General features: G+C 45.2%; 1 protein-coding gene across 1 annotated transcript; it reads left to right on the plus strand.

The window, feature by feature from the left end:
- Positions 1–14,145: 14,145 nt before the first annotated feature.
- On the plus strand, positions 14,146–117,097 carry ADAP1 (ArfGAP with dual PH domains 1). The gene is made up of 11 exons (XM_048867025.2): positions 14,146–14,589; positions 31,460–31,590; positions 34,011–34,102; positions 47,777–47,859; positions 86,864–86,976; positions 92,323–92,469; positions 100,653–100,736; positions 104,133–104,195; positions 108,266–108,337; positions 110,574–110,802; positions 111,750–117,097. The coding sequence occupies exons 1-11, from the start codon at positions 14,505–14,507 to the stop codon at positions 111,776–111,778; spliced, it is 1,128 nt and encodes a 375-aa protein (XP_048722982.1). The 5' UTR covers positions 14,146–14,504; the 3' UTR covers positions 111,779–117,097.
- Positions 117,098–121,896: the final 4,799 nt, after the last annotated feature.

The raw sequence follows: 121,896 nt of genomic DNA on the forward strand, positions 1-121,896 counted from the left end.
CCTTTTGCAAAGGCTTTGGGAGTACATCCAGGAGAGCCGCAAATGCCAGGGCAAATTAATCATTAAACATGCTTGCTTTTAAACCATGTATAGTATTTTAAAAGGTACACTCACCAGAGGTCCCTTCTCCACCTGGCAGGTCCAGGAGGCAGCCTTGGGTGGGTTCAGGGGGTACTGGCTCCAGGTCCAGGGTGAGAAACAGTTCCTGGCTGTTGGGAAAACCGGGTTTCTCGGCTTGCTTGCTGTGAGCTATCTACAACTTCATCATCATCATCTTCCTCGTCATCAAAACCTGATTCCGTGTCGCCTCCATCTCCATTGAAGGAGTCAAACAACATGGCTGGGGTAGTGGTGGCTGAACCCCCTAAATGGCATGTAGCTCATCATAGAAGCAGCATGTTTGGGGCTCTGACCCGGAGCGGCCGTTTGCCTCTCTGGTTTTCTGGTAGGCTTGCCTCAGCTCCTTAAGTTTCATGCGGCACTGCTGTGGGTCCCTGTTATGGCCTCTATCCTTCATGCCCTGGGAGATTTTGACAAATGTTTTGGCATTTCGAAAACTGGAACGGAGTTCTGATAGCACGGATTCCTCTCCCCATACAGCAATCAGATCCCGTACCTCCTGGTCAGTCCATGCTGGAGCTCTTCTGCGATTCTGGGACTCCATCATGGTCACCTCTATTGATGAGCTCTGCATGGTCACCTCTGCTGATGAGCTCTGCACTCACCTGCAGCTTGCCATGCTGGCCAAAGAGGAAATTGAAATTCAAAAGTTCGCGGGCCTTTTCCTGTCTACCTAACCAGTGCATCTGAGTTGAGAGTGCTGTCCAGAGCGGTCACAATGGAGCACTCTGGGATAGCTCCCGGAGGCCAATACTGTCTAATTGCGTCCACAGTACCCCAAATTCGACCCAGCAAGGCCGATTTCAGCACTAATCCCCTTATCGGGGGTGGAGTAAGGAAATCGATTTTAAGAGCCCTTTAAGTCGAAAAAAAGGGCTTCGTCGTGTGGACGGGTGCAGGGTTAAATTGATTTAATGCTGCTAAATTCGACCTGAACTCCTAGTGTAGACCAGGGCCAAGTCTCAAGACTTTTATCCACAAGAGTCTTTATCCTTAGATCCAGGTTAAGAAAATGGAGATATGCAAAAGCACAAATGGGAGGCAAGTGCCCCATGCCCAGTGGCTGTCAATGGAAGTTGGGTGCCTCGCTACCCTTCCCCCAGGTTTTTTAATCACTCCTGTTTCTTTGAGGAACTCTGGCAAAGCTGAGTTCCCATCACCATAGGAGAGATTATTGGTTTTTTGACTTGCACATTTCATGATAAAATGCTTTGGAATGTAGCTAATAATGCCATATGGCTTCCAACGCAAAATGTCAGCATCATCGCTTGAGACAAAGGCTTTGGAGATAGCAATCCAGATCAGTTGCATAGGCATGCAGAGTTCCTGTTAAGAGCAGCATGTGCTTTAAGTTCCTGGGGCCCACTGTTCTTATGGTGCAGTGGCAGCGTAATGGCGCATCCTCACCTCGAGTGGCACCCCTTCGTGACTCAGGGTGCAATGTTTCCCGGGGTCCTCATCCCTGGCACTCCCCCAGTAACCACTTCTCCAGCCCTTCAATGGGCTGGCTCTCTCTGGGTCATCTGTAGTCTGGACCTCCAGCCAGGTCACATAAAAGTGAATCCCCTTCCGGAACACTCAAAGTTCCAACATAAACAAAAGATCCTTTGCCTCTCCTGGGTTCAACTCACAGTTCTTCTTGATGGTCTCTTCATTTTCCTGCTCCTTAGAGGCCCTAGCTCAGGACTCCCCAACAGGAGCATTTCCTGCTCCCTGTGGGCCTATTCTATTCCCTGTGCCCCTTCCATAACACTGCCCCAGGAATACCTCCCTGGACACCTGGTCCCTTGTTCCAGGGGTCCACCACAGAGCTTAGTGCGACTCTTGTAGCTCAGCTCTCCAGCTCCAAACTGCTAGGCCTTCCCTGGAAGAAGAGTCCTACAGTCTTTCTCCACACTGAGTTCCCTCAGCCTGCTTGTAAGGTCCAGCTGTCTAATGGATCATCACCTAGGTCTGCCCTCTGTGGCAGGGAGGCAATCAATCACCCCAGAAGAGAAACATATCTCTAATTTTTTCCCCTTTCTCTTGCAGGTGGTGGGAGAGCCCCATCACAGGCAGATTTTCATTGTTCTTCATGGGGCCTTTTAGACAACTCACTGATGGCTCTCTTTCTGTCTAACTTCTGGGTTAGCCGTTGGTTTCTGGATGACGTCACTTCTTCAGGAGATTGTCAGGTCAATAGCGGGCAGGTCAACAGATGAGCTAATGTGTGCATCAATTTCCATTGCTTACTAACCCCCACCCAGGTCTGGTTGAATGAATGCCATACTCCAAACAACATGAAGACTTGACAGTCATTGTATTGCATCGGTGAGCCTTAGTTTTGTCATGAGCCAAGGTGAGAAATAGCCTAGCAAAGAGAAGAGTCAGATGCAGAAGTAAATGCTGTAATTATCAACAGTCAGTCTCGAGGGGAGTCAGTATGATGAGTTGGAATGATTCAGGCTTGTTTCTTTAATCGAGTGGTTTAAAAAGCACCAGATGTGGGCTGTCACTTCCCTCCTTTCAGGGGGCAGAGTACTTCTTCTTCTTCTTCTTTTTTTTTTTCAGTTTCAACAACAGCTTTCCAGGACCTGGCTGATGAGGTTCCTTGTTTGCTTTTTGGATTCCCTGGTGCTAACAAGCCCTGTTGAATGGGAGTTCATTGTTCTATCAGACCTGATATGAATGGTCGGATCCTGACCTCACTGATACAGGTGCTGAATCAAGAGGAACATGTGGGAAGGCAAGTACACAGGTGCCAATGCTCTGGGAGCCTGGCAGCAGGCCCAACAAAAACTTCTCAAATTGTTTGCATTCCAGATTGTAGCAAGTTCTGAAGTAAATGCTCTGGAAGTGTTAATGGCTCTCGTTATGGAACAAAGCATAGAAATTAGGGCAGTCACTTAATCGCAATTAACTCATGCAATTAACTCAAAAAATTAATTGTGATTAGGGCTGTCAAGCGATTAAAAAAATTAATCACGATTAATCGTGCAATTAGTCACACTATTAATAATAGAATACCATTTATTTAAATATTTTTGGGTGTTTTCTACATTTTCAAATATATTGATTTCAATTACAACACAAAATACAAAGTATACAGTGCTCAATTTATTTTTTTTATTACAAGTATTAGCACTGTAAAAAAACAAAAACAAAAGAAATTGTATTTTTCAATTCACCTAATACAAGTACAGTAGTGCAATCTCTTCATCATGAAAGTTGAACTTACAAATGTAGAATTATGTACAAAAAAACTGCATTCAAAAAAAAACAATGACAAATTTTAGAGCCTGCAAGTCCATTGAGTCCTACCTCTTGTTCAGCCAATCACTCAGATAAACAAGTTTGTTTACATTTACAGGAGATAATGCTGCCCTCTTCTTATTTAAAATGTCACCAGAAAGTGAGAACAGGCATTTGCATGGCACTTTTGTAGCTGGCATTGTAAGGTATTTACGTGCCAGATGTGCCAAACATTCAGGCCCCTTCAGGCTTTGGCCACCATTCCAGAGGACATGCTTCCATTCTGATGATGCTTGTTAAAAAAAAAAAATGTGTTAATTAAATTTGTGACTGAACTCCTTGGGGGAGAATTGTATGTCCCCTGCTCTGTTTTACCTGCATTCTGCTATATATTTCATGTTATAGTAGCCTCGGGTGATGACCCAGCACATGTTATTCATTTTAAAAACACTTTCAATGCAGCTTTGACAAAACGCAAAGAAGGTACCAATGTGAGATTTCTAATAGATAGCTACAGCACTCAACCCAAGGTTTAAGAATCTGAAGTGCCTTCCAAAATCTGAGAGGGGTGAGGTGTGGAGCATTTCAGAAGTCTTAAAAGAGCAACACTCCGATGCAGAAACTACAGAACCCAAACAACCAAAAAAGAAAATCAACCTTCTGCTGATGGCATCTGACTCAGATAATGAAAATGAATATGTGTTGGTCCGCACTGCTTTGGATTGTTATCTAGCAGAACCTATCATCAGCATTGACGCATGTCCCCTGCAATGGTGGTTGAAGCATGAAGGGACATATGAATCTTTAGTGCATCTGACACGTAAATATCTTGTGACGCCGGCTATCACAGTGCCATGAGAACACCTATTCTCACTTTCAGGTGACATTGTAAACAAGAAGTGGGCAGCATTATCTCCTGCAAATGTAAACAAACTTGATTGGCTGAACAAGAAGTAGGACTGAGTGGACCTGCAGGCTCTAAAATTTTACATTGTTTTATTTTTGAATGCAGTTTTTTTGTACGTAATTCTAAATTTGTAAGTTCAACTTTCAAGATAAAGAGATTGCACTACAGTACTTGTAATGGGGGAGTTGAAAAATACTATTTCTTTTGTTTTTTACAGTGCAAATTCTTGTAATAAAAAAATAAAGTGAGCACTGTACACTTTGTATTTTACATTGTAATTGAAATCAATATATTTAAAAATGTAGAAAACATCCAAAAATATTTAAATCAATGGTATTCTATTATTAACAGTGTGATTAATCACACGATTAATCACGATTAATTTTATTAATCGTGATTCATTTTTTTAATCACTTGACAGCCCTAATAGAAATACATGTAGCCCCTACAAATATCCTTCCAGCTATACTTTGGGCATAGGCCTGGGCTCTGGCCTTCCCTGTGGACTTGCTATGATACTCTAGGGGACAAATCCTTCAAACAGACAGGACTCTGACCATAGCTGAGTCAGTGCTGTTCTTCTGCTCAGGAAAAGCAGGATTTGGGGGAGCCAGCACAGAGGGTCCAGATTCCTGCATGTCATGGCATGCTGCCCTTTGGGGGCTACTGGCATACTTGGATCCACTAGCCCTTCCTTTCACTCACGGAGGGTGGGGATGTAGGACTGGCATCTGAGTTACTGCAACCTTGATGCTTCAGGAGCAGCCTTGGGGTGAAATCCTGGCCCCATTGAACTCCCATTGACTTCAATAGGCCAGGATTTCACCTACGGAATGACCTGCTGTCACGCTGAGGATTTCCTCACTGGGTTATTCAGGCAGTGCAGTGACCATACAATTTGCTCCATGCCCATGAAACATCCGCTGACTTCATGGGAGATCAGAAAAGCAGCAAAGACAGAGAGTCAGGATTAAGATCTGCTGGGAGGATCCAAGAGGAGAATTTTGCCCTTCCTTTTAAATCCAGGGTGCATTCAGCATTGCACAGAAGCTGCAGGGCAGGGCAGTGCTGAGAAAATCATTAAGAATGCAGGCCGCTGAACTGAACAAGAAGAAATCATCAGTAGCGGATGAGGTCTGAAGTCACCATTAATAAATATCAATACAAAATGTCAGGGGACTGAGTCAATGAGTTTAATGAGGCTGGCTCAATCTGAGTGCTTTCATTTATCTGTGATAGCAGAAAATTCCCATTTGAGGTAGCTTCCCTTTCCACTTGGGCTTCAGTGTCTTGGGTTTAATCTGAGTTCAATTTATGCAGGCTGCTGACTAAAAGGTGCAGGAAAGCATCATTAACCCTTTGAGTAACCTTGTGCTACGTCCTAGCCACTTACAGAGCACACATTTTCAGGGGCCCATAGTCTGGCCCAGTGTGTGTATGTCTCCAGAGCATGAGCTCAGATAAGCTGCAAAGGCAGCATCAGCATGTGTCCATATCCTGGCTATATATTTCTGTCACTCCATCTCTGTCCAGACAATCCGCAGCTGGCTCATCTAGATACAGTAGGTGTTTATGCCATCATGCCTGTGAGTACCCACCTCAGATTATCTCAACCAGGAGTACCAATACACACATTATTGCCATCGCTGGCTCAGGTGGTACCGGTCTATGTGCATAGACTATGACACTCTACCCTGGCATGCCCCTCTTTGGCTTCTGTTGAGAATCAATGTGATATCATGCAGATGAGCTGAATTTGCTCTTCAGTTCAGTCCCTGCCTCCCTGAGAGTCTGGGAGCACTGCAGAGGCAGCAAGCATACCTCCAGGGGAGTGCCTTGCACCATGTAGAAGTGGACAGCATGGGAACGGTGTTGATCCACTCTAGATGGAGCTACATCCAGCCCTCCTTACCTGGGGAGACGTGTAATGTGTGTGGTATAAGAACCTATGTAGAACAGAATCCATGTAGGGCCTTTGCTTGGGGAAATGTGGTGCTGGGGGAATCCCAGAGTTCATCCCATCCCCTCAAAAAGAATCCGGAGAGAGAGGAATGAATTTTGCCTGGAATCTCTGTCCCCAGCTTCTTAAATATTCACTGCAGGACGTTTGCAGGAGTAGCTGCTCCGGTGCCAGCTAACATGGGTAATTTAAAGCAGAGAATGTTCTGGGTTGATGGCTTCATCTGGGCTGCCAGTGTGTGTAAGTGATAAGCAGGCTGGTGTTGTTTATTGTTGAATCCTGAGCTGGCTAATATTTTAAATCATTCTGGCACTAATAGGTTGGGCTGGCTGGTACGGCAAATCACTCAGTGGCACTAAAAATGTGGGCTGACTGATATATTAAACCCACTACTGCAATAATAACCTGGGCTGGCTGGTACATGGAATCAAGTTGGCACCTATAACCTGGGCTGGTTGGTTTAATAAAACACTCTTGCAGAGGTCCCCTGGGCTGGCAGCTGGTCTAAAAAATCCATGGGTACAAAGAGCCTGGAAATGGTTGCTCTGTCTGTCTCTCTCCTGCCATTTTCTAAGATGGCTTGGATCACTTTTATAACCCTTGGTAAAACAGTTTATTTTTTGCACCTGTTTATTGTAGCACTGAAGAAGTTTGGCTGCAGGTTCTCATGATGTCTTCATGCTCCCGCATGGCTTTGGCTGGGGAGCCGTGCTGCCCTCTCTTGCTAGAAGTAATCACTGAAAGCAAAAATATTTAACCAAAATAATAAGGGTACAGCAGATATTTCTGGTTATGTTAGATGTATGTTAGATGCCAAGTTATAAAGCCTTCCCAAAGCTATTCAGACCATTTTGTCCTATGGTATGCGAAAGGCAGGATGGTTAGAGCAACTTGGGACTTAGAACTGATTAATTTTTTTTTAATTGTGGTGAATTTTTTCCATAAAACATTTTTTTGGGGGGAGGGGAAATTGAGGGGAACATTGCCACCCTTCTCCAACTAGCTCTGCTTCTTTCCTCTGCCGAACAGCCTCTTTCCAGAGAACCACACCTTAAATTCTGCCTAATGTTGTGTCCCCATCAATGCTACGCAGTACTAGCATTTAGCCACGGAGGGCGACATGGTCTCATATGTTTGAATGGGTCTGACATTCCAGCCAGCAGAGGGCATTGGTACAAAGCATGGTTGGAAGACAGACTGACACATATGCCATATTATTATAAAGATTTACTACTTTTCTCTTCTCTGGGCCCAGTTTTTAAAGTCCTCTTTCTGAGGTACTAGGGCCAGAAGTGACCTACTGCTACTTCCTTTTTCTCTCTATCACAGAATGCTCCTGTCATGGTCTTGCTTGCAGGCAGCATTATCACTTCCATGTTCTATATACTGCATCACTTACAAGAACCACCAGTTCCCCATCTGCATGCAGCATTCAGCCCTTGGCATGCTTACTTTCACTTTCATCTCTGAAGCACAGTGAGACATTGTGCCATGCAAACGGCTGGTTCACATGTCTCAGAACTGTTCCCGTAAGGATGTGCATTTGAATAGGAAGAGATTAAATTACTGGAATTGAGCAAAACCAATTTCCCTGGTAAGTGCTTGCCTTACATGCTGTACACTGTGGAACCTGTCCTGCTGCAGTCCCTGCTAGGAATGAATTGATGATCGCCAGCACTGAGAAATCACTTCAGCTTTACTTGAATAAGTTGATACATACTTAGGGTCTGCGTCTCCTCTCACTCACTCCAACTTTCCCCCACTGGGCCAATTCTGCTCTCACTTTCATCACTGTAAATCAGGAGTAATTCCGCTGAGGTTAGTGGATTAATAATGGTGTAAATGAGATCCGAATCAGGCCTACTGACTTCTGAGGAGTTTCCCCTGCAGTAAGTGTGTGCAGAACAGGGCTCATTGGTAGGGCCGGATTCTCAGCTGATGTAAAAATGTTTAGCACCATCCAAGTGAATGGAGCTATGCCACCTTACTCCAGCTGAGGATATGGCCCCAGATGTAATATTTCACACATACAAAACTGGTTCTGTTCACTAATGACAAGGGAATCCATACACGTATGTGAGTTTCATGTAGTGTGTTATATAGTTTATGTTACAAAGCAGAGGAATACAAATATACAAGTATCCTAGAGGCAACAAATAACATAATCACCTTCTATTGTTCCCCTTGGCTCTGTTCAGATACCGAGTTGGCTGTGCACCAACCAAGAAGAATCCACACTGTCACTTCCACATACTGATTTCCAACTGTAAGTGGATTACTTGGACTGCAGTGGTACTAGCCAGAGCAGGGATACTGGAACAGTTTGTATAGTGGGCATGCTGAAAGCCATTGAATCCAACTGCAAACCCTGTATATGATGGAAACCACTTCAAGCCAGGGGTGCGGCAGCACCTCCAGCACCCCAAGTTCCAGCACCAGTGGCCATTAAATCAGAAAAGCAGCTGTGGCCATTAACGTTCCCTTTTGTGATTTCCCCTTGAGCACTTTGTATGAGTGAGACTCAGGACTCCAAATAATGTGAGGTGAAAATGGACATGATCAGGGTGCGGCTGGGGGCAGAGCTCATTGGCTGTTATGGTAACAGATTGAAAATGTGGGTTATGTGTCCAATGTATCTAGACAAACCTCCCAGAAGCATCCAAGAAATCAAGCTCTTCTCCTTCCTCCTGCTCACGACCAGCCTAACTCTTCCTGTTCTCTCCCTCTTGCGTGCACCAGGAGTCCCGGTGAAGTCAATAGGTCTGCTTGTGTGACTGTTAGCCAATGGGAAGGTGGGGCTCACAATCAGTCTAGCTCTCTATAGTCATGGCACTGTGCTTTTGAGATGGACCGTGTGCTACTGGAATGCAGTGATGCTGAAATTACACAGGCCCTAAGCCTCCAAGCAGCCCCATCTCGGTGCAGTCCTGGATTTACATGTATCCCCCCTGACTTCTGGTACAGGTGCAGGGGTCTGCCTGGGAAAGCTGTTTGCAGGGGGTGAGGCTGAAGATTGTCACTTTGCTACTTTATCACCCCTGCCTAATTTTCCTTTGCACTTTCATACCCTGCTTCATCTTGGCAACATCTGATGTACATGAATCCATCCTCGTGATTCCTCTTGGGAGGGAGTTGAGGGTTCTTGTCCCTGTTCTATGAAGGGAGATTTGCTCAAGGTCACTGAAGGGAGTCAGTGTCAGGGCTGGGATTAGAACTCAGGAGTGCCCCATCCTGTGAGCTCCACTCACTACTGCAGCTCTCTCTGAAATGCATCCTTTGTTTATGGATGGAATTTAATTATCCAAGAAACAAGCATATCTTAAAAAGGGAAACCCCTGAGGTTTGGTCTATGTAACAGGAAGACCACAGTGTAACTGTTATCAATTCAGTTAGAATTGGTAGAAGGAATTGCTTTGTACCCATCTGCTGATAAGGAAAAGTGTAATGGGGAAGGCTGCCTCTCTTCTGCTCATTGGGAAACTAATGATGTCCTTTCCAGATGATATAATATTCCAGACAGTTTTGCTTGTATTCAGTTACTGTCTGCCTGAATTATGGATATTTCGGTTAGGCTTTGCTGTACATGTATTTGCTGTGAACGGTTTACTTGTGTAATGGACTGAATACCCTTTAGAGTCACATACAGGCTTTGAGTTTAATACCTTGCTACTTGCATAATCATGGTATTGATTTAGCCATTGCAGGATCGGGGCCTTAGAGACTCTCTCTCAGCTTCTTTGAGTTATTATTGCTAATATGTCCTCTTGGTTTCACCTATGAGTATCTCAGATTCCCCCTTTTGGGACAGCTGCTTTTGCACTTGTTCTATGTAATTCCCAATAACAGACCGAAGGAGTTTTATTTTGTAAAACAACTGCTCTAGGCTCTTGCTAGTTGCAGCGTAGACGAGATTTTTATGGCCAGTAAAGCTTGAAAATAGAATTTCATAAGGGAAGATGCTGACACAGCTGTAACCATTTAACAGTGCAAATGGCTCCTCCATAATAAAAGGAAAGCAGCCAAAATCCTAGAGAGGAAAGAGACAACAGTGGGGAGGAAAAGATGGCCTTTTTGGTAGTCTCAGTCAGATATTTTCAAAGTATCACCAAAAGGAAGAGGCTCCTAGGCAGAAAGATTCCTATGAAACTGCCAGTGTTTCTCAGCTTGAGTGTAACTGCCACACAGGCCAGCATTTCCAAAGGTGCTTAGCTCCCACTGACTTCATTATGAGGGCTTGGAACTTAGCAGATCTGAAGATCAGGCTCACAATGGCTGTTACTAAGGCTGCTATTTTGCAATTCAGAAAATATTTGCTGCTTAAAAAGGTTTAAAATATTATTTTTTAATTAAATCTGACTAAAAATGCTGATTGGCAATGGAAACACAGAAACCATCGGTGTGAGGACAGCCTAGTATCAGAGCTGATTGCACCTCCAGTGGAGATAGCTGGAGCTTTGCCGAGCTTGCTAAAGTCCCCCAGCTGGTTACGCTCTCTGGGCTGATCCAGCACCTGTTGAAGTCATTGGAAAGGCTCCCACTAACTTCAGTGGGCCTTGGAGCAGAACCCTGGGGCAGCATGATAGCAGGGGCTCCTCTTGTGTGTGTGCTTAAATCCATCCCTGCCTTTAAAGCTCCCATCATTGTGACTCAGGTCAGTAGATGATTGTGTCTTTGCTGTGATGGGCCCTGCCTTGTGGAACTTGCTCCCCCCAACAACCACCACAGAACATTCCTTCCCACTTCTGCTGTTTGTGCTTTCACATTCCTGTATGGCAGGCATAGCTCCACTGAAATGCATGGCTTGATGAGGCCAGATCCTCAGCTGCTATCCATCAGCATAACATTGTTGACTTTCATGGAGCTATGCTGATTGACTCAGGTTCTGGTGTAAATCTGGTATAAATCAGGAGTACTCAACTCAGCTGAAATCTATGGCGTTAACACAGTGTAAATCAGGAGTGAAGCCATGGAGTTAGTTGTGTAAAGTTGGTGTAAGTGAAAGAGGATCAGGGTCCTTTATTTCCAAAGCATTTTTACTATGATTGCTTTGGGTCTCATAGGTATGACTTCTCCACCTCCCATTCTCTTCTTATGTTGGGCCCCTGTCCTCTCTCCTTACATGCACTTTTTGTTCTCCTCATTTGAAGTTTGCAGTGGGATTTTTACTACAAAGTTTTTCTTGCATTGTGGCAGGGCATGCTCCACAAATTATATTATTATTAGATTTAAATAATGATGATTGCTCTCAATTAATCTTCCACCCCTACCATCCCCCTTTCCTTTATGAGAAGGCTTGTTCTGATCATCTGCAACAGTCCCTGTTATATTTGATTTTATTACAAGATATAAATTTCTTTCTGCAGCCCTGGCACACAGCATGCAGAGAGGAGAGAGGAATTGCCTAGCAACCAGGAGAACAAAAAATTAAGAGAATCAATAAGCCTGGATGGAAAGCTAAACAGGGACTTTAAAACAAAATCTTTTGTTGTTGTTGTTCCTCCTCTGGTAATGATTTGCAATATCTCAGCTGTAGCATGGAGAAGCCTTTGTGTGCAATGGATGCTTCTGGGGGCAGGACGGGCCAAGGGACTGGTCTGCATCAAAATTAAAGAATACGTGAAAACCCAGCAACGGACTTACATAATGCCCTCATCCTGCAAACACGCATATGAGTAATTCCATTGACTTTAATGGAACTGTTCACGTATGCAAGTGTTTGCAGGCATGGAGCTAAGAGTCTGTCTCAGGGCCAGTTCTGTTGTCATTTACACTTTTATAAATCCAGAGTAATTCCACAGAAGTCAGTGGCTTTACTCCAGATTTACACCCGTATAACTGGAAAAAGAATTTGGTTCAGAGTTTTAAGGAGGTGACAGGCTGTTTGACATACGAGCGGGGGGCCCAATTCTATAGATAGTCCAGATAAAGTCAATAGTAGGATTACTTCACAGGAGTTAGAGCTGCAGGATTGGACCTTTGGTTAGCATGATAGAAAAAGCAACCTGTAATGTACAGAGGGTCACTTCATGATCATATCAATTTTAAAAAAGATCAGAAATTAATGCAGTTAAACTTAGTATCTATCCGTAAAAATGGCAAGATAATGTAGGAAAATATTTTCCAGATTAAGGAAGAGTCCCATCGAAATCAAAGGCACTATTTACAGAACTGAAGTTACACATGTGATTAAGTGATTGCAGGATCAGGGTGATAATTTGGATTTAGTGGTGGTTTTCTGTTGGGTTATTTGAGTCCTGATCCTGAAAACATTTGCATACATGCTTAACTTTGGATAGAAGGTTTCAGAGTAACAGCTGTGTTAGTCTGTATTCGCAAAAAGAAAAGGAGGACTTGTGGCACCTTAGAGACTAACCAATTTATTTGAGCATAAGCTTTCGTGAGCTACAGCTCACTTCATCGGATGCATACTGTGGAAAGTGTAGAAGATTTTTTTATACACACAAAGCATGCTTCTACACTTTCCACAGTATGCATCCGATGAAGTGAGCTGTAGCTCACGAAAGCTTATGCTCAAATAAATTGGTTAGTCTCTAAGGTGCCACAAGTACTCCTTTTCTTTTTGGATAGAAGTCAAGTCAATGGGATTCCTCACCATAAAGTCAGACTGATAAGTAAGCCTATGCACGATGAAAGTTTTGATTTTTCTTTTTAAGGGGATGGGGTATACTTGAACAAATGGATTCACTTCACAAAACCAAAAAAGGTTCCATAACCAAACTGAAGTTGTATGAATCAAAAATTACTCTGGCACAGTAATTTCTAGACTACGTATGATCTCGATGCAATTGACTAACAGTTGGAGAGGAAGGATGAGCCAGTATTTAGCATGTTCACCTAGGACCTGGGAGATCAGGGTTTAGCTTGCTGCTCCACCACAGACTTACTGAGTGACCTTGGATAAGTCCCTTAGGCCCAGCTCCCCATCAGTACAGTGGGGACTATAGCTCTTCCCTACCTCACAGGGGTATTTTGAGGATAAATATATAACAATTGGGAGGTAATCAGGTGCTATGATGATGAATAGATTTGTAAAGTGCTTTGAGACCCTTGCAAGGAAAGTGCCTTTGAAAGAAATGAATCAGTTTTGTTTTTTTTAATTTGAAATTTTATCAATCAAGAAGAAAAAAAAAGCAGGAGGGTAGGGGAAAAAAATGTGGACATCAGTCAAGTTTTTTTTTTTTATTGAGGGGGTAGATATTTTTGTTTAGTAAAATTAAAATACACTAAATGATCTATAGAAAACAACAAAAAAAAAGAAATTCCGAAATATCAACCCCCAAAACATCCACTGAAATAAACACAAAAGAAGGCCCTGCTCATACTTAACTTTATGCACTGCGAGTGACCCCCTTTGGTTTCATGCAAACTAAGGCCCCAGCCTTGCAAATGGATCTGTCCAGGTTCATCTCAGCACCCAGGCAGCCCTTCACTGCAATCAGAAAGTGCCCTGACAGATCCATGGCGCTGAGGGCCCCAGCCTGCCAACGCACAGGCAGGGGCTCACGCTGAAACCTCTCGGCTGTGGTGTCCGTGAAGCCGGTGGGGCTACTCGCCTTTGCAGACTCGGGGGCAAAAGGCGGGATTGGGAAGAAGGTCAAGCTGCAGTGGGGGAGGTTTAGATTGGATATTAGGAAAAACTTTTTCACTAAGAGGGTGGTGAAACACTGGAATGCGTTACCTAGGGAGGTGGTAGAATCTCCTTCCTTAGAGGTTTTTAAGGTCAGGCTTGACAAAGCCCTGGCTGGGATGATTTAACTGGGAATTGGTCCTGCTTCGAGCAGGGGGTTGGACTAGATGACCTTCTGGGGTCCCTTCCAACCCTTATATTCTATGATTCGGCCCTGTCCCCCCGCCCACGCAGCGCGCCGCTGTCGCACGCCGGGGGCTCCGTGGTGCCCGCCTGCAGGAGGGAGGGTTCGCCACTGGAGGTCGCGGGCGAACAAGGCTGGCCAGGCGAGGGCCCGGCTCGGGTCTCCTGTGAAAGGCGGACCGTTCCCCGCCGCCGCGGGAGGAACGCGGAACCAGCCCCGTGCAAAGAGCCGGGCTGGAGGCTGCTCAGCGCCCAGTGAGGAGGATGGGGAAGCAGGAGCCCTAAGCGCCCTGCTGCCCAGGGGGGTCCGCCTTGCCCGTCGGAGCCGGGGCCAAATGAAGCAGCCCCCGGCGGCGAGGTAGCCTCTCCAGCGCCCCCCAGCCCAGCCCCATGAAGCTCATCTAGCGGAGGAGGAGAGAAGCCAGAGCCGAGCCCTTCTCACTCGCGCCGTCCCCATGGCGAAGGAGAAGCCCAGGAAGGCTTTGCAGGAGCTGCTCCAGAGACCGGGCAACCAGCTGTGCGCGGACTGCTCGGCACCTGGTAAGGGCGTGGGGCTGCAGCGTGGAGGCAGCTGCTGCCCGGGGCGGGGGAGCGGCGTGGCCGGAGCATGCGGGGGAGTTGGGGTCCCTGGGCGGCCGCCGCCTTGTGGGGTCAGGGCTGCACCTGCTCCCCTTCCGACAGCCGCCCGGGCAGGGTGGGGTCCCGTCCAAGTTTGCCTGGGCCAGGTGGCCGCCCGCTCGGGGAGAGCCCTGCTGCGGCGAGCTCAGCGGCCAGCCTGCAGCGGGTGCTGGCCCCTGGCCGGGCCATTGCAAAACTGCGGGCTCTGGAGAAAGAGGAAACCGGCCGCTGGGCTCTCTGGAAGGGGGCCGCGAGAGCAGGGTCCGACCCCACCCTCGGCCGGGGGTTCCCAGGCCGCTCCCCTGGGCGACGCAGGGCAGGAGGAAGGTCTCTCAGCTGGGGAAGGAGATGCCCCAGGAGGCGGTTTGAGGGAGGGGGCGACCCAGGAGAGGGGTGAGGCCCCGATCCGGCAGCTGGCCGGGCCAAGCCGTGCTCTAGACCCCGATGGGGTGCCAGGAAAGACAGGGTGCCCTGGAGTCCCAGCAGGGAGGGCCTGGGTACCTCGCTTCCCCTCCCCCCCGCTCTCTGGGGCTGACTTATGAATGCTGATGTCATCCCCGGCTACTTCAGCCGGTTTGTCTGTGTGAGCTGCAGTGCAGATCAAGCCCTACGCTCAGATGAGAATGCCACTTCATTACTTTGCCAGGGTGGGCGAGCAGGCAGCGCTGGGGTATGCAAGTGTTGGGCTGGGCCATCCATGTCAGGCTGGGTGCTCTGCCTCCTTGCTCCTGTCCTTATTTCCTCCCTGCAAACTGTGTGGGGCTTTTGTTGCCAAGTAGCCACGGTTCCCTTTCTCAGTGAATCAACAGACGTGGTGTACCCAATGCCTGGCTCTGTGCCGCTTTCTACCAGCCAGCCTTTGACCACCACACAGGTGTTTGCTGAAGACTTTGCCTCTTTCTTCATGATTCATAACTATAGATGATAAAATACCAGTTGTGCTGGTTGCTGGGAGGGAGGGGATGGCCGGGTTGATTCTGAGCCAGATACACACCCTTCCTTGTCCTTTGAACAGAGAAGTCACTGGGGGCTGAGCCTGGTGGTTTGAATGCCTTACTGAGTCCAGTGATGCTCAGGTCTGTGTTTGCAGGTGTCTGTACAGATCCCCTGGGGAAAAGTCCTGTAGAGTTTAGTAAAAAATAACCTTCTGGGGGAGAGTGACTGAGAATGATACCCCTCTTGCAGAAATTGGTAGGTTGAGTTTAAAATATCAAACCTGCAGAAGGGCTATCTTAAGCTATTACACTCGATAGGTTTTACGACGTTCTACAGAATGTTATTACCTTTCTGAAGCACCTTATTGAGTTCCACCTTGTTAAATATCAATAGGACTCTACCATCTGGGATGGATCATTAACTGTGGGTTTGTGTCCTTAATCTGCATTGGAGCTAAACTGGGATCCCCGAAAGATACTTTCAGTCACATTGTACCTGGCTAGTGATGCCTAAGAACTTGCTACTACACAGTGTGTGTGGCTTTGCTGGCTGGTAGAACTCCTCCTAGTCACTCCTACCACTTGCCGTATAAGCTTATTAATCCATCTTTTAGGCATCTTGCTGTACACAGCTGGGGTCTGATTGCAGTAGGAATCTCCCTAAAAACCTTCCTGAAGAAGAATATACAGGCCAGCGCTGTTCAGATGGATAGAATAAAAACCCACCCAACAAAACAGGGAGCAGTTACCTGGTATCATTGTGATTAAGATGAAACTATGGTTCAATAAAATAGTTTGTGTTGTGGATAGGCTGTTAGGGACTCCAAAGGCGGGTTTTAAGGCTATGAAGCCACGGTCTGCTGTTGGTTTATGCCTCTGACTGGGGTTCAGTAACTGTTAACTGACATGTGGCTGCCTGTGCATGTTATGGGTTATTTAGGACAATTAAAGATGAGACACACACACACACACAGTGTGCATGTGTATGACATATAAAATCAGTGGATCAAATCTGGTTATTCGCATTGGGGTAAAGGAGAGTAGGATTTGGTGTAGTGTTTTCCAGCCTAGGCTAGGCAAGGCAAGGCAAGGAGCAGTGAGGTGGGAACAGTTACATGACCCTTGACTTGCGTTGCCCTATACTACATCCTGGCATGTGCAGGTTAAATAGCAGGTGGTGTATTTCCCTGATCCTGCAGTGGCTCCCAATACAGCCAGTCATGGGAGTTTCTCCTGTTTACAGGGCTGCAGGGGCAGGCATATTAGCACAAATTTCCCTTCTCATCCTAAAAAAATGTTAGTCTCTAAGGTGCCACAAGGACACTTTGTTGTTTTTGGTGATACAGACTAACACGGCTACCACTCTGAAACCCTTCTCATCCTGTGTCTCACTTAGCTCAGGGATGAGGCCAGCTGTAGTCTACAGCAGTGGTTTTCAACCACAGACCCCTGGGGTCACAGACTATGTCTAAGATTTCCAAAGGGGTCTGCATCTCAATTTGAATTTTTGTTAGGGTTCTGCAAATGAAAAAAGGTTGAAAACCAATAGTTGAAAACCCATGGAGTCCTCAATGGAGAATAACCTTCCTTTTAGTGAGAGAATTGGGGAGGGGGGGAGGGGGAGAACGCACACAACAAAATAGAAATAGGGAAGGAAAAAATTAAAGAAAACAAGATGAGAATGGGAGAAGAGAGGAGAGAAAGCAAACAGAAGACAGGAAGGCTGGTGCCAATTGGCAGATGGTGCAAGGGGACAGAGAGAATAGGCATCCAGCTGCCAGTCCAGTGCAATCAGGGATTTGGTGAAATTAAAGGCTGATATTCTCTCATATGGAGTGTGTGTCTCTCTCTAACTAAAATACAAGGGATAATTCATGAGCCAGTGATGATTGGCTCCAAGATGCAGCTATTTAGTGAAGGGATTCTAACAATAGGGTAAATAATAGAGCTGTTTGGAAAAACAAAACAAAATAGCTACTGTTTTCAAATGATTTTCATTCCATTTGTGTAGAAAGCAGCTCACTTCTCGCTTTTTGAAATTTTCTGCAGAATCAAATATTTTTTTAGAAACCGGTGATTTTTTTAAAGTTACATTTTTGTCAGATTTGGAAAAACTCTCCCTTATCATTGATTATTTGTGTTGCCGTAGTGCCCCAGAGCCCCAGTCACCGACCAGGACCCCATGGTCCTAGGCGCTGTACAAACTCTGAACAAAGAAATGGCTCCTGCCCCAAAGAGCTTGCAATCTAACCTCTCCTAGTGACTAAGCTGTGCAACCTAACAGCACAGCAAAAAAAACCCCAGCCCCCAGAATGGTAAATGAGCACACAAAAGTAACCTGAAATAAGCACCTATCCCTTCAGGTTGTATAGGCCTCCTGGTCCACATACTCCCCCTGCCCTCCCCTGACTACTTAGGTTAACTGCTCCTCCCAAGCCTTATGGAAACCGAAACCAAAACCAAAGGGAAGACCAAAACCCAAAGATTGGAAAGCAAACTAACAGGCTTATTTTTTCATTTGCAGTTTTTATTAAGCATTTTTTAAAAAAAAAGCAGAAACCTAATTGTGGGGGCGGGGGAGTGTTGTGGGTGTGCAAAAGTTCATTTTTGCAGAAAAAGGTTATTTTTGACGATAAGTGCTTTCTGTCCAAGAATTCCAACCTGCTGTAGAGAACAATGAGAGAGCATGTTGTCTGAGTCTTCGATACTGAATTACAAATGCATAAATCATTGTAATAAAACGGTTACTCGGAACACACGGCCCTGGATCACACACACTGCAGGACTCTTTGTTGGATTGTGTGTCTCACCTGGTGGAAGCCAGGTTGCAGCAAGTCTGTTTCACTGGACCACGGTGTGGGTCATCGGGGAAGGCAGAGGATGGTGCGCAGGTCTGACGACACAGCGAATAATCTCTCCTGATGGCTGGCGTGCAATGTCTCCTAATATGTTGGAATGTTTTTTTTCTTTAAGACTAATATGGCAATGCAATTGGTTTTAAACCATTCTTTGTTTCAGGCAGTAGCTTTCTGCACGTTTTGAGATGGATAGTTGTCTGTGGGCATAGCAAGGCTTTGCATGTTTCTCTTCATATTTCCATTCTTATCCGGTTTAGGGTTGCATTTCCACTGGTTCAGAATCTTTTTACATTGATTCAGGGAGGAAGAAACATGGACCCGCAGGCAAAAGTGCAAATGCCACGGGAGTGGTGCTACGGCTTAGAGCTCGTCAAGTGCATTTTTATGGGCTCCAACCCATTCATTGTTAATTTTCTGTCATGTGCTTTCCCATTTGACTGGGGTTGTCTGTACACAGCCACACACTGGAATGATTGAAATAAATGGGAAAAAGTGTAACTTCCATTTAGAATTAGATGAAATTCATCTAATTCTAACAGGATGGGTGATAGTGGGAAGGCCAGGAATGATAGTAGGGCGGGACCATGTTATTATAGGGCTTGATCCTGTAAGGTGCTGAGCACTCCATTCCCCCTGGAGTTGAGGGTATCTAGTACCTTGCTGTACTAGGCCACTCAGAACAGCCTGCGGGGTAAGGAGAGAGCTTACAGCAGGGGCCATTACAACCGTAGCTCCCACATACCCAGGAACTGGGGCATCTTTCTGTGCTTAAATTGTTGCTCTAGTTAGGCAGAGCCATTTAATGGAATAAATACATGACATAAGGTCGGTGACTGCAGGAAAATGTAAAGAAGTGCAAGAACCCCCTTGCCTTGTTTTGGGAGAAGAAGGGCGTTGAAAGAGGTGGGCTGCAGGGGTTAAGATCAATCAAAAGGATGGGTAAGGAGCTAGCAGGCAGAGGCGGAGAGGAAAGAGTTCCCATTGTGTTTGTGTTTTGCTTTAGACCATCTCTGCAGGGAGAAGGGCTTTTTGAACCACCAGAACGCTTCATGTTGCAGGGCTGTGACTGTCCACCCCAATTTCATAACTCGCTAAGCTTGCAGCACTGCTGTGATCTGCAGATAACAAGCCGAGGGGGGTGCTCAGGCCCCGAGCGCTGGATGCAAAGGGCTTGGCATATTTGTAAAAATGTCTGGGTAAAAGCTCCGCTTACAGGGAGTGGTTGTCTGCAGTATGCATCCTCACATGTAAAGAGCAAAGCCCCTTTCTAAAACCCCAGCATTTTCTCCTAAAGTACAGTAGCTTCGAGAAGCAACAAAATCCTGACTCTGCACACAAATGTCTTCTGATTCCAGCATTAAATCAAGCCTTTCAGCTAGCTAGCTACTGAAGAGATATTTGCTCTAGACTGGGCCAAACTCAAGAAATTGAATCAGTGGCTGACGTTTCTAATGTTTAATTGCATTAAAATTGCCATGGTTGCACCATGTGGTTAGTTAACATTCCTATTACATGGGAAGAAATGTTTTGCCTACCTGTCAAACTTCCCTCAAGGTTTTCTTCTTACCATCAGAAACTGTAAACCTCCTACTGAACCACTGTTGCTGTCTTCTTAATAGGACATCAGTGCCAACCACAAATGGTTTATCTTGGATGCAAACATACTGAAATTATCGGTCAGGCCCTTTATTCAGCACGACATGTCTGAGCCAGTGGTGTCCACTGGAGGATGCATTAACATGTTATAGCATTACTGGCCATTGAACAAGGTCCCCGAGCAGGGTTGCCAGGCATCCAGTTTTCAAGCGGAACTCCCAGTCAAAAAGGGACCCTGGTGGCTCTGGTCAGCACCATTGACCAGGCCATTAAAAGTCCGGTTGGCAGCACAGCAGGGGCCCGGGGCGAAGGAGGGCTCCCTGCCTGCCCTAGCTCTGCACGGCTCCCAGAAGTGGCCGCCAGGTCCCTGCAGCCCCTAGACCAGTGGTCACCAAACAGTCGATTGCGAGCTACTGGTCAATCCTAGAGGATCTCCCAGCCAATTGCAATCTCCAACGGTGCAGCCAGGTTGCCACTAAGGCTTGCTCGCTACCTGCCCCGGCCCCACGCCGTTCTCAGAAGCGGCCAGTGCAGCCCCGGGGGCCCGGGTCTCCATCTGCATGCTGCTCCTGCCTGCAACCACTGCCCCCACAGCTCCCATTAGCCGAGACCAGAGAGTTGCACCCAAACTCCCTCCCAGAGCCTGCACCCCCTCTTGCACCCAACCCCCTTCCCCATGCTCAGCCCAGAGTCCCCTCCCACATTGTGAACCCCTCGGCCCCTGCCCAGAGCCCGCACCCCCTCCCAAGCCCCAACCCCCCACCCCAGCCCGGTGAAAGTGAGTGAGGATGGGGGAATGGAGTGAGTGGGGCAGGCCTCGGGGAAGGGGCGGGCTAGATCCTGGGTTGCATAAAAAGGTTGGAGACCACTGCCCTAGATGCATGGGCGGCCAGGGAGGCTCTGCGCCTTGCCCTGGCCCCAAGGATCAGCTCTGCAGTTCCCATTGGCCAGGAGCAGTGACCAATGGGAGCTGTGGGGGTGGCACCTGTGGGTGCGAGGACAGCGTGCGGAGCCTCCCTGGCCGCCCGTGTGTCTAGGGGCTGCAGGGACCTGGTTGCTGCTTCCCGGGAGCCGCAGTAAGCGCTGCCAGGACCCTGCACCCTAAACCCTCTCCTGCACCCCAACCCCCTTCCCCAGCTCGGAGTCCCCTCCTGCACCCAAACTCCCTCCTGGAGCCTGCACCCCCACAATACCCTGCCCCAGCCCCCTCCTGCACCCCAATACCCTCATCCCCAGCTCCACCCCAGAGCCCACAACCCCAGCCAGAGCCTTCATCCCCCCCACCCACATTCCAGTCCCAGCCTGGAGCCCCCTCCTGCACCCCAAACCCCTCATCCCTGGCCCCATCCCAGAGTCCACAACCCCAGCCTGGAGCCCTCTTGCACACCCTGAACCCCACATTTCTGGCCTCATCTGGAGCCTGCACTCCCAGCCCAGAGCCCATACCCCACCCGAACCCCCTGCCCCAGGCCAGAGCCTTCTCCTGCACTCAAACTCCCTCCGGAGCCTGCACCCCTCCAACACCCTGCCCCAGCCCCCTCCTGCACCTCAAACTCCTCATCCCTGGCCTCACCCCAGAGCTCGCACCCCCAGCTGAAGCCCGCACCCCCCTCCTACATCCCTGCCCCAGCCCAGTGAAAGTGAGTGAGGGTGGGGGAGAGTGACAGAGGTAGGGGCTGGTTGGGGAAGTTAATTTCTGAATCCGCTCTGAATTTCCCATATGTCCTGGGTCCTTCTCTCGCTCTTGTCTAGCAGTGTCTTTGTTTTCTGTACTTTCAAGATGAATGAAGCATAAAAATGCCATCTGAATATCTCGCTCCTGGGCTTAGTTTGTAAAGATAGGCATGATAACAGCAGATTTGTAACTTTAAAACCAGTATAGTCCATCAGTAAACACCATAATTATCTGTAGTGTTTTGCAGTGGAAGTAGTCTGAAACTGGCATCTGTTGTACTGTAGCAATGATACTTAAAGATCAGTGGCTTATTGCGTTTATGGTGGTGTGTTCTATTTAATATTCTCCTCGATCCATGTTATTTTCCTTATATTGGCTTGGCTTAAGGGAACAAAGCCATTTGGTTGGCACTTAGGAATGCCTGGAGGTTTTCTTTTGTCAGGTTGTACTGCTATTTACTAAAGGTAGAAGCTTGATCATAACTGTTTTTTCAGTAGTGGTCATGGTGATGGGAAAACTAACAGCAAGAACTGATTCCGTCAAGCTTTATCTTGGGCAGACATAAACCTGCAATAAATTGAAACCAATGGAGAAAAGAGTGCATGTGAGTGACAGTATTTGTTACTGGCTCAAAATGGGCACGGCACATAAGTTGTCTGAAACATAATTATTTTTGAAATACCTAGTTTTACATTAGACAGCCTATGTAACTGCGGTTTCACTATGGAGCACTTAACAAGAACCTTCTCTTTCAAAGCCTGGATTTAATCAATGTGGTTAACTACAACTTGCTGCAAAACTTCGTAGGTGGCTCTTCTTTAAAACAGCTTCACGAGTGTAGTCATTTGCTTGGTCACCTCAAATCCTGTCTCTGAAATCTGATCATGGTCCATCAAGACAACCAACTGCTGGGATGAAACCTGTGACTACCTCGAGGTCTGGGCATGTTTTAGGCTGCTCTGTGTCTGAGCTGAGAATTTTTCAACATGTTACCCTGGGGAGCAGTAATGAGGACAGTGAGGCTATGACTGGTGGTGGTTGTTATAGCCTCCTTCATCCAAAAGTAGAGCAAAGCACATTACAGAATAATACATACAGAGCTGGGGACCAAACCTATAAACTGTGCAGGGAACTCTCTGACTCCAGTGGGAGTTCCCTGTGTGCAGGGTTTGCAGAATGGGGTGCTCTAATAATAATGTTATAAATGTACATAAGAGGACTACACAGTAGCAGAGGAAAGAGGGGGAAAAAGGGAGAAGCTGGGGAGGGGGTGACCGTGAGTAATTGGAGAATGGAGGGGAGGGAGAAATCAGTAGCAGATTATTTAACAATAGAGTTTCGAGGGCCAGTTCCTCTTGCGGAGCAGACGGTCCTGGCAAATTTTAATTCTCCACAGTTCTTTTCTCCCCCAGCTTAGGTTGGAGGGGATTAATTTCACTCTTGACACTTCTGAGCTATGCTCCTTTCCACTCATCCTGCCGGCACCAAAAACAATCACCAAGTTATGCTGTGAGAGGACCGCAGCTGTCGGTGCTCAGCAAAACACAGACATCAACGCACATCTCCCCGCTCCCCACCACCTCCTCCCCATTGCCATTTTGCGTTTAGGAGCAGCTAAAATAATTTGAAAACCAGAAGAGAAATAAACAGAAAGTCACTGCTAACACACAGGACGGTTAGTGAGAGCTGCCCAGCTTGAAAAATGAGTCCCTCTATCTTGTTGCTTATGCCCCTCTTTCATTATGCTGTAGAAAAGGTTAACTTGCTCTGTTGCAGTTTGGTGGGACTTGAGTTTGGAGCAACACCGCCTCTGTTGTAGGCTAGAGCTGAGCAGGTAAGGTTGAAAGGAAGGTGGCAGAGAGAGAGATGGCTAGAACAGCCAAAGGCTTTATCGGGTAAACTGGTACAGTCGCTCCAAAAGATTGGGTCTTCCCTCCCCTTGCGCTTTTGCCACGCTCCGTTCTTTGGAAATATAAACGGACTGTAAGGTTCAGGAAAACGTGGTTCCTGCTAATGGCCCAAATTCTGCATCCTTAATCAAGAAAAGCTGCCACTGAATTCAGTAGGGGTTTTGTTTGTTTAAGGACTGCAGAATTTGTTTCAAAGAACGGATTAGTTGCACTAGGGTTGTGCCTAGAGGCCCCACCTGGGCCTGGAACCCCTTTGTGCTTGATAGATAGTAAAAGACAGTCCCTGCCCACAAGAACGCACGCTCGGAATAGATCAGACAAAGGGTGAGAGAGAGGTAGTGTAACTCCCCATTTTACAGGTGGGGAGCTGAGGCACAGAGTTATGAAGGGCCAGATTCTGAGCTGGTGTAAATCATTGTGGCTGATTTATGCTAATTGAGCATCAAGCCATCCAGGGACTTGACCAAGAGTCACGCAAGGAGGCAGAGCTGGTTTGTGAAACCTGATCTCCTGTGTCCAGATTGTCCAACAGTTCTGAAACTGGCAGTCGTGAGATTATGTGCGGGATCGTGAGTTGTCAGCCTCCACCCCAAACCCTGTTTCACCTCCAGCATTTAGAATAGTGTTACAAATTCAAACTTTTTCTTATATTTAAGGGTGGTCGCACTCAGAGGCTTGCTGTGTGAAAGGGGTCACAGATACAAAAGTTTGAGAACCACTGTGTTAACCTATGAAATGATCCCATCTCGAATATGGATTTTCTTCCCTTGATCTGCGATACTCTGTCCTTCCTCTTGTGTCCCACATTTCATCAATGGCAAGTTGCAAGCTTGGAGCCTGATCTAGTGGATGGAGTAAAATGTGACCTCTCCCATCGCTAGAACACATTTTAACAGAGCTTTTCCAGGAAGGTTTTTGGAAGCTTGCACCTAGACAGTTCAGACAGTGTAAAAATAAAAAAAAAAAATCCCCCTCAATACTCTTGCCCGTTTAAGATAACATTTGTTTTGTAAAGAGACAAACCTGGTATTTTTTTTTTAATCTCTTCTGACAAAATTCACACGGACTGATGTGCGCTTTGGTAGAAATTGTGCTGGAAGAGGCACTGCTTTGATCTGATCTCATTACGCTGAGAAATCTTAAAGCATGATAACGTCATTGCAGAATTGCTTTACTGGGACTGTGATACCAACCATCACTTGAGTCAGCCTCTGACAGGTTTATTCCTGTGGTTAAACACATGCTTTGCAGCCCTTGATGTTTATATTTGAGCCTTGTTCATGAATTTGTGAAAGAAAAGCAGTTAACAGCACTTTCTGCACATCTTGGATGTGCCATGGCCTAACCAGATCTCAGAGGGCCTTGGTTCAAGAATAGGTTAGGGGCCCTCTTTCCCAATTCCAAAATCTAAAATTTTGCTTACATTTACCAACTTGGAAAATCAGAACATATCCCTCTTTTCCACATATCCATGAACACAATATACAGGCTGTCTCTATACATTTTTGCAGGCTGTCTACACACAGAAACATTCTATTTACACACTTATACAACAGTTAAGTAAAATTGTTGTTTTCTAGCTTTTGGGTTGACAAATATATCAAACTTCTCTATCTTAAAGAGTAACTTCCAAAGTAACCATTAGAGTGTCAGGAAATTCAAAGAATAAGGCTTCCACAGCAACATTAACTCAGCCATATGGCACATTCATAGCAATTGATGTTCCTTTCTCACTCTTCAGTATATATTTTATAACACGTTTTTGTCAAAACTATACAGTCACAGGTAACATTGTTTTAAAGCTTATAAAGATGCAGGTTAATCTTTTTTCATTGTTTCCTTACCTTTGCTTCGAACACCATTTTAGAGTAAGACTGAAAGAATTTTAAAAGTCTACTTTATTTCTCCACACTAAAGCTTAGTGAAATGCAAAGAATTAAAAAAAAAAAAAAAAAAAAAAAAAAAGCAAAATCATACATTCAACAAAGCAAAAGTAAAGGATACTGGAGACTCCATGAATTTCCAGATGAATATCCCCCATGTGGAACAAGCAGGGGGAATGCATGGGAGAATTGGGGAGCCCATCACCACAGATTGATGCGGTTGCCAGGTAGACAAAGGCAAAACCGGAGGAATAATGTCTATATTTATTGGAATATTTGAAGTGTAGTGTTTACATGTGCTACTCCCTCCCCCGGATACTAGTTTGGGTTAAAAATTGCTAGAGGGGTATTTAAACAGTGTTATGTAAGGTTTTTGTTCTCCGGGGGTCACTGGTTAGCTTGATGATCAAACTGTGTAAACCATGTAAAATTGCTTAAAAGCTCATATGAGAAACTCTTAAGTGCACTCCAGATTTTTTAAGAGCCTCTCTACCAAGAGCGAGTATTATTAACAAATTGATATAGTTCTTTATAATAACTACACACAAAAAACCCCAAGAGGCCAGAAAAGGGTTTAGAAGAGTTTGTAAAAATGACTTTCCTGTAGTTTCACTTCTTGTTTTGATGCACGTATGCTGAGTGGTGTGCTGACAGAGCGGTATCGTAAGTGCATCAGTAGACTTGCAACATACTTTGCTACATATACTTTATTTTGTTTTGAAAACTCATGAATTAATTTAGCACTAATTAAGGTTTGTTTACACCAGATTAAATCAATGATTCATGCCACTGTCTGAGACAGGATACTGGACTGCAAGTACGAGATGCTTCACCGGAAGGTGCAATACCACAGCGGACAACCACAGAATAACCTCTCCATAGGGAAGTGTGTTCCAAATCCCAGCAGTTTGTGGTTGGTTTAAACGCTGAAGCATAAGGGATATAAATATTCATTTTTAAAAAAACGTACGTGAGAAATTTCAGGGCGCTCTAACAAAGCTTGGTGACTGGGCAACATGTTAACAGGCAGATGAAGTTCAGTGCTGACAAATGCAAGTTAAGGCACGTTGGAAGGAATAATCTGAACTACTCATACACATTGCTGAGTTCTACATTGCTGACTACTAAATTAACAGGACAGAACCCTAGGCATCCCTCTGACAAGTACAATGGAAATTGGAAACCTTTGCTCAGTATGCGGGGAATCAACAGAATAAAGAGGTAGGATATATAGGGACATCCCACAAAATACTAATGTTAGTATAACACCATAGATGTATATACTGTGTCTTCAACTCTAATTGCGTGTGCAGCTCAGGTAATCCTCCCTCCCCAACTCCCCCCCACCATTGGGAATAGAAATAGCAAAACCAGAAGGGGTTCTGAGTGATAATGAAAATGATTGAGGCAGGGAGAGACTGTTGAATGAAGAGAGAATTAAACTGTAGTTGACAGAGGAAATGAATCAGAGGGGACTTAAGAAAGGCGCACACAATAATTAACGTTATAGACATGGTAAATTGGGGGTAACCCTTTTTTGCGGTGGGCACCCACCCGTGCAAGTGGGACACTCATGGCAGTGGAGAGGCAGCAAGTTTAAAAAGGCTAAAGATATTTTGCATTACACAGCATATTGTTAAAGTTTCACAGTTTGGTAGGAGACAAACAAGAATTATCCATTTATATGGATAACTAGAAGATTCACAGCTATTGTCAGTAGCTTTCAAAAAATGAAGAACTTGTCTACCTGAGGAAATTGGCTGGAATACCTGTTCTGGAATAAAGTGATTTTTATTTCAAAATAGCTGGAAGAGCCAACCCGGTCAATTTCCCCTTGTAGTCTTCCAAGAGTTTGTCTATCAACCCTCATGCTTCTGGACACAAACAAAGCAATAAGTGGGGCAGGGGGTGGAAGCACCTTCCCCAATGGATGGGTTCCCATTTGCTTAGGTTTCTTGATCTAGTTCTGAAGCATCAACCCCGGCTGGAGGCAGGATATTGGCCTGGCTGCTGGGCAGGGCAGTTCTTGTGTCACAAGCTGGTGTCCTCGTTATCCAGCCTGCCCAGACTCCAGGCAATGTCCTGTGGCAGGTTGTTCTGCAGACTGCTCGCATGCAGGGTGTAAGTGCCTTGCACAGCCTGGGTAAGGCTAGTTCCCCCCCGAGCACCTGGGCTGCAGCAAGGCAGCAGCTATGGGGCAGTGGTTTGCGGGCTAGAGGGTTGCCACCTCAAGACAGAGATGATGGTGGGGGATGGGCAGGGGCTCTTTTCTAACACACACGCTGTCATCAGAACAAGAGACAGGGATACTGATATATGTCACAGCACATCCCTGTAGGAAATATCAGAGAAATTGATTGTTGCCCCAGGCATGGGCTACCCTGGAAGATGGCCCCACCTCCTGACAACCCTTTCCCTGGATCCACTCAGCTCAACCACAACTGGACCTGGGGATCCCCCTTTGGCCCCCTGCACTCCACACCCCTACTCTGCACCCCCAACCCAACTCAGCCTGCACCCGCTGGTCAGCTCCCAACAACTCCCACACTGCCCGGTCCACCCTCCACACTTTTCCAGATGAGCTCCTCACTGCCTCAATGTGTGAATCCAGGCAGCAGCAGCCAGGGCAGGGGCTGGGGTCTTCCTGGGTAGCAGACCTGTGTAGGGGTCGGACATGGACCAGCAGGTGGGCAGGGTGCTGACCTGGAGTCAGGCGGGTTGCTGCTCTCGTGGCTGAAGCCCCAGATAGCAGCTCCTGAGGTGCTGCCAGGAGCAGCTCCAAGTCGCTCAATGTCTGAGGAGCTGTGGCCGTGACCTTACTCATGCTGGGGATGGGGAGTAGCTGGGGTGCGCGTGGAAGTGCTTCCCTGGCAGGGAGGCCATGTCCTGCTGTGTCCTTGGAGCCTCGTCTGCCTATAGGTAGACTGTGGCCTTACTACAATGGGGCTGAAGGTCGAGTGACCTAATGGGCCCCCATAACATTATGGGCACTGGTGCGACTGCACCACTTTCATCTTTGTAGCTATGCCCCATGGACGTGTCACGCGTCACTTTTATGAGCCATGACTCCCGGGTGTGATTGGTGATGGCTGTCCGTGGTTATAAAAGTGCTCAGAGTCTCTATACAACTTGTTAATTCCTCTCCAAACCAAAGTCAACGAGAATTATAGAGCCTACCTGTATGGGGCTGGAGTGAGAATAAGGTTTCATAACGATCCTATTCACACCAATGCAGGAGGTAATTTTAAAGAGAAGCAGGCAGTAAAATTCTCTTTGCTCTTTGAGATGCGAGGAGTAAGCACCACTCACTAGAAGGTTATGGATCTGAGCATCTCACTGGGACTAGGGCTAATACACCGGCTGCTGTATTAGAGGGACAGGTTAGAGATGCCACCCTTCAGTCGTGATATTAAGCTGATGTCCTTCCTTCCTGGCTGGAAGCTGTGCAGGTAGAAGTGAAGGACCTGCTACTTTTTGAGTCCTTGATGCTTCGACTTTGCCCAGCATTCCTCAGCAGATTCTGAAGGCCAAGGCTGTATGTGAGCTATTGTTGCACTTTGGACTCATTTACTGTTTGAAGCACAGAGATTCTGGGTGGTACCATAGAACAGGATTTGATTCTACTGGTATGTTCTGAGATCACCTGATGGAAGGGGATAGAGCAGTGCAAAAAATTAAAGTGTGTGTTTGTGTACACGCATATCACATACTTTAATCACTCTCCGGGTACGCCTATAATCTAGCTCAGTGGTTTTAAACCTTTTTTTCATTTGTAGACCCCTATAAAATTTTGAATGGAGGTGTGGATCCCTTTGGAAATTTAGCTGACCGCAGACTGAAAACCACTGATCTATCCCCTGACAACAATCTTCATTACTTTTGTGGTGGAAATATATGGGACCTGCATCTCCTCTGAATTTTGTTAGTGTCAATCTGAGTCACTCCACCTAACTCAATAGAGTAACACAGATGTAAGTGGGAGGAGAACCAGACTGGTGGTGCAAAGTGCTGAGCACTCTCAACTCCCACGGCTCTTGATAGGGCTGGAGGGTGCTTGGTACCAGACAAGATGTGCTCAGCATTTCACAGGATCATGGATATATCCCAGGCTTGAGCCTCGGCTTGTGTCCCAGAGCTTCCTAGGATGGTAGACTCCACAGAATGAAAGGACCCCATAGGGTCTGGAAGCTGGATTCCAACCCTGGGACAGTAGAATTGTCACTGGTTCTCAGGACTAGGGCCTTCCTGGGAAAAGGGTTTCTCCTCCTGTGCAGATGTGACAGAACCTTGTAGACTAAAATGGGGCATAGTGGTTATAAAATGAGTTTGACCAGGCAATTCATTTTGCTTAATTGGTTTTAAATCAGAACAACGAAACTGCAGGTTGATGTTGATAACCCATATTCCTCTTTTGGGGTGTGCCTGGGGAAGCAGCTCATGGTCCTCTCCTTAAGACAGACTTTAACAATGGATCCCAAGGAGCAGCTCCAAGCTAGCATGGGAGAACCACAGAGACTACCTAGAGCTGAGTTTCTTTGACTAGCCCCTCCTAACCCAATTCCTGTTGTTCGATTGCACAAATTGCAATACAAGGGTGCCATTAAATATGCATAAGGAGAAAAAGCACATTCTCTTGCCTTTTATAAATAATTGCTGCTCTGTATAGAGTAAATGTTTAGCATAATTACTGCAAGAGAATAAACAAGTTATGACAGTTTGCAAGAAAATGATCGTTCCCCATATTCATTAACAGCCTGATCCTGTGAGGTGCAGAGTGCCTCACTGCTCCTGCTGATTGGGGGCGGCTGAGAAGGAAGCTCAGCTGCTCCGAGGAGGCAATTTGCATTTGAGTTGGAATAGCAAGTGCTGACATTTATTACTGGGCGTTCAAACAGAGATCATTGCATGGGCATTAGCCAGAGACGCTGGTGTGTGTGTCCTGCTGTAACGCCTGCTCTTTTTCTCTGTTAATCACCTTAACTTACTTTAACCCTGCGTTTATCAGTAGAATGTGACGTCCCTCATTTGTGGTGCTAAGGAACAAACCAGGGATTCAGTGAGAGTGGAATCAAATTTAAAGTGCCCTTGCTGTTTGTCAGCTGAGAGCCCAGCACTGTAAACAGAGGGGCTTTGCTCAGCAGAAATGCAGAGCTGCAGCTCAAGCATTCATCTTCCGCTCAAACAAAGCCTGAAAACCCTTCTGGTTCAGATTCATCCGATGAAGTGAGCTGTAGCTCACGAAAGCTTATGCTCAAATAAATTGGTTGGTCTCTAAGGTGCCGCAAGTCCTCCTTTTCTTTTGCGAATACAGACGAACACGGCTGCTACTCTGAAACTTTTCTACCATGGTTACTTTGGGGCCCTGTGTAGAATTCCTTTATTTTAATCAGAGAAACATAGGGCTGGAAGAGATCTCAAGAGGTCATTTAATCCAGCCCCTTGATGATGTCTCTTTTGTCCGGCTTTTTCTTGGCACAATAGTATGGGTTTTTTTTATGATTATTATTATTGTGATGTGTCTACTATAATTATAATTGTTTTCTTCAGTGCCTGAGCACCTCGGTGGGACGTAGGTTTTTATCACAAAAGTTGGAATTTCTCCTCTTCATTTCATGAACAAATGCTGACAATGAAGAGAGATGAACGTTACAGTGGTTAGGTTCACTATGACTGTGCATGCAGATCCAGTAACTGTGTGAATAAACGAGCCCTTCACATGGTAATTTTGAATGTAAATTAGACCCACAAACTTGCCTTCCTTTTGCATGTACATTTGCACATTAAATGCCTTCAAAATCATAAAGCCCTTCTGAGCTCTGGGAGATCTCCAAATTTCACTCTCTCTTTTAGTCCACTTTTCCCCTCGCTAAATTCTGTACTCCAATTAGCTGTCCCAAACCAATACTTTTCCTTTTTTCCTTTTTTTCTCTTTCAGATCCAGACTGGGCATCGCATACCCTAGGAGTGTTTATCTGTTTAAATTGTTCAGGAATCCATCGCAATATCCCGCAAGTCAGCAAAGTGAAATCAGTCCGTTTAGATTCGTGGGATGATGCTCAAGTTGAGGTATACGTTATTTTTTAACAAGTCACAAAAAATGTGATCCCATTTTTGACAAGCTCAGACAAGCAGCGATATTGGGCACATTTTGTTTTCTCCCATAGAAATTTTGACTGTGTGTGTGTGTGTGTGTGTGTGTGTGAAAATTGCAAATTTCAAAAATTTTTAACCAGTCCTGCTGCTGACTCATGTTATTTTAGTTGCATTCTATCACCTCTAGTATGTTGGCTATTTAGGGCCTGAAAGCCCTCGAATCCCATCTTGCAGAATTGGGCTTTTACATTGTGCTGTCTGTGACAGAGACCTTAACTCTTCTCTGTATGAAAAACACCTCGCTAGCTGGCTGTGGGGCTATACTAATAATAATAAATCTAACTAGAAAACCTGTAGGCTCTCACATATATTGTACTCCAAGGCATGAGCCGTGCTACCAACTCTCAATTTCATCACGAGTCCTATGATTGGTGTGTTTTCTTAAAGCCCCAGCTCCTGGAGTCATGTGATATACATGAGAAAATGAGCTTTCATTTTAAAAAAATTTGTTTCCAGCCTTCATGACTATAGAGAAAAGTTAGAATACAGGAACCATAAAGCCTCAATCCATATAAAACACCCTAACATCGTTATTTTTAGAGACTTGTGGTTTTTATGCAAATGTCATGATTTTGGGGGCTTTACTCATGTTTTTTGAATGCATAAGAATCTCTGAGACAAAATACAGCTTCATAGAGTGCAGAGGTTTTCTCTGTGTTTGTTTATTATTGAATTTGTACTGAATTCTGTGAGCAGGTATGTGTCTATCACTGCAGAGTTTTCAGCTTAGCACTTTCTATCCTAGAACAGAACGGAATGAGGACAGATACTGCCATGACAGACTGACTAATCATGTTAAAGGGCAGCAAACAAGTCCATTTTCTAATGTTGTTGCTGAGGTAGTTGTAGGATGAAGGTTTAAAAGCACCTTTAAACTAAACTGCCAACCTTCAACCTACTTCCTGTAGTTTATTCTCCAGGAGAGAAAGGTTCTAGCCTTCCTTGTGATGCTGATTTTGCGTAAAACTTTGGATAGGTCATGGAAGCCTCGGGTTTCAAAAGTGGGTACTGACTCCTTGATTCTTCCATTCCAGGGGCCAGTTTGAGGCATGTTGGGTGTGATTTTTCAGGAGTGATGAGCATCCATGCCTTCGTTGACTTCAGTATGAGTTGTGAGTGCTCAGTACCACTGAATATCACGCACAAGGCGTCTTGAGCTGGTCACCCAAACTCAGAGGCCACTTATGAAAAAATTGCATGAAATCCTGGCTCTACTGAAGTCAATGGAAAAATTCTCATTGACTTGGGTCAATGGAGCCAGGATTTCATCCCTTGATCATAACCTCTCTGATCCTCATTTTCCCTGAATGTGAAATAGGGGTGGTGTGTTGATCAACTAAATTCTGCCTGCCAACACCTCTGAGTGCAAATTACATTTATGCCACTGAAGTGTCAGAGGCAGGGGAACAGCTGCTTCTCCTTCTCTCTGCTGTATAGCAGCAGGAATTGCACTCCTCAAAGGCATGTACCTATGAGGAGTGAGCATTGTGAGACCTAGAGGCTGGTCAGGGTAATCATTTGCTCGTGTGAATTGCAAGAGCTCTTGTCAGTATAGCTCTTAAATTCTGCTTCCTTGTATAACAAACGGGCCAGAATTGGATTAAGACACAAACTAATTGCTGAGTCCTGCACATCCTCATGCACCATCAACAGCAGGGGGCTCTTCCAGGAGATTTAGCTTACTGGAGTGGCTTTGTACAGAAGCTTCACCCTTCATTTTTATGCCGATAACTTAATCTTTCCCAAGGAGCAAAAATAGGTACAGCTTTTTTTAAAACAATAATAAAATCAGAGGATCTTTTTCTGACTGTCATTTGGCTAGGGTAGAAATGCTAGGGAGCAGATTCAGTGCCAGATTCTGCCCTTGAACATGGCCAAGTTAAGGCAGAGTTTGGCTTGGAGAATCCGCCAGTGTGAAATGGGGGAGACCTGCCCTTAGTTCCATGCATTGACCTACACCTACCAATGAAACCAGTGGGGATCACACATGTGACCAAGGGCAGAATTTGGACCCGGGGATGAAATGTCCAATCCTTGATGGAAGAGGTTGTTCCCAAGTTTGTAGCAGCCTATATAGCCAACTGCCTGATGAATGATGCATCATGCTGACGACAGCAGCTGCTAAGAGAAATGGAAATCTATGGATCCTATCCTGCAGATACACGACTACAAGATCTAGCACGTCCTTCCATAAGAAGCCCCAATGGAGTGTTGCCATACGTGTGTGCAGAATTGAGTACTGTTACTACTCTGTTGAACCAGAGATGGGTGAAAGAACCAGAGCTAAAATTGCTAAATTTTTTCTCTCCTTTTTTTTTTTTTCCCTCTCACAGTTTATGGCCACAAATGGAAACAATGTAGCAAAAGCAAGATATGAATCTAAAATACCACCATTTTATTACAAACCAACATTTCCTGACTGTCAGTAAGTAACTAAATATTTTCACTGTAAACAGCATTTATTTGTTTGTGCAACTGCAGCCTCTGTAATATTTTAGTTTTCAGGGTTTGGTTTGGTTTTAAATTCCCAGCGGGGTTTCAGTTATAAAGGGCCTTGAGAAGTTCCATTCCTCTGGATTTATATGGGAGGCTAGTACTACGCATGAGATTTTATTTAATAACTACAGTTGGATGGGGCAGGGAAGAGTCAATAGATTGCTCATTCCCTAGACCCTTCCAAGTTTCTAAGGAATTTTTAACTATGGTTTTTAGACCCTCCCCCACCTTTTAAAATAGCCCTTCTGCATGAAAACATGGCCCTACCATCTGATATACTAGATGCTATGCTGTTGTTTGTAATACAAAGATGCTCTTTTCTGTAGTGTCAAAGCTATCATCATATGCCCAAGACATAATCTTCCAGGATAGGACAATAAAAGAGAGACTCTACATAGTACTATGCGGGTAAACACTCACAATGGGCTGGGATTATTAGAGTGGTGGAATCCAACATGACAAAGGTGCCATAGTATGCCCAAAATTACTCTGCTTCAGCATTTGAAGGGAGGGGAGAAAATCTGTTTATATTGCTTGTCTGATTAGACCCATCTCTAGGGCCCAATCCTGCAAAGTCCAGTGTGCCCTTGACACCAATTGAAGCCAGCACTCTGCAAGATTGGGCCCCTGGAAGGCAGTACTTCCAGGAATGAGGTTATAGTGTTGGCCAATCGGCAAATGACAGCACCACTTTGTCACTCTGTCATGGATCGACATGGATGCTCCAGCTTTTAAAATCCCTTCTGTTTGGCAGACCTTCCCCTCTCCCCAAGGGGTCATACTTGTACTTAAGATGGGGCTACATGGTCTCAATGCCTATGAGACTGAGCCTCTAGGCTCCGGCACTCCTGTTTCATGCCGGGAGCTCTGCCCAGTGAGTCCAACTGAGAGAGACTCCTGGTCAGGGACTTGTGCATCCTTCAGGGACCCATGTACCTCAGCAAGTATATGCAGGGACACCTGGCAGCCTTTTAAAAACAGAGTAGGGGTTATTAGTGAACTGGAACACAGCGTCGGAAGTCCTTGGGTTAGTACAAAGAAAGGTTAAGACGCAGTCCATCTGGCCACGCCAGTGCAATCAGCCAGCCAAACTGCTCTGGATTCCATTCCAGGCTCTTTCTCTCTGTCCCTTTGTCAGTCCAAGTTGAGGGCTCTGCCTGTCTGCAGAGGGTAACTCTTAACCCTACCACCTGCCATCTTTCCCTTTGTTCTCAAGCTGGGGCCTTGGCTCTGCTTCCCTGCTGAGAGTGGGGGAAATGATTGAAGGATTCACAGAAGGGCCCATATTAAATATCAAATCTGACTTCCTGCCTAAAGCAGACCAGAAAATACCTCCCAGTAAGTCCTAGATCGAACCCATGTGCATGATACTGCTTTTACTAGATTCTTAATCCTGTTGCTATAGCTGTCAAGAAAAGTTAGTTCTCTTAGTTTTCTATCTTTTTTTTTTCTCTTCAAAACAAATCTTCCATGGAGAGGGAGAGTGTATGGGATCCCTAACTGATTTCTCTTATTGTGTGCTAGAATCTGTGTGTGTCTTTTTCTCCCCAACCCTTGTTTTAAAATACCAATGGTAAGTGTAGGATTTTGGAAGCACCAGGTTGAGTCTGTCTTGGCTTGGCACTAGAGAATTGTTCATTTGCAAAGTGTTACCAGATCATGATTTTGGTCTGATATGATTTTTGGTATCAGATCCCAGTACTTACAGTTAGAGAAATGATTTGAGTAAATTACTGTAAATGACTCCTTTAGAACAATAATGCTGTAAAATGGAAAACAACCTCATCTTGTTACTGTTCCGCAAAAAAGCCTGCTCCCTCTCAGAAGAGTGACACCAAACGATAAAACAAACAGCCTGCCCCCAGGGCACAATTGGAGCCCCATTCATCCTGGAGGGTCACATTTCTAAGGACTGGTTAGGAAAACATCACCCAAGAACCTAGAGTTGTGGCCATTGTATTTGTAGGAAAAATAACAGAATTCCGGCTGGAACACTGGAGCTCAGTCATCTCAAAAAGTCATTTCAACGGGGGGAAAAAGTGCGTCTTTACAAATTCATGATATTTCTACAATTTGCTACTTTTTTGCCCAAATTTTCTGCCTCTCCATAGAGGGAGCATGGCCCAGAGCCTTGATTACAGGGCCGGGCATTCAGAACCTGCCAGGATCTGTTCCTGCCTCTGCCTGACCTTAATGCTTTGCTTACATGCATCAGATGTTGAGCCAGACCTTTTAAATTCTGCTCGTGTGAGTGAGTCCCATTAACGTCAGTGGGATTTCCCCTGTGATGAAGAGCTACTTTCACAAATAAGTTTGGAAGACAAGGCCTATTATTTAATAAGGCCTCCTAGCCCCCCCGGGAAGTTACGTAAATGTGATTGCATCCCAACCGAGGTTTAGAGAAAGTGACGTGACCTCTCCAAGGTCGCACAGCCCAGCAGTGACACAATCTGGTGCCACCTGCCTGCCATTCCCATGCTGAATCGACAAGACCCCCGCCTCCCCATGCAAGCCACTGAATCTCTTTGACCCAGTTTCCCTATTCACAAGTGGTGGCAATAATACTTTACATAATCATCCCCGAGGTTTCTCATACAGTTTTGATTGACCTTTGGTTAAAGACACGTCTTGGCTGGATTGCCAAGTTTTTGTTCACCCCTGGGGCAGTCCCTTCAGACAGGTTGCACTGTGCCGAAGGACGGGACAGGGCTCTTCTAAGAATGGTGTTGTTGACACCAAGCAAGGGCTCAGATAGTGTCTGGCCTCCCAAGCGCATATGGAGAAGGGAGGACACAAGAACCTTCCCTGTTGACTTCCCAGCCACAGTCAAACAAGAACTCCTTCTTGTTAGACCCCCACAAAAGGCCATGTCACTCCTTTTCCCCCCGGACAAGCCGAGCTGGCCAGCTATGGAGGGGAGCACCCCTTACTGAATGGTTCAACAGCCTCTATCCTCTTACAGACCTGGTAACACCCTTGAAGCAGGTCTCCCAGAGTCCCCATTGGGGTGGTGCAGCTCAGCTCATCCCCAGGGCTTAGCTGCTGTGGGAATGGTCACCACCATTCAGCTCCGTGCATGTGCAAGAGGAAACTGCTGCTGATTTTCTCTCTTGCATTGCTGGACTGAAACTGCCAGTCTATTTACAGCTTCTTGAAAGATTCTGTACAAAACATTCGTCATGTTAATTTTCCTGGTTTAGCCTCTCTTGTGATACAGAGGAAAGTGGTCTGAAATCCAGTCCTCCTACCAGCAAAGACAGAAATTACTTGATACCAATGCAATTGAGACTATAGGGTAGTCTGTAGCCAGAAGCGCAAACTGTCCACTCTAGGACAAATAGCCACGTCTGCAGCTGTTTCCAAGCCCAGTTAGTCTAGCTCTCTTAGCTGCATTTCAGGCTTGCCCGGGGAAAGCCTAACAGAGCCCAGATGCTGGCAGTGTTTCATTCACTGTGTTGTCTGTACTTTGAGCAAAATTAGACAACACTGTGCTTTAAAACACACCTGGAACCCTGTCTACAAATGCACTTCATATGCTCTGTAGCGTCCTCTCAGGTGATTCCATGTGCTTTGGGTGTTTACATGCCAGCTTCTTAAACTGTGCTAGCAACATCAAGAATAGTAAGGCCACAAGCCATTGTTCCTGGTGAAACTGGGAGAGGCTTTCAATAGTGTTTAAGTTACAGGTGATGTACATGAGTGGCCTGGGGCAAGTGACGCTTAGAGAGGGGCTAGGATAGGAAAACAGCTATCGGTCATCTGGCAGCCCAAAGGAATCCAGGTCGGGTGTTCATTACGCACATTGATTTGCTGCAGTATCTAGCCGACCCCCTTTGCTAGGGAGCAGAGGCACTGCAAGCATGGAGCGAGGGCTATTCAGGAAACAGTCACACATGGAGGGTTGTCTGAGCTGTGGTTGACGTGCTTGCTCCTGCAGCCTCCGACTCGCAGGAGTGGTCCTACTGGTAAAGGCTAAGCTCTGGCTACTCGCTCTTCGCTATGAGCAAGGACTGCAAGGGTGAGTAAGGATCTGTAGGATCATGCTCTAACCATATGTCTACTGCAGGGAGGGGGCCTCCCAGCCCTGGTAGACAGACTCACACGAGCTGAGTGTGAGTAAAAATAGCGCTGTGGACATTGCACTTCGGGTGGTAGGTCGGGCAGTGGCTGGAGCCCTCAAGTCAGGGGAGCCAGAACGGAGGGGCCAGGGGGCCATGGCCCCATCACTTTTAAAAGTGGGAGGGCATAGTCTTAAGGGAGAGCGGGGGAGGGGGACGGCGTAGAGAGGAGCAAGCGGCGTGCGGGGCCCGGGGAAAAGGGTGGAGCGGCGGGGAAAGGATTGGGACTCAAGGGGGAAGGGGCGGGGCTCCACTTCTCAGGAGCTTCTGGCATTCCTGCCTCAAGGCCACCTGACCCCCGGGGTCGGAGCTCAGGTGGCTCGCCCGAGTCTCCCCCAGAGCTGGAACATCCACGCGGCTCTATTTAGTCTGCTAGCTTGAGCCTCTCTAGTGTGAGTCTGTCTGCCTGGACTGGGCGGCTCAGTCCCAGCTGCAGGGTAGACGTACCCGAGGTGAGCTGTGGATGAAGAAGGAAGCCTACCAATACTTATCAACAGAGGCAAAGACAAGTCTTAATTTGCCGACACAGCTGGCTGAAAACCAATTAGAAAAATACAGAAACGCCCCTCTGTATATGGCTTTACTTTCTGTGGATCTAAATCCACACCTTCACTCAGTACTTACCAGCAGCAAGATCTTCAGATTGAGTTGTAATCCTGCTGTGGCATGACTAATGCTATAAGTGAAATCTAGTGTGTTGCCTCAGTCTATACGTTTCTTTGGACCAGGTTTTGATCTTGGTTATTCAAGGCTTACGTTGATGTGAGTGAAATCAGCGTCAGGCCCTTCATCTTTAACAACATAATATTTTAATGAATCAGCATTCAGTGCCCAAGTGCTTCTGGTGGGAGTGCAGGACACATTAGATTTAAATAAGAGTACAAAGTACCATGGGCTGTTGCCGTACCTGGGGTATGATGAGATGACAAGCCAGAGCGGTCAGGTGCTTTCAAATCATCCAAGAAACAGCAATGTCCCAGTAGGGTCCATGCCCTGGATAGTCCTATGAATATAAAAAGAGATAATTATAGGTAGAAAAATAGTGGTTTCTAATATCATTGCTATTGTGCAGTTATAAGTACTTTAAAAATGTGTTCAGTCATTCAAAGCGCTGCTCTAGTTGAAAAAGCAACTATGATTATTTATTGATATTTTTTCCAGGTTTAATATGCTCAATTCACAGATCGTTAGATGCTCGCTTCTTCTGTTCTGTTCTTGTCTTTTCCCCTAACTACCAGCCCTGCAAACCCATGCTGGGCCCTGAAAGTGAAGCTGGGTCCTCCCCTGTCCATGCAGCAGCTGTAGCAGCATCAGTAATGGGGTTTCTGTGTACCAAATTCTGCCCAATTTGTTTCCCTCTTGTCTATGCAATCCCATTGTTTTTAGATCATGCCATCAGTTACAACTGTGTAACTCTATTGCCTTAAGTGGATTTGCACAAATGTAACAGACTGGAATTTAGAAAGCCATTCTGTTGATGTTCTGCAAACAGAGCTAGGATCCAGCTCTCACACTCACAGCTGGGTTGCGTCTTCAGACCTCACAAGAGCAAACGCAGTAGACCATGTTTATGTCTCTGAAGGCAGCAGGTGTGAAAACATGCATGGAATAGATCTGCTAAGGGAGAAGACTATCTACCCATTTACATAGCCACTTTTGGGCCAAAGCCTAGTGAAGACAAGGGAAAGGCTCCCATGGACTTGAAAAGGCTTTTGGATTAGGCCTATTAAGCCAGGTTCTAGCGGTGCATTCTAACTTGTGTTGTTCTTTCTAGCCATGCCGCTGTAGTCTGTCTATGTTAAGCAACTATTAAGAATGACTTCTAGCTTCGTAGAAGTGTAATTGTTTTGATTGCACTTTGCACCAGCCATGAGATACCAGTGGTGGTTTGCGGAGGATGATTTATTTATTTGGTGTAGTCATTTTTTTTAGAAATAAGCAAGTGAGAACTTCTGAAACCATCATAAATGGGCATTAGCTAATATAGGTAGCTATGATGACGGTGACCGTGTCTTCTACACTTTGTACAGCATTGAGCATGTTGTTGGGGCTCAATAAATCATCAGGATATGGAGCATTGCGGGAGCTCCTTTGTCTCTCAGGCCACATGATTCTTTTAGCCAGGTCCCATGTTTGTGCTATTGTGAATTTTCCATACTTGAATCACACAACAGGTGGCCTTTTCACAAAAAATACACCTCTTTTTTATTATTATTTGAGTTTTTGTATCTTTAAGCCAGGCAGTTCTCACACAGAAGATGGAGTTTGAAAATTGGCTTCCCCAGCCCGTTAAAAAGGGTGTGACAGGGAGACTGGATGGTAAACTAAGCCACAGGGGGTCTGTGTCTGGTCAGATGAGCCTGTGGCACCTGACAGTGGAAACTGTAGGCAATTAGCAGAAGTCTTATGTCAAACTTAAAAAGAAAAAAATCCTCCATTCTTATTTGCCTCTATGCGTCTTCTGTTTTGTAATCTGAACGCATCCCACGAGGGGTCTTTTGGCATTTCACCTAGGTACTCAGGTCCAACCTGCAGAGAAGCATCATACAACGCCGGCACCAATTTGGTGCTACTATACCTAGCCAGAAATACCTCTGCTACATCGGGCTTAAGCTGCACTGAGGAGAGGCAGTGAGGTCCAGTGACTGGGACCCTGGACTGGGAATCGGGAGAACTGGGTGACACTCCCAGTTTACCACTGACTTGCTCTATAAGCACTGGCAAGTCGTATCCCATCTCTGTATGTGTTTCCCCGCTCGCGCTCTGTCTGTTGAGACTGTGAGCTGTCCGAGGCTCTCTCTTGCTAAGTGTTTGTACAGCCCCTAGCACAGCAGGGCCCCAGTCTCAGTTTGGGGCCTCTAGGTCAGAGGTGGGCAAACTACGGCCCACGGGCCACATCTGGCCTGCAGGACCATCCTGCCTGGCCCTTGAGCTCCCGGCCGCGGAGGCGAGCTCCCAGCCCCTCCCCTGCTGTCCCCCCACCCCGCAGCTATGCCGCTGTGCGGGTAGCGTGGCTGGCTCCGGCCAGGCGGCGCGGCTTCCAGTTCTGCCGCTCTGAGCGGCATGGTAAGGGGGTGGGGAGCGAGGGTGTTGGATAAGGGGCAGCGAGTCCTGGGGGGCAGTCAGAGGACAGGGAACGGGGGAGGGAGGGTTGGATAGGGGGTGGGGTCCCGGGGGGGCAGTTAGGGGTGGGGGGTCCCTGGAGGGGGTGGTCAGGGGACGAGGAGCGGGCAGGGGGTTGGAAGGGTCAGGGGTTCTGAGGGGGGCAGTCAGGGGGCAGGAAGTGGGAGGGGGTGGATAGGGGGCAGGGGGCCAGGCTGTTTGGGGAGGCACAGCCTTCCCTACCCGGCCCTCCATACAGTTTTGCAAACCCGATGTGGCCCTCGGGCCAAAATGTTTGCCCGCCCCTTCTCTACATGCTGTTGTAATACAAATAATATGTCCAAGTAAGTCCTGCTTGGTGCACACAGTGCAGTCCTGGTTTGGCAACCAGCCTCATAGGTTGGTGCAAGAGAGGTTAGACTCTTCAAGGGCTGTGGGCTACCTACAGGTAGATGTGGGCCACTACACACTGCACGTGTTGCAGAGTTAACCAGTTGCCGTTCTCCATTGCTTTGCCGCCATACTGTCAGCCGCTCTCTGTGCAAACCCTAGTTGTTATCAACGTATGGCCCTGAGGCACTCTTTCCAAATTGTCGCTTCCCCGGGTGAATGTTTCAGAAAGTTGTGAGCCTATGAAAACAACTGTCATGGAAACGTGACAATAGCCAATGCTACTGGAATCTGGTAACGATACTAACAAGATCTTCTTTCCCTTTAGCCATAAAACATTTTATACCTGACTCTTGCCTACTTACTAAGGTGTTATGGCCAACATTTTCAAAAGTCACCATTGCCCAACTTGAGACATTGTAAAATGGCCTGCTTTCAGAGAGGGGATGCTCAGCACTTTCTAAATCAGAACTCTTTATGGTGTCTCAGGCTGGACACCCAGAATCACTGGTCATTTCTGAAACTCTTGACTGAATTTGGTAACTTCTACTGGCACATGATTGCTTGTAATCTACCCACTTTCCTCGATTCAGTGCTATGGAATCTGCCCCCCCCATACAAATCATCTTGTCTTTTGCCATGAATCCTAAAGACTATTCATTCATATTGATTTATTTAATTCACGGAGGAGTTCTGGGTTACAAACAGTACAGATACACAGGCTGTTTCCTGCACGTTTCTAACCCAAATGCTCACCATTTTAAAAAACAATGCTGCTGTGAGCCAGATGTGGTGTTTAACTGGCCCGTCCCTATGCAATGACTTTAACTGAACAGGTGTTTTTAACCAGAGTATAAGTGTTTTTTGGTTGCTTTTCTTTCTTCATATCTCCAAAAAGAAAAGGAGGACTTGTGGCACCTTAGAGACTGACAAGCTTATTTGAGCATAAGCTTTCGTGAGCTACAGCTCACTTCATCGGATCTGCTCAAATAAATGCGTTAGTCTCTAAGGTGCCACAAGTCCTCCTTTTCTTTTTGGGGATACAGACTAACACGGCTGCTACTCTGAATTCTTCATATCTGTGACACTGAAGCTGGAGGGAGACCGTTTATTCAAGGAAAATTGGCATTGGATTAGAGCAAGTTGAAAATTTTCAGTCAAAATTGTTTCTTGATGGAAAACTGTGTGTTTTTATTAAACAAAATTGTTTGTGAAACGTGTCTGCTTTCTGTGGAAACTTTTTGTCAAAAAAACCCAGCACCTGAAAACCAAACCTTTCAATTCAGAAAGGACATTTCCCAAATCACAAGGCTTTGTTTTGGCTTGATTCAACATTGAACTACATCCTCATGAGCCACCACAGTGCTACATGGGAATCATAGTTTGTGTGCCTTATGTCCCTATTCTCCTATGTGGGCTAGATTTTCTGGCTGAACTACATCTCCCATGATGCCTCAGAGCCAGGTGACTTCCATGATGCAAGATAGGAGACTTCGGGGCATCATGGAAGATGTAGTCCAACCAGGGAGCCTGGCAGTAAGGGAGACTGGGGGCATAAGGTACTCTAATTACACCTCCCATGAAGCACTGTGGCGGTGCAGGCAGACACAGTTTGTCAGACTGCTCCAAAATGGAATGTTCTGTTTGGATTGACCCAATATTTCATTTCAATGTTTCCCAACCAAAACTTTACGTTTTCAGCCAAAAGGTTTTGGACTTTCAACAATAAGCCTAAATGTTCCATGGAATTTTTTTATTATTATTTTTTTTTGGAAGAAAATGAATTTTTTTCATCAATATTTTTCAAGGGGAAAATACCCTATTCTCCAGCCAGCTCTTTATTGGACACTCCTAGTGTTTTTGCTTTATATTTTCAATGGAAAACGACTTTGAAGCAGTGAGGAAGGGAGGAAGACATCTGTTTCTTTCCTATTAATTTCACCTCCATAAATATATTTTTCCTGTGATGTGGTATTTTTTAAAACATTATTAGACAGAGACTTGTCCTGAATCTGTGCCAGCTACTTGCTTCATTTTAAATGGCATCTGACTCAGAACTAAAATGACTCAACTGACTCCATCTGGAACCTTTGCTGCTGTCCCTTTGACCTGAAACCATCTACTTTGTCAATGGCACATTCTCATTTCCAAAAGCAAACAAGTAAAAAAAAATAATTGAGATTTCGAGTTCTCAAGCACAATGCCATCTGACCCTTTCTTTGACCTCTCGCTCTGCCATCTCTTTCATTCAAATGGGAGTTTTCCATTTATTTTAGTGGTAGCATATTCAAGACCTGTTCTATTTTCTTCTCCTCCATTAAATTTTGCTCTCATTTTGATTTTTTATTTCAGTTTGCTCTTGTGTTAATTACAGAACAAAGAGCCCACTACCATCCTTCTAGTCATTTGCTAGGAATGACACATTCCCTGTATCTAACAGTCTGACAGACTTTAGGTGGGCTGTAAGTTTTGGATCAGATTGCAAAAGCTGTGTATCTTCTAAGTTTTGAAATAGAAATTGGATCATTCCTAGAAATATCAACCTCATTACAGGGCCCACTGGTCACTATAAACCTAATAAATGGCAGCCATTATTTCTGCTTAGAGAAGTCCTATTCATGTTAATGGGAGTTTTCCATATTTGGTTCTCTATTTGGCATGTATTGTCTGTCCCAGCTTCTTTAATTCTTTACTTCTTTACCCTTCAGTTCAGTTTATGTAGAGCCTACATCATGGTAAATACAGCTAAAATCAAACATGCAGAAATAAGTTTACAGCACATATGTAGAGCAGCCCCAAGGGTTCATTAAAGTGAAACATGGATCTGATCCAAAGTCCAGTGCAAACGGTGGAAGGACTGCCATTGAAATCAGTGGGCTCTGTGTTCTGAAGCCTTCAATTAAGGCTTCATTGGTCCTAACCACTTACAACTCCTGCTCACACCAGCGCAGAAATCCAGCCCCTACTGAACTTAATAGGAATCTTGCCAGTGAGTTCAATGGGTCCAGGATTTCCTTGGGAGTTGCAAATGATTCAGACCTCTCAGGATCAGGCCTTAACAGCCAAATAAGCGTATAGAGTGCATCCTGCAACTGACCTGCTCATGCAGAGCCCTGATCAAACAGGTCGGAGTCCCAGCATAATGGCTCATGAATATGTGCACATCTGCAGGTGTGTGTAGAAACATAGATTCTTGAGCATTGCCAGTTTCATAGAAAATACAGAATTGTAGAAAAGTGTTTCCTAAGGTGTACGGATGACCTAAAATTCCTGCTGTAGAATTTGCATTGTACAGTAAGGGGATGTGTTTCAAACTTGTGTACGTGAACCTAAATCCATATTTAAACACCTACATAAGAAGCCTGACTTTCAGAAGTACGAAGCGGGTGCAGCTCCTATTGAAATTAGCAGACTCCATTGAAGTTAATGTGGGTGCTCTGAATTTTCCTCCCCAAGGTAAATTCTGACTAGTGTTGTTTGAAAAGTTTCAAAGATTCAGTTGTGATCAGCTTCTCAAATGTTCAGCTGTGGACATGACCATATCTGAATTTGATGGTTTTCGTTGGTCCCTCAGTGTCTCTCTAAGCTGTGCCACAGGTACCAGCCCTCATCCCCGAAAGAGTAGCAGGTGTGGAGGTTTTAGTTTGGCTGAGGAGATATTGGCCTTCTGCAACAGCCAAACTGAAGAAAATAGTAGGATAGTAAAATTTAAATGTATTTGTGATTACGTCGCGTAATAGGTCTGTAGCTTCCTAGATGGACATAGCCCTTTACAAACATAAGAAGACAAGATCTGTGCCGCTCTGCAGAGTTTACAGTCTGGATTACAGCTACAAACCTAACAATTAAGGATCAGGTATGAAAATAAGACAAAAAGGGATTTGGAGGCAAAGGGGGAAAGGCAGATCCAATACATTTATATTGTAGTAATGCCTAGAGTTCACAACTGAGATTGGGCCCAGTTGGCCTGTTCACTGTGTGTACACACCGGGTATGTCTACACAGCATGTGAAGGTGTAGTGGTAGCGCAGTTAGGCATGCTCATGCTAGCCTAAATTTGGGTAGCCTGGGTAACAGCAGTAGCATAGACATAGTGACGTGGGCTTTGGTATGGGTCAGCCCCCGGAGTACATAGCCAAGCTCCCTGGCAGGCTTGAACTCAGGTGGCTAGCCCATGCCACCCTGTTGACACTGCTGTTGTTACCTGTGCTTGCTAGATTAAAGATAGCATGGATGTGCCGACCCATGCTCCAGTGACACCTTCATTTGTGGTGTAGACACACCCATAGCGAGAGTCAGTTCCTGCCCCGAAAAGTTTATAATCTAAGTAGATAAAACAGACAATGGATGGGAGAAAAGAAATATCACTATCCCCACGTTTACAGACCAGGAAATGATTATACCTACTGATATGGATGAATATTCTCTTGTAAATTTGATTAAGTTGTTTGCTGCAGCTAGAAATGATTTTTTTATGATGAATTTTGTATTCATTTTCATAAGGAAACAAATACAAACAAAAGCTAAATGAATTACAGCTTGTAGGTGCTACCCAAATACTGCACATTTCACAGGCTATCCAATCAAATAATGCAATGACGCAACTTTACAACTTGTCAAAGTTGCAAGGCCAGACCATACAGAATCAGGCAATATTACACAGACATAATACATTAAGGTTGGGGTAACAATAAAAGAAAAAGACATACACAAAGAGGCAAAAAACGAAAGGAAGGAACAAGTGGATGGGAAGAGGGAGGGGAAAAGGCAGAGAGGTCAGATGCAATGGAAGTCTGATATCATTTGAGCTATCTCAGCATTCTGTATCCAAATATATCAATTTAAAAAAAATTAACACTTTTTTTCTCCTCTGAAGCATTTTTTGAGAATGAGGAAGTTATGCCAAGCAGATACTGTGTTTAATTTTCATAAAAGCATAATACATATGTTCTCCTTCCATGAACACATTATTTGTTTGGTCACACAGATATGATGGGGTTGAAGTGCCATGAGTTCTGCAAATGATGAGCAAATCTAACCCAATACGAGGTCATTGCTGAGTGATACTCTTGCTGAGATCAGTATAACCTACTTCTAAATGTGCCCACAAAGAAACAAACTTGGAGTAACACGTGGTGCTCTTAAGATTGTAGGTCAATAGACAATTAGGAACAATTAAAACAGTCTTGAGGCTACAGCAAATTCCAGGCCAAATACCCTCATTAATGCTAGCAGTGACTTTTTTATTTTAATTTATTTGTAATCTTTGATCTAAATGTTTTTCTGAAAATAAAGATCTTGTGTGCAGTATAAATGACACCAGTTTCCTTTCTGGAGATTTCAGTTGGAAATGTAGGGCATTTAATAATAGACGGATGGTTTTCTACAAAGTTTTCTGCTATGCGCTTCGAGTTCAGCTCTTTTACACTGAGGAGTACCGTCTCATCCTGATGCACAGAGATCTCTTTGCATAGGCTCCAGGCATTGAGAAGAGACGATACCTCTCAATCTTTAATTGCTGAAAAGTCAACCATTTAAATGCATTGTCATTGGCATGCCTGATTTCTGCTCTATACCAGCAGCGTAGAGACAATCTTCTCCTTTTGTTCCTGGACTGATCCCCCTAGTTAAAGAATTCAATCCGACAAAAGTATTTCCTGGCCTAGCATTCCAAATTGAAATGAAATAATATTTGAAATTACTCTTATGTTAAGAAGGACATCTTGCACTGAGGCTAGATGCTGAGTTACTCTGCTAATTTTTGCATATACATTTTTAAAAGTTCCATTAGAATTGTGGGCACAAGAATCAACTTGTGGTCTAACTGACAAACAGAGGAAACCCAAGCCAAGCCAATGACTCCGGCTCATGTACAGTTTAATTTTTGGAGGGCTTTCAACTTGCACTCACATTTCCATTGAAGAATTAATGATCATAAATTATTTTTTAGCTTATTCTGGACTATGTCTCCTTTTCTGTGTTTTTTTTTTCAGACTGCTACGAGAACAGTGGATCAGAGCCAAATATGAAAGAAAAGAATTCATTTACACTGAGAAGCAAGAGCCTTATTCTGCAGGTAGTGAAAGAAATTCTCAGCGGATGATTTTTGCTGTGTACAAAAGCATCCATTTACTTTCCATGGTCTCCTTTTCTATAACACTGAAAAATTACAGCTCCCTAAACAGGAGGGGAAAGTGCAACTCCTTGGGAAAAGACTCCCCTTGGGGTTGGGTCGAGACTTCAGAGTCCGATTCAAAGCCCGATGAAATCAATGGAGGGGTCATTTCATTGACTTCAGTGGGCTTTGGGCCATGCATGTGACCAACAAATACTTTCTGGTTGCTGGGTGTGTTAATAGGAATTAAAATATAGGTCACTACTTGGTAAGGATATGACCAGGAAGAGTTTTCCTTTGGGAATGATGAAGTGGGGTTATTAACTCATTTGGTTTGTTGTGATGTCTTTGTAGATAAGTGTTTGGGGGCAATATTTTTAAATTGTTTTTCATGCAAGGTGAGTGTGTGTGTGTGTGTGTGTGTGTACCCACAGGTACCTGCTCTTGTGGTTAGGGTCAAAAATTCAGCCAACGTTTAAGTGCCATTAATGCAAGTTGACTGTTGTTTTTAACAAAAGAAATAGGGGGTTTATTCTTTAGAATTATCACAATGATAGCTAAGCCATCTGATTTGATTCAGAAGTCGTGGGATCCACCCCACCTCCCCATTAACTTCAGGCCAGGAGGTTATTACTTATGTATATAGGGACTGATCCTTCTCCCATTGCAGTCAATGGTAAAACACCCATTGTCTTCAGTGGAGCAGGGTCAAGCCCATGGCATAACAAGTGTACCGTTGAAAAGGCTTTCCATGCAGCCATTGAAGTCCCTCCTCCAAATAGTTCCAATCAACGCATGCAATACAATACAGCGAGGAACTGTGGAGTTTGTAGACAGATTGACTTGTGGAGCAGATGGATCTTCAGAAGAATTTGTTGGGGATCTTTTTAAGTGGAAGTATGGGATTTGGCGAACATTACTTTTGAGGCTGTTGTGGGTGACGTGAAAGGAGACATAAAATTGGCTGGCTTCCTGTTCTTTTCTTTTCATCAGATGAAGGTGGCATTGAATTTATTCTGTATTTATACTGTACTTTTTTTTTGTTTTTTTTACACCAGCTATGTGCATGGATGGCGCCGGAATAATTATATTAACAAGGACCATGTTAGTGACGAAAAGGTTAAACTATTAATTTCATGCTGCTTGTGGAGCCTAATAATAAGCAGGTAGCACCTGCGGTTTGCTGCTAATAGAGCTACAATTAAAATCTGACCTCATGTATTCCCAGCTTATGTTCAAAGAATTTCTGCTATGCCATTTTATGGTTATATGTCACTATATGTAATGTACATATTAGTGTGAGAGAGAGAGAGTGTGTGTGTGTATAAAAGTGGTGTATTTCAGATTTTCAAAGCTGCCTAGCAGATTTATATACAGTCCTTTAATTTTAATGGATGGGGAAGGGTGTATGTATATATATTTATATATATAAATCCCCTAGACAGCTTTGAAAAATATAAACTAAGATATGTACAATACACACCCACAGAGTAACACTTTACTATCCACGGAATATTAATCTTTAGTGTTAAGGCACTTTAATTACATGCCTAACTTCAAACACGTGAGTAATTCCACTAACTTCCATAAAATGACTGGTGTTTAAAGTTAAGCATAAGAAAGAAAACATAAGAATGGCCATACTGGGTCAGACCAAAGGTCCATCAAACCTAGTATCCTGTCTACCGACAGTGGCCAATGCCAGGTGCCCCAGAGGGAGTGAACCTAACAGGTAATGATCTAGTGATCTCTCTCCTGCCATCCATCTCCACCCTCTGACAAACAGAGGCTAGGGACACCATTCCTTACCAATCCTGGCTAACAGCCATTAATGGACTTAACCTCCGTGAATGTATCCAGTTCTCTTTTAAACCCTGTTATAGTCCTAGCCTTCACAACCTCCTCAGGCAAGGAGTTCCACAGGTTGACTGTGCACTGAGTGAAGAAGAACTTCCTTTTATTTGTGTTAAACCTGCTACCCATTAATTTCATTTGGTGGCCCCTAGTTCTTATATTATGGGAACAAGTAAATAACTTTTCCTCGTTCACTTTCTCCACACTACTCATGATTTTATATACCTCTATCATATCTCCCCTTAGTCTCCTCTTTTCCAAGCTGAAAGCATGTCCTAAGCATGTGCTTAAGTGCTATGCTTTGGATTGGGGCCTAAGTGTTTTGAGAGTTCTAAATAGGTATTGTAGCAAGGACTCAAACAGGAGTTAATTTTAGCTGCATATTTTACAGGCGTTGTCTGATAACTTCATTAGTCAGGAAAAGCTATGCATTGTTTAAGCACATATTGATGCACTCTGGGTTTTTTTGCTTTTTTAAAAAGTCTTCATGAAAAATTAAATAGAGAGCAAAATAGAACAATGAGACATTTTTAAATGAACATCACAACCATTTCTGTCAGTCTCTGGACAAAGGAATGCAACTACATGCATATGCATTGCTTTATGTTTTTAGCTTGTCTTTTTTTGGGGGGGAGGAGGGGAAAAGAATTTGTCACAGTTAAGACCTGACACAGGGCCCATGTATATTAGTTACAAATGTAATCTAGAAATATTAGCCAAGATCTGCAGCTATGGCCAATGAATGCACAATACAAATCAGCCATGGGGTTGCAAAAAAGCTTGTTAGATACATTACTGTCCCTCAGACCTAGGCCTGCTGCATGTCAGTTTGGTCATGTGGCACAAGTTAGAGCAGCCTAAGAGCTGCTCTAGTTTACACTGCCTGCAAATGGCTCCAAGATCAACTGCCATTTGTCAAGACTGAGGAAAATCCTGACTGGAGATGGCTGAAACTTGGAATCTTCAGTTCACTGGAAATTTCAAAATTTATTCGTGATCCAAATCAGAGTGAATTTTCAAAATTTCCCATGAATCAGAATTTCCAAAAGATTTGAGTTCCAAAATTTCATTTTAATGTGTTTCTTGTTATATTTATAATTTTTACATTATTTCATAACATGGCAGTACTAGTAGTGTCTAATATGTGCTGCTGACTTGTCATAATATGATGTAATACTTGAAATAGTCTTTTTATTTATTAGTTGTCAATCATTAAAGGCAGTTGCTGCTTAGTACACATTGAAATATTTCATCTTGTTTTTCTAGATCAAAGTTTCTACTGTCCCTATTCTTATGAAACAGTTTGACGCTTTGTGTCAACGACTCAACAGAAGCCACAAATTATGCACTGCTGCTCCTGACGTGTTCATGAAATAATGTAAAAGTAATTTGAAACTGATAAAAACCCATCCAATAAAATTATGAAGCAAAATTTTGGAGTTCTGAAATGAAATTTCATTTCAGTATTCATGAACATTTGTCCAGAGGAAAAAGCTTTTCGTTTGAGAATATTTATTCCCATGGGACTGTTCTTTGAAATCAGCGCAGTTTCTGAAATGATTTGATTTTGCAGAAAATGACATTTTTCATCGAAAAAAACGGTTTCAGTGCAACACTTCCAACCAGCCCTAGTCCTGACCACACTGCATGCTCCGGCCATTCCCCTCCCACCAAATGCCAGAGTGACGTGGCTTACGAACCACAACACCAGTTTGGTCAATTCCCCATATGCTGGAATGAGCAGTATGTGGCTGGTGGCCCCATGCTTATGGCTTCTTTGCACTGCAGGAACACATCAGGGGATCTGGGCCGCTGGTGTTCATTAATGACCTCATATACAAAAGGTATCTTATATCACAACCATCTCACTGAAGTGTGCATTTTCCCTCTTTTGTCTTCCATGTGAAGTTATGTTTTCCCCCTTAACACTATGTTTGACTATTTTTCTCACCATTCTGAATTCCCTGGAGAGGCGCTAGATTGCCAGTTTCCAAGTACGAAACATTTTGCTACTAATAGAGACATCAAGATCCATTTCCTGGTGTTCGCTGGAAGATTTAATTCCATCTTCCAATCCCAGGGGCAATTTTGTGCTCTAATATCTTTGCGATAATTGCATATAAAATAGGAGAATGCTTTTCTTTCAGTAGCTCCAAGCGAGGTCCTTTTCCAGCCAGTCTAATAACGAGAAGTATTTTTTTGAAGCCCTCATCAGAAATTCAGCTTCCTCTGTTTCCGAACAGCCTTTGGGGAGAGATTGTCTAGAGTCTGTAAATGCCAAACAAAAACTACTGCAGCCTGACTGACAGTCACAGCTTAAAGGAGTCTCGGGACTGGAATGTCAGATGTTGCAAGTCAGGACTGAGGTGCACAGGGAAGCAGGAACAGAGTCTGCCAGGAGGATGTGAGTAAACCCTACAGCTGCCAGAGAGCAAGAAGAGGAAGGACTCAGGGCTGTGCAGGGAATATAAGGTTCCATCGCTGCTCCCATAGAGGTTTTGCAGAGCCCCTGAGCCAGCTGTCGTTGGGTCCCTTTGCTAGGTTAGTCTGCCTGGGGGGATAGGAGTGGTGAGGTGGGGGGGGAGAATTCACTCTTACAGCCAGAGTAAGATGGGACTTGCACTGCTGCTCTGATTTCATACCCCCAAGTGCCATCAGAGCACGTCCCCACCCATTTTAGCCCCCCCCCCCCGAAGGGTCTGCAGGTTTCAGAAATCAACATCCAGTGTACCTAGTTTAACGTTTATTAAAATAAATCCTTCTTTCTGCAGGTGCAAGGCCTCGTGGTGTTCCCAGCTACATCCATATCTTTCAGCTCCCAGGCTTCGATTCTCCCCCGCCACACACGCACACCACACTCGGATGGTTTCATTGCTTCAGAAGAACCATCGTTAATGGGTATATGAGCCCCATAGATTGTAGAGTGAGGAGTCAGTTCAAGTTCAGATGGCGCAGGAAGATTAGCAAAACAGCAATTAAATGCTTCAGTGATCTGCTATGGATACTTAACTGAGTTATACCTTTGATCTGCGGGAGCTGTTTAATTTCAAATGTAGTATTAGAGCTAAATAATTTGTTCACCCTCACCAAATTTTGAGGCAAAGAACTATTTGCATCTCAGTAATTTAGATTAATGCTGAAAGTTTGCATTCCTCCGGCAATTGAAACATTCGTTGCACAGTGACATATAATACTAGTTTTAAAGTGTCTCATATCATTGTGTGTGGTTCAGCCTGGCTTAGTTCCTTTTGATAAACGAGCTGATTAAATTACTGTCAGTCTACAGATCGTTATTCCCTTTAACTCAGTTTAATGGAGCATGAGCTCTGAATTTGTTTGGAACTCAGATGGAGATAATCCCAAACAAAGTATAGGGAAGATCTGGAACCAGAAGTCATCAGATAGGATTTCACTTTTCGTTCAATCATTTTGAAAAACTTAACGTTTTCCCTTGGAATATCATAGTTAGCTGTCAGCATTTAGGGGAACATTTTCAAAAGAGCCTTAATCCCACTGAAAGCCAAGTCACTTAGGTGCTTTTGAAAAAGTGTTACCCTTAATCAGCTGCATGTATATTTGTGACCAAGGAGAAGTATGGTGAGAGGAGGGAGGGGGTGCCAGCTTCGGGGTTAAAAGTATTACAATAGTTTGAAGTGATGAAGGTTGCAGCACTTGGTGCGTGCTGGGCAAAGAGCAGGAGAACAGTGTGGATGTATGGCTTGGAGTTGGTGATGGATACAAATGGGAAAAGTTAACTGATCTGAAAATGACCAGCATTCCAACTGTCCCTTTTATTGTCCCTGGGTTCCCGAATAAATCACTGCCTGGCCAGTGCCGTTTGTATGCTGTGTTACTGCACATGCTGAACCCTAGGACCGGTAAAGGGGATACTCTGGAGGATGCATGTGTAGCTCGTCTTTGTACTTGCTTTAACATAAGAAAACAAGAAGGGAGAGCTGGTGATTCCTCTCTTCAGTGGGGGGTAGTAAGTCACTTGATCCTTGCAAGGAGAAATGACTTGACTTCACTGTTAGGATCTTTAAAGCATCCATTCAAAGGCTTGATATAGTGAGTGCTCTCTCTGAGAGGGCTAATCTGTGTCTTGGGAAGCTAACAGAACTGCCTCTGTATATGTGTATGCCAAGGAAGGCAGTAACATCTCTCTTTCTCAGCTCTGCCTGTTAACCAGTGTTAGGATTTAGGAGTCCAGCACATTAATAAAAAGAAAAGGAGTACGTGTGGCACCTTAGAGACTAACCAATTTATTTGAGCTGTAGCTCACGAAAGCTCATGCTCAAATAAATTGGTTAGTCTCTAAGGTGCCACACATACTCCTTTTCTTTTTGCGAATACAGACTAACACGGCTGTTCCTCTGAAACCAGCACATTAATGGGATCCCTGCCTGTAACGTACACTGTACTTTCACCTGTACAGGCAAATGCAACCAACCCTATGCACATCAGTAATTTTATTTAACAATTTTTTCCTATACCCGTAGGATCAAACAAAATGAATCTGTTGTCTAACTAAACACTTTCCCCAGCCAACTAGAATGAAATGATTGACGGCAACTAAACCAGCTTTAAATGTTCCCTCCAGCTTTCACTCTTGCTTCCCTTGTCCTTCTCCTATTGCCCTTCTCTGGTGGGAGCAGCCATCCTTCGCTTCCCTCCCCGCCTCCTCCTGTTTCATCATCATCATGCATCTTATACAGGCTGAGATTTTTCAAAGATGCCTAAAGGTCAGGTGCCTAACTCCCTTTTGCTGTGGAGATCACAACCGATGCAGTAGAGATGTTCTATTTGGGGATTATAGTCACTAGCTTTCATCTGTTTTGGCAAGATTTAAGATCATCTTAATCTTGGTGGCTGACACGGCAGTGCTGCCTTATAGGACAAGAGGCGATGTTGTCAGGAGTCAAGGCTGGTTGGCGCTAAAGCCGCTTATTCTCCGTGGGATTTATTTTGCCTTGCGATCGCTCTGCAGGAGATGGCATTATAGATGCTCCAGAATGTTGTAGCCTGGAACATGATGAACTGAGAGGGGCAGATAAACGGATGAAGCATCTATGGGACAGAATGTATATATAACATATTGCTAGGAAAAAAAAAAAGAGCCCTCTTTGCATTCCAGTGTGTAAAATGGAAGGCTGATTTTAGAAGGCTCCAGTTAGCCAGGCCCTTGAAACTTACCCCTGATTATCTTCTGGCCTGCACTAAACCATTCATGTCAGGGCTGTCATTGTGTTGCTACTAAGGTAATGCCCTAAGGCTGAGGTCCTGCTGCGGTGTGAGATGTTGTGAAGCTTCACAACGTTGCGCTGAGTGTAAGAAGCATTGCATAGTTCTGTCAATGCCTGTGCTTAAATCCTATTGATCTTGTTGTGAGTTACACATATTACAAAAACCATGCCTGGATAGTACAGTTGTAGCCCCAAACACTGCTGTGTTCCTGTTGTGAGCTGTACTGTTATGAACCATTGCTGTAGACCACTGGAGCACTGTCACGGAAGTGTATTCATAGCACCACTAGGTGAGAACTGTGGGCAGTCAGGGCACAATTGTGTATTAGCTGCACTGGGGGTTGAAGAAAGCTGTAGGGGCTAAGTGGAAATGGCGTGGGGTGGGGTAGGAGGGGTTGGTGCAGTACCATCTCCGCTTCTCTCTACATCCTTTGTAAACTTGACCAAAGGAGTGGATGTGCCGAAGGGAAGGAGGGAGCGGGGCAGAACCCATAGCACTCTGTCTCCTCCCCAGCTGGCTGCAGCTGGGGTAACCCAGAGCAGTCCTGGGGCGTCCCCAGCCTCACCTATGCTAGCTGTAAACTCAGCACAGCTTAGGACAGAACTCTCAAGTATTTTGTCTGCCAAAGTGATGCTGGTGTAGAATGTAGATGAGAGATCTTCTGCCATCTGCTGATGTAAATGTGGTTGGGCAAAATTAGTGAATACAAATACCTTGCATCATATTTGTATGTGGCAGGTAACGGGTAGCAAGGACACGACACTTCTGGTGTTCGTGTGTGTGGGTAAAACAATCTCTGTGGAGAGTGGGAGAGGAAGGATTTCCCAGTGGTCACAGCTCTAGCCTGGGATGTAGGAGATCGACAACCAGTTCCCTGCTCCATCACGGACTTCCTGTGTGACCTGAGACCGTCCCTTAGTCTCTCTGTGCCTTAGTTCCCCCTCTGTAACATGGTGATAATAACACTGCCCTGCCTCACAATTAAGTATATTAAAGCCTGAGAGCTGCTATTGAAGACTGGGGTATCATAGAGTGAGTGACAACAAGGAGAGGGGGACATTTTAAATGTTACATACCCTATTACCATCCAAAGGCATATGCTTAGTAATTGGATCACATACTGCTCTCTGTTAAACTGGTGTAAATGCCGAGTAGCTTCACTGACTTGCACTGGTGTAGGAGAGAGAAGGATCTGGCTCATTGTTCTTAAAGGGTCAGCGTTCCGGGTATAGGAAGGAGAAATCCCATTGGTGAGCTACAAACACAGGAGAAATATGGACTGCTCAACAGTTTACCTGGTGTAGAGTTTTGTTATTTAATAACATCATCAACACAATTCAAGAAAGTGACTTGTGTGTTTCAAATCAGAGGGTGCAAGTGCTTTTAAATACAGCACAAACTGACAGTAAAACAGCTTCGTCTAATGAAAAGTTCAGCCTTCTGCAATTTTACTGTGGAATTTAATGTAGTGCTACTTGTTCGTTTGTTTGTTTTTTTAATCCTATAAATCACGTTGTTGTTAATTCCCATACCCCCTTTACCAGGTTACAGAAGAACAATCAATGATAGGAGAGGATTTAGTGGCAGGAGAGGTGGATAATTGCACTGCTCCCAAACCTGTATGCTGGCGTGAAATCGCTCTAACAGAATAAGAAACCTGTGGGCTTCCCTTAATCACTCCCTTCATTGTTACTAAGGATCCATAATGAGACAGTTTGATTTCAACAAGCTTCAATCCAGACGCTGAATTGTCACAATCATTTGCCAGGGAAGGGGTGTAACGATCAGTGTCCATCTTTATGTAGAAGTCACCTTTCATTACTAATAAGCCACCTTGAATCATGGCAGGCCAGATCCTCAGCTAGTGTAAATCCAGGTAGCACCCTTAAAATCTATGGGGCTGCTTGGATTTATGGCAGCAGAGGATCTGAAATGGGATCTTTAAGGTGGAAGCCAGAGCAGGTGGATGTGCATGTGACTAAACACATAGAGGATGCTATATCATATTATATAATGTGGAGGAGGTGTTTATAGCATGGGCCAATTTTTCCTCTATTCAAGCCTATTGAAGGCAATGAGTGGGTGGAATTGAAGGCAGTGTTTAGCTGCATATATGCATGCACTTCCATTATACTTTTCCCAAATGTTATATAAAATAATAGCGTATAAGTTAGTCCATATTTTGGCTATATGAATACAAAATTAATGTAGAATTTTGGAAATATTACAACACCCCAAAATACCAGCAAAATCTCTTACTCTGTACTGGAAATATTATCTGTTTTCTGCCCCAAAAGATTTTCATGTGACTTGGGAAATGTAGCTGGAATTCTTTCCCATCTGCACTTGAATTTGAAGGAGCCTTTGGTGGAAAGGAAATAGAGAAAATGCCTGAGACATAAATACATTCCTCTTGGCTATGAGAAAGATGCTCTTATTAGCTCTGTCTAACCTGCTGAGACCCGGTGCAGTTTATTTTGGGCCTGATCAGACAAAGTGGTGAGGAGCACAGCAGCTAAACCCCAATTATTTTAGCCGCCAGACCTCATCCTCTGTCTCGGACCTGAGTGCCACTAACTAGTGAAAGAGCAAAGTGTCTGAGCAACACATTGTCTCTAACCCACTGCAGCCTTGTATGTTTGTTATATTACACACAGCCTCAAAACAGAAGCTCCTCTCTCCTCCTCCTCCTAGCTTCTCAAGCTGTGTGTGAAGGCTGAGCTGAAGCAAAAGAACAAACAAGCCCAAGTGATAATCTAACGAGGGCAAATCTTACTACTCATCAGACACAGCCCATAACACAGGATGGGCTATGTTAACCAACCAGTGCAAAGAAAATAAAGCACAATCTGGGAGGCACAAAGTCATTTGTCTAAATGTGAATGCCCAGGGTTCTTAAGCAAATGCGAATGCAAAGGGAGCTTGCAATGATATCCAAACCAGCACCATCCGTCTTGGCAATGCAAAGGTTTGTGCAGTACAGTGCGAAAAACATGCATAATGCCTCACTCTTACAATTGTCCCTAAAGCCCAGCAGCGGAAACGTTCGAGTAAGAAACATGGTAATTGATGAGGGAGGTAGATAAAGAGATGAGAGTTGTTGGTAAGAGCCAGTGTCAGTGTGTGGAGTTAGATGTTGGCTGTGGGTGGGAGAGAAGAGCTGGTTGTGAGCTGTGATTTTAAAAAAGGATGAGGAAGCAGAGAGAGGACAGAGGTGGAAAGACTGTTAGAGCTCCTACTGCAGGTAGGTAGGACTGGAAAAGGAGGACTGAGATGAGGCTAGAAGTAGAGTACAATGGTCATTTTTGAATGACATTTTTTCACTGGACAATGCCAGTTGTTCAAAACTGAACCTGTTCACAGGAAAAGGCCAGTTTTGACAAATTTCTCATTTCAAAAAATGTTTCAAAATTGTCAAAACATCCCATTTCAACACTTTCAAAGTGAAAAAATTCTCTTTTAGGGGTTGAAATAACTTCATTTTGAAACTTAGGTTTTAATTTATAGTATTAAAAAAAGACAAAGAGGAGAAAAATGTAAAAGCTCAAAATCAAAAGGAGACATTTTGAAATTATCGAAATGAAACATTGTGCTTAATCCAATCTACAATAATTTTAGAAGTTTTGGTGAGTGAAAATTTTTGACTTTTTGGGTTGGGGGAAAAATTCAAAATCTCAAATCACAAAATCAAATCACAATGCAGGGAAAACATTTCCTGCCTGCCTCTAGGTAGAAGATGGGGGCAGACTGGGGCTGTCTCTCCAGATGAACTTTACAAGTACAGGACATAGTAGGCAAGAAGGTAATCAGAATAATGGAACTTTAAGGATTATGACGCAGCTGTTTCCAGGAACGCTGGGATTTGTGCCCAACTTGTCAGTGACATACAGCATGCATTTTTAGTCCTGGTGGTTTCATGAAATTGTCACTGGACTGATCACTGGTCATAAAGAACAAGCCATGCTTTCAGCACAAGGGGTAACACCATCAGGCAGCAGAGTTTCTAGTTGGAATTGATGTCCAGAGGGGTAAGGGGGTGGCTGCAGAATAGGCTACCTAAGTCAGTGATGTTCTTGGGTGGAAGAGCTCTGCTCAGGACTGAAAGCTGCAAGCTGAGATGAAGGGTGTGTTGTCATACAGTGAGCAAGCTTTTAGATTGCAACCCACAGGAGAAAAGTAGTGAGAGAGAGGAAAATCCATACCCCAGCTAGGGAGATATTGAATAGAGAAGAGAGAACACCGAGGTTAGAGGGAAAGAATTTTCGCCAATGTCTTTCGTTCTCTCTCACTCTGCTTTCTACAGTTCCTTTGGCAGGAGGGAGGAGGGTCAAAGCAGAAGAGAAAATGATGCTTGGGGAAAGGTCTTTGTGGAAGAGACTGCTGCAAAGTCTCAATTTTGGACCCTCGAACAGTGTCAAGCGTAGAAACCATTTGTTCATTCTCGTTTCTGCAGTAGATGCTGGAAGTAGCAAATTGTTCCATACCACCATACGCTGGCTGTGAGGAAGGTGCACCAATACAGCTGAGATTTATGTCCGAAAGCATGCTAGCTTCATGCACAAGATCTTGAACAATTGATTGTGAAACAACTCTATTTGCAGCAGCAAAGGAGTGTGCTGTTCACAGGGGAGAGTGTTCAGCGGTTAGTGCTCAGAATTAGCATTCTGGGTTCTGGTCCTTAACCTCTCCCTGACTGGCTAGTGAGCCTGAGCAGCATGCTTGTGTGCCTGTAAGTCCAGTTTATCCATTTGGAGAGTCACACTTTCTCTCCCATGCACAAGTGTTGGTATGCAGAATTACTGTTTGTAAAGCACTGTCTGGGTTCTTACGATGAAAAGTGTTACATAGATAAGTGCAAAGAAATTGGTGATGGTATTTTCTGATTGGAGCTAGCTCCCCTGCAGAAAGCTACACAAAAATAGCATCCATGTTGTAAGAAACTTTAGTCCCTCTTCTTACAATGTGTATGATAAACACCCATTTTTTCATGGTCTGTGTGTATATAAATCTCCTCACTGTATTTTCCACTTTATGCATCCGATGAAGTGAGCTGTAGCTCATGAAAGCTTATGCTCAAATAAATTGGTTAGTCTCCAAGGTGCCACAAGTACTCCTTTTCTTTTAGCCCCTTGGTTTTTCCTATGAATGTGTATCCTGGCTTCAGTTTTCTTTCTATGTTTAATCAAAGATTTCCCTTTTCTGAATTTTTCTGCTAATATGTTGCCTGAATGATATGCACTGAAGGGCTTGATTCCGTTTGTGGGGAACTCCTGCTTTTTGGGTGCAAGTATTTTCAGTGAAAGTGAAATATACAGGGGAGTAAAGAGTTGGTTGCATTAGTGGCTCTGTAATAGACAGGCAGCATTTCTAAAACTCTGATGGTTTATACTCAGACACTTTGGGGAGGGTGAGGTGACAAGGAAAAATACAGTATGGTTTCAAAAGGGAAATTTGCAAAGCATTGTGGGTAATGCTATTCTAATTAAGGCAATGGAGGTGGTAAGGTTATATATACACATACAACTTACTTATTTCAAAGCAATAAATTGTGACTATATGGTACCTGTGTATCCTGTCAAAGCTGGAAGAGAAACCACATGCACAAGTCTAATTTTTCTCAAGGCTACGCAGAGAGGCACAGCTGTTACTCCAATAAGCTGACGCTTCTCTGACTTAGACAACAGCTGCATCATGGTGATAGGAGTCATGAAGTGTGTCAGGAGTTGCTATGTTAATTCAGTCAGGGCCTAGGCTTGCATCTGTTGCTGTTGGTAGGGAGCAGTTCTTAGCATCGCTGTCCTCATGGCAAGACCGCTTTCCACCATAATGCATGTGCTTTGCAATCTTACTATAAAAGTGTTAAACTATAATACCCAGAGCATTTATAGCATCTTTCATCCAAGGATCTCAAAGTGCTTTATAGACATCAGTTAATTCACGAGGGCCTGATCTTCAAAGGTGATGAGCACCCACAACTCCAGCTGAAGCCAGTGGAAGCTGTGGTTACTCAACCACAAAATCAAAATCAGGCCTTAGCCTCGCCTCACCTCACCTGTTCCCATTTTACAGGTGGATAAATTGAGGCAGACAGACTGAACTTAAGTGGCTTGCCCAAGATTACTCAGTGAGCTAGGGATGAAGCGGGGGTTAAAATCCAGGGCTCCTGTCATCTAGTCCTTTGCTGTCGAGACTACACAACATTCTTTCCAGACCTTAATTTAGATCTTGATTCTTCTGTTCCTCTGTTTGTCGACAGCTGTTTATTCTGAATTGTGTACAACTTCCAGCATAAAGCATAAGGGATCATAAATAGTTCCTGCCCCTTGTGGCCTTTGGAGTAAAATGTTCCAAGCAGGAGATTGGAGCTTTTAGAAGTAAACGAATGGCAAGAGATGGACGTGGCCTGCCTCGTAAGAGCACATGTTTCTGTGAATGGCAATTCACAGCTGCAGTTAGACTTGTCTACAAGCCACCTCTAAAGTGCTGCTCAGAATATCAGTGACATTTCTGTTCCCCTCAAAATGCTCCCTAGTGGCAGGATGGCGCTTGTTAGTCTGGTATTTGCTGGGCTCTGCATCGGCCATAATGAAGTTTATGCAGCATCGTCACCCACTGTCTTTTTCGTACGGCATCTGCTCCAGACAGAGGTCCAGATTCTCAGCATAGCGCCATTGAAGCCAGCAAGTAGATTTAAGCTGGCTGACAATCTAGAGACCGAGACGTAGTCTCATCACTTGCAAAATGTGCTTTCACAACATCATCGTGGCAGCATTTGTCTGCAGCTGCATTCCCTTGCACAGTCCCTAATGGTACATGATCAAATGGTGATGGGGAAACCCGAGTGGCTATGCTATATGTAGTTCAATAGGCTGCTTTGTGAAATGAAACCACCTACTCTCAAGGGGCTTGAAGAAGTGTGGATGTTATCTGTGGAGCATCTTTACTGTGGTCATTAAGCTAGATGTGTTAAAACAGTTCCTGCTGCTCAGAAACTACACTCTTGCAGAACTGCCAGCAGCTGGAGAGGAGGCTCTTTTTAGCATGATTTCTGTTTGAATGCTGGCTGGTCCAAATCACATGAGCTATCTTACCTATTTTTTCCTAGAGGACAAACATAGCTTCACAAATATAGTCTGCCAAAATTGGCCTGTGGGGCCAGATCCTCAGCTGATGTAAATGGGAGCATCTCCGTCAACTTCAGTGAAGCTTTGCTGATTTACACCATACAGTTGCTGTGATTTCAGCTTCTCCTAGTAAGTTTATTATTATTGATACCGTGAAAGCACATAGAAGGCCCAGACCCATTGTGCTGGGCACTGTACAGAACACAAAGATGGTCCCTGCCCCAAAGTCTTACAATCTCAATACAAGACAAGAGAGCACAAGTGGACTTATTACAACACATGAGAAAGCAACATACAGCTATCCCATTAAGGACCCAGTTCAGCCAGGTACTTAAGTACATGCTTAACTTAAACATGTGAGCTGTCCCATTGACCTAGTGTACTGAAGCCATGCTGTGCCCCTTCTATAAAGCTGATATGAACACACATCACACTTCTTCTGAGCTTCTCTAATATATCAACATCGGTTTTTTTATGGTGGGGAGCAAACTATGGCCTTGCCAAGTCCAGGCTCTGGAGTAGTCCTTCTGGATAAAATATTTCCAGATTCAGGGCCTGATCCAGCTCCCACAGAAGTAAATAAAGTGACCTCTGTTGCATTCAGTGGACATTGGCTCAGACTTGTGATGCAGAGATCAGACGTTTATCAAAGCAGAGAGAAGTATAACATCCACGGGTGGGAAATAGAAAAGACTAGGGCTGTCAAGCGATTAAAAAAATTAATTGTGCAATTAATCACAGGATTAAAAAAATTAATTGCGCAATTAATCGCACTGTTAAACAATAATAGAATACCATTTATTTAAATATTTTTGGATGTTTTCAAATATATTGATTTCAATTACAACACAGAATGCAAAGTGTACAGTGCTTACTTTATATTTTTGATTACAAATATTTGAACTGTAAAAAACAAAAGAAATAGTATATTTCAATTCAGTTAATACAAGTACTGTAGTGCAATCTCTTTATAATGAAAGTTGAACTTAGAAATGTAGAATTCTGTACAAAAAATAACTGAATTCAAAAATAAAACAATTGAAAACTTTAGAACCTACAAGTCCACTGGTTTCAGAGTAGCAGTCGTGTTAGTCTGTATCTGCAAAAAAACCAGGAGTACTTGTGACACTTTAGAGACTAACAAATTTATTAGAGCATAAGCTTTTGTGGGCTACAGCCCACTTCATCGGATGCATTGAATGGAACATATAGTAAGAAGATATACATATATATACACACACACACATACAGAGAAGGTGGAATTTGCCGTACGAACTGTAAGAGGCTAATTAATTAAGACGAACTATTATCAGCAGGAGAAAAAAACCTCTTGTAGTGATAATCAAGATGGCCCATTTAGACAAGAAGGTATGAGGATACTTAACATGTGGAAATAGATTCAATATGTGTAATGACCCAGCCACTCCCAGTCTCTATTCAAACCCAAGTTAATGGTATCTAGTTTGCATATTAATTCAAGCTCAGCAGTTTCTCCTTGGAGTCTGTTTTTGAAGCTTTTCTGTTGCAGAATTGCCACTCTTAAGTCTTCTACTGAGTGGCCAGAGAGGTTGAAGTGTTCTCCTACCGGTTTTTGAATATTATGATTCCTGGTGTGTGTGTGTGTGTGTATATATAATATATCTTCTTACTATATGTTCCATTCAATGCATCCAATGAAGTGGACCATAGCCCACGAAAGCTTATGCTCTAATAAATTGGTTAGTCTCTAAGGTGCCACAAGTACTCCTGTTTTTTTTACGAGTCCTACTTCAGCCAATCGCTCAGACAAACAAGTTTGGTTACAATTTGCAGCCCACGTCTTGTTTACAATGTCACCTGAAAGTGAGAAAAGGCGTTCGCATGGCACTGTTGTAGCCGGCATCGTAAGATATTTGTGTCAGATGCACTAAAGATTCATATGTCCCTTCATGCTTCAACCACCATTCCAGAAGACGTGCGTTCATGCTGATGATGGGTCCTGCTCGATAACGATCCAAAGCAGTGTGGACCGATGCATGTTCATTTTCATCATCTGAGTCAGATGCCACCAGCAGAAGGTTGATTTTCTTTTTTGATGGTTCGGGTTCTGTAGTTTCTGCATTGGAGTGTTGCTCTTTTAAGACATCTGAAAACATTCTCCACACCTTGTTCCTCTCAGATTTTGGATGGCAGTTCAGATTCTTAAACCTTGGGTTGAGTGCTGTATCTATCCTTAGAAATTTCACATTGGTACCTTCTTTACGTTTTGTCAAATCTGCTGTGAAAGTATTCTTAAAATGAACATCTGCTGGGTCATCATCATCTGAGACTGCTATAACATGAAATATATGGCAGAATGCAGGTAAAACAGAACAGGAGACATACAATTCTCCCTCAAGGAGTTCAGTCACAAATTTAATTAATGCATTATTTTTTTAACGAGCATCATCAGTATGAAAGCATGTCCCCTGGAATGGTGGCCGAAGCATGAAGGGGCATATGAATGTTTAGCAAATCTGGCATGTAAATGTCTTGCAACACCGGCTACAAAAGTGCCATGCAAACACTAGTTCTCACTTTCAGGTACATTGTAAATAAGAAGCAGTCAACAGTATCTCCCGTAAATGTAAACAAACTTGTTTATCTTAGCAATTGGCTGAACAAGAAGTAGGACTGAGTGGACTTGTAGGCTTTAAAGTTTTTAATCATTTTGTTTTTGAGTGCAGTTATGTAATAAAAAAAGTGCAACTTACAAATGTAGATTTTCACAATAAAGAGATTGCACTACAGTACTTGGATGAGGTGAATTGAAAAATAGTATTTCTTTTATCATTTTTACAGTGAAAATATTTGTAATAAAATTAATATAAAAATAATATAAAAGAGCACTTTACACTTTGTATTCTGTGTTGTAATAGAAAATGTAGAAAAACATCCAAAAATATATAATACATTTCAGTTGGTATTCTATTGTTTAACAGTGCAATTAATCCCGATTTAATTTTTTTAATTCCAGTTAATTTTTTTTAGTTAATTATGTGAGTTAACTGCGATTAATCAACAGCCCTAGAAAAGACCTTAGGTGAAATCCAGATTCTACTGAAGTCAATGGGATTTTTTCTTTCTTACTCACAACATTGACGGTACCCGTTCTGCCTGCAATAAACCCCAACCATCCAAAACAATATAATAAAATGAAACCGAAACCCCTCCTCAAATAAATCAACCTAACTCCCTCCAAATAAAAGTAAATTAAGGAAATTAAAAAAATCAAAAAACTCTACCCCAAGCAGTGTTTTCACCCCAAAAAGGCAGACGGTCCAGAGACTCCACGTAGTCCAGTGGGGATTTATATGGAAGGTGCTCAGATACAATGTGAAAAACCCAGAGATACATGAAATTTCATCTGAATAGTCCATCCCTCTGCAAGGGCAGGATGAGTGAGGGCAAATCCCATGAGAGAAGGAAGACTTTCCCATCCCCAACGTCTCTAATCTTACGGTTTTTCATCTTCCGGGAGAACAAGAAAGAAGTTAGCAAGACCCTTACATTTAAAAAGAAAAAGAAAAGTTCAAACCATTTTTTGGCCTGTCTACGCTAGTGAGCTTACAGCAGCACAGTTGAACTGATACAGTGACTCTGCTGTAAGATGCTCGTGTAGCTGCTCTATGCCAACAGGAGAGAGCTCTCCTGGTGACATAATGAAACCACCTCGACGAGCGGCGGTAGCCCTGTCGGCGGGAGAACTTCTCTCGCTGACATCACGCTGTGCACACTACCACTTACGCCGGCAAAACTTATGTCGCTCGGGGGGTTTCCACACCCCTGAGCGACATTTTGCTGACAGAAGTGGTAAACACCCATTTTTTCATGCTTGGTATGTATAAAAAGATCTTCTACACTTTCCACAGTATGCATCCGATGAAGTGAGCTGTAGCTCACGAAAGCTCATGCTCAAATAATTTGGTTAGTCTCTACGGTGCCACAAGTCCTCCTTTTCTTTTTGCGAAGACAGACTAACGCGGCTGTTGCTCTGAAACCTGTAGACATGGTGTAAGCCTCACATCAGACACAAAGCTATGGAAAAGTTGCAGCCTGCAAAGTGAAAAAAAGAACTACTCTCTGGCATCAGGGAAAGAAACATTATGCATGTGTAATGTGTACACGTGGGAGACTTAAAATGTGAGCAGGAAATGAAATGTGACATCCAGACTCAGCCAAAGAGATCCTTGACTTAATATTTTATGTGACCAGTGAAAATCATGAATAAATCCAACCCTAGATGTGCAATCTGAACACTGGAACTCCCAAGCCTCTGTAAAGTACTTGGGGAAAAGGGGGTGGGTTGGAAATTCTAGAGCAGACGCATCCAGGCCGGTATTTACTTTTGCGGAGCGTCAAGTGTAAGGAGGTCTGTGAGAGGAGCTTGACACCTTTCTTCATGGGTAATGTGTGTGAAGTGAGCAGCTTTCATTTCTGAGCTCTGCCTTTCATCCTGTGGATCACTTAACAATAACGTTGTTAATGCTGGGGGTGGGTAGGACTGGATGTGGTACAGCTGTGTGCATCTGGGACTTGACTCCATTAGGGAACACACAGTATCTTTCTTGTTATATGCAAGATCCTTTTGCATTTTTTTTCTTCTCTCCAAAGAGTTCACAACAACTCCTTGTGGTTTTAAAAAAAAGACCCTTGTTTCATGGCCCGGCTGTATGAGGCTGAGCAGGGCCCCTGTAGATCTGGCTGCCCTTTGTTTTAAAAGACAACAACATAAACAAGGGAAAGGCTTGCAGGAATATTAAATCCTGGAGCAGATCATGCGGCTAATGTGGCATGCTTTATAAAGCTGCTAGGAGCAATTTGTAATAAACCATAAATATATTTCTCCTCACTTAACAAAAGCCAATTTACTACATATGCATCAGTTTCCAAACCTCCAATACCTGCTTCTTCCTTTTGAGTAATGGGGAAGTAACTATATAGCGGTTGTCATAATTTTTACCTAAGTAGCCTCTTTCGTCCCGTGGTCATCAAAGGCTTGATCAAAAGCCCTGTGAGATCAGAGGAAAGAGCCTCATTGACGTCAATGGGCTTTGAATCAGGCCCCAAGTGTTTTGCAAACATGAAGTAGCATTAGACTGTAAGTGTCATAGCGTACGTCGTAAGACTATATAAATATAATGTCAGACCACAAATATAATGTCAGCCTTTCGGGCCAGGGCTTTGTCCATCTTCCAACACTTCTGGTGCTGCATAAATAATGGATCTGATTCTCTGCTCACTCTGGTTTAGCATTGGTGTAACTCCATTGATTTCAGTAGAGTGACTCCTGACCTACACCACCGTAAATGAGAGGAGAATAAGGTCCAATAAAGGAACAGCTGAATCACATGCAGAACTTTCCTGAACCTGGCTCTTTTGTTTGGAAAATATAATTTTAAACACTGTTTTCCTGGATTTTTATCACTGGTTTTAAACTGTAAGACTGTCTGTCTGGAAAGTGGCTGTTCCTGTGTTTGGTTGTGGTTGTGCATTCTTAGCTTCCTTTATTAAAGATCCAAATAGTTAGTTAAGCCTCTTAAAAGAGCACAGGGCCAGACTATGTGTGTGTGGTGTGTCACCACCTCTCAGGCAAGTTCTGGGCGGGACTGTGCCTAAAGAGGAACATTTCCACCAACAGTTGGCCAGCTTGCAGGTGAAGTGCACTCACTGTGCACGGCCTGTGGATGTTGCAATGAGCTCCCCTCCGCATACCCCTCCGGTTCCACCAGCCAATGCAGCGAGAAGGCGGAGCCATGGCGGAGAGTCGAAGGGAGCAGTCTCTGTAGCTCTCGGAGCACCGCCCCCATGCACAAATAATTTTTCTTCCAAGTTTGGATGACTTTAACTCCCTTCAATTCTCTTCCTCCTTGAACCTTTTTACGTTTTCTTGTCTATCTTGAATGTGAATGTTATTTTCGGTGATATCGTGAGTTGGAGCTGATCTACACAACAACATAAAGCATGTCCAAGGTGCTAGTCTTGTGCACACAGCGCAAATCAAGGAGGGTAAGCCACTAGTCAGTGTGTAATTGTCGCCCTCAATGCCTGATTCTTGTGCAGCACAGTTAAGTCCCATCCCACTGCAGGTTTTGACTGTATTGCGATCAGATGTTGTTATAATTAGGGCTGGCCGAAACTATTTTTCAAGGGAAAATTGAGTTCTTGACTAAACAGACTTTTTTGTGAAAAGTGTCAGCTTTCCATGGAAAATTTTTATTATTATTTTTTATCAAAAAGCCAAACTCCTTCGAACTGAAATATTTTGATTTGGAAATGCTGCTGCAGTGCCTTATGGGAATACTAGTTTCGTTGCATTATGTCCTCATGTTCTTCTTATTGACTGGGCTTTTCAGCTGGACTACTTCTCCCATAATGCACTGTGGCCAGGGACTCCCAGGATGCACCGTCTCACCTTTCCAAGAAAATCAAAACTTTCTGTTGAAAATTTAGACAAAAATTCATTGAAATTTTTTCACCAACCGTAGTTATAACTAAATCTCCTTTTTTTTTTTTTAGGTAGCATATCTGGAGTTACATCAATAATCTTGGTTTCAGAGTAACAGCCGTATTAGTCTGTATTCGCAAAAAGAAAAGGAGGACTTGTGGCACCTTAGAGACTAACCAATTTATTTGAGCATAAGCTTTCGTGTGTCTGTCCACCTATGCAAAATGTCACAGCCTGCTCTTACCTATCGAAAGACACTGACATATTAAACCCCCATCACCACAGCATATGAACCTCTCACAATCTTTTGTGTACTTATTCTTACAACACCCCGGTGGGGTAGGCCAGTGCTATTATCCCCATTATGCAGATAGGGAACGTGACTAAGGATACGTCTACGCTGCAAGCAGAGGTGTGACAGCAGCACGGGCTAGCTGCTCGAGTATGTTCCCCTTGTACAGCCCGTGCTGCTCCTTCACAACTATTATCTGAGCTCGCTAGAGCCACGTGCTGCAGTCACACCCTAAGTGACTTGTCCAGGGATGAATAGAAGTTTATGGCAGAGCAGGGACCTGAATCCATGTATCCTGACTGTGTCAGGCTAGCACTATAACCACTGGATCATACTTTCTCTCCTGGTGCTCTGGTCTTACTACCTTTCCTGCCCCACTCCTCAAACCCCTCACCGGCCTCCTCTTCAAGCACCTCATCCTGATCTTCCAGGTCCTGCCCAGCTCTGCTGCACCCACTTACAACTCTGCTCTCACCTCCCTGTGCTTTGGCTTCTCTCCTCTTCCACACACCTTCTTTCAGGCCATATACCTGAAACCGCCTCTCCCACCCAGCGCACCTGGTACCTCACTCGTCTCCATCCAATCTTCCTATCTTTTTTGAAGCCTCTGCTCTCTTTCGTTCCCCATGCCTTCTTGTCTCGCTGTGTAGGGCCTGATTCTGCAAACCCTTTTAGTGGGTTTCAGTGGAATTATGTACAGAAGGAAGCATGGCATCTGGCGGGGTTTGCAGGATCGGGCCCACAGATTGCAAATTTGCTGGGTTCAGATTTTCAAGTCCCACCGTATTTTGAGTTTGGGCCCCATCTCCATTTACCACGCAGGGACTGGGAAAGGAATAACATGATCCAATGGCTGGAAGTCGAAGCTAGATAGATTCAGACTGGAAATAAGGCATACATTTTTAACAGTGAGAGTAATTAACCATTGGAACAACGTACCAAAGGTGGTGGTGGATTCTCGGTCACAGACCATTTTTAAATCGAGATTGGATGTTTTTCTAAAAGATCTGCTCTGGGAATTGTTTTGGGGGAGTCCCGTGGCCTGTGTCATGCAGGAGGTCAGACTAGATGATCACAATTGTCTCTTCTGGCCTGGGAATCTGTGAAAAGAAAACAGCACGTGTGTGTCATTTATCCTGCACTTTGGGGCTTATCAGTTTCCAAAGAGAGGGGGTGTGTGTGTATTAAGTGTCTGTGTTGTGGTCTAGGCATGGACCAGGACCCCGTTGTGCCAGGGCTGTACAAACACGGAACAAAAAAAGATGCTTCCTGCCCCAAAGAACTTGCAGTCTAAGTAAGTTTGACCCTCTGCGTGCATGTACTCTATAAAATCCCTCCTGTCCAGGCTGAGAGTTTAGATCATACACATCTACACGCACGTTCCCAATGACATTAAATATTGGTAAAAGAAAATATCTAAAAACGAACGTCAAGGTTATCGGATATACAGGCTTTACAAAATGCTGATGTGCTGTTGTCAGGGATGGTTTAACATGCAGAAATTTCCCAGCTGAGCAGTGCAGAAGTAATAATGCATTACTGACAAGGCAGACACCTCCTGTACGTGTGGCAGGGGAGCTGGAGAGAGGGTTCGTGTTCTTTAGTCAATTCCATCACTCTGCCATGCAGGGGAAATGACTCATCGTGAGAAGCAAGACTGGACATCAGGGAGTTGGCTGCCGTATACAATACAACATGCTTTAGTGCCTCTAATAGGAGAGCTTCTAGACATTTCATTTAGCACCAGAGACTGTGTGGGTTCAAAGAACGCGTGCACCTAATATGGTAGTTAAAGCAAAACCTGGGCTGTCAGTCAGCTTAGTCACACATGAAAGCCTCTGTGTTGTATAGAACTAGGTGTATGAAAACAAGGATGTTAAATGGGAGTTGAGAACTGACTATACTGAATATTAATACTGTCCACTCCTGAGAGATTATCCCACCCCCAAAAAGAGCTTATTATGCAATAAGAAACCCATAGCACCAAGTCTCAGAGCCCGGGTCAGCTGATGGGCTCATGGAGCTTGGGCTGTGAGACTAAAACCTGCAGTGTAGACATCCAGGGGTGGGCTGGAGCCTGGGCTCTGAGACCCACCCCCATCCTAGGGTGTCGGAGCCCAAGCTCCAACCCAAGCTTGGACGTCTATGCTGCAATTTTATAGCTCCAGGACATGAGCCTTGTGAGCCTGAGTCAGCTGACCCAGGCCAGCTGCGGCTGTGCCTCCGGACTCTTGTGGCAGTGTAGACGTACCCTTTAAGACTTACATTACCTGCAGTTTACAATGCAGCAGAGACTTGTGTGGGCCACAGTTAGAAGGGCAGAGTGTGCTATTGTGTTTGCTCACTCTCCAGGAAACTAACACAGTAAACATGTGCCAAAGTGGAAAGAAATCAATATTCCTCTGAAAGGGAAGGTAGAGTAAGAAGGAAATTGACATGAGTAGGTAAATGAGCTGATGCCTTGGGCTAATGTGAAACATGGTGGCTCTTAGTAGGCAGAAAAGATGGGATCTGATTCACTGTGCTACCATAACTAATTTCAAACCAACCGGATTAACTCAGTGCTGAATCAGGTCCAAGGCTTCTACAAGTACTCACAATAGTAACTTTTTTTGCACAGATTAAACCAATGGCTTCATTTGCTACAGTAGAAGCAGGATTGTTTTAAAAATAAGGAGGTTACATGAGATGGAGTGAACTTTGCTCATCGGAACTATAGCTGCTCAGGAATTTTTTCATCAGTGTTTTGTGGTTTGCTTCCCTCTCCCCCCGCCCCTGCTCTCCTCCTCTGCCTCCCCAATTTTTCTATTTGCCATCAGGAAAATTGGAATGAAGTATTTTGTTTCAGGTTGGCTCATCCTGAATTGAAATATTTCGGTTTGTCAAACCAAATTAAAATGTTTCATCTTGGGTCAGTTCGGCAGACACAGATTGATGTCAGAGCTGCCACAACATCTCATCAGAGTTATACTTTGGGTCCCTTGTGCCGCTGTTCTCCCCGCAGGCTAAGCTCTCTACATCTCCCATGATGCTCTTTGGCTGCTTAGCTGGGGGAGCACAGCGCATCAGAGGAGATGCGGTCCAGCCAGGGGACCCAGCCCACAGAGAAGAACGGCGGCATGAGGCACCTGAACTATAGCTCCCAGGAGGCATTGCCGTAGCTCAGGTTGGCACTGTTTAATGTCAGTCCAGCTAGAAACAAAACACTTTGATATTGCCAGAGCGTGTGTAAAGGGAGTCTTCAGGAGGCTTAAACCATAACTCAGGGCTTCCCTGTGTCTATAACAACTGGTTGATATTGTTTCTATTCAGACATAATGGAAGATACAAATACAAGGAAATAATACAGCTTGCGTGCATATGTCTTTGATGATACACTTTTTTAGGTGCAGACTAGCTGAGTCCCTGGTGTTCCTGACAAGTTGCCAAGGAACCCTGCAGTGTGGTCAGTTTGGGGATCTGTGCATTCAGTGTTGTTCAGGGTTTAAACACCATGTAAAGCACTTTTCCCTGCTTCCTGATATGGAGCCAAAAAGTTGGTCTAAATTTACAATGCAGCTAATTCTGTTTTAACAGTAAGGGAAAAGTGAGTAGACGAGTAATAATATAACTAAGTACTGTGACAAATTTAATTTCAGTGCAACTTTTCTTGTCTAAGCCTCCTGTAAGCAAGGGCTGTCCCTTACTTTTGAGTACTGTGCCATGCCAAGCAGGCTTTTGGCTCTGACCAAATAAAGCTTTCCTTGGGGCAGGGCCCCGCCTTCCTCTGTAGGTTGCTGAGTGTATAGTTTATGCTTAACAAATAACAGGTCAAAATTGATGATAACTAACAGCATTTTGCTGACATTGACGCTTGTATGGAACCCATCACGTCTCTCCTTATATTTCCAGGATCCAACAAATAAAATCATGTAAAAATACAGATATTGCAGATTGTAGAATAAGCCCTCATCCTGTGATGTGCTGAAGCCCCCCTCAACTGCCGTTGACACTTGTTGAAGTTGTATGTCACTTAGCATCTCTTGGGTTCAGCCCTGAAATGAACACCTGCCCTTTTCTTGAATGGAAAAGAGAAAAGTGAAACAAGGCAATCATTCATTGATTTGGGGGCTATACATCTGATAGCATCATGGAAAGTAGGTCAACTTGCTAGAGCTACTAGAATAGGTTTGACTGTTTCCAAACCTGAAGCTTTGGTATGGTATGTTATACTAGGATGATTGCTGCTGGCTATGCTAATGAGGACAATATGAAGGCGTATCAGACAGCGGTACAGCGCAGAGAGGTGCATTGCATTCAGCCCCTGCATAAGCCTGTCTCTGTTTTCACCTTGAAATCTCTGATTCAGCAGATACATCTGCAACAGTAATTTCTTTCTTCAGATGCTTGGAGAGAAGTATTTACGTTGCTGAAGAAGCTGTGGTCAGCACTGGATTGGAAGATACTTTGTCAGCACATCCAAACCTGGGGGTCAGAAAACTTTTTGTGAAACAACACACGGTGGCCACCTTGCTGAGCTGTGAGCTCTTTTGCAGGATAGTGCCTAGCTCAGTGGAAATCTCTAGCTAAGACGTTCGCCACCACGGCAGTAACAAATAATAATGGTCTCCATTCCCATAGCATCAAAGGCCCTGTCTACATTGCCCCTCAGTTCAGACTACAAACTCGAGACCTTTAAGCCCATGCCAGTGTTCCCATGGGGGAGGTTTGCAGTTCAGCACTTTAGTGCACACTGCTGTTTGCACCCCCTTAGTCTGAACAGTGGGGCAGTGCAGACATGCCCTAAAAGGTCAGAAAGTTACACAATGGAGAGGGGAGTATTAAACCTTCACAAAGTACAGAAGCTACTGATGAAATGCTGAGCCCAGTGAAGCCAATGGGGGTTTTGCCATGGACTTCAGTGGAACCCTGGGTCCATACAATTGGATCATTCCATAAAATTAGATTACGCTATTTTGTGGCAGTGCTCCTAGAAAAGTAAAACATGTGAGCGAGCACCCCTTCCCCCTCCAGCAGGCAAATTGTTGCAACAATGTAGTGCATCGAATCACCTAAATCAGCTTGCTAGTTACAGAAACCTGCAGTGTGAGCTGATGGCTGGGACAGCTGAAGAACCGGCAGAGGAGAGCAGAATGATTCCTACATTTAAAAAGTTTTTAGTATGTGCACTGCATAAAGCAACAGTTTTGACTCTAAATGTGAGGTACGCTCAATCATCGATGATAAGGAGCCATTCAAGACAACAACAGATGTGCTGAAGCCCTTTGGATTGCTCTTCAAAGCAAACAGAAAGAGAATGTTGTCTGCATGAGATCTGTGGCAAGATGTTTGCCTTGATTTGTTACTGTACTGGACGACTGCTAGTGGGAGGGTGGGAGGGAGGGGGGCACTTAATCACTAATTTATTCCAGAGTGAGTGCTCTGTAGTTAGGGTCTGATGTTTGCCTTGATTTGTTACTGTACTGGACAACTGCTAGTGGGAGGGTGGGAGGGAGGGGGGCACTTAATCACTAATTTATTCCAGAGTGAGTGCTCTGTAGTTAGGGTCTGATCCTAAGGCCATGGGGATCTTTTTCCATTGACTGCAACAAGCTGTGGATCAGGCCTAGTGAGTGAGTTCTTCCAGTCATTGCTAGTCCTGATCTACGTGAGCAGCTGTCCTGGACTGAGTTTTATTTACAGACGTGGCTATGCGGCGATTCATCTAAAACTATTCCTGGCTTGGAGAATAGTTTGGACTATTTCCACAACTGTGGTTTGAACAGGGCTATGCTTCACAGAGCCTATACTGCTAAATGTAGTTGTAGACATGTCGGTCCCAGGATATTGTAGAGACAAGGTGGGTGAGGTAATATCTTGTATTGGACCAACTTCTGTTGGTGAGAGAGACAAGCTTTTGAGGCCCACAGAGCTCTTCAGGTCTGGGAAAGGTACTGTAGCATCACAACTTAGCATAAGTAGTTAGCGCACATTCTAAGGGACCATGCCAGGTAGGCCCGTTCACACCTCTGCAGTCATAGGACAAAGAGCGGTGGGAGGGTTTTAGGGGGTTACAGAGTGTTGTAATAAGCCATAAATCCAGTGTGTCTATGCAGTTTTTAGTGTCTAGCAGAGTAATGGATTTAAGGTCCCAGGCTCGTCTTTTGAAAGAGTTGTGCAGGTTTCCTTTGCGGACGAGAACTGATAGATCAATATCACTGTAACTGTAGTTCTTCTTCAAGTGGCCTCTGCAATATTCCTACTGGACCTGGATCTCCTTATGGGAATATGCAGAAGCCTCTCAAAGAAAAAATATTTGATTTCTCTGCAAAATTGGATTCCATGCCGCAGTTCTCAGTAATGCAACCACAAGACTTCCAGTAAAGAAATTCTCTTTAGGAGAGCACTTCCGAATTTCCCAGCAGATCCAGTCTAACTTCACTATAGCCACTAATTGCTGTGTTATCTTTAATATGTAAACACTCAGTAATTAAGTTATCAGGAAAGCTACTATCTCAACAATCAGTTACCGGATAAACTGATAGAAGAGAAGGTGGCTGCAATCTCCATAGTACAACTTTATCGAATATCTCTGAAATGATCAGATGATGAGCTGGAAACATACTTTAAGCTTCAATATATTTCCTCCCCCTCCCCCAGCATTTTCTGAAAGGTTTAGTACTGGCTGAAAGGTGATTTTTCTTTCCTGGAACACTATAAATAAAGGAATCTTTTCTCTCCCATAGTCTGGGGCCTTTTCTGAGTCCGAAGCTCTGGCAATCACTGGGTGAGATTCTGGCTGCTCTTGCATGATGCACAAGTGAGGAGAAAGAAGATGGCATAGAAAGCTCTTTGCACCCTTGCTCACGTGTGCAGGGGGCAGCCAGAATCTTGGTATTCAAACTCCCAGAGTCCAAGGGTAGATAGAAATATAGCAAACCCAGTGGTGCTAGATACGTCCCCAGGGACCAGGACGGGTGTGTGCATGCTGCATCCTGGTGAATGGACATACCTTCTTGGGGAGTGCACAGCATGAGCTTCCCCAGTACCACCCCTGTACCCTGTGGGGTTTCTAGTGCCATTGGGGGTTTTGTGCCTTTCTCCCTTTGTGTTCAGTGAATGCAAGTCTCAAGATTCTGGCTGCCTGCTGCACAGGTAAACTAACCCCTCTTCCCCATCCCCTGGGCATTCATGGAAGCTGTAATAACCAGGAGTGCATCCACCCCTTCTAGCAGCTAACCTTATAATTGCTAACCTGAATAGTGTAGTCTTCTGATCACTTGAATAGCTACCACCTTTCATAGCAGCAGTGACTTCTTTTCATTTCACACCTGTGCACCTTGCCATATGTTATCCCTTATGCACCGACTATAGATTCAATAAATGAGGGAACAATATGATGTCATCTCTGATACCGTCAGGGAGTATTAATGAAAATATTAATTTCTTGTTTGCTGAGAGGGGCTCCAGTGGGAGTCCTAACTTGTGATTAAAGGAACTAGTTAAAAACAACTTATAAAGCTGGATTAGATACATGATCTTCTATTATGTTCCCTTTAGCTGACAACTCTCTGAGAGAAGGGGGGGTCTGGATTATTCTGGGTAACGTCAGAATTGGCTGGAGTGTTTTCTGACTGTTAGGTTTAGTTGGTGTCATGAATGATTTTAATCAGATTTAAATCGTGGCAAACATCACAGGCTTAAAGGATTTTAGCTTTATTGTTGGAGATTTACTTAGAAGCAATTTGGATTTTCAGTCATGAGCCTGCAATGCAAATTTGTTCATGATGACATTCATAGGACCCTAAATCTCAGGAACGGACCTTGTGTTTCAATACAACACAAATCCATATAGGAAAGGTCCAATGCTCTTTGAAGTGAGCCAAGGACTCCAACATTTTGTTTAGCTCTGTCTGATGTTTTTCTTTAGAGACACTGTATTTTGGCTCCATTTCACTATATTGATTTCCAACAGAAGAGTAGCAAGAAAACTACACATTTGTCATTTCAAAATGCTCTCTTGCTTAAGATACAGCAAAATAACATAGGTATTTTTGCCCTGATCTATATATATATATTTATATATATTCTATATATATATATATATATATATATATATATATTTTTCTTCTTCCTTACCATTCACCTGGCTCCAGCCCCTAAAGTCAATCCGGATGTGGTCTAACCCTGTCTCCGTTCTTGCTTCTGAGGCTATTAGTTCACACTGCTTGAACTCCTGGTGGTCAATATTTGTGTTTGCTATATTACTCTGCATGAAAGCTGGGAACGTGCTGTCTCTTGGGCCAGTGTTGTTTGATCTGTGATTCATCCAGACCAGTACATAGAATTCTGGAGAGGACGATGCCTATGTACATTGTCTCTAACTCCATATAGTCCTGACACTGCCTGCAAGTCCGGTCTTTAAGTGGTTGTGGCAAAGGATACCTTGCATGAAATCTGTGTTCAGACGGTTTTGTGAAATGTGTTCGACTTAGCTTGAAGGACTTATATAGTGTTAGAGAGGGAGCCTGGAACCAGTAGCTTACCAGTTTGAGTCCAGCCAGGGTCACTAGTGATTAAATGCTATCGCCTCCTGATAGCTGTTTCTTTGGCCTATGTGAAAGGGTTGGTGTTCTCAATGCAGCTTCACATGTGCTGATGGGCCCCACCCACCCACCCACAAAGTAACAAATGATGTTTCTGGGCTCCCGTGTTGGCATTCTCAGCAGAGGCGCTGAGCATGGGAAATGAATGAACATTTCGTGTGTTGAGGATGGGTCCTCCAGAACCAGGTGGAGGTGCTTTGCCAGCATGATGTGGGGAAACTCATTCCACCCCACCACCACCTGTGCAGTGGAAAATCTTCCATCTTCAGGGGCAAATGACCCATTTCCCTTTGTTATATGTTATACGCAGTGGTGTTGATGCTGTGTTGGCCCCAGAATATTAGAGCGGCCAGGTGGGTGAGGTAGTATCCTTTAGAAGTTGGTCCAATAAAAGAGATTACCTCACCCATCTTACCTTTCCCTTTATCAATAACATGTCAATTTTTCCCTAAAATCTTGTCAGAAAATAGCCTCCGTGTGCATGCAGTCTCTCCCCTCCCCGCCCCTCCTGTCTTCCATTTTATATTTCAGCTAAAACCACAGACATGCCGTTTCAGGCTGCTCCAATACTGATCTATACATTAATAATGACGTTATCCCTTGGAAGGTCCACTTGAGATGTCCCTAACATGGAATCTCAATCACCTTCCAAGATATCTCTTCCTGCAGTGATTTAGCCATTCAAGTGCTAATTGCCTCTGATTAAGTCAATCATTTGCAGAGTGAGTGGGTTAATTGGGTATAGTGGAAGCAATCAATTTAATCAGCAGCTTGGTTCCCTAGCTGAGGCGCTACAATGCAGCAGGACAATAATTGGTTTATTAGCTCCTGGAAGGCAGCAAAGACAGATTTGATGGCAATGGGAAACTCTTTTCTGTTTAAAATGGCCTTCAGGAAAGATAATTTGCTTATTAAGTGATTGTTAGGAAAGGACTGATTCGTTAAAAGACTGGAAATTCTTGCGTTTGAAATATGTGCCTGCATAAGAAACCATTTGGTGCTAGTGCGTGGAGACCTGGGCCTTGGCAGCCAGTTACAATGTGAAGAATATGTGTTCTGTCTCCAAGGAGACTGGTTGTTTCAAATATTTGAGTGATCCTGACGGGTGCCAGAATGACAGAACTAGCAACGGAAGATTCATGTTTAGTCACAAAAAGGCGATAGCACAAGTAGCCGCAGTGCCTCCCACTGGCCTGACGAGTGTGCCTCAACGTGATTCTTCAGGTACCATGTAAGCAGGTGAAAGGGTAATTCAGTCTCCATGCTCACTCTGCGTTTACTTGTTTGCCTTTCTGGCGAGACTCTCATTTTATACAGGCCACTGAACAACCTCAGCTGGTAACAGCTATCAGTTGCAACCGACCTGATCCAGATATGGACCAGTGACCTAGAGGCAAAATCTCTCATTAACAAGTCCCTGAGTCACTCACTCCCTCTTAATTGACATGCGGTTGCTGACATCTACACAACAGTAAACACTTACCTGGTAAAAAGAAAAGGAGGACTTGTGGCACCTTAGAGACTAACCAATTTATTTGAGCATAAGCTTTCGTGAGCTACAGCTCACTTCATCGGTATCTGGTAGTAAGTGCATTTGTTCCAAGAAATGACTGTGTAATTATTTGTAAGACGCTGTGCAGCCTAAACTCTTCAGCACCACTACAGTCAGGGAAGAAAGAGCTGGAGACATTCAGTGGTAGATGAAGAGTGCATTTAGGGCCTTATCCTGCAAACCTTTGTTTAGATGATTAGTCCTTCGTAACTGAACTAGTCCCATTGACTTATGTAGGGCTACCCCTGTGAGTTGGCGTTGCAGGTTGGCCTGGTCGAAAAACGGAATTTCTGCTTCTTGGGAAATTCTGACATTCAACATTTGTTTTCATTCTGAATCAGTAAGGGAAAGGGGTTTAGTTTTTCAAATCTAATAGCTTCCCCTGTAAAATGCTCTGCTTTTAGGAAAGCCCCTCCCTGCCCCCATTCTGCAGCCAGTATATTAAATGCCTTCCTGTAGCTGTTTTCAGGATCTTTCAGACAGAGACATTTAAATCAGAGCCTCTTGCTGACATATTTAGTTTGCCTAGGGAACCTGGATGAGTTCATGTTCAGTTCAAGTCCAAGTGAATGTTTTTTCTACTTATCGGTGTTGACAGGGTACAGACTCTCATTTTGGGCAGGACAGAGAAGTAATTCCTAAGGATGTTGCCCTAAAGGAAGGCAGAGAGAAATGAAGCAAGCAATGTGCTTATGAAAATCCATGCCAGTGCATAAAGGGAAGTAGCAGCAACAGCTTTACAGCAACTAGGGTTCTCAGGACAAATTTTTTGGTGGCCTCAGAGAGCGGCCACCAACTCTTGCTGGTGGCCGCTCTCACGCTTTCCCCTAAAACACATAATTAGCTTCAGGAAAAGCAAATAAATCTGCACATAGACACATCCAAATCATTGTCATTTATTTATTGCTAGCTAGTAAGTCCGTTGTGACACATGATATTAACAAACATACAAGTATCACTTTTCACAGCGCACTTACTCAGCCCTGCCAAGCCTGGGGACAAATTAATTAAGCTCTGGATGGGGGCCAGGGGAGGCTAGAGCCTTGGGCCTGTTGCCGTGCAGCCGGAGCCCAGGACTGGTGCCCGAAGCCCCGCGGCCAGAGCCTGCCACCTCGCTACCCCAGGGCTGAACCCCAAAGCCTGAGCCCCACTGCCCCTGGGAAGGTGGGGAACTCACTGGGTGCCTGCTCCTCCAGTGTTGTGCCCCAGGTGTCTCCAAAGGGGGGCAGGGCCCAACCCGCTGCTGGTGGCCCCAGCAACCAGCACCAAGGCGGGGCATCCAGGAGCAACAGGGAGGGGGAGGGGCCACTACTTTGCCCTCCCCCCCCTTCCCCAGCCCAGGAGGCTGTGGCCACAAGAAAAGTCCCTGGTGGCCACATTGGAGAAACACTGAACTAGACACCCAGCCAACTTGGGCTCGGGCTGCGGCGGGGCTGTTTCGTTGCTGTGTAGACTTCAGCCTGAGCTCTGGGACCCTCCCACCTCAGTGGATCCTAGAGTCTGGGCTCCAGCTCGAGCCTGGAAGTCTACACAGCAATGACACAGCCCTGCAGCCCGAGCTCCACAAGCCCAAGTCAGCTGGCATGGGCCAGCCGCAGGTCGGTGTCTAGGTGTCACGTAGACATACGTGTCTTGTAGCAGGGGGGTTCGTTCTGGAGACATCCTCCAGGTGAACTGCAGAAAAATATCACACAGTTCCGTTTAACGGATACTCAGGAGGTAATGCAAATAACACAATGCATCATGAAGTGATTAAAAACTGGAGATCATAATTTTAAAAATCCATATGTAGTAGGATGGCTGGGAGATCTGGGTCCTAAATCTGGCTCTGCCACTGAATCAATGTGTGACTCTGGCAAGTCACCAAATCTCTCTGTGCCTCAGTTTATATATAAATATATATAATTTCTATAAAATGGGGATAACACCAATCTCCCAGAGGCAAGTGTGAGGTACAATTCACAAATATGTGATGCTTTGAGATCCACCTAGGGACAATACTGTGGAAGTCCAGAGTATTAGTATTATTTATTCTTTAATAACAAAACCAAAGACGAAGAATATGTTTCTATGAAGGAGCGAGTAGATTTAACAGAGAACAACTAATGTGTCCACTACCCAAGATACTACTCAAATATTTATACTTTTCCACTAAAATAAATGAAATAAAATTAAAACAAAACTCAGCCTACGGCTGCTTCATGGGCTACAAAAGATGTGTGTGCTGAATACAACATGGGGAGCCAGACTAGGCTGAGCTCTGATCCTCACTGTGCCACCTTCAGCAAGTCACTTGAGCTCTGTGTGCCTCAGTATTCCTGTCTGTAAAATGGGGGTAGTAATGCTGCCATACTTTTCTACTTTACTAACGGGGTGCGAGGATTGGTGGCTAATGTAGCACATTGATAATCTGAAGTGCTGCCTAGGGGCGAAGCATTGTTTTTGTTCTGAGGGAATCAGCATAAAATCACAGTGACCCTTCTAAGCTCTTAACCAGGATAAGGAAGCCTTGATACTACCTGACGTTAACTACCTGCACATTGAGACTGGGTCTCCACACAGTTAGCGCCTGGTTAGCGCCTGGTCCTTTGGGCAAGTCCTGCACCTCACAGGATTTTGCCCCTGCAGGGAAATCCTGCCCCTTCCTCTGCAGTCATGGAGAGGCGCCTGGCAATGGAACCAGTGCCTGTTGGCTACCAGTACAGTGGGCAGTATATTGGGGGGTGGCACAGAAGGAGTGTGTACCTTCTGCATGGCACAGAGCCCCTGTGGGGGATGGTGGGGATGGGCAGAGTCAGGGAAGAGGATCACTTTGTGCTGGAGGGGAGGTGTGTGTTGGGGCCTAGGAGTGCTACCTCAGCCAGCAAGGTGTGATTGCCTCCCCAGAGCAGCTCTGCCACCTCGGTGGGGACTTCCTCCCAAGGTGGTACCAACAGGCATTGGGACGCTTGTTGTGGAAGTTTGGCTTGTAGGGAAGGAGGACTGTGAAGCCTCCAGTGGTTGAGATCATCATCATCTAAACTTCTAGATCTTTGTCTGAACTGCAATACTTCCAGGCAGCCCTGGAAGCTGAGAGCCCAGAGGCCCCCAGCCGTCCTTTATCCTGGACAAAACATCTGAAATGTTGGCAACTCTGAAAACCTGGAGGTGAGATTTTAAAGGGGGAAAAAAAAATGCTTCCCCGCTACGCTTTGTTGACTTTGACATTGGTCACCGTGTCAGGCAGGCATCAGATGTTCTTCCTGTTCACTCTCTCCTGGCAATATCCTCCACCACCACCCCCCGCCCCCAATTCAGCCTTTGGCTAGCCTGTCATGCAGCTTCTTAAGAGGTGTTATTGTTTCCCAGATGCCCCATACTATTAAGTGCTGCTGAGATTCTGGAGCCGCCTCTCTAGTTTAAAGCGATGAGTAGAAATGGCTTCTGATGTATTCTCCAATCCCTTCCATTAGCTCCATGTTGAATATTGATTTCCTCAAGGAAATACAAACACTCTAAATATCTACCCTTGATTTGTAAACCACATGGCAAATCTTTGAGAATAAGCTGTATAGCATTCGTTATTCAAGAGAGCAACCAACAAACACAGACCATCAGAACCCAGTATATGTTTCTGCCTCATGTGAAGCAAATCTCTCACTTTCATATCATATCAATGAGGCATCACCTGCAGACTGTCTTCTGTCAGCACCCTCAGAGGAGAAACACATTATTCCCATTCAGATCCATTGTGTACAGAGTATGTAGCATTTTCACTGATGGATACAGACTTGGCAGGTAGATGTGTCCTATTAAGAAGACTTCAAAGCTTCAGTTCCTCATGAAGTCAAGTGAATTAATCTGTACCATGGTGATGATGAGAGTCCTCTGGTGTCAATCAGAGTATTTCATGCTCACCTTGATATTCTCAGCTGTTGCAGTTGTTGGCCAGGTTGACACTAGAGCCTTTTAGCTGTTATACTAGCGGGCCACATATAGGCCAAATTAGGTGTGGGATTTTTCAGCTTTCTGCTTCTTCTCTTCTTCTTCCGACTATTCAGCTTCCTACTGACTCCCAGTTCTACTGCTTGGTGAAATGCACCCAGAGCTCCCAGGTGACTATTGAACTCAGATTTTTGTTTTATTTTTTTTCATTAAAAAATGAAAGAAAAAGAGAAAAGGGGGGGAGAAATGCCCCTGTAGTTTGAATTAGATTTGATGGGATAGATTCTCTGGCCCACTCTGTCCTCCGAGGACAGGAGGCCTGTATAGGTCATTGGAATGGACAATTTTGGTTCCAACTCGCAGTTCTGCAGAGAATATTTGTGCTTTTTTTATTAATTCTTTAGATTCATACGTGTCTCTGTTGCTCGTACTTGTGCAGTAGATAGATGTTTAACCTAAAATGGCAGAGCTGTTGCCAACACAGGAGAGAAGAAGAGAGCTGACAGATAGAAGAGTTTCACTAACCACAGACTGTAAAGACAATAGCCCTGCTGGGGGGATGTGGTAACTGTAAAGGAAGTTGTGTAACACATCCTGGTGACCCCATGGGAGCAGGCTGGCTAGAAGCATGGAGTAATGGAGCCAAATTTTGCTCTGATTTAAATTACTGTAAACGTGGATTAACTCCATTGACCATTTACATCAGTGTAACTGGGATCAGCCCTGAGGAAACAAAGAGAAACTAACGAGGAGTCATTGTGGCACCTTAGAGACGAACAAATTTATTTGGGCATAAGCTTTCATAGGTTAGAACCCACTAAATTTGTTCATCTCTAAGGTGCCACAAGGACTCCTCGTTATTTTTGCTGATACAGACTAACACGGCTACCACTCTGAAAAGAGAAACTAATTTATTCTAGATTTAGTGCAGATGAACCAGGCAGAGGTGGTGGTTCTTGGGCTTCAGAGAATCTGAGGAAAACCAATGAGCAGGATTTTGACTGTAAAAAATGAGTGAGGGGTTGGACACTGAGAGGTGGTGAGCAGCTCCTCAAGAGACTTGCTCTGCTGTGGTCTGAGGGACCAGCTGAGACCTGCAGAATGGCTGGCATCAGGCTAGTGAGTCCATGGGACTTGTGGCACTTGGAAGTATTTAGGTTCAACCGACCTCAGGTAACGGGGATTGTACGGTGCTGTGTATGAGTGGGTACTGGCTCCAAGGAAGGATCCTTTCTGTTACACACCTGCTTCCATAGGCGCCAACTCCATGAGTGCTCCAGCCCCGGAGCACCCATGGGGAAATATAATAGTGGCTGCTCAGCACCCACCAGCCACCTGCCGACCAGCTGTTCGGTGGCGGGTTGGGTGGGAAGAGGCGGAGCGAGGGTGGGGTGCACTCAGGGGAGGAGGTGGAGTGGGGGTGGGAAGAGGCGGAGTAAGGGTGGGACCTTGGGGAGGGGGCGGAGCAGGGACAGGAAGAGGCAGAGCAAAGGTGGGGTCTTGGGGGAAGGGGCGGAGTGGGGGTGGAGCACCCACCCGGAAAAATGAAAGTCGGCGGCTGTGCATGCTTCATAGCTGTGTGTGTGTGTGGCTGTGTACAATCTGTACTAATTTTAAATGATAGGACTGTCAATAATGTATTATGGGATATCCCTAGAAACTGGTGAAAATGCAAGTGCTCTTTCCTGAGTGGTAGCACACATCTGTACCTATTGGCAGCCAAAGGGGTTGTCAGGGAAGGTACGACGGGGCCCAGCATTTTAAAAAGGAAACCCGCTCCACTATCTGACCCCGATAGAGGGACAAGGAAAAGAAAGCGCTGCCGACAGGTTCCAAATAGTTCCATCACTTACATCTGTATCAAGTTATTGGCCCATTTACCATCCTGCATTCCAGCGGTCTGATGTGTATTTTGGATTTATGATGTGCTGTGGAGTTCACATTCAGAATTAGCAACAGCAGGGTTTTCACCATTGCATTTATTTATGCCTAACGTTGATGGCTTTGATTAACACTTCAGGGAAGGTTTCAGAGTAACAGCCGTGTTAGTCTGTATTTGCAAAAAGAAAAGGAGTACTTGTGGCACCTTAGAGGCTAACCAATTTATTTGAGCATAAGCTTTCGTGAGCTACAGAAAAGCTCATGCTCAAATAAATTGGTTAGTCTCTAAGGTGCCACAAGTACTCCTTTACTTCAGGGGAGGTCCATTTCAGCTTTTGGGAGACCGGTTGGCCTTTGCTTTCATAAATCCAGAAGGGGTAAATATAGTCTTGAAAAAAACCCCAAAACTGTGTGATACTGGTTTACAGACTATAAACATAGGCACATTTAGGGGGTTTGTTTGTATCTTTAGCAGTAGCATATACAACTAAATTATCTTGCTTCAACCTCTCATCCATACAGAACATTTTTATGCAGCTCATACCTAGAAGGTGAATAGCATTTTTTCCCCTTTTTTGGGGGTCTGTGGTTTATATAAATTTGACATGGTGATGGACATTTACAATAACAGTCACTGGTAGAAATTTCTGAAATGCACTCCCAGGATGACATTTCTGTAAATTGCCGTTTTATAACGTGCATACAGATGATAGTCTGCTTGCTAATACTGTAGCGACTTTGCATATAGAGAAAGAGCTTAGTTACAAGTAAAAAGCATTTAATTTTTTCACTTTACAATCCTAGCTGCTGAGAGTCAATAATAAAAACTAAATAGAACAGAGAAGATAAATTGAGAGAGAGAGAGAGAGAGAGAAATCTCGACGGGAATATTTTTATAATTAAGATCTCAAACTGAAGGAGAGCATCAAACAGCTCAGTCAGTATTTATAGTGATTGTGTAGGAGACTGCTTGTGAAAAACAAAAAGAAAAAAAATGTTGCAAAGTAAGGACAATGCTTAAAAATATCATTTGGCTGGTTAATCTGCACATTCTGGCTATTGAGCCACTGGAGAAGAGCGTGCAGTGGTGAGTTGCCATTGTGTTTGCTGTTCGGGAACGCTGAGGCGGAATAAAAATCAGCCTTTTCCTGATTTGTTTTAAAAAATAATCTAAGAAAACAAAACCGTTGTATTGACTTTAGTGCTGGTGAAAGCCATGTGGGGAAACAGAACAGGAACAATATGGGTGGTGAAAGCTTCTTCTTCCAGTGATGGTCCCTATTGTATTCCACTGAGGGTTATGCACATGCTTCCCTGTGATGTCTTGCTAAAGAATCTCAGAGCTGGATGGAGCAGCTCAAAGCTGGGGAAAGTAGTTGAGTGTCCCATGGCTCAGGTGCTGACCCAAAGTCCAGTGAAGTCAGTGGAAAAGCTTGTAAGTGGGTTTTTTCCCTGTTTGTTTGTTTGTTTGTTTTAAGGTATTTGGAAATACTCCCATTGGCTTCAGTGGGCTTCGGGTATGTCCTGTTTGAGCAGACAGACAACAAAAGCAGTCAGCTATGTCCTTGTGGTTTTCTGTGTTATCAGCCACTATCCACCGGGAACTGGGTTTTATTTTTTCCTTCTGATTCCTTAGTAACGTCAACACGTGGGGCCAGATCCTGCTTGCCTCAGTTATGCTCCAAAGGGCTACTGACGCAAGCAAAATGAGCAAGGTTCATGGGGTGAGACGTGCTGGTGAGGTTGGTGTCTTGGGAACCAATGAAAGAACCCAGCAGTGCTCCGAAGGCTTCCCCAGTGTCTCTGAGTGCACTGTGCAGTGCGAATCCCAGACGGCCTGTCAAATCCCAGTATCAAAGAATGGTGACCTTTGAAGCACAAGATACAAAAGAAAGAGCGAGAGAGCAGAGTGAGGAAGACACGTCTGAGGGGAAAGGTGGCTCTGTGGCCTGTCGGCTCTGTGTCTTGTAAAATGTTCATTTTTCAGCTTTTCTCTTTGAAAAACAAAACTTGTCATCCACGATTCTCTGATTTTCTTTGCAGGGTACAGAGAAGGGCTTCTCTGGAAAAGAGGACGTGACAATGGGCAGTTCTTAAACAGAAAATTTGTGTTATCGGAACGGGAAGGTGCACTGAAGTACTTCAACAAAAATGATGTAAGCATCTGGGGCCACAGCACAGTCACCAGAGGTTTTATTCACGTGGGTTTGTCTTTGATCAAACAGTCCCCATGGTACCGTTTTGTCATAAGGAGTCACCAACTTTTCGAAGACGTCCGGTCGTTTATTCTTCTACTACTCGAGGAACAAAAGCCCAAGGCCCAGATTTGTAAAGGTATTTAGGTATTGCTGGGCTCAGTGGTCCAATGCTGAACTGATTTAGGAGCCTAAATTTCATGTTAAAAGGGGATTTAGGCACTTAGGAGTCCAAATCCCATCAACTCTCAATGAGGGTTTGGCTCCTCAGTGCCTAAATCCCCTTTCAAAATATTTAGGCTCCTAAATCAGTTAGGCATTGCAACACTGAGCACAGCAACATCTAAATACCTTTACAAATCTGGGCCCACACGTATAGAGCACTACAGCTACCTGACCCCATCATCTTTGTTTACTGAGAGAAAGAAGTTTCCCTTAGCTCTAGCTCTGCAATGCTAGATCACAAGGATCCGCCAATCCGCTCTACATCAGTTTTATGTCTGTGGCCACACTGTGGTGGAGACGATACCACACAACAGAGGAGAGGCTGCAGGCCCACTGTGGTGTTTGGATAGCAGAAGGAATTTGAAAGCCTACAGCAGCTGCATTCCTTGGTTTGTAAACTCCAAGGGCACAGAGGGGCAGGCAGTGAAGAGTTCTCCTTTGGATTCTGAACGCTCCCTTAAAGACGACGACAAACAGTCACAAAGGAAAGTGCATCTGTTTTTTTATATTTCAGTGTCAAGCTAGGAAGTATTTGTCTTCTTCTCAGGAGTGGATTTCATCTGTTGTAAGTGAAACGTGGAGCCATTAAAAAGAAAATTACGTTTGCGATGAATGGACAGGAACTTTATCATCGTGCACTCACCAAGTAGAGAAATCCAGTGTGCTTTCCTGGCCTTTTTACATAAACCCAGAGGTGCCTTGCTATCCTTGTGAAAACCTGGCACCTCTGTGGGCCCCAGTCAGTAGGGAAGAGGAGCTGATTTGCCACCTGCCCCACTGCCTGCCCTTGACACACAGCTGTGCTGTATGTCTGAACGGTATTCTGTGCCAGAGGGAGCTCTGCCATTAAATGCATGATGGTGCCACTGGTCTGAATGAATGCTGGATGAAAGTATGTGGTGAGTTGTGGACACTGGACGTTATTTGATTTGTTTTACCCCCAAATCCTCTCGTTTGTTTCCCACACTATCCTTCCCACCCAAGTAAAACTCTAGTTACTGTCAAACCCAAGCAGTGCTGCACCCTCTCCCTCTCTGCCCCTCCCCCCAACTCCCCAATCTTGGTGCTTATCTGTAAGTACCATTGGGCCCGTTCATTTAGTGATGTCAGGAGTGACATTCAGATTCAATACTAACTTGCCGATGCATCAAAACAGTGTCACTTTTCATGCTGATCCCTCTCCCTCGCCCCTCAAGCATTATCCCTCTGCTCCCTGTAGCCTTTTTTAATGTCAGCATTATTTCCTCAATCCTAGGCTTTGCCAGCCATTTTGCGTGCGGGCTCAATGGTTATAAGATCTCTTGCTAACCAGCTGGGGGCAAAAGTTCCGTTAAAATAATAGTGGCTTGAACCAGCAGCAGTCTTTTCCTGGCTGATTGGTGAGCGATGGCGTCATGGAGGGGAATGGCAATGGAGGGAGCGGCAGCTCTGCGGGACTTTCTCCTCCATTCCCAGCAGCTAATTGAGAGGGGTATCGCTGTCATCATCTCCGCCACAGGCTCTCTGATTTCTCCTGGTTTGTAGGTGGGAGAAATGCAATCCTTGCCTAAAAGGAAGTGAGAGTCTCCAGTAACCCAGATGAAGTTGCTGTCGTCCACTCCAGTGGTTTAAAAGCTTCTTTCACGGTACTCAGTGTGACGCCAGCACCAACCATGGATGTGATGGGGACCATCTTGTCCACACGCTTCTGCCCTGCTTGGATTTCCCCACCACCTCACACATCTGCATCGAAACCACAGTAAGGCTTCGTGAGCCCAGGGCTGCACACTTGTATCCGCTGTGAGGTGGGGACTTACCCTCTGGTCACTGGGATACAGGAGCTCAGCTAGTCTGACCATATGCACACGTAAAAACCAGCTGCTGTGATCCTAGATGTACTCCGCTCCCTGCCCAAAAATAATTGTGGCAGATGTCGCGTCTCACTCAAGCCAGTAGTTGTAAGCCAAGTCGTGGGAAAATAAAAACCTTTCACGATGCCTCTCCACAGAGAGAGCGATGTTCATAAATCCAGGATTTTGGTTTCGGCCCATTCTTCCAGGGTCCATTTCTAGTGGGCCTGCTTGTGTATTGTGTCATGGCCTCCATATTGGATGTCTATCTGGCTGCCATCTCTGAGGCGTATTAGATATATTTGAAGTATTGCCTGTTCGTCAAATTCAGTGCAAGTATCTTAGGCCACCTGCAGGAGGTGGGAGCTGGTTTATTTTTCTTCTTGGCTGTAGGTGGAATGGGCTGGCATCAACATTTTTAGATTCTGCCCCCAGTTATTTTTCATCGCTGCCCTCTCACTTGTGCGGAGTAAGTGTATGTCATAGAATCATAGAATATCAGGGTTGGAAGGGACCTCAGGAGGTCATCTAGTGCAACCCCCTGCTCAAGGCAGGACCAATCCCCAATTTTTGCCCCATCCCTAAATGGCCCCCTCAAGGATTGAACTCACAACCCTGGGTTTAGCAGGCCAATGCTCAAACCACTGAACTATCCCTCCCCCGCTGTGAAAAATGGAATGTTTCTTCTGTCTCTAAAGCCCAGGGATCCAAAATCATCAGCAGGCTCTCCTCTGAAGGGACACTTGGCTGTTTTGGGATAACTTTGCTCAGGACCCAAGTGGTCCATGCCATGCTGTATTTGAGCCCCCTGTGAAAATTGGGTGTAATGATGCTTTCCTACTTCACAATGGCCTTGGGAAGCTTATTTCAATAAGCACTTAGAGATCTTCGCCTAGAAGGGGCCTTGGAATAGGGAGTATGACTATTGTAAATTCACTGTTGAAGTGGCTGGGAGAAGAGATTACAAAGAATGAGAACCAGCCTCCTGTCATTGTTTCTGTTAGAACAAAATAGATACAAACTTCTGGCCAATTTCCACCACTGAATATACACGGCTTCCAGCAAGTTTAGTGGCTGTTCCACTCTTATGCATCTAATCATAGAGTTTAAAGCACTTGGCGCCTGCAGCCAAGCATCATAAAACCAGTCTCCAGTTTGTTCCATCTTCATCATGCCAGCGCAACCCGAGAACTGCATGTTTCTCTGAATGGTCAGAAGGTGAAGCATGAAGCAGAACCGATCTGTCTAGGTATGACCTTAGACTGCACACTGAGTTATCATGCCCACCTGAAGAAGACAGCAGCTAAAGTTGATACGTGCAACAATCTTCTTAGCAAACTGGCAGGTTTGTCATGGGGTGCTCGTGCTCCAACTTTGCGGACGTCAGCTCTTGCCACCCCGTATTCGGTGGCGGAGTACTGCGCACCAGTCTGGAGTCGATTGTCACACACCAAACTGGTGGATACGCAGTTACATGCCACCATGCGCGTCATCTCCGGTACCCTGCATCCAGCTCTACTCCCATGGCTTCAGTTCTGAGCAATATCGCTCCTCCTTATATCAGATGAAAGGTTGCTACTGGCAAGTTACTGGAGAAAGTACGTGCTAACTCAAGCCTGCTGCTGCACAATGACCTTTTTAAACCACCAGCTGCATGTTTGCCATTACATCATTATGCTCTCATCTGCCACTCCAAGATGTTAGGGTGGAAACGCTCTGGCAAGAGGAATGGATATCTGTTATAATCCCCAGCCAGTCCCTCATTGCTGATCCCACAATTTGCCTGCCTAGTTTTGACCTGCCCTGTCGCCAGTGGTCCCTGTTGAACAGGTTCCAGACCGGGCAAGGTCTCTGTGCAGCCAACCAGTATTGCTGGGGCCTTCGTGACAGCCCTTTGTGCAGCTTTGGGGCAACACAGACGATGACGCACATTGTTGATGAATGCCAGCCGACTCAGTTCAGCAGTGACTTAGAAGAACTGCACCACGCCACTGAAAATTCCATCGCTTGGCTAGACGACCATGCACACGCTAAACAAATAAAAGCACTTACAGGGCAAGATCTTTGACTGACGTCAGGGGGGGTACTTTGATTTGCACCAGCTGAAGTTCTGACACGCGGTGCATAGGACTTTTAGGGCCTAGTTCTCCACTGTCTTACCCCAGTTGCACCCAGTTGTAAGTCAAGGGAGCTACAGCGGCATAAAACCAGTGGTACCAAGTGGGGAGTGGGGTCTTTAATCTTCAAAGGGCTTTATTCACCTTCAGTAGCTAAATCCACAGAGGGCCCCTTTGAGGCAGGTTAATTGTTAGACCTACTTCATGTGAGTGGAACCTGTGCTGCAGAGAGAGGTTCAGTGAGCTGCCCGGAGGGAGTCTGTGTCAGCCCTGGGATTAGTGCTCAGGAGGTCCCAGCTCCCAGACTCCTACTTAGACCTAATCCATAAAACAGATCTAACCAGAGAAATACATGATTTTCCTCCTTTGTGAGGGTTGGAAAGTGCTCTGCTGTCTCTTGCTCTGCCCAAGGACCTCCCAGTGTGGGGGCAGATAAGAGCAACGTGAGGAGTTCAGTTAAAAGCAAACAAATGTGTTTGTGTAGGAGAGAGAGCATGACCTGTGTGGAAACTGGCACTTTGTGTCCAGACAGATAGTGTGGCAATAAGAGCTTCATTGTCATTGGCAAGGGAATAATGTTCAGTCCTTCCAGGCCAGCAGTGGACTGGTCCAGGATGCTTGGGATGCTAAAAGCATCCTGGCCTATTTGGTAAGTGGTCTGTATTTTTTGCGTGGCTGAGCACATTTGTAATAGTGTTCAGCCAGGCAAAAATACAGGCCATTTACTAGTTCAGTGAAGATGCCAGTGGGAATCTGGAGTCAGGAGGGAGGTGATTGAGAAGGGCATGGGAGCGGGGGTTCTTGTTCTAGGGAGGAGGCATTTCTGAAGTCACTGTGTTGCACAGCATCCTATCTTGTGACCCAGCTGGTTCACCCCACTTCTGGCCTGAACCTTCCCCCTTGTGCTATAATATTATACCAATTCTTCTGTATTTCCCAGAGCTGCAAAGCGCTTTCTCAAGCTGACGGCAGCCATTCATGGTGGGCTAGGAAAGTTTGCTGCATCATCACCAGGCTGTTTTGTTGGCCAGCAGCCTCAATAGGGAGCGTTTATGATTACATGAACTGCACGCTGATTTGAAAGATGCTTTTCTGGTTGCTTTTCAGACGTTTATTCATTCAACTGTGTTTTCCAGGCAAAAGAACCCAAAGCAATTATGAAGATTGAACATTTAAATGCGACTTTCCAGCCTTCAAAAATAGGGAACCCACATGGACTGCAAATCACTTACTTGAAGGACAACAGCACAAGGAATATCTTTGTCTATCATGACGATGGCAAGGTGAGAGCTCCGAGCTAACGGAATAGGCTGGTTTAGGTCCCAGGGGACATGAGTGCTTCCACAGAGGGATGCACTTAGGGTGACCAGATAGCAAGTGTGAAAAAATTGGGACGGGGGTGGGGGTCATAGGCGTCGGTATAAGACAAAGCCCCGAATATCGGGACTGTCCTTATAAAATGGGGACATCTGGTCACCCCAGCCTAGATGAAGGGGTTCAGCCGCATGCGCTGCCCCCTTGCCCAGCGTCTTCCAAGCAATGGAACCACAGGGTTAGTGGCAATAAAAATTTCCTTTTTATTTAATAGGAAGCAAATAGAAGGGGCAGAAGAGGCAGAGCCTCCTGGGGAGGGGGATGGAAGAAACCAGGTGGTCCCTGAATGCCTCTAAATAAACGAATGTACCGTGTAAAAGCTCAAAAGCTGGTCTCTCTCACCAACGAGTTGGTTCAATAAAAGATATTACCTCACCCACCTTGTCTCTCTAAATATATGTAAGATCAGCGTTGCCCATGGGCACCGCAAAATGCAGTCCTAACCTGCTTCCCCCTCAGCTGTGGGGCAGCCAGATTGGAGAGGCAGTTGCGACAGTCTGGGGGAGTGTCTGCCTCCAGTTATGAATTTCCTTGGGTTGTTGAACGCTGTCTGCAATTGGAACCGTCGCTCTGGATTAGATCATCCGCTCTGTAGCAGGAATGTGACATGTAGTGGGGAAGCTGTGTCTCGAAAGCTGCCACAGGCTGCCATCAAGGGCCATCTGCACTGAAAGGCTCTCCCCTGGTGAAACAATGGGGATGCTCCCATAGGGACAATGCCTGCGAATAGATTTTCTAGGCAGAAACCAGTTGGAAGGGGGAGGGGTCTGGAATTCCCACCCTCCTCCAGCCTACGCACCCAGGTTGTTTCCCTGCTTGACCACCTGAGCTAGAGGGGCAGAGATTGTTTCAAAAGGCGTGCTCCTCCTCCAACCCAAAGGAAGCTGTTCCCACTCCAGGAAAAGAGAGCCCAGCAGAGGAGAGGAGGCTGGAGATACCATGCCTTCCCTCAGGACCTAACTTGGGCTCACAAAAGGGGATGAGATCAGCCTGAGAGGGGTGGTCAGCAGTTTGTGGTTTTCCATAGATCTGTAACTCTCTTATCCTGTGTGTGTGTGAGAGAGAGAGAGAAAGGGATGTGGTCCCTGAAGGGTATAGCTAAGACCAGAGCTCCCACAGCCACGTGGTCTCTGGCAGGGAATGTGTCCAAACAACTGGGGGGCTCTGGAGGACAGAGCCTTCAGGGTCTGCACCTCAGAATGCACCTGAGACACCCAGACCAGAAGCAGGGATCCAGAGACAACAGGTAACTCTTGTTGGGGGAGGGTGACCGCCCCATCTGTCGCCTCTGGGCTGAGGAGCAGCAGCAGAGACAGGAGTGCCAGGGCAGCAGCGAGAAGTGCCTGAGGGAGCTTCTGGTGGCAGCCAGGCTCTGCGGGCAGGGGCCAGCTCCAGGGGGCATCGCTGGCTGGCGACAGGCTCCTTCAGGGGAGAGGCAAGAACGCATCAGGTGTTTACGCATCACCCTGCCTGGGGCACGCCCAGCCGTGCAAAGGCAACCCGGCTTGGGGAGCAGGACAGGAAGGGCTGCTGGGCAGCCAGCAGGCTCCCTGGCTTTCACAGAGCTGAAAGACAGGGGCCCGAGTGGGCCGGGAGGCTCCCACCAGTTTCTGATCCGCCGGTTCCTGGCAGGAGGTGATGGTTTTCATGGGGGTGCGCTCCACAGATTGAAAACCTCTGTGCTAAATAGAAGACAGAAATCGGGAGGGGAGGGGCTGCATTGCCTCTGCAGTGGTCAGTCACTATCCAGACCCAGGGAGCTTAGCAGTGCATAGGATCCAGTGGTTGGCTCCCATCACTGGTGTCTTTTCAGAGAGTAGGACCAGAGTGACAGGAGCCATCTCGCAACCTTATTTCCTTCCCCCAGCTACCTGGAACCCACTGGATCATAAGGCCAGCCCTGAAATGGTCAACAAATTAAAGCCCACCCATGCTTATGGATTTATTTTCCTTTGAATGTCAAGCTGCCTTTATCCTTGGACGCTGCATGAAACTAAGCAGGGACTGTCAGAATAGCACAGCAGGGTTTCACAGTACTAGCCACTCCTGCAGGGGAAGGATCACCTTGCTCCTTAACCAGTTGCTCACTATCTGTCCACACAGACATTGTAAATCCAACAGCTTTCCTAGTGGCAAGCAGTCAAGATGCGGGGCAGATTCACTCCCCAACTCATCTCCAGACAAAAAGGCCCGTGGTGCTAGTAGGAAACAATGCCTCATTGATAGATCTCAGAGTAACAGCCGTGTTAGTCTGTATTCGCAAAAAGAAAAGGAGTACTTGTGGCACCTTAGAGACTAACCAATTTATTTGAGCATGAGCTTTCGTGAGCTACAGCTCACTTCATCAGATGCATACCGTGGAAACTGTAGCAGACTTTATATATACACAGAGAATATGAAACAATACCTCCTCCCACCCCACTGTCCTGCTGGTAATAGCTTATCTAAAGTGATCATCAGGTGGGCCATTTCCAGCACAAATCCAGGTTTTCTCACCCTCCACCCCCACTCTAGCACCAGCAGGAGAGTGAATTTGTGTGGGGGGGTGGAGGGTGAGAAAACCTGGATTTGTGCTGGAAATGGCCCACCTGATGATCACTTTAGATAAGCTATTACCAGCAGGACAGTGGGGTGGGAGGAGGTATTGTTTCATATTCTCTGTGTATATATAAAGTCTGCTACAGTTTCCACGGTATGCATCTGATGAAGTGAGCTGTAGCTCACGAAAGCTCATGCTCAAATAAATTGGTTAGTCTCTAAGGTGCCACAAGTACTCCTTTTCTTTTTATTGATAGATCTGTAACCAAAGCGATCTCTTCCCCTGTAACAGATTCAGGGTGAGGTAATTACTGAGAACACCTTTTTGCTTCCGTGTCGCATTGCGGTGGATCTGAACTGGCTTCCTGCTTAGTTCTGACCCTCTTTGTAGGCAGCAATTAGCGCGTCAGGTCAGATTAGTTAGTGGAGTGGTGTGCTTCTATGGTGTTAGCTCTTCTGTCTAGCAAAGGATGGATGGACGGATGGATGAAAGCAAACGCCGATTCCCCATTTTTAAACGGGTAGGTCTTAGAAGGGTTGCTTGATTACGTCTGTGTACCTTGTGATTGCTTTGGTGATTTATTTGCAGAGCTGTTTTTCGTTAGCCTAGTGGTCTGAATCAAGTGGCAGTGGCTTCTCCGTCTTAGCACACTGCAGTTCATTGCTCAGTGCACCAGGAGACTCGGTCACAGTCAATAGTGCAATGTGTTTCTGAATCTCAATGAGCTGCCCCCAAACTCCCACTGCCCCACATGTGAATTCTGTGACAAGGTATCAGAGTCCTATACAATGGAGGTGGTGAACCTGATCACGAGGTAGCTGTTCAACATGACAAGGTGTCACTCATGTCATGAACAGTCAATTCCCTGGCAACAATTTTACTCCAGCGACTCCTGCTTATGAAAGATGTAATTGTTATCATGACTATTTATGATTGGTTTAGGGCTGATAATCTACTTGGCCCTGTGCAGCGCACAAAATAGAAACATTCCCTGCCCCGAACAGCTGGAAGACAGATACAGACAAGATGAAACAAACGGGGAAACTCAGACAAGGCCAGTTTTTTTTCTTGTAAAATGATAAAGTCCCTGCTGAACAGTCTCATAGAAGAAGTGGTTTGTGTGGCTTTGTCTGTTCTTTTAAGAAGGACCTTGTGGTCTGATTCTCCTCTCGCCCTGGCATTATTCCTGCTTTACAACGGTGAGACAAGGTGGGTGAGGCAATATCTTTTATTGGGCCATCATCTGTTGGTGAGAGAGACAAGGTTTAGAGCTTACACAGAGCTCTTCTTCAGGTGAGTTAGAGGAGAATCAGACCTCTGATGTATCTTTTATATGCTGAGCTGATGTTTTTTGTGCAGACTATAAAGTAGAGGTTTTCAAACTGTGGGTCTGGACCACAAAGTGGGTCATGACCCCCTTTGAACGGGGGTCATCGGGGCTGGCTTAGACTTGCTGGGGCCCAGGGCTGAAGCCCGAGCCCCATTGCCCGGGACCAAAGCCCGAGGCTTCAGCCCTGAGCAACATGGCTCAGGTTGCAGGCCCCGGGCCTGGGGATGAAACCCTTGAGCTTCAGCTTTGGCCCCCCTGCCCAGAGCGGTGGGGCTCAGGCTTCCGTCCCCACTCCCGGGGTTGTGTTTGTTGTCAGAAGGGGGAGGTCACGGTGCAATGAAGTTTGAGAACCGCTACTATAAAGGAATGACCTGATTTGGGACCTGTGTACCTCTACTGTCTCCGGGCCTCATTCATTCCCAGTGTAACGAGTATTCAGGATTTAGCTACTGAATTGGTTTTCTGAGCTCCTCTCTGCAGCTGGAGCTCACTCTACAGGAAGTCTCCTTTAGGGCACCCTGCTTGGAAGGTTAAAAGCCTCAGGCTGCTAGGTTACTACCAGGCTAGAGATGAGATGAGTTGGGGGAACCCTTCTCCCTGAAGCTTCCCGGGTTTCTAAGCCATACACCAAGCTTTTGGTAAGGTTCTGAAATGTTTGATTACAGGATTGTGCTGGGTCCAACAGAACTGAAAGAGGTGTCAACATAGCATCTCTAATACAACTGGGGATGCGCATATCTTAAGCATCTGTTGCTTGAGGGCCAGCTATTCCAGGGTCTGTCAGGTAGGAAGGCACACTGGAAGGTTGTATGTTTACCTGGGCTGATGAATCTGAGGCTGGCCCCACAATGTATGGATGTTCAGGTTCAAGTCTGGGGCTGGAGGCACAGTGTGGTTGCTTAGAGTCAAGAATCTGGAGTGGGAGTCTGCATTGGCAGTTGTTCTTTTTTTCCTTCACAAGTGAGGTGGCAAAGAGCTGAGACCCCACCAAAGTCAAATGTAACAGTCAATAGCTTAGTTTCTGCTTGCTGAGGGTATTAGAGGCATAAAGCAATAAATGAGTCTCTTTTTTTAGAGGCTGTTGAAAAGACATCTTTTTAGTCCTAAAATAGGCAAGGAGTTTTAAGTGTTTTTCTGGTTGATGTTATTTTGAGATTATTTCCCTTAGATTTATAATTTAATTTCAATTCCTGATGGTTGATCTTCCTGTCTTGCCATACTCAGCTGTAGATTTTTTTCTGACTTGCTAGAATAAACTTGATTTTACCATTGCCCCACGTTTAATAAGCTAAGAAGAAAATCAATGGAGCAATGACAATTTACCCTAGCTGGGACCAGCCCCCATGTAGGGAGGAAAGATGTCATAAAACACTATAACATATTATAAGGCTCAGGGAGGCAACCCTCCAACCTGAGATCCCAAGCAAACACATTAATTATCCATTTGGTGGCATTGTATTTATTCTTCATCTGCATTTTGATAATAAACCTTCCCCCACCCATAATTCTAACTCAATTTGCTCATCACTAACATCAGATTCCACTGCCTTCTGCTCTTCCTCTTTCTGGTAGTATGGCGAGGGCTGAGTCTGTTTAGTTACTCCAGATAAGAGTAAAAGACTATTAAGTAAAACCTCAGCCATTTGTCCAAGACTTTCCAAAATGCCTAGCTATTTTGAGTGCTACTATTTTTGCCGAACTTGAGACACTTAAAAGACCCGTGACATTTTGAGGGCACATCTTTAAGGTGTCTCAGGTTGGACATCCAACAATGGAAGCCTTCAAAATCACTAGCCAATCTTTAAAATCTTGACTCTGAAGCATAGAAAAGTTGGGCATCCCTAGAAGTTGACTTCTGGTTTGATTTATTGTCTCCTATGCTAAAACAACCTCACTTGAAAGAGTTTGAGATGTTTATTGTAGGTTCAATTCTCGCTTATTTAAAGTGTTCCAGACTTGTGAGTTAGTGAAGTCTTCACAAGTATTAATAACATGCAGTTATTTCAAAATCTTCCTCCACACTAATGATTACTGAGATGCAGACAGGTGTCAGACATCCCTTCCAGAACACCTTCCATTGTTCCGTACCTTTGAATTGTTATGCAATAGTTGAAAGTGCACTGATGCAGGTAATTTACTTTAAATTCATCTAAAATTTCCTGAATGAAACTTTTTAAAAAGTCCAGCAGCACAAGATCTGGAAATCTCTCCAGAAACAAATCCACAAATCAGCCTGGGGAAAAAAGGGAACTTAATAAAATCTAAATAACTAAAGACATAATCCAAAAAGATTTTACTCCAAAAAGGAAAAAGTGCTACGGACTCCAGGAAGTCCATTAAGGACTTTACTATTACTGTAGATTTTACATGGAAGGTGGTCAGAAACTACAGCGATGGGTGGCAGTATAAAACCCTAAGATAGGCCCAAATTCAGCAAAGAATTTAAAATATGTGCTTAAGCCCCATTGGCCTCAGTGAGGCTCAAGCACATGGTTAAGTCCTTTGCTGAATTGGAACCTATCTATAGTCTCTCATTCACTATTGAAATGTTGACTATCACTTTTTATCAGCCAATGATGCCAGCCTACGTTGCCTACTTGTTACATTTTCAAGCAAGCATTCTAGCATACTGCCACTCACGCTTGGGGTGAACTCACCGTAAATAGCTACAGAGCTCCCTCGTTATTTTCCTTCAAATCCCTCCTTAAAACTCTCCTTTGCTGTGATGCCTACAGTCAATTTTACCACTGGTTGCTGAGAGCATTGCCTGTCAGGCTGACCAATATTGTCTCATTGTTTCCTTGTATTTCTCCCTCTGTCTGTGTCCACCTGTTGTCTTACACTTAGATTGTAAGCTCTTTGGGGCATGGACCTTCATTTTGTTGTGTTTGTACAGTGCCTAGCACAATCGGGTCCTGGTCCACGACTGTGACTCTTTGGTGCTATGGCAATACACATTATAAATAGTAATAAATGCACATTCTGATTCACCAACCTCACTTCCTGCAGCACCTGGCTTTCCTCTGGAAACCACCCATCCTAATCAATCCCAGTCCCAGCTTGACTTATTTTACATGGATAGAGACCAGACCTCTGAGGTGTTGAGCTGCAGGCTGGGAGCTATGGATTATGAATCATGTGATACAAGTTTTTCTCAACCCCAATAGAATTTTGTTTCTTTGTTTTGTTCTGAGAAATGAAACTTCCCAGTTCTGTAGTGACGGTTTTCTGTTGTGGCATCTGGAGACTGCTACATGTTACCAAAGAAGTAATAAAATGCACTCTGTCAGATGAAATGTTGTGTAAGCATCCCTTATGGTAAGCTTTGGTGCAGGGACTTCAGACGTATGTACACTGAAATGGCAGCTGTACACTGTGAAACTGTGTGTTCTGTATTGTCCAATCCTCATCATAATGTCCCACCTAGGAAGGAGACAGGGCTCTGTTATAGTGAACAAAGAGGGGGTTTCTGTTAGTTCTCTGACTCTGTAGCCTCCAGTCTGACTAGAAGAACATGTGTGGCTTGTGGTTGCCACACAGGGTTTCCCCATGGCCTGGCCTGAGCTAAGCAGTTGTAGAAGAAATTGCTGACTACGCCCCATGTGTTAATGAAAACGGTTACTGCATAGTGTAGGCATGGCCATTGCCACCTGCATGCATATTTTTGTCCTGTACTCAAAGGATTAATGGTCATTCCATTATTTACAATAGAATATGAACTCTGTGCTGCAGAATGTCGCCAGGTCTTTCAAGCTGATCACTGCTGGCTGATGAAGGGGGGAAAATACTGAAGGAGCAAAACTTAACTTCTTTTTAAATAGAATACAGTGTTCAAAGAACACCATTGAGATGAATGTGAGAAATTCTGGGTAGTACAATTCAGCCATGGAAACCGAATTACATTCTAGATTTTGATTTAATTTTGTTTGTACCTTTAGGCTGCAATTCAGCAAAGCACTTGAGTACGTGCCTTAACTTGGGGCATGTGCTTAAGTCCATCCCTCTTCAGCAAAGCCCTTAGGCACTCTTTGAGCTCCGTGGGGCTTAGGCATGTTTTTAAAATCTCTGCTTTTGCCTGGCCCTCCCTCTTCAGAACCACAACTCAGCTGAGCCCTGTTACCAGAGTCAAAATGATGGGAAAGACAAATCGGAGCAAAATCACCACAATGATCACTGTGTAGATTGTATGTTTGCTGACTCCAACCTCTCTTTTTCATTATCAGGAAACAGTGGATTGGTTCAATGCCATCCGTGCAGCACGGTTCCATTATTTACAAGTGGCGTTCCCTGGAGCTAGTGATGTCGATGTGAGTTTTTCCTAGTCATTTTTAGTATCTTGTTAACAAGCTGGAAAGCCTGGCGAGCGCTCGATTCTTCAGAGTGTGCTTTACAATTATTATGTTTAAATAATTTTACTGGGAACTAGAGTCCAGGTGCAACACCTGCTACTACGTCTAACCCCAGAAACTGGGGTGGGGGGGTGTACATTTTAATTCCTGCATTCTCAGTATTGTGCCAGATCCTGTTTCTGTGTTTGTAAAGTGCTGGTTGCTACAAAGCTGCTCAATTAAAACTGTGTTTAAAATAAAACGGTGAGGAGGAGATGTCTTACCAAAACCCGGCCTTCTGGCTGAGATCAAGAGCAGTATTGCTTTACAATTTGATGCAGCTTCTGTTGCAAGAGTCTGCCTTGCATTTGCTGGAGGCTGGAATTGATGATCTAGCTACAATTTGCAAGTATAGTCACAAAATATAGTATAATATTGGGATGAGTTACCTTTATAATGAGTTTATTACGTTGTAGGTACACTGCAATTACAGTTTAATTACACTATGGTTTTGCTTTTAGATATGTATAATTACCACTAATTCATATAATCACCAAGTTAACAACATGACTGAGTTATCCACTATTACCTCCTTGGTTTTATACCTAATACATGTATTTTAGAATCCACTTGCATTAACTAATGATTGTATGAACTAGTGGTAATATTGGTACTGAAGAGCATCACCAGAGCATAATTACTCTGTACTTGCAGTGCAAATGCCACATAATTATAGCCACTGTAGTGTAACCTTTGTCTAATAAGACTTTTCCATCTCTAAGTACTTGATTCTGTTAAAATTTGTTTACACTGCCATATAAAATTCTCATGAAAATGCACAAGCCCTAAGCACAAAATGTTTTTGCCTGGCCATTCACATGATGATTAATGTTAGAAATCTGGTTGCTCTCCCAATACCATTGACAACAAAAGAAAAACTAACGAGATTTTACGTGCCCATCAAAATAAATGATTACCTGGTGGGGCTAGGTTGTGAGTAGAATTTTGGAAGCCTGGATTTATGACCTTGGAATGTAAAATTCCCGTATTTTTATGCTGGTGGAAAACTCTGTCAGACCTTATTGTTGTTTACACTAAGGCATCTTACAGTGGGTATTACTGGAATTTATACCCACTTTCAAGCTCCTTTCCATTGCTAGAGTGGTGTAAAGGGGCCTAGATGTAAATGAGAATCAGGCTGAGTGCTTCAGGAGACAGGTACTGTAGATATTTTGATATAGACACAAGAACCACAAACTACACCTCTGAAGAAACCTGCAGCCTTTTATAATGTTTTAAGCTGGCCCATCCCTGCTATGTGAGGAAAGTCTGTGTCCAACAGGAAGGATTACACAAAAATACTGCACCCTGGATGCAACTTAGCATGATGCTTGGCGGCAAAGGGTTAAGAATCTTGAAGTGATAAAGGTTCTTTCCAGTAAAGACAAAACTGCTTTCTAAAAGCAGCTGGCTGCCAGTCTAAAAACTGGAGATTAAGATATTCAGGATCTTTGCAAACTGGCTGTGGGATTCTCCAGGGTGCTTTTTATGTGATCACATAACTGGTTTATCAGAGCCTTTTGTTAGACAGAATTACATGTCTCAGAAATATAATTTTTAAAGCTTTGCCATAAATAACTTGTTTAAATGCGAGGCTGGGAGTGGGGGAAGGTGAGAAGTGTTTAATCAGTCCTGTCAGCTCCATTTGCTGGTGAGTCTCACTTTTCTTTTTAAAGAGCCTCACGCATCCATCTGCAGAGATCTCACAGCTAGCAGCTCATCTGCAGCAAGCATTTTTAAAAATAACCTAGGCCCTGTAATTATTGTCAAGTAGATCTCAGCAAAAGGGGAGTTCACAGACATGTGTAATAGCCTTTAAAGGCAGATGGCATATTAGAGCTTGTGGGTCTTCTGTATGAGCTTTTGGGTCATACTGATCTGAGAACAGAGGAGGAAAGGAGAAAACAACTGGGTGTCTGGGTCTCATACCTGATGTGAAAATGATCTGGGACCAGCTCTTAGGGGCCCAATCCTGCAGTCCTTACTCCAGCGAGTAGGTATGTTGGGGTCCCTGGGGCTACCTTCCTGTTCAAGGGTTTACAGAACCAGGCCCTGAGTTTTACTCAGCCCTTTGCGATGAGAACCTATCAAGTCGTGATGATCCCAACCCCACAGAAATGAGTGGGAGTTTTGGCACCGAGTTCAGTGGAAGCAGGACTGGGTTGAAGGACTTCATGAGTAATATCTGTAGGCCAGTTAACCATAAATGGGGCTGCCTAGAATGATCCGTCTCTTTACTTTAACCAGGTTGAATGTTTAAGGACATAGTGTAACTATCGAAGAGTGAGCCAGGGAACCCTGGCATGGCCCCAAAGCTGAGGGGCAGTGGGCGTGGGAAACTGGGACATGGGAAACTGGGACCATCTCAGGGCATCCCTGGGGTCTGCTCCCTCCCCAAACCCAGGAGCAGGGACCATCTTTTCATTATGTGCATACAGCACCCAGCACGGTGGACCCTGACTGGGGCCTCTAGGTGCCACTGTAACACACGTAATGAATTATTAAATATTATCGCTACATCTTTGCATACAACCCCAGTTCTCACACTATCTGGGGACAACAGGCTCCTGGATTGCAACCTGATTTGGCTTTCTTTGAGATCAATGGGAGTTGTGTTGTTGACTTTAATGGGAGGCAGGATTAGGCCTCAGAGAGCTCTTAGGTAAGAATTTAACAACAGGGAGCTTCAAGTTAGATCCTAAATTCACAGTTTGGCATTTAAATAAGTGGCCTGATTTTCAAAAGCACTGAGACCCTGTAGTCCTCATGAAAGTCAGTGGAGCTAGTGAGTTCTCAGTACATGTGAAAACAAGGCCACTTATTTAGGTGCCAGACAGTGGATAGACCTAACTTAAGGCCTCCAGTTCTGAATATTCTGACACACTCACCAGGTTTCAGAGCTCAAGCAGGAACATCTACACTGCTGTTTTTAGCCCCATAATGCGAGCCCGAGTCAGCTGACCTGCGCTCTGAGACTCGCAGTGGCTGGGTGTTTTGGGGGTTTTTTGCAGTGTAGTCATACCTGTATTACAAAGCTAACACGGGGTCAAAGAAGCTGAAAAATTCTTAGGGGAAGATGAGAGAACAATAGGAATAAATAAATCCACTTCAGTATGCCTTGAGACCAGTGTCATAAGCTGTCCCCAGCCTGCATGTGGGCTGGAGGTAACTCTTTCTCTTGGCATTTTTTTTTCCATAAACTCCCATTGAAATGATAACTGGGGGGCTATGGCATGACAGCACGTAAGCCTGTGTTTGTGACTAACGTGCACTAACATTGTACTTTTTTTTGCTTTCTTATTTTGACAACTCTAGTTGGTGCCAAAGCTTTCTAGGAACTACTTGAAGGAAGGTTACATGGAAAAAACTGGGCCAAAGGTGGGACATCATGTATTTTGTCTTCATACCAAAAATGAGTTTGTTCTGTACTGCGTTGTGATCCACATAATGGGGGGGCAGATATGCTATGGGAGGGTTACTGTGTGAAATCCAGCCATGTGCCAACACTTCAATGCCTTTGAATGTATCTCTTTGTTCTGCACCTCACCCTGGATTTTATATCCAAGTTTCTTGTGTTCTCCCCACTACCCACCCTTGTTTCCACTATTCATTGCACTTTCCTGTGTGCTTATAGTTTTGTAAGCGGGCTAGAGATAGCCTAAAGGTAACATTCACATTCCCCCATGCAATGCACGAGTAAAAGAACTTGGTGTGGGACTGAGAGATGGAACCTGTCTCTCCCTGCATCAGCCCCACATCAGAGGTAGTACATGCAACCTTTTCATATCACTGTTTCCCCACTACATGGTGTTCTGGACCAACGGATCCACCAGCTCAACGCCCTCACCGTGCTCCCAGCAAATCCCATGCACAGAGCCACTGTTGCTCGCTCCTTTGTAGTGCCTTTTCCCCTCTCTTGGAATGGAGGGCATGTGGCTGGCATGGCTGCAGAATGGGAGGTTCCCCTGCCCAGCTGGCAGCCAGGAAAAGGGGTGTCTGAAGGCATTCAAGGCCTCTGTGAAAGCACAAGGAGTTGCTGCGTACGTGGGAAATGCCCATGTCGCTGGATTCACTGCCAGTCTCAAACCAGGGAGCGGGTTTGGCTTTTCAGGCCCCTTTGTTAGCAAGTGAAAAAGAAAGAATAAAATCTCCTACTGTGCCAAGAATTGAGTAATGACTCTTCTCTTTGGGCTTTATATCCCTCTGGAGAAAAGGAAATGCTTCCGCTCTTGAAGCTGGACTCACACCTTTCCTGCCAACTAAATGCCCATTTTCACACTCTCTAGTACATGGACTAACCGCTTATGACTCAGAACCCCCTCTTCTCGGTAGCTATTATATGAGGTCACCTCCCCGCCCCCTGTTCATTAACACGGGAGTGCACAGCTGCAGTGGGGACACAATCAGGTGAAAGAGGAGCATTTTGAACAGTATAATCATCTCTTCATACATGGGTGAAATTCATCCCCATGTAGAGAGCTAGCACATGGCGTAAACACTGCTTAAGCTCACTAGGCATAGACTTCGTGCTGGCCTCTTCATAGTGGTAAATGTCATCTATGCATGAAGAAACCTTTAGGCCTGATCTGCACCTGGTTTTTGTACTGGTATCACTATGTCGCTTAGGGGTGGGATTTTTTACCATCATACTGGTACAACCCCTAGTGTGGACACTGTTATACCAGTATAAAGGTGCCTTATACCTATCAAGCTTATTCCCCTTTCCGTACTGGAATAAGCTGCATCAGTATAAGCACTCTGACACCAGTATCACTGCGTAGACACCAGGTACCAGTACCGCTTTAACGGATAGAAAGTGGTGCAACTATTGTGTGTAAACAAAGCCTTAAAAACCACTGGGTGAAAAGGAGAATGCCATAATTTATGGCAGGCCCTGGATATTAGTAATGTACGTACCATTGATTTTACATGATTTACATCTATTTTTTTAATGACTATTTCCCCTAACAGCTGCTGTATGTTATGGGGCCTAGCTTACTAAAGAGCTACAGAGGGTCTCCGTATGTAGCCCAGTTACGTGTTGGGAACTTCCCAGGGTTTTTCAGCATTTAGTGGGTGGAGGTTGAGTTCATCTTTTTAGACGCAGGAGCATTTCTTTAGCACTGTAGAACTCTGTTTCTTATTCTCTCTTAAAATTCTTTTTCTTCATTTTAAGGGGTGGGGGAGCAAGAGATTGTAGTTGACAGAACAGAAACATTTCAGAAACCAAGGCCTGATAAATTGGTTAGGGTCATTTTTGTTTCCTTCTGATGTCTATTCTGTGATCAGCCCTTATAGGACTGGGACACCCGTAATTAGCTCAACTGATAGCTACATGGGCAGGCCAGAGAGCTTCATAAAATGCATAATTTGTGTGACATGGAGCAGATTGCAGCCATCCACTTATATAATACAGAGCTGAGGTCTCCAGAGACTACAGATCCCAGCATGCAATTCTACAATTCAATGCACGTGGATGGCTGGGTTGAGAACATTCCATTCTGGGATCTGCAAGGTGCAGCTCCCTGTTAAAGATAAGGATGGTCACGGTCTGCTTTCTAGAACTCTGAGGGCCACATTTGACCTCCAGGCTATGCTTTGGGCCTCTTGTTTCAGGGACAGGCATTTGCCATCAGTCCGGTGACTCTCACACTTGCAGAGCAAACTGCCTTCAGTGTCAGCATCAACCATTCCAGCACTCTGCAAATGACTGAGTGATGAGGCTCCTCAAACAGCAGTTAGCTTAGAAAAGCCCCATCTCATAGGCACTGAACTTTTTCCACTCCCACTCCACCCCGAGGCCCCATCAACATTCCACCCCCTCCACCAAGTCCCTGCCCTCGCTCCGCCTCATCCTGCTCCACCCCCTCCCAGAGGCTCTGCCCACCCACCACTCGCTCTCTGCCTCCCGCAAGCCCCTTCTCAAGCCACCAAACAGGTGTTTGGCTGATCGGAGGTGCTGCCAAACAGCTGATTGGCAGTGCCTCCAAACAGCTGTGGCTGGTGGGTGCTGTTTTTCCCCAGCACTCTCAGAGTCAGCACCTCTGCCCTGTCTTCATTTCTAATAGAGGTAAATGGGGCATTCCAAGAAAAAGCACAATCCTATCCTAAACAAACCAGCCCTGCTGGAGATTTAGAGCTGCAAGGGCCATGACATACCTGGACCAATTTAGATATCTGCTAATCCGATAAAAACACCAGCCAATCATGAGATTCCCAGACCTTCTAGAATTCAGTGGGATCAGCTGGTAAATTGACTGATGGTGACAAATCCACTGAAATTAATGAGGCCAGTAGCCTGGCAGTTTACTGCCCTTGCTAAAATATAGGGATCTCAAACTCCTGGGTTGGTCAGGTGCTGGAGGCTCTGCTGTTGGAATGGAGGAAGCATCTTATGCCATTCTCCAGCACTCCTTTGGCTATTATAGGAATAGCACTCACATACTGACAGGGAGGAACAGCTCTCAGAGTGTGAGGAGCTGGAAGGAGGGAGGTAAAAAAGCTTAAAGGCAACCTGCACTGGGGAAAAAACTGGTTCATGTCTTGTTTTTTTTTTTTTTTTAATTCTCTATATGGCCTTGAGTGGATTTCCATTCCCTACCCCTCCACACACAGCCTGTCCCCAAAGCAGAAAATTTGAGGGTTCTGCTTGCTTTTTGTGTGAGAAATTCAGGTCTTTTCTACAACTTCTCTTGAGGTCTGAACTTCAGCAACCTGTGTTGCTATGAGACCCTGAATCTATTTACACTGGAAAATCAGGGGCTGTGGGACAGGAGGTTGCAGCTAATCAAACTGCTTACTGTATTTTTCACTCCATGCATCTGATGAAGTGGGTTATAGCCCACGAAAGCTTATGCCCAAATAAATGTGTTAGTCTCTAAGGTGCCACAAGGACTCCTCGTTGTTTATGCTAAGATGGTGTCTCTTTCTCCTTGAAACATATGTCCCAAGGCATTTGTTCATCATAAGGTGCATGGGGTCATTCCCCCCCCTCCCCCAATCTAATGACTTTACACATGTGTAAAGCAGCGAATACTGTACCTAAAAGACCCACAGTGTGAGAAATGTTGATAAGGAGGAACGGTGAAACAGCAGTGCCAGGGTGCAGGGAGGCACCGGCTGGGTGGTGGAGGAGAGGATATAAATGTATCTTAAAACGACTGACAGATTAGCCTGTCAATTCTCCCTCCCTAAAACTCCTATTGAAATGAATGGCCCTGTTGTACTGGGAAGTATTATAAGTATTGTCACCCATTGGCAGATAATAGCCACTCGGCGCTTAAGTTAGTGCAGAACCTGCCCTTTCTGAACTGACTGAGTACGTCTCTCCCACCAGAACTACCTTGAACAACACCAGTGCCCCGTAAATTCCCTCAACTTCTCTCTTTAGAAGTGAGCCTGGTTTTCCTTTGCCTTTGCTCAATCACTTTTTCCCCCCAACTCTTTAGCAAACAGAAGGTTTCAAGAAGCGATGGTTCACCATGGACGACCGAAGGCTCATGTATTTCAAAGATCCTCTGGTAAGGCAAAGGCATTTGAGCTCCACGCACGTCTGCATGGAATAGCCTGTAACAGAGTTTGGTCTAACTGGGAGTAACGTGAAAATACTTGGGGCAGGTTGTTCGACTTTTGTCCAAAGCCCAGTGCACAATAGCCTGGTTCACAGTTCGTCACCGAAATATCCAGGAACCCCTATTTAAATGGCTGTAAACAAGTCCCATCCCAACCTTTATTTCCTTCACCAGATTTTTCTTTCCCTCGGCCCTTTTGCAGGGCTTTTCGGTGCTTTGTTGCCATCGGGGCTGGGATTGGTAAAGAATTTCACTTGCCCAGTTCCACTGGGTCCCTCTCTGCATGAGGCTTCTTTGAAAATCCCAAACTAAAATCGTTGCCAGTAATTAACATTACCATGGTAGTCACAATATTAATTAATATTACCACTGAGAGGAAGAATGGGCCATGGTTAGGGCATTCAGCTAGGACTTGGGAGACCTACTGTGCCACAGGCTTATTGTTTGACCTTGGGCAATTCACTTAGCCCCCCCTATTCCTTGGGGTGTGTCTACAATGGAGCTGGCTCAGGTACACATACCCATGCTAGCTCTGATCAAGCTAGTGCGCTAAACATAGCAGTGTGGCTGCAGCAGTGCAAGCAGCAGGACAGGCTAGCTGCCCTATGTACATATGTAGGGCTTCAGATGGGATTGTACTTGGCTAGCCTTAGACCAAATGGCGCCCCCTCCCCCCCGCATTTGTTAAACTTTTGAATATCTTAATTTTTTATTGCATTTGTAGCCCATTTCATGACTTTGATGCACGATTTGCATGCCTGATTTATCCCTGTCCTACAAGACGATAAATTTGCACACTAGGATCTGTAAATCTGCCAACCCTGTGCCCCACAAGCCCAGCACCCCAGGCAGTCGCCTGGCTCACCTGCCCCTAAATCCGGCCCTGGGGCTAGCTTGACTCACCACTCACACAGCCGTGGCTACACTGCTCTTTTTGGCTGGGGTCTGTGTACCACAGCTGGAAATTACACCTCAGGATCCAGTGTAGACATACCTTTAGTTTCCCATCTGTAAAATGGGGGCAATAGTGCTGCCCTACCTATGGGAACGCGGCCCACATAAGATAGTTAGACAGATGTTTATACTAAGCACCAAGCTGTAAAGATTTTAATGTTGACCATGGGATCTTTCAAAGCACTGTGAAAACACTCATCTTCACCTCATTCTTCCAGTGTAGGCATGATGATTATTATCCCCTCAAAGGGCCTGGTTCTGATCTCATTCCACTGGAGTCACTTCTCATTTATTCCAGTGTGTGATCAGAATCGGGCCAACAGTGATTTAAGTAATTTGATGAGTGCCTCATATCAAATCAATGGCAGAGCTGGGGTTAGAATTCAGGGCTCCTAATCTCATGTTCTAAGCAACTGGCCACCCACCTTTTTCTCTTTTGTCTTGATTGACATGTCTGGTAAGAGAATAATTGCCACACAATCAGACCTTTATAATAGTACATGCAGTGTTTCCATTTCACTGGAATTAATGACACCAAAGATTATATACCAGAGAGAGAGAGATTTCTATCTTGCAGGCTAGAAAAATATCAAGCTGAAAAATTTAAAATGCAGCAAGGAACATGCAGGTTAAATGGTTGGAAAACTTCAAAAATAGAAGAGTCTGGGATTGGGGCAAGCTCCTGAGAGGCTGCAGAATCCCTGGGCCCAATCCTCAGCTGGTGTAAAGCGAAAGAACCCCACTGAAGGCAGGGAGGCAGTGAAATCAGAAATCAATGGAATTGTGATGATTTACATCATCTGAGGATCTGACCCACTGTCTCTTGGAGTTGATACTTACTAATGAGGAGTTTGGGGGGTGAGAGGTTAGAAGGATAGAGGCAGTAGCAGGTCTCTCTCTCAGAATGAGGTCAAAGCACAAAATGTGTGTGGATTTAGAAGTTTGGGGGTGGGGGTGTGTGGAATCCAGGGGTGTGGTTTGGCTCATTATTAAGTAGGAGCTACAGTATTTGCAAAACTGAAATCTTGTGGATTTCAAACACCTCTAATCTTTGTGGGTGTTTGACCTTGGGAATTTGCTTCGTAGACCTCTCTCGCTGTTTTCTGTTGATGGGAGTGCTGGAGGCTGTGCAGGGAGAACGCTAACGTTAGTTTGCTGCATGATCCGTATTCCACATCACCTTGACAAGCAACTTTGAAAGGGCTCTGAATCATTTATTTATATCTTGTAGGATGCCTTCGCTAGAGGGGAAGTATTTATTGGGAGCAAGGAAAACAGCTACAAGGTCCTGGAAGGACTCCCACCATCCACCCAGGGAAATCACTGGCAGTATGGGATAACCATTGTGACCCCAGACAGAAAATTTCTCTTTGCTTGTGAGACAGAAAGTGATCAGCAAGAATGGATTACAGCTTTTCAGAAAGTCATAAGCAGGCCAATGCTGCCTCAGGAATATGCAGGTAAGTTACCCTGCCAGACTGAGACCCCTGGAGAATTAAGGCCTCCATTTATCCACCATACGTTAGAGAATGGGGAGACTGAAGGAGAGACAGAGCCTTTCACCTCTAAATCAAATCTAGTCTGTATGGGAAGTCCTTACCATCTGCTGTGTGTTCTGTAGCTTATGCAAAATGTGTCCATTTCCTAGTAGATAGGTGTCCACATCAATGGGACAATAGCAGTCCCTTAGGCCCATCCTTTGTCTTCTTGTCTTTAAGGATTGTAAACTCTTCAGGGCAGGGTCTTTCTCTCCCTATGTTTATGTGCAGTGGGGCACAATGGGGCCTTGATCACAGTTGGGGTCTTTATCTGCTACTGTAATAATAATGATCCCCATCACCACCACCTGAAAGTGGTACCACTATCAACAGTATCGGCAGGCTGAGGAAACCTACCCTCTCACTCCTGGAGGTGGTGCTGCCAGTCTAGAGTGGAGGCCCTTGGTAGGCACAGCATAGGGGAAGCTCTATTATGCTCTAACCTTTCTCTGTGCCAGCCTCTGGCACTATGAACATGGTATTCAGTTGAAGTTAAAAAAGAGTTTATAAGTAACCTTTCATGGGAATCCACTTAAGTGCACGTAAACTTGATTTTTAACAGTTAAGTGCTGGCAGATCAGTGTAGACAAGGATGTGTCGTGTTCAGTATCTTGTGAACCGATTATCAGTAAACTCTTCTGGGATCAGGGTTTAGCCACAACTAGCTGACTCCATGGTGAACACAATTTGTCCTTGTATCAGAGAACTTGACTCTTTGCAGTCGTGTTCTAACACAACAACATTCACGCCGCTCGTTCAAAGCTGAACCCGGCCGGTGGATTGGATCACAGAGGGTTGCGTGATAACCCATGTTCTAACATCCATTGTATTGTCATTTTCGGTTGGTTTTTTTTTTTTTTTCATTTCAGTGGAAGCCCATTTCAAGCATAAACCTTAACTGGGACTGTCGGAGCAGACGCAAGGAATGAGATTATGTTTACAACACAAGATGGTTTTATTTGAAATGTTAAAAAAAAAATAAAAGAAAATTAGAAACCAGTCATTCACTTAATCCTGCTGGAAGCCAAGAAGTCAGCGGCAAACATCACATAGAAGCTGCTGGGCCATAGCAAAAACAAACCGTGCACTTCTCTAGGTAGGCGCTGCGGGGATCTTGTTTACAGCACTACCTAATGCTCGTCCATAGGCTACACGTCCATGTGCCACCATTTTGTGTATCTTACTCCATTAGGTAAAGAATTACCACAAACGCCTGAGCATGTTGTCAGCATAGTAGACTCTGAATAATGTGCACCAGGATGCCCCTGGGTCTGTGCTAACTTGTAATAATAACACAACCCAGTCCAGAGTGGTCCAGAATGCTTGTGAAACAAATTTGGTTGTATTCCTTAAGTAGCATTTCACAGGGTATTGATGATTGACTTGAAAACATCAGAGGCACCTCCCAAAGGTATGGTGTGCTTGATAGTCTGCAAACATGATCAATGGCTAGAAATAACTGATGCAAAACATCCCATGGAATATGGAAATGAGCAACTTAGCTCTTGATGAGAAGAGAAGAAAAAGCGCTTCCTATTATATCTCTCATATATAGACCTCTTCAAAAACCAGTTATACTAATGACGACTGGGTTTTGGCTACCTGCCTTTTATCTTCTGTAATGATTCCATAGTTTAGATCAGGAATGGTTCTAATTTGGTCCTCGTTTTTCAGATCTGAACTTTCCCAACATTCTGGAGAGTCTGGACCTGGTATTGTCACGGGTAAATTTGTGAAGTTCTGATCCGACACTGAAGTCTCTCAAAGTTCACATCTCTGGCCTTGCTCTCAGTCTCTAGTTTAGACACATTAGTCTTTGGGATACCTGGCGGGGCCAGGGTATTTGAGTTCAACAGGGTTTTCCCTGATGAACTCACTGTCCCAACTCTCTTTTTACAAAGCATTTTCTCATCTCCCAAGAGATCATGAAGTCCTAACAGAATATAGAGCACAATCTTAAAACACAGAGTAAAAAAACCCATTGTCTTTAAGTGAAGGAAATGATAAATTATAACCAGAAAGGAGAGTTTGAAATTAGCGGTGATGCATCAGAAAGGAGTATAATATGCTCTGTGGTATGGATGGTGCAAATGCTTTAAAAAGCAAGTAACATAAATACTGCTTTTTAGGTGCTTAAATTAAGGTTCTCAATCGTAAATTGCCTCTGTGTTATTCCATACAGACAGTGTATTCTGGACAGGGTCTCAGATGCTTCCTTTTTTATTCTGTTTGGTGGTTAAGTGACTAACTGTTTTGCTTTTGTTCAAAGTGTGGTGATGAGGAAATGATTTGCTAAGACATTTTATTGACGCCAAAGGCTTAGGGGAGCATTCTCCTCACACCATAGTGTGGCTCACTGTTGGATTAAGTATCACTCCCAGCAAAGAGCTTTCACTGACATCCAGGATTCTGGTGTCAGAGATATGCAGCTATACCTTGGAGAAATGAACATAGCCCACACTTTGAACAGAATCCATTAAAGACTTGATCCTGCATCTCTTGCACAATGGAAGCGCTTTTGGGTTCCAATCGGGGGGTAAGGAATGCAGGATTGGGGGTATATTTCGGGCATGATTTAAAGTATGACTCGGTGCAGATGCGCATGCCAATTGCACAGATCACTCCTTCGAACAATTCCTTCTGTGTTGCCAGTGCCTGTCCATGACCTTAACATGCTATCTTGGCATTTCTTTAGATGTGGAGAGGCTGAGCTGAATGAGGTACTAGCCAAAACAAAGGGCTCTATTCATAGCAGGTCCAGCCAGTTGTCTTTACAGTGCATTGCAGAAGCACACCATGACTTGAAGAATATTGCATGTGTACTTCCTTGGAAGCTCAGACAAAATGGCATTTTGAAATAGTTCGGCTTCCGTGGTCTTGTGATGTGTAAATGTTGCTAATGACTCATTCTCAAGCTATCATAAAGGTGAATTTATAAATAAATTGATGTAATGTAAGTGACCGTCACACCTTGTAAGTAATGCTAACTTTATGTAGGCTAGTTTCAAATGGGATTTGAAAAAGAAATCCGTGGGGTTGGCCTCTTTAGCTGCTTATCAAAGTGCACATCCAGGAAGTGTCCATGACTGACAAAAAAATGTCAGCTCAGAGAAATCCCACAATGACCGTGGCGTGTGTCCGCAGGAACAATGTAGGCCTAAACAGTGAAGTGTGAGAATTCATCATTTGGAGTCAGATGATAAGCACACACAAAAAGTCACTGTCCTTCAGCTGGGCACATGCAACCCTGGTCCTGTTTGCAGGGCATCATGGGTCTAATTATAGTTCAGAGCTTTCCAGTTTACTCCCAAGAGAAAACATTGCACAAAAGCAGGGGGGATTGAGCAATACCCTCCTAGTGCATCTGCATGTTGCTATTTCCATGCTGGGATGGGACACAATAGTGAGATGAGCTTTGAAATACATACTTCCCGTCCAGGACCATACATCTCCTCATGACCACGTTCCATGGCCTCAGACCCGTCAGTGTATGTTGGGTTTTTATATCTTCTCAGCTCACACTTGAGCAATGATCCCCGTTATTTATTCAGCCCAGTTCAGAGGCCCAGCATGAAAGTTATGCACTACTTATGTCCAACCTTGAGGACTTAAGCAATGCATAGGGCTTCTGTGGGCCCTCTGCACAAGGGTAGATTTCATTGTAAGTGCACTGAGAGCTTTGCTAAGTCATAGTAGAAGGAAGCATGGAGCCTGAGCGGGAAAGGAACAGACAAAGAGTACATCTACTCTGCAAAAACCGGCAGACCTGCGGCAGTCAGTTTCAGAACCCAGGGAGCTGACTTAGGCTCCTACTACAGGGCTAAAAATAACAGTGTAGATGCACAGGGCTCTGAGACCAATATCCCCTTGCTGGGTTTCAGAGTCTGGTGCTCCAGACCGAGCCTGGACATCTAAACTGCTATTTTTAGCCCCGTAGTGTCATCCACGAAAGCCTAAGTCAGTTGACCTGGGCTCTGAGACTGGCTACTGCAGGCCTTTTTTGTACAGTGTAACCCACCCAGACAGTCGAGTGGGGAAAGACAATTAAGAAGGGGGACAGAGAAAAATTTCACTGAAAAGGTAGATCCAGAAACGAGCAAAGCCACCCAGCCAATCTTTTGCGGGTGCTCTTCTATCTTTGCCAAAATAAACACTTCATAAACATGAATCATATACCAGTGAATTTCTCTCTCTTCCTTGAACAGCATCCAGCACAGCAACAAATCAGAGGAGGAGGTGGTGAGCCCTCCCCCAAGGATTTAGCCCTCTGATGGGTACAAAATGACGCCATTTGACTGGTTTAGATTTGATATTCAGAGTTGGCTGATGTTTGTGGGCCTCTCAGAGGCTGTGAGGAGGGTGTGTTGAAAGGCAAGGAGATGGGGGGACCTGGATGCGGGAGGGAGTTCCAGGGGGCAGTGTGGAAAAATTTAGTGAGAGAGAGACAAAGCAGGTAGCAAGGCAGGATGAATGGGTGGCGTAATGTAAGGGTGGGGAGCCTGTGGAGAATGCAGATCCCACCCCCACAATGCTAGACCGTGAGCTGAGGAGCCTCGCTGCCCAGAACACACTGGGGTAGCACGCTTAGACATCGGTGGAGACTTCACCTACGGGGGGAGGGTGACGCCCATGGCCTGGAGCAGGAATCCACCTGTGTACATGGTGCTGGAATTGGGCCTGTTGTTCTCCAGGGCTGCAGTCCAGTCCATTATATGTCAAATTAAGTGGGGCCTCCTGGTAAACGGGCCTTGGCTCAGCAAAAATGTAGACAGCCCTGCCCTAGAAAGTCAACAGATTCTCTCGAGCTATCTCATATTCATTTCTTTCTAGCTCATCTCACTTATGTGGTGCCCCTACCTGTGGCATTTGAGCTGGACCATGGGGAGCATTATTGAGCCTCATTCACTGTAGAATGAGCTCATTCAGCTCATTCAGCTGTAGACCATCTGGCCAGTGGCAGGGTTAAAAATAGGAGGCCTAGCTCTCAGTTACACCGAGGCCATTTTATACTGCTCTGTGGAGCTACCTTAAAAGGCCTCCCTGAAAACACGACAGGGCCTCCGTGGCTGGTATAGACCTCGGCACCAGTCCACCTTCCCCAGCATAAAGAGTGTGGCAGGGCTGTGGCAAGAGAACGGTACACTATCGCTATTCTCTGCTTACCTGGGCCAGAGGGGCCCATGAAAAGTAGAGTGCAAGCCTTGAGGCTGCTCTAACTTGCACCCAGGGCTGGCTCCAGACCACAAAGGTGGCATGAAGCTAAGTTCCCCTCCACCAAGCACAAGAACAAAGTAATGGAGCATGGGGATATGTAGGAGACAGCCACCAGCTTCCTCCTGAGGCTGCCATGATGTTGAAACCAAGTCAGTCCCAGTGATTTTTTTTTTAAACTGGATAGAGTGACTCTGTCCTTAACCCTGACCACACTTTCCTTACATATTTTGTGGGGATGGAGGGAGAGAGGTCTTTTTAATGACATCCTAAGCTTGTGCCAAGAGCCCTGCATGAATGAATTGTCACAAGAATCAAAGTTTTTTGGTAAACAAATATTGCACTCCACGAAGGGTCACCATGACAGATTTACTTGCCGTAAGTATTCATTCAGTCTGGTCCAGAGAAGACTCCCCTCCCTCCTGGGGATGGGCGGGGGGTCTTAGTTCAGTTATTTTGTGTCACTCAGTTGTGAAAAGAGCTGAATTGGTTTAGTAGGGTGGTGGGGGAGGGGACGGAATCCAGCTTGAGGCATGAGATTTGATCTTTCCAGTTCTTTTATACTGATAGGTCCAGCACAAACAGTTTGACCCATTGTATCCTATACATTCCTTCACAGCTCCTTGGCCGACATCAGGTTTGCCCGTGCTACAAACTGGCTGTTGCACTTTTTTAACTATAATTCTCTTTATTTTATTTGTCAAAAGCTGCTTAAAGTGACATTTCAACAGAGTTGCGGAAAATGGTGATTAAAGGAAGTCTTGGAATGTCCGGGTGGATATAATGGGTATTAGTACTGTACATAACGTTTTGAATTTTTACCTGAACTGATGAAACATGTCCACTTAAATAATGGAACAATACATTTGAGTATCAAATGCATTTCTTAAGTTAGTGTTTGTAAACTGAAATCCATCATGTCAGTTGTACACATTTGTTATGTCACTGGTAATAAAACGGTGGTACTAAATGGCATTCAAACCAATAAATTATTATGTCAAATCAATGGAACATGTGTCCTGTTAAGTCTGTGACACAGGTGAGATGAAAGAAAATATGACCTGTACATATCTATTAGGTCGGTCTTAATGTACAGCATCCAGTTAGAGGACAACTGTATTTCTCACAGAGGATAGTAATGAGCCTTTCAGAGTAACAGCCGTGTTAGTCAGAGTAACAGCCGTCTGTTAGTAACCGTGGATGTTACCGTTAATGTCTTCTGCAGTTTCCACGGTATGCATCCGATGAAGTGAGCTGTAGCTCACGAAAGCTCATGCTCAAATAAATTGGTTGGTCTCTAAGGTGCCACAAGTCCTCCTTTTCTTTTAGTAATGAGCCTGTTATTCTTATCAATGATGTGTAGTTGTGTAGGAGCCTTTGTCACGGCCCGGAACCCCACTGGGCTAGGCACTGGACCGTACTTACTGTCACGTGCAGGAGGAGCCACCGCGGCTGTGACAGTGTTGGCATTTTACAAGCTAATGAGAGTTGGGCCTGCTTAATACTTAGATGGGAGCAAATGTAAAGGACTGCCGCAAGTGGTGGTGAAGATTCAGGGAATGGGCTCTTCCTCCCACTGAGCCTCGACTGAACTGTGGCCATGGGTGGTGGAATGAGGCTCCAGGCTGCCTTTTGCATGAGCGCTGCTGCCTTTAGCAAACGTGGTCGGTCCAGAGCCCAGGCCCCCCCTTTCCGCCTGAGCTACACTTAAAAGAACTCTTTGGCCAGTATAAGCCGTATCTCTGCGAGGAGGATTTACATGTCCAGCCATGCCAGGAGCCCTTCGTAAAGCGGAGTCTTCAAAAGCGTGGGGCTGGTAAAATTCCAGTTTGGGTAATTAGTGCGTGGAGTGCTGCAGCTCAGCAGTGTTAAACTCCTATTGCCCAGAAGTGGTTGCGTTTCAGTATCAGTAAACTGATTCCTGTCTGTGCATATGACCATACTTATAACGTGACAGTGCCGAGGGATAAAAGGCGTGCCGTGCTGTGAATTGTCTCCAAAACGCAGTATTTGAACCCCCGCCTATCTCAGCAAAAGCAAGCACTCGCAGAAACCATGAGAGGGTCAGGTCTGCCAAGCCAAATGCAAGGCTCATGGCTGGCTAAGGACATGCTTGCATATTCGGTGCATGAGCTTTGTTGCATAAATGCTTGAGACTAGCCTTTTTGGCACATCAGGCAAAAGTGGGTAAAAATACTAATGCATGATTCCACAGCACCATGTTGCCCCCTCCCCTGAGTGTCGTTTAGGAAGGCCTGACTTCCACCAAGTAAAACCACGCTAGTCAAAGCTGGGGGGCTAGCACCCTCCTCACCTGGCCCCCAGTATGCCCTTTTCAGTGCCATTTCCCCCACAATAATGGAAGGCAGCCTATTCCCCATAACTGAATAGCTTGCTTTGCTAATTTGCAGTTTGTCAAGTGGCGGGAGGGGGCAGGGGGAGGTTGGTGGGTGATTAATACAATTGACTCAACCACCATGACTTGCTTTTCAGTAGAAAGTTTTCCTTCCTTTCTGAAAGCCGGTTCTGGGGAAGATGCCAGGAAAGGTCATTCACGACCCTGAAGCAGTGGCATTAGAATGCCTCGTCCCTCAATCCCAGCATGTAATGGACGCCTGCGAAGTGGTACATGTATTCGTGTACATGTGGCACATATATTAGAAGCTGGCACTAGTATTCGTGCGAGAGGCAAAGCTTTACATAAAGAGAAATGTAATGGCAGCTACTCCTATTGGTCCAACAGGAGCAAGTGCCCCCTTGGGGAAGGAACATCGGCTTCTTCTGGATCTCAGGCAGCATGGGGTAGTGCGTCAGTGCTTAGCTTTAAGTGATGCTAATTAGTTCTTTGCTGTGAAACACTCAGATACTTCAGAGGCAAGCCTCCCAGCATTAATTTTGGCTTCTGCCTCCCCACCACCGCAACCTCATGGAGTTTCACTGGTTCCTTTTTTCACTGTAACCTTTATACAGTATTCAGAGTAGCAACCGGGTTAGTCTGTATTCGCAAAAAGAAAAGGAGGACGTGTGGCACCTTAGAGACTATGCTCAAATAAATGTATTAAACTTTCATGAGCTACAGCTCACTTCATCGAATGCTGCAGCTCACAAAAGCTTATGCTCAAATAAATTTGTTAGTCTCTGAGGTGCCACAAGTCCTCCTTTTCTTTATACAGTAATAAGCCCTGGCTTCACAAGAATGCTGATCGCTTCCTGCTCCAAAACACACAGTTGTGAGAAACTGGGCATTCCTCCGCCCTTGGTGATTCTTTCAGAGGACAGGGGTCAGTAGGTCAGTCACAGCATTGCCACAGTTGGTTTTGTAGGGTGTGCAAGTCACTGCCATTTTGCTTTTCACCTGCTGAAGAACAAATACGCCAAGCCAGCTGGGGTTGAGGTGGGGGGCGTGGGGAGGACTGGACAGGAGCCAGCTCAGTGCTCATCATTGTACTAAACATGGCAGACGAGGTTAGTGGGAAATGATGACTGACCGGCTTAAACATGAAGCCCTAGAGAAATGAGCACCAGGCCACCACAGCCAACGGTCACAGAGCTTGAGCCGCAGCTTCGCCTTGTCTAGACGCTGGGTGGGCCTCAGTTTTTGTTACCATTGTGCAACTTAAACCATGCTGCAGGTGGAGACACAAAGGCTCAGGCGTGGCTAACTGAAGGGGCTGGCCCATGGCAGAGGTCGCCATCCCCAGTGCTGAGTTCACGTGACCCAGGATCTATTCTGAGTTTGAAGCAGCTCCTCCAATGTGGGTCACGCTCAGTCAGTCCTGCCCCCCCCACCCCCACCCGAACCATTTCCTGTAGCAGCCCCAACGAAACCCAGAGTCCAACTGTACCAGGTGGTTACAGTGTAAAGCAGCAGGACAGATTTTTGGGAGGATTGGTGTCCTGTCGGGCTCCTTTCCAAGCCCACAGATAGGCACCAGCATGACACTCATTTCCTGAAGGGCAATGAGGCCTATTTGGCCACGTGCTACTGATGCTAGAGGGAGCTGCTCCTACAAAACCAAAGCTCAGCCAGCTCTTCCCTCACCTGAGCCCAGCGTAGAGCAGCCCTGAGCAGCCCTGCCCGTCAGTACCGAGAAATACTGTGGGAGCAGCCCACACACGGGAGCCTTCACCAAGGCAGAAGTGCAGTGCTGCTGTGCATGGGTTATGGGCCCATTACACGGCCGACAGCCTCGCCTGGCTGGGGCAGCGCTAACGGTCAGCTCAACTTCAAGCCAGCACTTTGCCCCCCCCAGTAGGGTTGCTAGCCTTGCCCCGGCCCCGAGGTCCTGTCCCTGCCCCACCCCTTCGCCGAGGCTCCGCTCACGCCATCCTCACTGGGCTGGGGCAGGGTTTGGGGTGTGGGAGAGGGTGAGGGCTCTGGCCGGGAGGCGGGGCGGGGGGGGGGAGAATGTATTCAGGGTGCATGAGAGGACTCCAGGTTGAGGTATGGGCACTGGGCTAGGGATGCGGGCTCTGGTGTGGGGCTGGGGCTGAGGGGTTGGGGTGCGGGCGAGAGCTCAGGGCTGGAGCAGGGGGTTGGGTGTGAGGTGCAGGCTCCGGGAGGGAGTTTGGGTGCAGAAGGGGTTCTGAGCCGGGGGGGGGGGGGGGGGGGGAGCTGAGAGGTTCAGAGTACAGAAGGGGGCTCAGGGCAGGTGGTTGGGGCATGGGTGAGGGGTGTGGGCTCCAGGCAGCACTTACTTCAGGCGGTTCCCGGAAGCAGCTGGCATCTCCCTCTAGCTCAGGGGTTCCAGGGAGCTCTGCACACTGCCCCAGTCTGCAGGTGCCATCTCCGCAGTTCCCATTGGCCGCGGTTCCCTACCAATGGGAGCTGTGGAGCCGGAGCTCAGGGTAGTAGCAGCACGTAAAACCTTCCTGGCCGCCCCTGCGCCTAGTAGCCAGAGGAACATCGGCTGCTTCCGGGAGCCACGCAGAGCTGGCCCCTACGGCCACCTGGACTTTGATCAGCTGTGCTGACTGGAGCCGCCAGGGTCCCTTTTCAACTGGGCGTTCTGGTGGAAAGCCGCCAAGTGCTGCAAGATTACGTGATCCCATGGTAGCCTGAATAATAAGCAAAGCTGGGTGACAAGCAGTGAGCCTGCAGCAGAAGCTGCCAGCAGCCTCTTGGCATTTCCCAGCATGGCACGTTTCACAAGCCCCTCTCTGCAGAGACACATTTCCTAATTTCTTTGGGGTGGGGGGGAGCAACAAATAGCATGGGTGTCTCTGCTGGAAGGCAAATCAGCTTGAATCCCAGACAGGCGCCTCTGATGGAATATGGATAATCCTCAGGTACTTGCTCCTTCCGGGGTCACATGCTCTGCCCTGCCTGCGGTTCGGTAGCATCCCTACCTCGCCACTAGCCTACTTCCCATTCATTATTCTTTGGCTTACAATTCAGTGAGTTGTTATTGGCGTAATGAGCTATGCACCAAAGTGTAACGAGAAGAGCCAGACTCTTTGGGAAGCCGTCAGCAGCAGGTGTAGCTTCCCGAGGACAGCTTACTACATGTAGCTGTTGAGCCCCTGTGTCTATTCTTTCCCAATTGAGCGGCAGATTGCTACATCACCTGATGGCTTGTCTGCCCTCTCTCTCCTTTAGCAGAGGGTCAGGCACGGTTTGTCATCATATTGGGACAAGAAATCTATTATGAGCCCTGATCATTTGAGACGCTCCCTGTTCTCCTACTTCCTGGTATGCGACTGGGCTCTCAACCGCTCCTCTGACACTTCAGCAGCACGGTTGCTCTTCCCTGCACTCAGACAGCGCTTTGTCCCACCCCATGGCAGGAGCACGTGCAGGCCCCA

Source organism: Caretta caretta, chromosome 10, assembly GCF_965140235.1.
Source record: "Caretta caretta isolate rCarCar2 chromosome 10, rCarCar1.hap1, whole genome shotgun sequence".
Classification (NCBI taxonomy): domain Eukaryota; kingdom Metazoa; phylum Chordata; order Testudines; family Cheloniidae; genus Caretta; species Caretta caretta.

Coding starts and splice junctions, on each gene's coding strand:
- ADAP1 (XM_048867025.2), top strand. CDS start 14,505: ATGGCGAAGGAGAAGCCCAGGAAGGCTTTGCAGGAGCTGCTCCAGAGA. Junction 86,977..92,322: donor AGTACTTCAACAAAAATGAT/GTAAGCATCTGG, acceptor TGTGTTTTCCAG/GCAAAAGAACCCAAAGCAAT. Junction 108,338..110,573: donor TGTATTTCAAAGATCCTCTG/GTAAGGCAAAGG, acceptor TATATCTTGTAG/GATGCCTTCGCTAGAGGGGA.